At 42.9% G+C, this 121,896-nt stretch overlaps 5 protein-coding genes and 1 long non-coding RNA gene across 20 annotated transcripts; 3 read left to right on the top strand and 3 right to left on the bottom strand.

Annotated features, from left to right (window-relative positions):
* Window positions 1-653: 653 nt before the first annotated feature.
* LOC117250193 (peripheral plasma membrane protein CASK-like) lies at window positions 654-54,952 on the bottom strand. 9 transcript variants are annotated; one of them, XM_033616268.2, is made up of 28 exons: window positions 54,066-54,950; window positions 42,358-42,470; window positions 34,833-34,938; window positions 33,770-33,847; window positions 33,573-33,645; window positions 28,797-28,899; window positions 26,053-26,228; window positions 25,272-25,394; window positions 24,857-24,940; window positions 24,517-24,616; window positions 21,063-21,080; window positions 17,227-17,351; window positions 16,977-17,054; window positions 15,167-15,247; window positions 13,575-13,763; window positions 12,565-12,643; window positions 12,210-12,295; window positions 12,058-12,126; window positions 11,914-11,982; window positions 10,875-10,910; window positions 10,233-10,271; window positions 9,572-9,768; window positions 8,673-8,788; window positions 7,353-7,433; window positions 3,362-3,442; window positions 3,011-3,213; window positions 2,821-2,904; window positions 654-1,106 (listed from the first exon to the last, which is right to left on the bottom strand). In XM_033616268.2, exons 1-28 carry the CDS (start codon window positions 54,128-54,130, stop codon window positions 930-932), a joined length of 2,829 nt encoding a protein of 942 aa, XP_033472159.2. In that variant the 5' UTR covers window positions 54,131-54,950; the 3' UTR covers window positions 654-929. The 9 variants fall into 9 exon arrangements, with proteins under 9 accessions (XP_033472159.2, XP_033472161.2, XP_033472160.2 ...); XM_033616270.2 differs by having other exon boundaries at window positions 7,353-7,418; XM_033616269.2 differs by having other exon boundaries at window positions 17,227-17,348.
* Window positions 30,190-32,519, top strand: gpr34a (G protein-coupled receptor 34a). 3 transcript variants are annotated; one of them, XM_033616279.2, is made up of 3 exons: window positions 30,209-30,348; window positions 30,480-30,590; window positions 31,067-32,519. In XM_033616279.2, the coding sequence occupies exon 3, from the start codon at window positions 31,072-31,074 to the stop codon at window positions 32,356-32,358; it is 1,287 nt and encodes a 428-aa protein (XP_033472170.1). In that variant the 5' UTR covers window positions 30,209-30,348; window positions 30,480-30,590; window positions 31,067-31,071; the 3' UTR covers window positions 32,359-32,519. The 3 variants fall into 3 exon arrangements, with proteins under 3 accessions (XP_078021699.1, XP_033472170.1, XP_033472169.1); XM_033616278.2 differs by having other exon boundaries at window positions 30,262-30,391; XM_078165573.1 differs by having other exon boundaries at window positions 30,190-30,590.
* A 4,173-nt stretch (window positions 54,953-59,125) lies between the features above and the next one.
* cenpl (centromere protein L) lies at window positions 59,126-61,856 on the top strand. Of its 2 annotated transcripts, none has more exons than XM_033615681.2 (5): window positions 59,126-59,264; window positions 59,901-60,075; window positions 60,169-60,420; window positions 60,772-61,347; window positions 61,430-61,856. In XM_033615681.2, exons 1-5 carry the CDS (start codon window positions 59,200-59,202, stop codon window positions 61,502-61,504), a joined length of 1,143 nt encoding a protein of 380 aa, XP_033471572.2. In that variant the 5' UTR covers window positions 59,126-59,199; the 3' UTR covers window positions 61,505-61,856. The 2 variants fall into 2 exon arrangements, with proteins under 2 accessions (XP_033471572.2, XP_033471571.2); XM_033615680.2 differs by having other exon boundaries at window positions 59,127-59,264; window positions 60,166-60,420.
* A 2,298-nt stretch (window positions 61,857-64,154) lies between these two features.
* Window positions 64,155-68,334, bottom strand: LOC144461925 (uncharacterized). The gene is made up of 3 exons (XR_013490505.1): window positions 68,235-68,334; window positions 65,295-65,754; window positions 64,155-64,604 (listed from the first exon to the last, which is right to left on the bottom strand). It is a non-coding gene; the product is annotated as an uncharacterized LOC144461925 (long non-coding RNA).
* A 575-nt stretch (window positions 68,335-68,909) lies between these two features.
* LOC117250081 (FUN14 domain-containing protein 1) lies at window positions 68,910-74,431 on the bottom strand. 3 transcript variants are annotated; one of them, XM_033616070.2, is made up of 5 exons: window positions 73,849-74,431; window positions 73,238-73,406; window positions 72,112-72,187; window positions 71,314-71,448; window positions 68,910-70,253 (listed from the first exon to the last, which is right to left on the bottom strand). In XM_033616070.2, exons 1-5 carry the CDS (start codon window positions 73,871-73,873, stop codon window positions 70,176-70,178), a joined length of 483 nt encoding a protein of 160 aa, XP_033471961.1. In that variant the 5' UTR covers window positions 73,874-74,431; the 3' UTR covers window positions 68,910-70,175. The 3 variants fall into 3 exon arrangements, with proteins under 3 accessions (XP_033471961.1, XP_033471963.1, XP_033471962.1); XM_033616072.2 differs by having other exon boundaries at window positions 71,320-71,448; XM_033616071.2 differs by having other exon boundaries at window positions 73,238-73,403.
* A 15-nt stretch (window positions 74,432-74,446) lies between these two features.
* LOC117250080 (lysine-specific demethylase 6A-like) lies at window positions 74,447-108,841 on the top strand. 2 transcript variants are annotated; one of them, XM_033616067.2, is made up of 30 exons: window positions 74,447-74,930; window positions 75,069-75,132; window positions 85,412-85,520; window positions 85,718-85,767; window positions 86,197-86,255; window positions 88,348-88,468; window positions 90,827-90,881; window positions 91,704-91,738; window positions 92,428-92,521; window positions 92,613-92,739; window positions 93,030-93,128; window positions 93,337-93,556; window positions 96,271-96,408; window positions 98,027-98,158; window positions 98,244-98,315; window positions 98,402-98,509; window positions 98,987-99,367; window positions 100,129-101,006; window positions 101,829-101,958; window positions 102,432-102,537; window positions 102,626-102,831; window positions 102,935-102,996; window positions 103,110-103,184; window positions 103,272-103,420; window positions 103,519-103,633; window positions 103,731-103,918; window positions 104,777-104,918; window positions 105,008-105,134; window positions 105,856-106,026; window positions 107,586-108,841. In XM_033616067.2, the coding sequence occupies exons 1-30, from the start codon at window positions 74,752-74,754 to the stop codon at window positions 107,613-107,615; spliced, it is 4,422 nt and encodes a 1,473-aa protein (XP_033471958.2). In that variant the 5' UTR covers window positions 74,447-74,751; the 3' UTR covers window positions 107,616-108,841. The 2 variants fall into 2 exon arrangements, with proteins under 2 accessions (XP_033471958.2, XP_033471959.2); XM_033616068.2 differs by lacking the exon at window positions 96,271-96,408 and having other exon boundaries at window positions 74,448-74,930.
* Window positions 108,842-121,896: the final 13,055 nt, after the last annotated feature.

Genomic DNA, 121,896 nt, shown 5'->3' with positions numbered 1-121,896 from the left:
GATCACGCCCCAAGAACGATATTCCACGTCCACTGATTTCATGTATGGAGGGAGAGGGGTGAAGACAGCCCAAATATAAACGATGAGGTGACGAGATGCAGTACACGTCTTATTCATTGTCCATTTTGTGCAAACCGAGATGTAAACAAAGACCATGGGAGGTTGGGAAGAGAAGCATGGTACAATAGGCTACAGCAACACACAGAGACAGCGTAGAGGGATGCAGTGTGCTCCTTCAACAGACTGACAGGCACAGAGGGCCAGAGAAATAAATAAAGGGCAGGGGAGGGCGAGGAAGAAAGAAACTGCCAAGTTTCCTGTGCTTTCTGCTTCACTCAAACTTGCATTTGGAGCTGAGGGAGTTACTTGTTGCCACTATAGCAGCTTCTAATGTGCTTTTAAAGTTCGGCGTGTTCGTCACAGAGGCCGAGGAAATTAGGGGGACGTCAGGGAGGAGGACACAGAGTACCACAAGAGGTGCCTTAAAAGGTCAACACACACACAGGCACCCACATAAGACTGCTTTATGGTCATGCTCACTATTGCCTTTCCAATATTACCACCCATCCATCAATTACAAAAGAAAAGTACAAAATATCTACCACACTGCCCCTCCACTCCCCACCCTTCAACTAGGACAGAACCATATTCACTTAGTGTTTTATCATTTATATATATATATGTATATATGTACACAACAATATGCCTTTGAGGCTGTTGAGAAAAAGGGGGCGGGGCAGGATGAAGTCTCTGTAGTGATGCGTCAGAGTCATTAGTGTTTCCCTCTTTTTCAACAACAGTTTATCTACAGAGATGCGTGATTCTGATGAGAGAGACGTGATTCGAGGGGCTTTGACCCAAGTTTAGCATCTGTGTTGGATCAGAGATGGATCGTTCAGGGTGATGAGCTCATTCATGTTGAGTGTATGTCAGTAGACCCAGGAGACGGGGACCCACTGAGAGGTGGTGGACACCAGGTCTACGGCCTCCTCCAGCAGTCGGATGGTGTCATCAATCTCATTGTTAATGATGGTCTGGTCAAAGTAGTGAGCGTAGGTCCCCTGCAGCATCTCTGATTCCTTCTGGAGCCGCTGCAGAGAGTCGTCCTGAGGGGGGGATTGAGAGAAAAAAAAGAGAGACGGGGTTTAATGGCTGTTTGTCACATGTGATGTGCTCCAGGCTGCATTTGTGGTCTGGTTCTGTATGTGCAGACTTTAATTCACACGTTTAGAATAACAGAGTCGCATTTGTTGTGTAACGGCTGTTACTGACTTAGATCATTTGCAACGTTTTATACTACAAGAGATTTATGTATGTTATAATAAATACCATGAAGAAAATATCATTACAAATAGTAATAGTGAGTGAAGCAATAGTATAGTATAATATAGTACATCATAAAAATTAAAAAGGAAAAAAGTCTTAATATACTGTCATAAAAAAAAAACAGAAAATGCCATTAAAAAAGTCATAGTACAGTATCATACAAAAACCTTTTTTTAAAAAGTGTAGTAAAAACTCCTCTAAAAATGTAAGAAAAAATGTATATATGTCATTTAAAAATGCTAAAAAAAAAAAAGTCTCAAAAACTCCATTAAAAATGTAAGAAAATCTTTTGTATAGTACGTCATTTAAAAATGCTATTATATACCATATTTTTTTTTTAAAAAAAAAAAAGTGTAGTGTGTTTTAAAAGCTCCATTAAAAATATGAGAAAGAAATTTGTCATTTAAAAATGCAATTATATGCCTTAAAATTCACTTGAAAAAGTGTCTTAAAAACTCCATTAGAAATGAAAAGTTATATAAATTGTAATTTAAAAATGCTATTATATGCCTTAACTTTTTTTAAAAATGTAGTGTCTTAAAAACTCCAATAAAAATGTAAGAAAAAAAAAAATATGTTATTTAAAATGCTGTTATTATATGCCTCAAAAAAGTGCAGTGTCTTAAAAACTCCATTAAAAATGTAAGAAAAAAAGTCATAGTATAGTATTTAATAAAAATGCCATTAAAGAAGTTTATATATATAAATTATGTAGTATGTCATTAAAAAAAAAATCAGATAATGCCATTAAATAATTCATAGTACAGTTAAATTTTTGAAATAGTAACACCAGTAATATAATCTCATTCTAATAGTAAGTGACACTGTTTTGTTAAGAAAGCATAACTTGTGGTAACAAACTTATCTCCTTTGATGCTACATAGACCACCAATGCAGGCCTGAAATTAAGGACAATAACTGCAGTCTGGTTTGTGATATTGATCTGATAACAGGTAATAATGAAATAAATAATTCCCCGAATCACCCAGGACACAGGAGGAGAGTAAAAATAAAACAGAGGGTAGGGTTGGGCCAGAGGAGACAATGATGCATGAAGTCAGAAATGAAGATGCACCACTGAGAAAACACACAATTAGGAGGATTATTAGAGGGATTGGAGGAATAAGGGAGAACACAACTAGACAACTATTGGAGCTACACCAACACACAGGCCACACATGCCTTCTACACTTTCCACACCATGTGACCAGTACTTACAGGCAGCTTCCTGCACCACTTTGGCATCTTGCACATGAAAACAGGCATGCCAAAGAAAATACAGACATGCTTAAAGCATACAAGACACATGCAGAAAACGCAGAGCAAAGCAAAACGTGGTGACAGAAATGAAGGTTTACATACAGTGAGACATTGCATGTTGATTAACAGGTTTGGAAAGTGTCCAAATTCAGACTCAAGTGACTGCAGTTAGACTGAGAGTTAGTACGTGCAAATAAACTTTAGCAGGAGGAAGCAAAGTATTTGTGACAGTACCTCAGTCATGCCTGGGGTGACAGTGGGAGCTGCGATGAAGACAACATAGGGAGCAAACTCAGCTGTCCTGAGGATCTTTAGTGCCTGGTGACAGAGAAAGAGAGAGACTTCTTGTAGTTCTTTATCCAAACTGACCAGTAACTATCACCAGATGTTTAAGATGTTGGTAACTCCAGGACTGGTTTGTTACCTGTGGTTCAACATCCAGGATGGAGATCATGCCCTGTGCATGGATCTGCCTGATGGTCTCCAGCCTGGTTCCATACATGGCGTCCTCGTGGCTGCCGTACTCCAGGTAGTCGTTGTTACTGATGTCCTGCATCATCTGGTCGTGAGACACAAAGTAGTAGTTCTTCCCGTTCTCCTCATCCTTCTTAGGAGGCCGAGTCGTGTCTGAGGAGAGATGGAAACCACAGTACATCAAATTTGGCACAATTTAATGAGTGTTTTGACTCGTCAACTCGTGGAAATTAGTCGCCAGGAACATCCCTAGTTGTTGTGTTAATTTGTGTAGTTGTCATGTCAGTGTGTGGCTGCTTACGAGGGATGGGGTAGGCGAAGCGGTCAGGATGTTTGGTGATGAGTGTGTTCTTGATGTGCCTCCTTCCAACTCCATGTGCACCTGAATGAAAAGAGACGGCAGGGACGACTGAATTAACAGACACTCTTAACTACGACTCAGTAGCTTTAGATGCATGTAGTCTGTCGTCATGTGGGAACAGGTGGTCGTATAAATGGGGGGAGATCGTGACCCCTATGACTGTTCTGTTGTGGTCTTCGGTGTCTTGATGTTCTCTAGCCCTTCCAGTTGATGCTATGTCAGGTGTTGCTCTGGTGTTCATTCAGTGATGTCATGGATGTTCCCTCAGTTGCTTGTTAAAAAAGTGTAAATTAAACTGTGATAGTAAAAGTCCAGTGGTTGGATGAGCAGAGGTTGGTTCTATCCTGCCAGCTGGGATCCTTTGGTAGCCACCATTTAATGACCATAACAGCTTCCTTCGTGGAGATACTGGTAAATGATGCACTTTGTGGTGAAGTGAACAACACTGATGATCTTGTTACAGTACAGTGTTCCCTTGGGTAATCTTGGGTTCTGACATTCATGTGGATGCTACTTGATGTGTTCCACCCACCCAAACACCATTGCAGACCAAGTAAACCCCCTCATGGCAACGGCCCCCCACCAAGACAATGCACCATGCCACATCACAAAAACTGCTCAGGAATGACCCGAGGAACAGGACAAAGAGCTCAAGGCGTAAACCTGACCTCCAAATACCCCAGATCCCAACTTGATCAAACATTTGAGGGACATGCTGGTACCTCTGGAGGGTGTCGTGTAGTGTCTGACACCAGGGCGTTACCATCAGATCTTTTGAGTCCTGTGGGTTGTCAGGTGGGGTACCAGCACGACCCACTGATGCTTGATTAGATGGGGATCTGGGGAATTTGGAGGCCAGGTCGACGCCTTGAGCTCTTTGTCACGTTCCTCGGACCACCCCTGAGCAGTTTTTGTGGTGTGGCATGGTGCATTTTCCTGCTGGGGGGCGCCTGGTCTACACTGGTGTTTAGGTGGGTGGAGCGTGTCAGGTGGCATCCACATGAATATCAGAACCAAAGGTTTCCCAACAGAACATTGCACTGTAACAAGATTGTCAGTGTTGTTCACATCAGTCATCATCACACCTGTCAGTGGTTTTAATGTTTTGGCTGGTCAGTGTATAAAAAGGACAGCAGTTTCTGTGAAGGGAGCACGTTTTGTCTTTGATCTCCTGGACAATATCCCTATCATTTTTAATGTCCCATGCATCCCACCAAGGGCCCCTGATGGTTGAATAATCTTTGAATCTCTCTCAGATCTTTGTTTCACCAGTGAGATATTCGATTTTGGCAGCTTGGCTTACTCCAAATCCTGGCTACATCCTCCATGTAAAATATTCACTTTGTTCTGGTTTTTAATCTGCAGCAAGCTCAGTAGCTGTTTCAGTTCATCCACCATGACTCGATACCCTTAAATACTTCAGCCTTGGTTAGCTCTCACTGAGATGCTTTCATGACCCATTGGTTCTTACAAATAGTGTCTATCATCTGTAACTGTCCCAGTTTCTTGTGTACAGGTAAACCCTTTGTATCAGCTTCTTCATGTTAAGCCTCCTGGCTTACAGAAATCTTCATTATGGCTTCCTCAAAATGCTATTTGTTACAGTGTAGTTGTGCTACAAAGGTATTGCTCATAGCCATAACTCATTCAATTCACATTTGGGCATTTGAGTACTGTATGAAAATAGACTTGAAAATTCTGAAGTTGTTCTTTAATGTCACTGTGTACAGATGAGGTGTTGGAGAGTTTGTGGGGCTTCAAGGCTGAGACCAGCAGCAACCCTATGAAAATCCAGAGCGTCAGAAATCATCTGGAAGAAGTTGAATCAAACAGCACCATAAAACCGAGGTACACCTCAGACCTATTGACAATATCCTTAGTGGTTTGGTGAGGAAATATAGTGGGAAGACTTTAAAGTGCTCACTTGAACTACTTTGTCATATAATATTTGTCCTTATAGTTTACTATACTGTGACTTATTTTTATGGCATATTATTGTGTAACTGTAACATGGCATGCTATACTTTGAGTTCTTTGAGTTAGTTATTTATTTATCGCATACTACCCTGTGTTTTTAAAAGACTTTCTGGGGGCTTTTAACATCTGTATTATCATCTTCTTATAGAGCAGCTGAGGATCGCCCCATCATTTTTTTATGGCATATATAGTATGTACATGCTGTACCATCAACTTTTAATATGACTACACTGCTAAAAAAATTTCATAGCAGTGTCAAAAAAGATTTTAGTATAGAATATTGAAAATAAATTTTGGGGAAAAAAAACTCAACATGTAAAGAAATGTAAAAAAGTCATATTACGGTATTTAAAAAAAAAAACAACAACCAACAGCTCAAAGTCAGTGTCAAGAATAAGGGGGGAAGAAAGTCGCATGTAGCATGTCTAAGAAAAGTCAAAGTATAGTATGCTGAAAAGAAGCACAGTATAGTATATTTTTAAAAAGTCATATTATAATGTTAAGAAAAAATTTAAGAGTAAGCGTAAAGCATGTCAGAAAAAGTCAAAGTGTAGTGTGTTGAAAAAGGTGAATTTTTTTTTTTTAAAATCTATAGTTAGCCATGTGTCTAAAGACACGCGCACACGCACCCTGTTGAATGTAGCAGCAGGGATAGCACAGTGGTGCAGGTCGCCGCCTTTCATGCGGGAGACCGGGGTTCGAATCCGACGCTGCTTCCTCACCCAAAACAATGTGCTACGGCAAGGAGGAGTCAGGACGCCGGGAAATGTGGGGATGTCAGCATCATCCCCCACCTCGACAAATTAGCTTTAAAAGTACAGATTAACTAAGAGTAACGTGCAACACTAGTAAAAATATAGTCTAATACACAGTGGCTAAAAGCGTGAACAAAACAGTTACAGCGTGTCTCCCCAGCTGGGCCATTGCAGAGTGGGGAGGAGGCTTGCGGGGGTGGGGTAGGGAGAGATGAGGTGAGTGGGTACCTACGAAAACTTTTTAGCAACACGTTGCTAGTTAGATGCTAGCTTAGAAAAAAAAATGTTACTAGCTTAGGTACGTAGCTAAAAAAAAAAAAAAAACTATGTAGCTAGCTACACAGATTGTTGTCATTGCTTAGCTACGCTTAGCTAGCTTAGCTTCCTAATCTTGCTAATTAGTAACAATATGTAGCTATTGTCTACGTAGCTGCAACATATTGCTTACGTAGCTTAAAAAAAGTTTCAAAGTAGCTAAATAAATTGCTATGTAGCTTACTACGTTACGACCTTGAACCGTTGTAGCAGTTCATATATTAGCTACTAGCTTAGCAGTTAGTTGGTAGGAGCTAGCACTAAGCAAAAAAAAAAGTTTTCGTAGGTACCCACTCACCTCATCTCTCCCTACCCCACCCCCGCAAGCCTCCTCCCCACTCTGCAATGGCCCAGCTGGGGAGACACGCTGTAACTGTTTTGTTCACGCTTTTAGCCACTGTGTATTAGACTATATTTTTACTAGTGTTGCACGTTACTCTTAGTTAATCTGTACTTTTAAAGCTAATTTGTCGAGGTGGGGGATGATGCTGACATCCCCACATTTCCCGGCGTCCTGACTCCTCCTTGCCGTAGCACATTGTTTTGGGTGAGGAAGCAGCGTCGGATTCGAACCCCGGTCTCCCGCATGAAAGGCGGCGACCTGCACCACTGTGCTATCCCTGCTGCTACATTCAACAGGGTGCGTGTGCGCGTGTCTTTAGACACATGGCTAACTATAGATTTTTAAAAAAATCACCTTACATCACCTTTTTCAACACAATAATAGGACTTTTTAAAAATATACTATACTGTGGTTCTTTTCAGCATACTATGACTTTTTTATGACATACTAAACTCTGACTTTTGAGGGTTTTTTGACATGCTGTAATGTGACGTGTGTCATAAATAAAGGTCATAGTATATTGTGTAAACTGTTCACTTACCAAGCAACACCAGTGTTTTCCTTTTGAATGATGGCACTTTGACCACTTCCTCATACGTCACCAGATCTAATTGGTCAAACACTGAAGAACAGAGAAACATAAGGTTAACATAGCATCAGCTATAAAAGGCAAACATGGTAGATCATGTTGTATTAAAAAATAATCTGTGACTCTGTACATGAATTAAGAAGAAGTAAATATACACTCAGTCAGTAGTTTATGAATGAAGTCTAATACAACAGTCCTGCAATAGATCAGAATAGACAGATGTTTTTCCACTTGGACAAAACATTAAATATCTCTGGCAATAATACAATTAAACAGCACCACAAGCTAACACTAAAACAAAGGTGTGATTTATTGCAGTGCTGTATTAGTCTATGGATGTACCTAATTAACTGCCAACTGAGTGTACATATTCCACAACAGTGTGAATGCAAATATCCCAAAAAATATATGCAAACCTAACAGCGAATCATAGAGGACACAAGCAATGCTAATGAGATTAACTGTAGTGTTTTGTCCCTGTGGCTTAAATCAAGCTTGGAATCAGATGGGCTTTTAATATTTAAAACTGAGTTATGGAAATGATGCCATAATGTACACCAAGTGCTCCTTCAAACAAGCACCAGGCAGACCTAATGAAGGTCAGATACCTTGAGAAGGTATTAAAGCTTTCTTATTTGCACTAACCTTGGTCTGATATAAACCCAGCTGAACATTTCTAAGCTGACTAGCATCCAGTCAATCTGAATTACACTGCTAATAACAAACCCAGCAATGCAACCGTCATTCAGAAGTCAAGGAGACATTAGGTAAAGGACGAAAAAGCAGAAAGAGAAGGAAGAAAAACACAGAAGCTGGACGTCAGCTGTCTGGAGTTACTTACATGCAGCCATGTCATTGGGAAAGAGACAGCATGAAATATGGACAAAGGGTGGGAGCGGAAGGGTTAATAAAAAGACAACTGAACAAAAAACACTGTAACAAAACTTGTAGACATCAAAAGCTGTTAATCACAGCACTGTTAGTTACTGAAAAACGAGGCAAAATCAAGACAGAAGTAGGAGGTCTGTCAGAGGGAAAGTGCAACAGGCGTGCATCAGTTACACAAACTGAACAGAGGTGCAACAACGTCATTATTTACCCCCACATGCCCACTTTAATCATCATATTGTTAAATGGTGTCTAAATGCCCTTACAGAATCACTTGTAAGTGAGATTATGCTTCACATGTGGTTACGGGCCCCTAACGGGCCCCTACAAGCTGTAGCTTAGCTCTGTTGCACCATTTGTACGCTACAATGTGTGTCAGCTTACCTGCGTTGTGCTTGGCCAGGTACTTGTCTTTGTATTGTTTCTTCTTCTTGCCAAACCAGGTACAACTGGCCTGCTGCTCCTGTTTGGTCTTCTCCATCGCTATACACGCCACGCGCCTGGCAAGACATGCACTTTAGATTAAAATGCCCTGTGTGATTCAGTACATTAGTACAGCTGCTAAAGATCTGAAAGGACAAACAGGAAGTAAACAACTTGGTTGAGCTTTGTAGTGAAGCTATTACTGAGCTCCTGTGGTGTACTGGTAACACATCTGTCACATCTGATAGAAGTGCCAGGTTCAAATCCTGGCAGGAGTGTCTGGCTTTACAACGATTTCTCAGCCAAAGTTATGACGTGTTGTAAAGAGCAGTCAGTTGTATCCACAGCCAAAGCTTCTGAGCCACAAACTTGTATTTTGCTCTCTGTGCTCTTTATCATTTCAATATCCTAAAAACTAAACTACAATTAATTCCTCACCTATGATTTTCTCTCACACCGTACTACACTAACTCATACTTAGTGTTAAACTTGTAATATTACAAGAGAAAAAATTGTCGTGTTATGTGTCTAAACTTATAATTTAAATTAAAAAGAAGTCAAAGATTAAGACCAAACTCAGGTTACATTGTATAAAAAGCCATAAATTCTCTGGAGAGCTGTAGATGTGGTGGATGAATGGTCAGTGCATAGGACTTTCACACCTTAGGCCGGTTGTTTAACAAGTCAAAGTATTGTATGTCAAAAAAAAAAAAAACCTGATAAAAAAGTCATAGTATAGTATAAAAGTGATATAAAAAATATATCTAAATGCTCAAGTGTATCAATATTTTCTTACAGCCCAAGAATACATCAAGAAATACAGCTGAAAAGTTCTGGTGTTTGTCGTGTGTCTGACTCACCACTCCTGTAGCTCAGGCGAGGGGATGAGGCCTGCTGTGCCGTTCTTGGTGTTCTCCAGCTTTCCCTGCCACCAGTTGTGGTCGTCCTTGGAGATGATCTGAATGATGTCGCCCACCCGGAAGCGAATGCCCGCCTCCTTGCACGGGATGAGGTCGTCTTTCGCGGGGTCATACTCAAACTGAGCCCGAACATATATCTATAAGGGCAGAGCAGTGAGAAAGAAAACGATGCTGAGCGCTGACACAGTGGCGAGCAGCAGTGTTGTGATCACAGGAGGATATATGGGAAAGAATATGATTGGCCAAGCTGCCACATATAAGGAGACTGGCTGCAAGATTATTAAGTAGTTAGAAATGCTGCGCCGACGCTTGTTGTTAAAAGATAAAGACAGCAGAGCATGTGAGCCGAAGCAGGAGGGGGCACAGACATTCAGATAAATGAAAAGCAAGACGCACGAGTCCTTTGTCTCGACAGCTTATGCACAAACATCCACATCTGTGTGTTGCCTTTTACGTCCACTGACGAACCAGGTATGCAGACTAAGCCTTGATAGCTAGCATGGGATCTAGACACCACTATGATGGGAAACCGCAACTTTGCGATGGGGGTGGGAGGAGTTGGGATCTACTTCTACGAAGGGTCCACTTAGAGACGTCTTACCTTGATGGACAATTTGTCCTTGATAGCAGGTCTGGAGATCTATAGGGTTGAGAGCATCACATACACACTTACACATATATCATGCAGTAGAAAACGTCGGGGGGACATGAACAAAGGAGGTGTGATGAGGGACCCACAACTGGATGCAGAATTTTATATTTGCATTATTTATGTATATATATGTGTGTGTGTGTGACCTTAGATTGTGATACACACACTATGAAACAGACAAAAATGGCCGAAATCAAATGAGAACAGAAGATGACCAAGACATCAGGGTTCCTATCATTTTCCTTTTCAACTTTTGTTATACTTATTTCAGTGTAGTGAGGAAATGATAGACCACACTGTCATATCTTCCCGACCAGGAAATGATCAACTTTTTTTATACAGCTGTGTAGGAATCCTTTCCAATGTTTACGAGGCCGAAGCCGTGGAGAGATCAGGCCTGACATTGGGGAACAAAACTTTATGCAAATAAAATAGATGTGATGGGACTGACTAAATGCCGACGTGCAGATTTGGACTTGTGGGGATGAGTGTTAGTTTGTCAGATCAGTGGCAGATTGTAAAGCAAAGAGTGGAGCACACAGTTGAATAAAAAGGAGTGCAAGCATGGTGTAGAGAATGAGGAACCCTCACCTGACGGCCTTTGGGCTGGATCGTTGCTGGCAGGTCCTGGTTGGGTCGACACGTTTTGTATTAGTATTTTATTTGATTGCAACGTAACAAAAACATCAAATTGATTTTGATGGTAAGTAATTAGCTGGAAACGACAGATTCTGGTCCAGATTTAATTTTAAGACGATGATTTGGTAGTATGAACTGTACCCCATGAAAGACTAACTTTTATCAGTGTGCTGTCATTGTGTTAAAACTTCATCACAATAACAAATAGACACCTTAAACTAGAATTACCGATGTGAGGTAGGTCGCAGTACCTTTGACCACCAAATTTAGTCAGTTCATTCTTGAGTCCAAGTGAACATTTGTGCCAAACTTGAAGAAACTCCCTCAGGCCTCCTTAAGAGACTGCATTCATGAGAATGAGACAAATGCATGGTCACAGTGACCTTGACCTTTGACTACAAAATTCAGTTAATCTGAAGAAATTCCCTCAAGGTGTTCTTTAGGGCTGCCACGATTAGTCGACTAATCGACTATTAAAATAATCGGTGACTATTTTAGTAGTCGACTAATCGGTTTGAGTCATTTTTCATGGAAAAGTACAATAAAAGTACCTCAAAATACTCTTACTGCAGCTTCTTACGTTCAGATATTAGCAGCTTTACACACTCTGCCGTGACAGTACACTAAAACCCTTTGCCGTGAGTATGAAACAAGACATTAGATGACGTAATTTGGGGGTTTGGGAGAGACAGACCGACATTTTTCAACATTTTAACACATTTTCTTGGGATATTCATGAGAATGAGATGGATTGAAGGTCACAATGACTTTTGACCACCAAAATCTATTCACCTTATCATGAAGTCGAAGAGGACATTTGTGCCAAATTTGAAAAGTCATTCTCAAGATATTGCGGTCACAAAAATTGGAGGGAAAACCCAACCGCATAATAAAATGGTCTCTCTGGCTTTTCCCCTCCATTTCACTGGCCTGCTGCTATTTCAGTGAAAGACTGTGTGTGTGTGTGTGTGTGTGTGTGTCAGAAACACACCAGGATGGAGCTAGTGACACTGGCATGACCGTTTGCAGGCGACTGTCGGGACACATCAGGTGACTCTTTCTGCAATAGGAAATACAAAATGAGTCATTTCATCCCCCCTAAAATGTTTACAAGTGTGTATTCCTGAGTCCCTACCTCACAGGACATGGACTGGGACCGGTAACTGGGTACAATCTTGAAGGTGATGCTACCCCTCATCTCCCTCTGTGTGGGGAAGGGAGAAATAAATGCATGTTACATGAGAGAGCGGAAAATGAGGGTAAGAAAGTCCGATGTGTGCGACTTACCAGCATCTTTTGGAGCTGCTCTACTGTCTGATTGGCGACGCTGATGCCATTAATCTCTCGGATCTCATCTCCTACATGCAGAGTCCCTGAAGCGGAGAAATAATGAATTAATAAAGGCTACAAATGAGGCTCCTGGGCGTTGAAACATCAGCGCCTCACAAAGCAGAGGCCAGGAAAAAGCCTCAGGGGTTACTGAGACGACTTCAGGGGAGAGGAAGAGTTACATTTCACTGTTTTTTCTATTACTGCTCAATAATCTCTGTGATTAATATTATTTTGAGATTTAATCTAATCAGATTGACAAAATGGCTGATTAATGTGCCTATAAATATTCACGTCTGATAAGGATGCATACCTTGCCGATGAATCATTCCACCGTGCATGATTCGGGCCACAATACAGTGATTAAGTTCATTCATTTTCAGAGTGATGCCCTGGAAGAGACAGACAGAGGTCAGGTGTTGTCAAGTCAAACCAACTGGCTCGGGCGACGAGACAGAAAAATCCATTAGTGAAAGGCGAGTTTGTGTTTAGGTAGTCCCTGTGTAACAGAAGAGTAACTGAGATTTGTAAGGTAGTTTCACATGTGAGTTTGTGTTACTTTCATCTAACAGCAATGCAGAAGGACTTTGTGCTGCTGCGTCACAACAAATCACTGGAATACCTTTGTTGTGAAGTGGTTAAGAAGAGTGTTTAGTCACCAAGGTTGGCGACCAACTGATGACTCACTGTTCTGTAAAAACGGCTTCACATCGAGAATTTTCAGCATCATTTGTATCACTTATAAAAACACTTAAGAAGCATGTTTCAAGAAGTGAACTGGTTTGATGAAAAGCCAGAAAGTGAGATTGTAAATTCATTCATTTAGCGCAATCTGCAATAGAGCTGTAACGATCCATCGATTTTGGACGACATACTATACTATGACTTTTTTGTCATGATTTTGGACGACATGCTATACTATGACTTTTTTATCATGATTTTGGACGACATACTATACTATGACTTTTTTATCATGATTTTGGACGACATGCTATACTATGACTTTTTTATCATGATTTTGGATGACATGCTATACTATGACGTTTTTACATTATTTATGTGTTGTTTATGTGTTTCATGGCCAAAAGTAAAAAAGGAAGAGCTTGCAGCGTCTTGTGTAACAGACTGCGTTAAATGGGCATTTAAATATCGATCACAGACCCCTGAATTGTATCGAAGCGAAATCATATCATGGCAGACTTTGTAATATCGGAAAATGTCGTATTGTTGTCTTACGAATCGATATAATATTTTTTCGTGATGAAACTGGTGCTTTAGACCCCTAATCTGCAACATGTGCCTCTCTCGTTCCTGTCTTCTCACCATGGGCTCATCAGTGTTCTTCTGAAACTGGACCAGGCGGACCCTGGTGACATTCTCCAAGTCCATGTCTCCGTTGGTGCTGTCTGGGGAGTCTCCGTTCAGGTAAGGTGAGGTGGGCGGGGGGGTCACCCTCAGCGCCTCATCGCTGTAGACCTCATGGGCCACCACATCGTGGGTCTGCAGCAGAGCCTGGAGTGAAACAGACAGTCAAGACTGTTACGTCACATGGAAGCAACTGCAGTGTCACTGTTTTTCTAGTGTAACCCAGTGGGAATGAAGCCCATGCTGCACACAGTATCAATGTTAGTATGTGAGTGGACAGCTCAAATGTTGGACAGAGTGTGGCTTACACTAATCCCCTCTGGGCACTAATGATGTTACTGACACAGTGTGTTTTTACAAACACATCTACTCGCTGCGTTTTCCAAATGATCACATCTGCTCATCAGAGCGACAGTATGCTCACTGATGATGCATGACAGACACAGGGAGCTCAAACAGGTGGCACTCGAGGCTTTTAACTTATCGTGAGCATTAGTGCGGCTGAGAGGAGCAACGGTTTAAAGACAAAGGCGTCGGCAGTGGATTCTGACAAGTGTTTGACATTGAAGACCAACAAAATGACTGCAGACTAAGTTGATAATTACCAGGAACAAAGCCTGTCCTTGGATCACTGCTGCATAAATGAAGCCATGCACTACTCAGGGTAAAGTTTAAAGTGAAAGAATTAGTAAGTGAGGCATGCTTCTTCCCATGTGCTGCCACGCCAAAGCCCTTCACACCCATTCTGCTATCAGCACTGTTAAATGACTGTGGCAGCATGAAAAACCCAGCCGGTCAGGTCAGAGAGCAGGACAGGCTAATTGGATTGAAGCAAACCTGAGGCGTGACTGTGACAGCTCCAGTAAGTGTCACAGACTGAATAAGCAGAGGGAAACACCTCAGCTTGCTGTGCTAACTGAGCTAAATGAACGGCAGCATCATCCTACAGTTAGCCGCCGTGCAGGTTTGTAAGTGACAATAAATCCAATGGAAACAATACAACTTACATGCAGTAAACGTCTAGTCGTGCACTCAGCGAAATAAATTCCCTGTTGCTGTTCTATCCAATTACTGAGATGAAAACTGCAGCTACAGAACAAGCTACACTGTGTTTTACCTTTGCATGAAATCCACTACTGACTTCCTCAGATTTCACTCTCTATGTCTGTCAGTTAAATCCTCCATCTTGTTCTTCTGTTCATCTCAGGTCTGTTTAAAGCCACTACACTTATCTGACAAATATGCTGCCATTGACGGTCACCGCGCAAGTATATCCACGCTGAAGCCCTTCAGCTCTCCCTGCCGCTCTAATGCTTCTGCCTCCCTTCTTTTCCCTCTCCATGTGTCTATCTCTCGCCAAGCTCAGGTGCTAAGCAGCTTTGTGGCCGAGGGAGTTATGTGGATTGTCAAAGAAGCCTTCTTCTGACACAGTGGCTTGTAATCTCACACACCAATAAGCATGCTCTACATGCACAGGCCCCAAAAAGTCTCATCCTGTCAAAACAATACGAGTGTGCTGTGTTGCTGTGTGAGTGTCTGTAGTATCCCACCATGAAGTGTGGCTGTGTGAGGATCCTCCTGAGCTCCTTGGCCTCCATGTTCTCTGGGTAACAGGAGATGGTTTCCAGTACCTGGTGGAGAAAAGAAAGACGAGTAGAAAGATGTTAAGATTGCTCATAATAAATGCTCTTTATAAGAATTAACACCTCAAAGCGCAGTATCTGATGGTGTTGTTTAAATTATTAAACGTTTAACGCTGTAGTTGGTAACTTTTATAAAAATGACTTGCACATATTTGTTGAACCTGTCGCTATATCCACACAGCAGCATATAAGACGAATAACCTCTGAAGAAATTCACGTTCCTTTGCTTCCTTGTAGTGCTTCTAATGACACACGTGAACAAAAACAACCAGTCAGAGCCGAGGAGTCTCAGTCAAACTGTCAAACTCAGCACCACTGATCAAAAATGAATCAAGATTCTGTTGCTGCATGGGTAGCCTATGACACAGCATTTCCTCCCGGGAGACTGGATCAGAGATTTAATCACTGGACTTTTAGGGGGACTACCTCAAACTCTAACATTATGGGAGAGAATAACCTGCGGAGTTTTCAGTCACTGTCAGACATATATGATCTGGAAAAATCAGACTTTTTCAGACTCTATTTTGATCGTGAAATTCAACCTCACAGCTCAACCACAAATTCAATGTAGATGACTGGACTAATACGAAATGAAAAAGTTCACTTCCTGTCTGAAGTAACGAAAAGCAAAGTTTGAAAAAAAAGGGGGGAAAACTGACTTTATATGTGACTGTAGAAGCATTAACCTGACTTGGCTCCCATTAATTGTATATCTAACCCATTGTCCGATTCTTTTGGTGGCTTCCTCAGCCCGTTGACATGAAGTGGAATGCACTCTCGGACATAAATAATACTCTCACAGTTTAATACATCAGAACAAAACCCATCATCACCTCTCCTTTTATCAAAGACATTGGGACTCCCTCCTCTTATTTACAAGAAGATGTCTGGCAGCCATGTGTGATTTCTTTGTTCGTTTGATTTTTATTCTCGTTATTTTAAAAGTATGTTCAAAAATCAATAAAAATAAAGTTAAAAAAGAAAAGTCGAGCCCAATGGCTAGAGTAAACTCTCATTTTACAGTCGGTGCAGTAACAGAATCTTCATTCAGATTTGATCAGCGCTGCCTAGTTTGACAGTTTGACAACAGTTCATGAGCAGAGGTAGAAGCCCCTTTTACACTGCCAGATTTTCGGCGAATGTTGGGCCGTTTTGCCGGCATGCTGCGAGCGTTTAGACACACAGAGCCGGACTGGCGAGTTGATCCGAGGTGCCCAATTTTCCGCCGTCTAGGGGTAGATATATCGGCGGAACCTTTTTGGTTTAAAAAGAACGAGGCGCCCTTCCGCCACAGGAGGGGCTGTTGAAGACACGTTTTGTTACTTGCTCACGCCCCCCATTGCCCTGAAAAAGGCACATTCTGTATAAACAAAAGTAGGTAGGCGGCATTTTGCCGCACTCCCCGATTTTGTTTTTATACTGCCAATGCTAAAAGAAGACTTATTGGGCTTTCCTGCAAATTTGCACAATTCCTATTTAAAAAGGGCTGCAGACTTCTCAGCTCTGATTGGTTGTTTTGCTTAAGCCAAGGTGGATTCTTGTAAATGCAATTAGAAGAACAATAAGAAGAAGAAGTAGCACGATTTGTTCCACAGATAATCTGTCTCTTTTTTAATAAAAGTTACCAACTGTAGCTTTGAAAACCACATGAAGAAGATGCCAGTCTGCAATCTGAAAGTGTCCCTTGTTTAGTGAACATGAGCAGAGAGTTCGTCACCTCTTTGGCTCTCTGCACTCCATCACTCGGAGGGTTTCTGATCTGAGGGGACGACCTGGTGTTGATTTTGTCATAAAGCTGAAATGACAAACATGTAAGAACTTGACAAGTGTACCTCATTAAATATGAAAGACCCAACACTACCACATGTGCAAGACATGATGGACAAATACTGCAAGTAGGTTAATCTTGTAGTGACACCTGCTGGGCACTTTTGGTACTACAGAGACAGACAGTGTGGTGTACTCACATCTAACAGGGTGTGGAGGTGCTGATCCTGGAAGACACTGTGGAGAAAGTCCATGTCTTTCTCACTGCAGTCTGTCAGTGCGTGAATCTCTTCTAGACTGTCCAAAACCTGTGATACTGCCCCTGCACACACACACACACACACACATACAGAAGTTATATGGACCGAGTCGCAGCCATACAGAACAGACACACTCACAAGTACACCGAGCAGTCCCTGCAAACATCCAACACGACACAGAATGCAAACACTGAACATGACACACACACATATTCACAAACGCACCACACGTTACACATCCACAAACAGGCAAAAACAAAACCACAAAACAAAGACAACAAGCAACAGACATCACGACACTTAAAAACACGCACAAACACTCAGAACTATTTAACCCCAAGTACCTGCTGCATCGCCCACACATGCAGCAAAACCAGAGAAACAGCAGTATATGGCATCAATATAACATCAGAGGAAAGTCACTTCAAAAAGTCACAGTGAGGATGATGGGTAAGGAGCGGTGCGCCCCGGAAAAATGCAGAATATAGATTTTTAAAAAGTGGAAAATGCAAAAATATGCAGAGGAAAAGAACTCAAATCTGATATATTGTCTCTTAAAAAGTGTTCTCAGGCTTAAAGTGTCGCCTTCACACACACATGTACTGTATGAAACAAGAAGAAGCTGATCCTTAAATGACCACAGAATAGATCAGCGGCAGGTGGGATGATATTACACCACCAGGGAGTGACCTCTATTTGTAACAAATGAGGTACTAAATATTTCATATGTTAAATTAGAGACTGTGGATTACTCCATCCTTGAAACTTTTAAAGTGCTGAATCTTTAACACAGTCTTGAAGAGGATAACAAGCAGTGTCTGTGTTCGGTTAACAAGAGAACCCTGGAATAACAGATGAAAGATGAATATGTAGAAAATAATCCCATCTACAAACATGTATAATGCTGGGCTCATAATGGGCTCGAGAGAAGAACAAATGAGACTTTGATTCGGCTCGTACTGTGAGGCATGAAAGAGAAACAGCAGAGGAGAAAACAGTGTGTAAGCTGTTAATAACTTTGGGGAAACCTCGTTATACGTCTGTTTACATGCATCATACCACTCCAGTGTGGGAAACACATTTTAAACAATTACATTAATTGATTTTCAGTCATGTTCAGATCAATAATTGGTTTAAAGCTCATGAAACACAAATTGCATTCAGCTCCTCGAGGAAATTAATTTAACATAAGCTAAATAACATTGTGCTTGAGATGACTGTTCTGCTAACACTCTATGGTAATTGTTTAACAAATGACCAAACAGAACTTTAAGATTTAACGACAATTCTGTAATTTTCTGGAAGACTAAACATTCAGGCAGCTGAACTAAAGTAGGGTGCAGTGTACAGATGTCGAGGAGTTGTAACGTGTGCTGGCTTCAGCCATCTTACTGTTCAATCAACAATTAAGATACATGTTTTAAAACTAAAATCTAAGCACTTAAGCAGAAACCTGATGACCAGATGAGGTTTTTATATCATCCTATAGCTTGTCAGTAGTGTTCTATAAGTGTTCAATCCGATCATTCACATTTTGTTCAATGTAGGTATGTTTCAGCGTCAAGATGCTATTTTCCCAAGCCCTTCTAAATGTGTTACCACGTGACCTAATGTAGGTTTCTGCATGATGTCCCATACTGTGCCTTTTGAGTATTTTGTGTTACTGATCTTTCAAATAAGTTATACCTCTGATTGAGGCAGTGGCAGACCAGCAACTCCCAGGATCTGTGAGGCAAAATTCCGGTTTCTGTCAAAGGAGTCTGACTTTGAGGAGAATGACAGAGCTGCTTCAGCTCCATGTCACAAAGGGCTGTCTGACCGCAAGGTAATACAGCGAATGAATCTGCTTTTACATCTGGAACCTCCCCTCTACAACAGGCTTGAGACACGCCCCTAAATGAGGACTTGGCTCAGATTCTGGAGTTACTCTCTTATCCTGAAGCCTCCTTCAAGAATCTGATCATGTTTGATTCAGCGGTGGGAACCTCTTGCGACCGCATTCGAACCCTGGACTCTTTTAAATGCATGTAAACAGCTTAGTCCGACTGAAACCGGACTTTTAAGTGCACGTAAACAGCTTAGTCCGACTGAAACCGGACTTTTAAATGCAGGTAAACAGCTTAGTCCGACTGAAACTTTTAAATGCACGTAAAAAGCTTAGTCCGGCTGAAACCGTATTTTTAAGTGCACGTAAACAGCTTAGTCCGACTGAAACCGGACTTTTAAGTGCACGTAAACAGCTTAGTCCGACTGAAACTTTTAAATGCACGTAAAAAGCTTAATCCGACTGAAACTGGACTTTTAAATGCACGTAAACAGCTTAGTCCGACTGAAACCAGACTTTAAAGTGCACGTAAACAGTTTAGTCCGACTGAAACCGGACTTTTAAATGCATGTAAACAGCTTAGTCCGACTGAAACCGGACTTTTAAAAGCACGTAAACAGCTTAATCCGACTGAAACCGGACTTTAAAATGTACGTAAAAAGCTTAGTCCGACTGAAACCGGACTTTTAAATGCACGTAAATGGCTTAGTCCGACTGAAACCGGACTTTTAAATGCACGTAAACGGCTTAGTCCGACTGAAACCGGACTTTTAAATGCACGTAAACGGCTTAGTCCGACTGAAACCGGACTTTTAAATGCACGTAAAAAGCTTAATCCGACTGAAACCGGACTTTAAAATGTACGTAAAAAGCTTAGTCCGACTGAAACCGGACATTTAAATGCACGTAAATGGCTTAGTCCGACTGAAACCGGACTTTTAAATGCACGTAAACGGCTTAGTCCGACTGAAACCGGACTTTTAAATGCACGTAAACGGCTTAGTCCGACTGAAACCGGACTTTTAAATGCACGTAAAAAGCTTAGTCCAACTGAAACTGGACTATCCGTAGCTCAACTAACACACCTAGATAATTCAATTGAAAATCAAACTCGTGATGCATTTATCCGCTTGGCGTTCTGCGCATCCACCACTTCACCTGAAATAAGAAAGAGATGATGTAGCAGTAGTGCAGTAACTCCCGCAAAAACAAACAAACACCAAGAAGCAGAAGATGCACTTCTAGACGGACGAGGAAACTACATCCATGCTCCGCCATCTTCATTCATTGTTAGCTTCCTCTTTGGGTCAACCGGAGCTAGTTCAATATGCACTATTTTAAAAAAGGACACAGCGCCGCCTATCGAGGCGGAGTCAGGCATACTTGGTCAGAAATTCGATTTTCTCTTCTGCACGTATACTCAGACAAGACGAGAAGTCGGACTTGACTGATTAGCCGAGCTATGAGCTTAGCTCGACTACTGTGTACATGTAAACGTACTGACCTCAGACAACCCTACTGCCAAAAAATGCAAACAACTATTATTATTATCAGCACTCTTACATCACTGCTTTTCGTTACCGCTAAGGCAGAAAAGAACCCTGATGGAGTCGACCTTTAACCATGTTATCCTATCAGATTGTTTGTGTCTCACAAGGTAACAACCACAATATTTGTGTTTACAGAGCTTCCTGTGACTGGATTAATGACAATGCATGTAAACAGAACATCAGAGTGAGCATCTGGATAAAAAGCACACTCATCAAACCATAGGAGTTTTCTCAAAGGGACAGTAGAGGAGACAGGGAGACACACAGAGGAAGCCATTTTGGAGGATCTGGACCCACATCATTTAACACTGAGAAGAAAAAAATGAAACTGAAAAGCGAGTGATGAAGTCATGATGATATCACACATCAAGATTCTATGGGTATGGGGGAGGGATACGTACTTTCAGCAGCTAGCAGTCCTAGAGACAGCACAGCAGAAGAAAAACAACACCAAAGAAAGAGAGGCTGATATTAGAGGAGGTTTACTGCAGCTATGGATGTAGACTTTTAACACCTCACAACGACAGATAAAGAAAGAGAACAGGCAGACGGAAGAGAGTCAGAGAGCAGGCAGTGTGAGGAGGCAGGAGGGCAGGTTGGTAATAAAAGGAGGCACAGGGGAAACGGAGCAAAGAGCAGCAACACGGAGAGAAAATCAGAAAAGCTGCCAAGTTGCTGGCTGCAAGCACCTCCTATACGACACAAGGATGTGACCAGCATCATGTCTGGAGGTCTACAAAGGCAAAAATAAACCAGTCACCAGGAAACATGACTGCAACAGACTGCCAGCCTCAGCAGAAACTACATGTGTGGTGGTATTAGCAGACCTGGCTGCAGCAGCTACAGATAAAGATAAGCAAACAATGTAGCTTAGCTCATTGCACTGATTTAGAAGCTGATAATAAAACACTGCTCATTTCGTACAGTTTATGGCAGCAACACGAGTGGTTTCTGTACGCTGACAACTACCGGGTACAGTTCTTTTATCAAAGGAAGTGAAAGTTTGTGGCTGAGACAGGGAAGTGAGGCTGTTGGGCAACACCTGTCTTCATCCAAGCTGGGGAAGTTCTGCACAGACAGCTGGGGATCACATTAAGACACTAAAATAGAAACCATGAGAATAGAAACTGGGCTAGAAAGTGAATGTGGCCTTTGGCGTAAATGCGTGTTTCATCTTTGACCTTACATGACCCTCCAGTGGATGTTCAAGTATCGGGAGGACTAACTCTTATTCGTCCATGGGCCAAGTGACTGTTTGAAGAGCTACAGTTACCTCAATATTAGTCAGAAAGATTTACAATTGGGCTTGAGTGAAAATCAAGAAGGTCCCCTTTAAAATGACACCAAACACAATATTATAAAATGTCCTGACCATGAGCCTAAACCAGGATATGCACCAGCGTCTAAAATGCAGTTTACTTTAGGGGGTGGTTCACTTCATGAGCTGGTTACTGTGACACAGCTGCCACTCAGGAATGTCTATCATACCAAAATATCATCTGCACACATGAACATTTTCATAAATTATTACCAAGTTTTGCCACCTTGTTTGGTACAGAAATCTAGTCTGGCCCATGGACTGTAAGTAGCAACATTTACTGTCCTTTAGGTGATATTACCTGACAATTCAGTGCATGTTTTAACTCCTTTAGGCTGCTTTACCCACCTGCACAAACTTCAGAATCCCTTCAGCAATTCAAATAATTAGACTGGTAGTAGTCACAGTACCAGTGCATTTAGAAACTAAAATAATTCGTATGACAGGTTAGAGCCTGTTTCCACCTGGTTTTAACATGCGTTTTGGGTGATCCGATCACAAGTGGATGACTAATACGCACTGGGATCTTATCACTCCAACCATTGCCGAGGTAGTCTGAGAAACATTTGACCACATATCTTTGGCAGTGTAAATGCTAATGCATCCTGGTGCATCCCTGACAAAAGCCCTATTCAGACGGAATTAGTTTAACGTGGAGACGTGGGGTAAAGTAATTATTACCAGGGATTTTAGTCCTGTCCGAACGCGCCATGTCTGTAATCATTATCATCCCGTGCGAACGTGATCCTCTGTAAAAATGTGTGTAAATATTTCGTCATGTCCTGTTTACAACCATTTTTCCGCGTTTTTCCGGTGATGTCGGCAGTCGTGGGAGACCAATCAAAAAGGTTGAGGAGAAAGCACTTTTCAGGGCCACAAGACCTCTGGTTGTGTTAGGTAGGCCTAATATAAATCCATGTTGCTAATCGTTGTGTACACACAATCCTGATCATGGGCAATATTTCATACTGGGCTAATCATCAGCGTAGCACACACATGCTGACAGGGAGATGACGCCAGGGCGCAAACTGAGTTACCGCTCCCATCTCTGGTAGAATTACGGAGATTTCTTGTCCTGTGTAAATCAGACATTTATATCACAGACATCCTGTGGTAAACTGACATTAGTCCACATCCCTATGTAAAACTAATCCCGTCTGAATAGTACTAAAGACTACGTTATCAGTGCAGGGTGTAGTGGCTGTTTTGGTGACAGCACGCTAACTAAATTGTTGTGTGACCATCCACTGCTTTGCCCTGTGGAACGAAACCTGTTAAATCCTGATCCAGCTGTACTGACTAGTGAGCAGTGAGTGAAAGCGTGGATATAATAATCATGCATGGGGCTCTTTGACCTTGTAGCGTAAGTGACATAGACAGTCATGAAAACTAAACATAGCTGGAGACACGATACAACACAGGTGTGAACCGCCATGTTGTCTCGGCTGTCTACTTGTGTTCGGATCACTAAAATGTATTTTATTTTATAAGAGCAATTTTTTTTCCATTTCATATATCGTTGTGCTACTTTTTAATGGTTCGTAGCAAATACTTCTTCCAAAGGAGCTTCACAATGTGTTTTTTATGCAAGTCAGATTCAGATTAGCTCTTGATTCATCTTTAAATATTAATATTTTACCAAAAGAAAAATTTTATTAATCATTTTTCATTTCATTTCATTTTTCCATTTTTTTATTAATCATCCAGAACACCAAATATTATGTTAGAGGTGTAAGTTTAAAATCAATGTTAAATGGCCTTTGCCAATTGTAGATATTGGTCCACAAATTTGCAGCATGTGGACAACAGACGATCTGAGGTCTGCACTATGAAACAGGATTTGGAGTTAGCGAGGTAACTTCAGGGTTAACGCTTGATTTTCAGTACTATGAAGCTGGTTCTCTTTTTACTGGGTAAATCACCATGGCAACTGATGCTTGTCATTTAAGTCTTGGATGACGGTAAATTTCTGTGTGTGGTGTTTTCAGTGTTTTGAAATTTTCCACAGTTTGTCGCTTTCATCCTGCGCCACTGACATTTCTCCGTCTATCGCTACCGTTTCATCTCTATATCATATCATATGAAGCAGCCTCGTCGATGACGCTCGCAATTAACACCCCCGCCACTTTCACATGAACATGCTTGTGGCTGGATATGAAAACCCAGAGTGGGCTGAACTGGTTGATAACCAGCTTCGTAGTACCGGTTATCAAGATGGCCAATGTTAGGGTTATTCAAACCAGATAGCGAGAAGATATCCTGGGTTATTACAGAATCTACATAATGATGATTTGTGCAATGTTAAACATGTTAAGTTGTTTTCAGTGGCTGTAATTTTGTAGAATATCTTCCATTAAAAGATTCTGGCATGTGTGTTGTGTGTTTTATTTACCTGTATTTAATATATATATATATATATATATATATATATACATATATATATATATAAATAAGATGAAGAAGAACAAGAGGAAGAACAAGAAGAAGAAAAACAAACTGGTAACTAAAGCCAGATGTAGATCCGTTGTGTGATGTACCTGAGGAGGTGGGGTCATCTGAGAAGTCATGTAGCTCCTCTGGGGGGTCGCCATAGTAGGAGTTAAACTTGTGGCTGGAGACAGCAGCCAGCACTGCACCCTGGGAAACAGAGCAGGGGTAACATGGCTGTTACAGACAGCCTCAGTGCTGTGGGGTGTGTGCGCATGCTTTGTATGTGTTTGTAGATGAGGCCGTAATCTTGGAAAAACATCTGACAAGAAATTAATCTGGGTCATCAGAAGCAGCTGCACACTGCAAAGGAGGCGTTCCTTCCTCTCGTCTTAGATGTAATCGCAATGACCTGGTCGATTTTGAGTGTAACATCAACACAGCGCTGACCTTCAGCTTCCTCCTGGCGTTGAACTTCCTCAGCTGCTCCACTGTCTCAGGCAGGTGGATCTTGTAGGCATACCTGTCCCTCTCCTACACACACACAAACACAGATATTAGCACAAGTGGAAACCATTTACACAACGGTGCGGCCATCAGCATGCAGACACATTAGAGCAGCCTCAGAGCGGATGTGAAAGCAGGGCTGTGGTTCCATGCAGAAGGAAGTGTTCTTGAGTCAGCATCAGTGAGGCCAGTGGTTAGAGGTGATTTTGAGTTGCTAGAGCTCAAACACCAAATATCCACACAATGTGTAATGTAACATTAAATGTTACACACGATACAGACAATAACCTGCAGCGAGGGCTCTTAAGCTGTGGTCAATTTATTACAAGCAGTTACGTGTGAGTGTGTGTGATCTTGCCTTCAGCCAGGGGTGGTTGAGGGCCTCGTAGACGGTGATCCTCTCAGCAGGGTCCAGCATCAGCATGCGTCTCACCAGGTCCTTGGCGCTCTCAGAGATGTGGGCCCACTGGCGCGGGTTCATCTGGACCAACACATGCAGGACGACACGTTCAGAAGCACGTAGAGCACTGGCAACCACTTTTCAATTCTCGTCTGTTATGTGACGGTAAAGCTGCAGTGTTGGCGCCGCTCATTCTTTATTTTTCAAAATAAAATCTGTGAGTTCAGCAGCAGCTGTTCGGCAGCAGCATGATGGAGGATAGCACGGCGTCGTCCATCAAGCCGCCTGCCGTTACTGCATCTGCCACAGATTAGCGTACCAAGCAGGAAATTCATACTCTCAGCTGAAAACAGAGAATTTAACAGGCCTATCAGATTATTCACCATCTCTCACTGGCTTTTGTGAAGAGACGAAGTAGTGTGTAATTTGATGCACTCACTGAACATCAAATTAGGAATACATATGAGGAGGTAATAGTAAAAATAGCTCAGAGCAGGCGTTCATTAATTAGGGCTGTATCACGTTATGTCTCGTTGGCAAGAGGGAGAAGACGACAGGAGAGGAAATACAAATGAAAAATGAATTTTAAAAACTACTAGGAGCTCAACCTTGGCACACACTGCAGCAAAGCGACGAACAGGAGTTTCTTATTGTGCCTATCTGCAGCTAAATGTCACCGCTCCAGCGCAGTAACGAACACATTCACACAGATGATGGTGTCTCGTCGATCGGCTCCTACCTTGTACTTTCCCTTAATGATCGCCTCAAACAAACGCTCCTTGGTGCCATAGAAAGGAAGGCAGCCAGAGAGGAGGATGAAGAGGATGACGCCACATCCCCACACGTCCACCGGTTTGCCGTATGGCTCCCTCTTGACGACCTCTGGGGCCATGAAGTGGGGAGTGCCGACTCGACCTGAGGAGAGCCGACAGAGAGACAGTTTGGGAGTGATTAGCTACGAGGAGTTGATAAAAAATGGAAGCATCAGATTTGGATTGAGGGAATTTGGAGGCCAGGTCAAGGCCTTGAGCTCTTTGTCATGTTCGCTGGGCGGTTGGGTGTGTCAAGTGGCATCCAAGATAGTTTGCTGTTCACGTCACCTGTCAGTGGTTTTAAAGTTTTGGCTGATTGGTGTATGTAGGGCTGCAGGTAACAGATTTTTTGGTATTAATCAGATAAGTGTTAAGCCTCTAAAAATGTCAGGAAATCCTGAAACGTGCCTTCATGTCTGCCATCCCACAGTCCTCAGATATTAAAGTTAAAATGGCTTAAATGGTGTATATACAACCCTGATTCCAAAACAGCTGGGACGCTGTGTTAAACATGAATAAAAAACAGAATGCAATGATTTACAAATCCGTTCCAACCTATATTTAATTGAATACAGTACAAAGAAAATTATTTAATGTTCAAACGCAAACTCTATTCTTTTGTTGTAAATAAAAGTTCTTAAAGTGAAATTCTTTCTCAAGATCCACTACTGGGCCCACTAACATTTCAAGATTTAAAGACACTGAGATATTAGTTTCTCCAAATACTAATAAGATTCAGTTCGTGTGTTCAATACTTTTTTCCTGTCATTCCACTACACTGGACATAATTTCTATGGATTGAAATGTTAAAAAATCTTTATCCATGTGGTTTTATTGGGTTAATACTAATGTCTGGTCTAAATTCCATGTAAATAGCTGCACTGGAATCATTGCATCTTGTTTTTGTGTACGTTTAACACACCAAGCATCCCAACTTTTTTGGAATAAAGGTTGTTTGTTCTCACTTAGTTTGGAGCTCAGCTAATTTAATCATATATTACGATCTGTCTAAACCTTATTTTCTGGCTTAGGGCTGCAGAGACCTGAGGTCTACCCCCCATTCAGTGGGAGAGACAGGTTTCAACCCAGGGCCAACATACAACCCCATCCACGCCTTTGGACACTTTACATTTTCCAGTTCACCTAATCTGCATGTCTGTGAACTGGGGACAATTTAGAGCTGCTGAAGGAAACCCACACAAATGACAGTAGTCAGGGTTTTCCCTGCCTATCTATAGCCCCTTTTACACTGCCAGATGTTCAGCGAATGTTGGGCCGTTTTGCCGGCTAGCTACGAGCATTCAGACACACAGAGCCGGATTGGCGAGTTGATCCGAGGTGGCCAATTTTCCACCTCGTAGGGTAGTCATATTGGCGAAACCCTTTTAGTTTAAACAGACCGAGGTGGCCTTCCGCAACAGGAGGGGCTGTTGATGACTTGTGGGAGGAGCTGTTGATGACGCCGCATGTGCGACCCACTGCCGGTGGATAAACAGGAAACAGCTGATAGCAGGAATTAGCAGCTAGTAGCAAGAGGGAAACACAAACCTGACAGACACTGTAAAGATGAGCAACTGGGGAGACAAGGAATTGCGCGCCCTCCTTGTCCTCGCAAACGAAGAGGCCATTAACTGTCAGATGACGTGGACGGTGAAGAACGGGCCGACTTACGAGAGAATCGCCAAAGGACTGACCAGCCGCGGCTTCCCTCCCACGTCACTGGTTACATCACACGCTGAGCTACATGTTTTGTTACTTGCTCACGCCCCCCCATTGCCCCGAAAAAGGCGCATTCTGTATAAACAAAAGTAGGCAGGCGGCATTTTGCTGCACTCCCCGATTTTGTTTTTATACTGCCAATGCTGAAAAAAGACTGATTGGGCTTTCCTGCAAATTTGCACAATTCCTATCTAAAAAGGGCTTAAGACAAAGGTGGGCCGCCTGGGGGGCGTTGAGATGTAGTGTCTTTTGCGCATAAAAACCCATTACTTTCAATGTAGACGTGTGTTATGTGCGCTCACAACCCAAAGTGACGCCATAGTGGCGCATTCGGTGTGTTATAGAAGAGAAACACACATTTCAGGACCGCTGACTTGTATCATCAGAACAGACATGTCCTGTGATTTTCAGCCTACTTTCATATTTAATAGAGGGGGGACAATACCTGACAGTAATATTCTCAGCTGTCAGGATGTGCCTGCTGTAAAGGGTAAATATAATCATAGAAGGCTGAAAATCACAGGACACGTTTGTTCTGATTATACAAGTCAGCAGTGTAAAGCTCAAGCATGTGGGGGCCTCCTTTCGTATTTGATAGAGGGGGGGACCGTATCTAAAAGTACAGCTGTCAAGATGCCCCCCCGCCACAGGCCTTTGCCACCTTGGTCTCAAAAAAACCCAGGGAAAACCCTGGTAGCCATGTCTAAAATATCGCTTGTCCGTTGCTCATCTTGTTACCACAGTCATATGTTTTCTCTGAACACTTCTTACTTAGTTTGATGAACAGAAAAAAACATTTTGCAATGATGTGGAGATTTAAATAAGCACCTTAAATTAACATAATGATCAAAACTTAGAATTTATTTTCCATTCTTTGCCTGATTGTTTAATCATTGTGTGTGCATGCACGTGTAGTAAATGTGTGTAGTAGGGACAAACTGTCCGACTGTACCTCCAGCTACTAAACCAGACTCTCCCAGCTGTATGGCCACTCCAAAACCTCCCAGCTTGACCGGAGCAGAGTTTTCCTTTGAGGCCAACAGCACACAGTGAGGCTATGGAGAGACAGAAGAGAGGTCCAGCAGAGATAAATAAAAAATAGGACAAAGAGTTAAACAGTAGATTTATGACTCATATATTTCAACAGGTTAAATAACGAACTCATCAACAAATGCGATGATGACTTTTTCTTTTTACTGACGAGGAGAACACAATCTTTGCAGCGTACAGTAAATGTGCAGAGCATTGCTTTTGCTCTTTCTGTGCAAAAGTGCAGCATCCCATATGATGAATTGCTGGTTAGAGAACCTCAGTTTCACAATGACAAAACAGCATGCGCAACTAAAACCACGACTTCATTATAATGCCAATACAGACAGGAAACAGGTCTTGCTCCAGCATTTAGTAAGCAAGGGATCATCAGCATAAAGTGAGATGCATGAAATTAAGATGTCTCAGAGAGCTGCAGAGCAAGGTGGTGAGGAATTAGGCCTACGTAAAGTTTATTCAGACTTGATATCAACTCTTTATGACATACAGTAGAAGGGAACTGTTGGGAATAAATACAGGTAAGATCCTTAACATGAGAAGTCAAACTACAGGCCAACGACTGACAGAAGAAGATGAAAATGAGAGAAATGTTGTGAGAGAAGCAGCAGATAATGTCGTAGATCCTGATCCTACTTATACGTACTTGCAATTAACACACTGGAGCCCTATTTGCATGGGATTCATATTGAAGGAGGCAGGTAATAAAATACTTGCTCTGCTCCGCAGTAAGTAAATCTATTTTACAGGGTCGTGTTCGCTACTATGTGGGGAAACTACGTGAGCATCATTCTCCAGCACGCTTACTTATTATTAAAGTTACTTTAATATCAGATTCTTTGAAACAAAGCCTCCTCCACTGTTGCACAGAAGTCACACCGAGCTGATGATAAAAGGAGTTGCAGTTTTTTGCGTGCAAAACCTCAGAGATTCAGTTTCAAACACAAACTGACCACAGGGCATGCTGGAGAACAAGCTTTTGGGACTGCAATCAATACGATAAACTACATGCACTCAAGACAAGATTAATGTCTCTGATCTGTGCATGCGATATAACAAACACTACACCTTCTTCAGAAAAACTAGTTCTGTTTAAAAGTTGTATTCTTGCTAATTTGAGTAACCTTTACTTCAGATACAGGGTGAGAGTGCGGTGGACTCACTTCCTGTCTTATCTATTCTGTATTTCTTGTAATAGGGGCTTGAGGGGCGTGGAGGATGTTGACTGAGGCGGTGCAAAACACACACAGTGAGAGGGAGGGGGAGTGAGAACAAGAGGCAGAGACAAGAGGACCGGCAGACTAAACAGTCAGATCTGTGAGAGCAAGAGGGGGGAGAGAGTGAAGAGGCATTTTAATAAAGGAGAGGACAACGACCAGGACTGAAGGCGAGCTGAGAACAGAGAGCTGAGAGGAGGACGGGGAGGAGCAGAGTATCAAAAGGATGTGAAAAAAAAAGTGTGTGCAGGATTTATGACTCATTCAGAGACTGAAGAAATAGGTGAAGATAGCAAAAGAAAAGTGTTAAGGACAAGAACTGGCGTTGCATAATATCTTATCATATAAGTAACTTTTTAAACTGATTACAGTTTGATGGAGGAGAGAAACACACTGGATTGCTCAACTCCGGCACATCCGTGCACTTTCCCACACATCTAAACTGCAGCTGTGCTGAAATCACTACGCGAGGAATACTGACGGTGAGTGTTCTGCTTTAATCCCAACATCTGTGTGTGGCCGTCAGACAGTGACTTAGCATGAGTGTTCATACATGTGCAGCAACTCCTCAACTTGGACTGGAATTTATAGGTTAAATGGGCATGAAACTTAAATTAGTCATGACTCGCACAGAAAACCGAACTGTTGTATGTTTTCCAGAACATTCAATATCCTGCGTGTGGAGCTCCTCTTTTGTAGGGTGTTGTACCTTTTTCATGGCATTACATTAATTACTATAATTTACATTTCACACTGAGTATTACATGTGTGACCTTTAAAACTACAACCCACACATTACTCACCTGTCTGTGCATTACTCATAAAATACGCAACTGCAGTTTCAGTTTGGGCACGCAACCTTTTTCTTGCCTTTCACCTTGAGCTGTTTAAAATTTCTGTATTTGTTCTGTGACACACAATGAACTGATTTTTTTTTTTGTCTCTTCTTTCTCCTCAGCCACAATGACCCTCTTCTCCTCGGCCTCTTCCTTCCCCTTTACTCTTTCAGCCTCTGCATCGTCTAACTCCTCTCTTCCTGTATCGACTTCTATGTCATCCTTCTTCTCTGCCACCTCTCTCCCCCCTTCCTTGTCCCCTTCCTCCAACTCTTCCCTAAACCAGACTGGATGTTCGTTTGATGACGCCGCCCTCCGTCTGCCCCTGGCAGTCCTTTACTCCCTGTTCTTCCTCTTTGGGCTCGTGGGGAACCTCTTCGCCCTGTGGGTCTTCCTCTTCCTGCATTCAAGCCGCAACTCTGTACGGGTGTTCCTCATCAACTGTGCCGTGGCTGATCTGGTCCTGCTGGCGTGCCTGCCCTTCAGAGTGTTCTACCATGTTAACGGAAACAAGTGGGAACTGGGATCTGTGGCGTGCAAAGTTGTGGGGAATCTGTTTTACATGAACATGTATATCAGTATTACTTTACTGGGGCTCATCAGCCTGGACAGATACCTGCGGTTGAAGGGTAAAGGCAAGGCAAGGAGAGGCATGATGATGATTCTGTGGGGACGCAGCCGGCCGTGGAGCTGGGTGGCATGCGGGGCTCTGTGGGGTCTGTCGCTGATGGCGTTGGTGCCAATGATCGCCACTGCAGAGGACAAAGAATTCAACGGCAAGTGCTTCCAATACAAGCAGCGCAGCAGCAAAGCCAAAGGGAAAGCCTACTTCAACGCCATGCTTGTGTTGTTGTTCTGGCTCGTCTTCGTCATGCTGGTTGTCTCCTATGCCAAGATTGCGTCCCAGCTGCTGCGGGTGTCACGGGACAAACCGGACCTTCCCAATGCACAGAGATACCAGAGAACTGCCAAGAAGTCCTTCTTCGTCCTCTTTCTGTTCACCGTCTGTTTCGCACCCTACCACGCCTTCCGCCCCGTCTACATCCTCTCCCAGCTCAGCGAAACGGCATCTTGTGACTACTTGCAACTGGTGGACCGCACCAACGAGGTGATGCTTCTGTTCTCCGCCTTCAATAGCTGCCTGGATCCTGTCATGTACTTTCTGTTATCTGGCTCTGTTCGCAAAACCGCCCTCCAAGCACTTGGACACCGACTTGGCCACCGTCTTCTCTTCCTAAACGACGCGACATCTAACAGCTCGACCACCGAGTTCAGACGGCCATCTGCGCCTATGGCTTTCCCGAACGCTGAACTGAACACCCCCTCAGTCACCCCTAGAACGAGTATCTGTATCATCAACTCCACCCTCCGCCACACAGGACTGACTACGCTTCCAACTACTGGCCAACAATGATGACAAATCTGACTGCAACAAAGCCTGAACACCCGAGAAATAAATTTCTCACATTTCTAACACAGGCCGGACTGCTGAGCTTATTCTGTACAAAACTGAGCATTTATACACATTCTTACTTCTTTTGTTTAAAGAAAAATAAATATGTTTTTTACTCCTGAGATATTCTCCCTGTGTTGGCTTACAAACACCTGTGCTGTGAGGGAATCATTGTTTAAATTGCAGTTTAACGCCTGAGTGACAGACTGACAATACAGTAACATCTGAGGAGACACACTTCAGTGATGACTGTGACAGCAGCTTTTCTTATAAAACATGCCATGTGTGTTTCCCATCAGAGAGAGAGAGAGAGAAGTGTATTTCAGTGATAACAGATTGAATGTATCTGATGACATTTTGAACACACAAAAAAATAAACGAAATGAAGTCGATTTGGAAAGAAAGAGATGCAAAGACAGACTTATGTTTCCTTCCTGACACTGACAGAGGCATAGCCCAGACTGTTTAAACACCACCTGGTTTGACCCACAGCTATCGGTTTACACTGAACACAACGAGTGTTGATCTGTCTGTGGACTGTGCTGTCAAATGGTAGTGATAGTAGGAAGATCAAGGGCCAGGTTCAGGACTGCTCCATCTGCTCTAGAAGTGTTCGTCTCCTGGCTAATCCTGATGCTAATCTGACTATAAGAGCTTTTAAAGGACCAAACTCGACCCAGCAGGATGGTGTGCAAACTAACAGCTTCTATAGTTAGACTGGCAAAGCCACATCATACCTAGAGGTTAATGTAAAAAGCAGATGCTGACGGGGGTGTTTTCTGGTAAACTGTAAAGCCTTTGACCTTTATCACCACACAGATTTTGTCAGGAAACAGTCACATCAGAGTGTGTGGTATAAAAAGGGTTAAAGGGGAACTATGGTGCGTTGATAATTTGTGTCACAATGTTCAATGTCACGATGAAGGATGTTCACATTAAATGAGGCCAAAGTTTCCGATAATGACGCAAATGTGAGCAGAAGTAATCCCTGACAGCAGGAACCTCGCGTTTCCTAACGTTCTGAAGACCATGTTTCAAACAGTTTTTTCGCTAACATCAGGGAAACATGCAAACCTGGCTGCCTGTGTTACAGTGGAAAGTGCCGCTCTTCCACTTTACAGCTGTTCCCTGGCTGTGATGATGGTGCAGAGACGCCAAGATACATTAGATCTCACCTTTACATCCCGATGGATCACATTGTTGTCGTGGCAGTACCGAAGGGCCTCCAAAATCTGCCTCATGTAGTGGCTGGATGTGCAGAAAGCAGAAGCAGACAAGGGGGAGATCATTTAGGCCAGCTGCAAATTGTTTATTTCAGGCTTTATTAATATTTAAAATGCTCTCCGCACAGTTCCCAGACTGTGCGTCCTACCTGGCCACCGCTTCGCTGTACACAAACCCAGCGTCGGCTCTCTTCACGATTTCGAAACACAGGTCTGCTCCATCCATGCTGAGAAGAGTGAGAAGTGAAATTAGGATTCCAGCGATTATAGTCGAACTAGTATCTCTCAGAATAGTGTTTAAAACAGTGCATAAATCGACATCCGTCAGGGAGCCATTTTACGACCTGCTGTCACTGGCATAAACACAGAGGCACTATATTTTCATGATAGCACTTTTCAGCCAGTAACAATCCCCGGGGGAAGCTTTCAGGAGGATACGAACACAGATTCGCAGCATAAAACCCACGCTGACGAGACACAGTAACCAGGCGAGTTGATTAAGAAAATTATATCTACAACAAAGGCTGGGAGGGACGAGCAGAGTGCTGTCTCCTGCTTCTGCAACGTCTCCTGTGGATTTATATGTGTGTAACGCTGATGCAGGACTGCAAGCGCACAATATCAGTCAGGATCAGTATGACCTTTGTTTCAATCTACGCCCAGACTAACAGTGTAGTACAGTACTTTGAAAATGTGTAGTAACATAACCTCTTTATTTATTCCTCTCCAGCAAAACATATGGAATCATACCATTTATACTTCATATTTTGCCCAGGCATAGCTCTTCAGTAAACCTAAATGACATCTATGTCTACTATATGAGCTTTAACATCTTGCTTATCACACATATTTTGTTTCCGCCGAGGCCTCTAATATGTCTGAAACCACTGAAGTGAGGGGGATGGATGTGTTGGCGATGAAGTGTGAAAAAACCAGGCGCAACCATCTGCCAACTGCTGGTAAATTTAGTCTGTGGCCGATAGATTGGTCTGCATATGTAAGATCATCACATGCCATCTATATATTGTTTCCTCTCATGAACAAAAAAAAGTGATATTCAGCCGCTCTACAGAAACCGTGTCTGGTAGGTGTTTCCTGCTCTGGTTAACAAGAAATAAAAGACGAAATATCAAAAGTGAGGATAGTTTGAAGTGCACGTCTGGTTACATACTGCATTATGTGGCCGAGAGAGTGTGAGCAGCACAGACTTACAATTCAAAGACCATGTAGAGCATGCCATCAGAGCTGTAGGTCTCCAGCAGCTCTACAATGTGGGGGTGTTTCAGCATGTGGCAGATACTGGCCTCTCGCTTCAGATCTGGAAAAGAGAAATCAGACATTCACATCACTCCAAAGTAATTACAGTACAAGCACGGGTTGTGTGTACCTGTATCTGCCTTTCTAATAAGTCAGGTTTTATACAAAGCCTCAAACGCAGCATACGTGACAGTCAGTAAGCTAATTCCCATTCACAGCTTCACTGGCGTCGCATGAACTGTGCTCAGCTCTGGATTATCAGGTGCTGCTTGGCTGAAGCAACACACTGACATATTTAAATCACGTTTTCTCCACTGCACATCACACCAGTAAAATTGATGTATGCTTTTAATTTCTCAGAGCTTTTATTGTTGAGTCACTCAAGGGTTTTATGTAGTTTGTAGCATCAACAGTTTCAGGGTTGAATGTCTGCATCTTCCTGGGGGTGTATGCATCACTTTCCAACCACTTCCTTTTTGATATGTGACTAAACGTGTAGGGTCGGGTACCGAAAACTCTGTACTTTAGGTACAGAGTTTTCGGTACTACGGAGTACTGATTCATGTCTGAACATCAGTATTTTCCAAGGTAGTGTTTCTGGGTGAGAATGCTGGGCTCAGACAGGAGGCACTTCGAAGCGAGGAGGCCTCTTCCCAGCAAGCCGTCTACTGTCTTTTCATTTTAGGACTAGCCTAGCATCACCACTCTCTGTGACTGAGTTCTGAGTCTAAACTAGGGCTGGGCAACATAACGGTATTTTATTTATGTCGTGATATGAATTAGGGCTGTGCGATATGACAATATATGTCGTGTGACAAGAGAAAAATGTCTATCGTTTTATATTTTGCTCTATCGTTTATATCGTTGTGACGCAAATTACACTTTTTGATTCACCAGCTTTCTCGCTACCAGCGCTCCCTCACAACAACTTTTTATTCACTGGATTAAAATGTGCTATGTCATGATAGGTATCGTTATCGGGATATGAAATTACCTATATCAGGATATGAGATTTTGGTCATATCGCCCAGCCCGAATATGAATCGTACTAAATATCGTCTTAGATTTTGGATACCGTAACATCGTAAGTGTTGTCTTTTCCTTGTTTTAAAGGCTGCATACCATAAAATAAAGTCATTTTCTGAACTTATCAGACTCCTCTCGCTGTCTAGCACCAAATCAACCCTACAATATCACAGCAAAGGTCAAAAATATTGTGATATGTGATTTCTTTCCGTATTGCAAAGCCCAGGTCGAAACAGAGCAGGAGACACGAGCCAACACACACACACACATACATAAGCAGACAGGCAGAAAACACAAGATTAGCTCTATGTGTGATTAGAAAAGAGGAACAGAACCACTTGTTGACCTGGGCCGAGGACGAAAGAATGACGTCTACAACATCACCCCTGCAGCTCTTTCAAAAATACTCTTTTTTTTTTTTTATACAGAGCAAGTAAAGTACCATAAAGGTACCGCTGGGTGCCGGCAGTGAACTCCAGGTACCTGCATCTGTTCAAATGTGAACTGCGCCCAACCCTATTAAGCACTATTTCCCCCAAGCATAACATGCAGAGCTATGAAAACAGGTCAAAAAGCTTTCATAAAGACAATGCAACAGCACAAAACAAAGTGTCACAGTGACAAACCAACTGAGTAACCACACCCATGACAAATACAGTCACAGCAGAGTTAGGTTTTGGTGGTTTATGCAGCTGCCTTATCTTTATCTCAAGTGAAAACTGGGTGAGAACACTCCCTGATGTTTATTTGAGACAGAAAGACAGGTCGGTGGGTGCCTCTTTTTTTAACCCTTTCACATCCCTTGGTGACGATTTAAGGAGATAAGAAGGCCACCCTCATCTTTTCACACCTCAACAGACCTGCCACAACTCCACTCCACCACCAGAGGGAGCTACAGAGCATTTCATTGACACAGAGGGATCCCATTTGTTGTGGCTCCTGAGCACACAAGGTGAGCCTTTACATGTTGGGTAGCACCAGGTGCAGGGCCACCAGAATAACATCTCCACTGCTAATTCAAATGCACATCTGGCTCACACTCCATCAGCATCATGCCCTCTCATTATCGACACATCCAGATGACACTGCAAATACAGTTACGACATTCGTCATCCTCTGCCTGCCTCATTAAAGAACACTGAGGGGAGATCACGGCTAACAGGAGTGGACGGCGTTCTCTCTTTAAAGAGGAGGAAACAGACAATATTGAAGAGAATGACTAACAGCTGGAGAGACGAGTGGTGAAACAGAGTTAACGCAGACTGCTGAGGGAGGCTGACAGACATAATGTGCTGTTCTTGAGCTCCTCACTCCATAAAAACCTCATTTACACACTCCACTCCCCATCTGCAAGTCTACTGATCTTTGTGTGTGTACGTGTGTGTGTGCTCATTGTGTCGTGACAGACCAGTATCATTATGCAACACAGAGAAATGACGCTGTGTCCCCACTACAGAGCCCCCATTCTACTGTTCCTTTGCTTTCATTATTTCTCTCCTCTCTGCACTCATCCTTGGCCCGTCTCATCGAGTATCTATTCTCGAGTGTAACAATGCTGCCCAGTGTCCGCACGGCAATGAGGAAACCACTCAGACAGAGCGAGGGAGCCAGAGAGGCCTGGAACGGTCTGAATGAAAGCAATGCCATTCACTGGGCCTATTTCAAATCAATTCGTACATGCAAGGTCCAGGCTAGACTCCGATTTGTGATGCAATGTTAAATTATTTCTCTCACTTTCTCGTGTGATAGTTTTCAGGAAAAGGTCTTTCCATTTTCACCTGACGCACACCTCACAAAATGCTTGGTCATGCTCCAGTGTGGTGTTAGTTTGTCTGGGGTGCTGATGAATTACATTTCCAAAATGTTCATTACCTAAATGCACAATACACATCCAACTAATAACACTGCAAATTGCACTATTGTATTTTTCAGTACCCATGAAGCTCTGCGGTTGATGGAGAGTGTTCACTAGTTCACTCACTGTATTCGTCTTTATTAAATTCTACAAATCCAGACACTGACTCATTCTGCTTTTGTTCAATACTCACAAACTCTTAATTACACCATTAATCATTTGTTCGTCCAACTCCCTCACATGCACACACACAGATATATTCACACATAACCATGAATGTTTGCTGCTCAGCTTGTAGCGGTTCTGTCTCTTTTCCATTTCAGTCACATTTATGCTGACACAGATTCTTTCTTAATAAGCTAAGGTATGTGGTCCCAGGAAACCACTCTCCGAACCTGGCCGCGCTCCAGCTCTCTGCCCTGCTACTCTGAGTGTCCCTGTGCTTTTTTCTTCTCTTGCGACTTTTTTTTAAATGTCAGGAATGTGGGTGTCAAAAAGGTACTCTCTTCTAACTTTAAGTGAAACTTTCAGTGTGAGGAAATACACACACCTTATAGTCTTATATTGTTTTCATGTGTGAGTGGGCTGCAAATTATAATGACTTGTCTTTGTGTTACAACTGTTATAAATGTTGAGTTGACATGATACTGCAATCTCTAACTTTAATGCAATACCTTGAAAAATATCAATATATTTAATCCCATGAGGAAAAATTGCAGGATTTTTCTAAAAAACCAAACAAAACAAAGTTTCACTCAACCTTTATTCAATCTCGAGAAATCATTGAGGGACCGCCCTCATTTACAATGATGTCGAGAGTACAGTTAGAACAGAATAAATAGGATGACAAAACAAAGCAGGAGCAAATACATATACACATGCATATACATATACACATAAACACACGTAGACACCACATACATTCATTCCCAAGCTCAGTATTTGCACGGGGGACTTTGAGTGTCAGCCAATCACTTCAACGAGTGGAATAATGACAATTGCACCAGTTTAATGAGGAGATGTATGACGGAATCCAATGTCTGTAAAATGTTAAAGACGTCCACCCGACCTTTTCACATAGGATGCAATTTCATTTCATTTATTAGGGTCCCCATTAGCTGCAGCCAGCTACAGCTATTCTTCCTGGGGTCCACACCAAACACAATACTTTATACATGACAGTACATTATCACTAAAGACATCCCGCCACCACCACCACGAAAGCACCAACCACAACAACAACAAAACACGATACAACACAAGACAGGACTTGGCTCTAATCATTGAAAAATCAAAAACAAAATACTCATGCAGAGGTATAAAGTACAAATGACTCATACTTAGGTTATTGCACAAGGCAATCAAAGTGGGCTTACAGAAAAGCCTCCAAGCGCTGCAGAAATCTCAGATATTTCAAAGCGATCTTTACTGTTTTCCTCAACGATATGCTCAGGCAGAGAGCTCTGTGTCACCACAGCTCTGTACATTACAGTGTTCTTCATACTAGTTTTAACTTTGGGTAGTATAAATCTACCTCCAGCAGCATGCCTAGTATGGTAGCTATGTACATCTCTCTTGGCAGTTTGGTTATTAAAATATTTCTGATTAAGTTGAGCAAAGAAGTAGTAAATCTGTCTTCTACCTTTAGCCATGATAAACAGTTATGCATTGTATTCGCATTAGTTCTGTATGAACATCTGAGTATACAGTGTGCTGCTTTATTCTGAGCAATTTGCAATTTTTTTAATTTGGGTCTTGGAAGTACTGGACCATACCACGGAGCAGTAGTCCAGATGAGATAAAACTAATGCCTTGATGATCTGTCCTGTGATGTAACTGAAAGACCTTTCCCCATCTTACTAATCAATTTATCAATATGCATTGACCAAAATAATTTATTATCTAATGTTACACCTAAAAGTTTGGTCTCAAGAACTTGTTCAACTGCAACTTCTTTTACATATAATTTAGGGTCTGTCCTGAATTGATGACTTGTCCCAAATACAATGCTTTTGGTTTTAAACACGTTAAACTACCCATTTAACTACCAACTGGAGGCAGAGGCGCGTCTGTAGATGATGTCACCATAACCCAGGACAGCTTCCGCTTCCAACTGAACACGGGAAAACTTACTATGTTTCTGTCCAAATATCCAATTTTTGCTGTAACTTCATGACAAGTGTGTCTATGTGAAATTTAAATGTGACTTTTTGATCCAACCAGATACCAAGATATTTATACTGGGATGCCCTCTCAATACTGTGACCATTTAGAGTGGCAATATGTAAACCACTATCAGCAGTATCAACAATATCTCTGGCTCTGGAGAACAGCATGTATTTGGTAATACAGAGTGCATTTTGCAAGTTGTCATAAGCTTATAGGATTTTGGCTGAATGTGCAGTGTTAGAAAAACAATACAGAACTGTATCATCTGCGTACAGATGGGCATTACAATGAAGAGGAGAGGACCCCATATTGAACCTTGTGGTACCCCCTTTCACAGGGGTAAAAATGTAGAACAGTCATTTCCCAAACTCACACACTGCTTCCTGTGAGAAAGAGTCCTGAAACCATTGACAGGAATTACAAAACCAATATCATGTAGTCTGTAGGAGCAGAGCAGAAGTAATCCCTCTCAATCATCGCTTGTGACTCACAAGAGGTGTGTGATTGTGTGTTTTTTCTGCAGAGACTTTCTCATTTTCTTGTTATTTTCGGTGTTAAGGACATTTATGGGAGTGTACTCCACAGAGCTCAGGTGAGGTGCCTTTATCGTCCACCAATTGGAAGATCAGAGGTCGGATCTCCGGCTCCTCCAGTCTGCATGTCGAAGTATCCTTGAGCAAGATACTGAACCCCAAATTGCTACCAATGATGCTTCCATGGGTATGTGAGTGTGTTAAAAACTGAGGAGCAGGTGGCACCTTGTATGGTAGCCATGGCCACCAGTGTATGAATGTGTGAACGTGACAGTTGTGTAGAAAGTGTATTGAGTGCAAGGTAGCAACCAGGTGCCAGACTATGAGCAGCAGGCATCCAAGAGACAAAGCGCCGAAAAAAACTAACTATAACAAGGCGAAACGCCAAACAAGGCAAAACGCCAAACAAGAGTGAATCTGTAGTTCTCTTGTACTTTCACTTTCACTGGTGAGCGCGTTAATAAACAGAAACTGGCAATCCTGCATAGTATACCTTTAAAAAATTGTAGAATATAAATATAACAAGGCTAATATACGACAATGATTTTTCTTTTCTTGGCTAGTGACAGACAACAGCAGAAAGACTAGTAAACATAAACAATAAGAGAGAGCCAGACAGCCCAGCTGGTCCAGGCGTACTGATACTGCAGAAAACAAATATTGAAACCATTACCAACATTTAGAATTGATATGTATTCCTTCCTTTTTTTTCATGAATCAATGAATTGTTGTAAGTGAAATAGCATAAATCATGAGTGCAAATTGCCCTTTAAGCCTTTAAATTCCAATTAAGAGTCCAAAAACACATTTTACATCAATATGAAGCAGAGGAGAACATCAAATCTTGACATCTGAGAAGTGACATGAGCTTCTCACAGTCTGACAAACACACAAAGCGTATTGTTGTCATTCTTTGAATCAATTCCCATGTCAGGAATGCGTCCCTAACAATCAGAAGTACTAGCTATTATCTATTTGAAAACCTCCACATCCTTCTGGACATTCTTGTCACCACGAATACTGTGGGCAAGCTAGATTGTTTGTCATGTTTGGTGCAGCTGACCACAGGGTGAAGCGTGCTAGAAGTGACACGGGGAGACCGACAGCACGATTCCCTGTTTTCCAAGGTAACAAATACTCTTGTAAAATCATCTCGTAGATGATTTATAATTTTCAGATAGTCTCAGGATAATGAAAAACACACTACAGTCCAAATTATCTAGGAAGCAGACACTGGTGTAAATCTCCACTTCTAGCGTTTCTCCTCCTCTGGGTCATTTCCTTGTCTTGCTGTTATTGGCTACCAGGCTAATCTCTGACTGGGGTATCACAGATGGCACATGGTGAGCGCCAACATTAGCACCAATCCGCACACACACACACGCACACCTATGATCTTTGTCTCCATCTCTCTCTCTCTCTCTCTCTCTCTCTCTCTTTTAGACACACTATGACAAAGCATCAAACCACATGGCGAGACATGGCAGGCTTCAATCTCTCACACATACTCACCATTACAACCTAACCAACACATACACACACAGGCACACAAAATATGCAACACATTATTCATCTGCATGTGTGACATTATGCCTCATTTATTTGTGTTTATAAAGTCTGTTTGTGCCCCGGTGTTTGATATCTGATCCAAACAGTACTTGCAGATAATTACCAACATTTGTTGTAACCCACGAGGAGAATAAGGCGGGTGGGGGGTTGCATTGGAGCACAGAAAGCAATTCATAAGTTAGCTGGAGTTCTCAAAGAAAGATTAAGTCTCTGTGATTGACAACTATCCTCTCTCGACCTGATTCTAGCCCCACCCATCTGCTGCTCCGAGCGCATGACAACAAAAGATGTCACTGCAGCCACAGCTCAAGGCTGCGGTGTTCCTCACCCTCTGTGCTGAGGCCAGGGCTGGAGGTGAAGCTGGCCACATCCACGATCTTTACAGCAAACTGCTGGCCCGTGTCCCTGTTGATGCAGCGCCTCACCACGCTGAAGGGACCCCTGCAACACAAACACACACACACATGCTGAGTTAGTGACAGGTACATACAATCACACAGACATCAACCTATGTTCTGATGTGATTTCTCACATTCAAACACTGGATAAATTAGCACCTAGCAGAAACACATGTACACATAATCACATGCTCACAACCACACACAGCAGCCTGGTGCAATGGGCACACATCTCTGAAAAAATATTCTGGATTTACAGTGAGCGGTTTGCTAGGCATCATAGCCGTGCTCGTGCCAGTGGGAATTATAGAGCAGTGGTGTGCAGCACAGCTGTAAAAGCTAAAATAAAAGCTTTATTATAGAGACCTGAGCACGGAGACCTACCCAGCAGGGTTTATTTCTGGACAAATGGGGTGGCAGATTTTGTATGGCTGCATTTTTCTGTTGTTCTTTTTAATAAGAAAATCAGCTCTGCAGCACAGGAAAGCTTGCATCGACATCTTGATTTCAATAGGACAATCCTCTGAACAAACACACAGGTTTTACTATATTAAAATCCCATGCATAATTAATGTGGTTAAATCCCATAAAACAAACTATAAACATGCTTTAGCTCATATCACCCACACACCACACATTATGTGATCGGATTTCGGATCGGATCGGATCATCATCATCACCTCTCGAGGTACAAGTAGTATTACAAGACAGTACAGGCCAGGGCTAGCATCCTAATTTTAGTAGATCTCTGCAACACAACAGATAGATCTCTTTGACATACAGTACGTGTACATGCAGCTTGAGAAAATGGAATTATTGGCTTTGTCTGACTGAAACTGGACAATCCGTAGCTCGACTAACACACCTAGAAAATTTGATTGAAACTCGTACTGAGTTTGATGATTCCACAGCGTTCTGCGCATGCACCACGTTTTCTTTCACGGGCTTTCTCCCGGAAGACGAAGGAGATGACGTAGCAGCAATGCAGTAACTCCCGGAAAAACAAACAATCAAACACCATGGCGACCGAGAAGCAGAAGACGCACTTGTAATATAATTAACACCTAAAGCATACGAAACATACAGAGCCACAGCAACATCCATCTCTGCTATCTTCATTTGTCATCACCTTCCTCTTCGGGTCAACCGGAACTAGTTCAATTTGCACTAGCTGTGTTCGAAACTGTCCACTCACTCACTCACTCACTATTCCCTATTTCGTGTTTACTATATAGTGCACTACATGGGGAACGACTGAATGAGATTTTGGACACTAACTGAAATTTTCTGAACGTCATTGCGTCAGTAGCTGCGCTGCATACTCCTGTGACGCAAGTGGACGCGCCGAGCATCATGTAAACAAACCGGGCACTTTGAGGATGATCAAACTGTATGGTGGTTGTACTTTTTGTCAATAAATTGTTGAAATGTCAATGGTGTGGACGTTTGGTTTTGTCAGCTACGGTTGTGTGTCTGCATTGTGAGCTGTAATAGCCCACAATAGTGCACGAGCTACAAGCTACCTAGCTCGTGCGAGCTAAGTGGCTATTGTTAGCTCATGAGCCAACGTTACCAGCTAGCATCCTATTCGTTTCTTTTCTTTTTGTGCCATCTTTGAGGTTCTTCTTCTTCTTCTCCTGTGGCAAAAGACGACCACATTGCATTGTGGTATACGGGAGTAAAATGTAGGTACATCGTTTGTTCACTCACATTTGCTGTGCATTGTGGGTATTTTATAGTCCACTATACAGTGAATGAAATTAACCGTGGAAAATTCGAACAACACCACAAAATGGTGAACACACTATATACTGCACTATATCCGTGATAGGGAGCGATTTCAAACACAGCTACTATATTAAAAAGGACACAGCATCGCCTATCGAGGCGGAGTCAGACGTACTTGGTCAGAAATTCGATTTTCTCTTCTGCATGTAAACTCAGACAAGAGAAGAAGTCCGACTTGACTGATTAGCCGAGCTATGAGCTTAGCTCGACTACTGCGTGCATGTAAACGTACTGATAATGTCAAAACTGTTACTTCTTCCTGGTCTGTTGATTATGTTAGTTCTTTTGTTTAATGTTTTCAAGTTATATCCTGACCATATCATACGCACTGCACCTTTAAGATGAATAATTGCCCTTAGTAAGTAGTTAACTTGTTCTTTAAAGTATTAAAATGATTTATGACTTATAATCATTTATTTCTTTGTAGTACAAATATGGCAAAGTGTCAGAAATGTTGTTTCAAGTACTTGTTATGGATAAGGCCAAGACAACCAGCAGGGGGCAATGCCAAGAGAATAACCGTTGTTGGGTGGGCCACCCCAAAAAAAGTTTATTGTATACAACCTTCAATCAGTATTTACACACAGGCCAGGCCACACTAAAAGGTACTCCTCACATACACACACAGGTCAAGTCCATGCAGAAGCTATAATGCCTTGTAATTCATTAGTCTCACAGGTGTATATGATAATTCTTCGTCATTATGCGTAAGCACCAAGCATGAGATTAAATCTGCAACAAAGTGGCGGGAACACACACTGAAAGCCTCGGAATTTGCACATTTTGTGTCTCCTAGCCCACTGAGAATTACACACACACACACACACACACACACACACACACACACACACCCCTGCCATGTTACAGCTGTCTCTACATCTCCCAAGTCTACAATCCTCAGAGGCGGAACCACTGCTACTGGGGACACATAAATACACAATAACACCCGTTTTGCTAAAGCAAAGTGTCGACCATTAACGCTCAGTTTGACTGAGCTATCAAATAAACTTGCCTGACAATGTTAGTGTCGAACAAACAGTAAAAGCTATTCACTTTAAGTGTCTGTGTGTGTTATGAGTGTGGCAGCTGCAGCTGATTTGTTCTCACATTTGTCCCTCACATCTGCTGTAATGATTAACCCATATAAACAAACCCCGGCAGTATGTGCAAGCTCCGGGCCGAGAACACCGTAAAACACTACGCTCTCAGCCTCAGAGTTCACAGGAATCCTGCTGGTGACCTGACAGCCCAGCTGACCTTTGCCCTCCTGGTTGATGTGCTGGAGCAGCTGTGTTTCACATTACAAAGAGGGCATGAGAGGTGTGGGGTGATTCTTGAGTGCATGATGGAGCATCTGATGCTCCCAATCCAGCCTCGTCTAGTCTAGTGAAGGACTAGTGAATGTTTGGGGGAAGTTAATTTTGTTGATTGTTGTCAAATACCGAAGCTTTGGGGTTGGTTTAAGTCAGAGGCTGCAGTCACAGGGATACAAATGATGCAGTTACGCTAAGGCCATCTTGGCACTGATCTAATGTGTGTCAATAAAACTCATTATCACCATTAAGCAATGAGGTGGGGTTGGGTAAACCTGCCAGATTTCATGCATCAACCCCATTTGTAATCTTGGCTGTCAATTTACGGGAGCTGCATGGAGAATCAATTCCCGAAAGGGCTGTTTCTACAACAGTTGTGCGCTGCAAGTGAAAGGGGGCTGGGGCCGATATTTAATTTCATAAATCAGAATGCGATTCATCTCATCATCTGGAATAAAAAAAAAAAAAAAATTAAATGACCATTCAGCCATGTACAGTAGCTATTACAGAGACATTATGAGAGAGCAAGTAAGTGTAAGAGAGAGAGAGTGTGTGTCTGAGCGTGAGGAAGCAAGGGGCCACATGCCGTACTGACATCACCGCAGCTGTGCTGAGTGGGCTCACACAAAACGCCCACACATGGCTCACATCCGACAGCGGCAGTCATCAAACATTAGCCCGAAGTGGCAATCTTTACAGACTGCTCCTGGGCAGGGCTCATTTCCACTCTCTGCTCTATGTAAATCACAGAATATTAGGTGCATTTTTAACATCCACGCTGGCCATACGCCAAATTTCCTCTCAGGTCTCTTGTTTTTTTTCTCCTACTAAACAGGGACAGGACACATCTGTAGCTGCAGACTCAACATCACCAGTACGGCTCTCCTGAGAGCAACCATATTTGCTTAAAGCAGCATTTTGCTCTTTAGCTGAGGCCAGCAGCTAGCATAATTCACTCAGTTAGCCTGTCCTAAAAATTTAAGGGGAGAACGTCTGCACAGCTGTGAGATACAGAAACATAATTTGAGTTGCTCAGGTAGGAAAACTATCGGTGCTGCTCCCAGGTTTCTAATCCCAAGCAGGTAAATTGCATCTTATCTGGTGTGTCATTGTGCACACTGTGGCAAACCATCATTTTAAATACTTTTTTTCCCTACAAATAACCCTTTGGATTCAGCAAGCCGCACTACAAACATGCAACACCAATATAATTAACACACTACGAACGTACAAATAGGTATTCTGTGGCTGCTCAATGGGTAAAAAAAAGTCAAACTTCGCTTTAAAAAACAGCCGAGTTAGTGGTGACGTCGATGGACACACAGAGCCGACAACTGCCTATTCATGAATCTGCACAAAGGCATGTGCTTTAAAAGAGAAAGGGGGAAAAAACAAACTATTTGAGGGCTTCTCAAATAAGTGCCGTTTGCCCTACTGCCCAAACTGAGCTCAAGTGCAAAGCTGTTAATTTCCCAAGTTCAACAAAGTTCAGTGTTGTTCAACTGCAGCCTGTGAACATCTAAGCAACAATAATCCAGAGTGCTTCCTTATGCAAATTAGAGATCTCTTTGAATATTAGCGGGGAAATTAGTATTCCGGTTGCAAATTGAAATTTAGAGCAAAGACACCCTCAGGAGGTCCGCAAGCTTTGGCAGAAAATCCTTTCCTCTACATAAAAAAAAAAGAAGAAGAGAATCCAGGTTTGTTTAAACCATCCTGCAGAGTCTGGCCTTGTAGTCTGAAAGAAAGCTCCAACTTTACACCATCCATTCACAACTATTGATCTGCTGTGTGTGGGCGGCTAAAAGGAGCACATACTGTACATGAACAGGAAGTTCAGAAGAAAGACAATAACTGTCCTAGCGCGAGAAAACAATTACACTACTATACAGTCTACACTATCACATCTGGCACATGTATTACATTAAATATATTTCAATGTTCAAGCCAAACCTGAAAATACATGACAACCTTACTTATTAATAACCCAAACATTACTCTCTCTTGATATCTTCCTCTACAAAACAGATGGGAGGATGACACATTCAATAATGTGATACTTTATTGATCCCAGCAGGAATTCAGTGGGTTGCTTCAGGACACTCCAGCTCAGTGGATGCTTGCCAACTGGGGGCTTGAACCCTGAGTTTCCTAGCTAAACGACAATCTTTCCGACCCATTTACATAAATGAGAGAGCAGAATACGAGAGAGATGCTTTCAGGAAAGCACAAACACCAACTCTGGCCTCAGAAATCACTACAGAGATGAATCAACACCTACCTCGCTCAATGTCAACAAAAACTTAACGTAATATTGCTTCGAAAAGACAGTATTTCCTGCTTTTCACTGCATACAGGTGTACCTAATAAATAGGTAACCGTTTAATAATTTAATATCATTTAGTTTTGGACTGTTGGTTGGACAACAACTGGAATTTGGAGATGTTGTGACCTTGGGTTCTGAGAAATTATGATGGCCGATTGACAATATTTCATAGACTTAAGGATTCAATGACTGATTGAAAAAAACAACAACATATCAGTAAAAATAATATTTGCAGCCCAAAAATGTACAAAGGAAGTGGAGTTATACTCTTTACGATGCCATCTCAAAATGAAATCAGACCAGGCCAGATGAGGCCTCCAACCAGTGGGACATGCCCGGAACACCTCCAACAGGAGGCGCCGAAGAGGCATCCTGATCAGATGCCAAAACCACCTCAACTGACCCCTTTCACCACGAAGGAGCAGCAGCTCTACTCTGAGCTCCCTCCGGATGTCCAAGCTCCTCACCCTATCTCTAAAGCTGAGCCCAGCAACCCCACGGAGGAAACTCATTTCGGCTGCCTGTATCCATGATCTCATTCTTTCGGTCACTACCCAGAGCTCAGGACCATAGGTGAGGGTTGGGATGTAGATGGACCAGTAAATACTCCTTCTTCACCACAATGGTCTTGCGCAGCGCCCGCATCACTGCAGAAGCCGCACCAAACCGCTGATCCATCTCACGCTCCATTCAACCCTCACTCGTGAACAAGACCTCAAGATAGTTGAACTCCCTCGCTTGAGGCAGTAACTCTCTCCCAACCATGGCCTCAGATTCAGAGGTGCTGACTTTCATCCCGACTGCTTCACACTCAGCCAACCGCCAAAAACATCATACTTAAATATTTATTGTTTCTAATACGTTCTAGTTTATTCTTTATATGCTGTGATGGGGAAAAACACTATTTTCCACATACTGCCTGGCTGGAATACCTATATTTACCATCTGTCTGAAACACTTTAGCGCCTGTCTGGGTTTCAGGATTTTCCGTATCTTGATGTTGGAGAGGGGACCCAATTCAATCATATGAAATTTGCTCAGTGGCGCATGAAGCCAAAAACGTATAAAACTGCCCGGATGATCAGTGCTGCGCCTGCATAATTGGGCCCATAGAGCAAGCGCATATGAGACTCCCGCTGGCCAAGTTGGCTACTTCTGGTTTCGCACTCTGCTAACTTGAATGGGGATAAAATCATTTAATCGTGCGTCAATGAATAGATTGAATGTCAAAGTCTATGGGAAAAAGTCTTTTTGGGCCCAGTGGCATCATGTGACAGACTTGGTAGTTGTAACTCCACTGACAATCACTATGAAAAATTGGCCTTAAAGACCGTCACACTTCCTGGGGGCATGGTGTGCTCCATCAGTGCTACCAGAGAATAACTGTAAAGGAGAATAGTGACAATTTTTACAGTGAAAAATCACCAACAAACACTCTAAACACAACTGGAATGCAATACAAAATTTGGGAGATATTTTCAACATCAGCAAGCAGCGTTACATGTTTCCCTGATGTTAGCTTATAGCTTCATGTAGCAGTATAGGCTACATAAAGTCCACACTTGCAGTAGCGTGTCTGGAGTATGTTAAGAAATCCAGCACACAATGATGTCATACTGTAGCCAGAGTAGAAAAAACGGTCTGAAATACTCAGAGCAATAGAAAATCTGAGACAAACACAAACACAAAAAAGGTCTCCTGTAAGACAAGTGGAAGCAGATTCGGCCTTCCTGCAGACCAGCATTTTGTGTAAGATCTGTATGCTAAGGGTTTCATCATTTGAGGAGAAACTTTCATTAAACCACTAAAAACTATCAAACAATCAATGAAAATTTAAGATTTAAATGTCGTCCACGCAATTTAATTATCCAACTCTGAATAAGCCAAGGGGCTGATCACTCCATTGGTTTCGAGTGAGTCGCACATCCCAATATCCTTGGCTCTAATGAGCACCCCAGGGCTGAAATAAAGAGCACTGTGACTCCAATAGTGCTTCTCAACAACCTAAATCCTATTCAAACTGAACCATTACAGACAGAAATGGATTAAATTGCTTCAGTGCTTTGCCAACACTTCAACGAGAGCTGGAATCTCAAAAACAGGCCTGTGGTTAGTACATTATGTTCACATCACATCAGCATCACAAACTTACTATGTAAACTACAAACAATGAGCATATAATGAGTCGGGCCTGTGCTGCCCACGCCTGGTCAATAGCTCGTGTCATCTTTCACCAGAGTTAATCCAGTCAGAAGTTGAATTGACACCTGACCTGTTTGATCTTCCTCTATTGAAACACGGCTAGTATAACCACACAGGAGATGGATGGACATTTGTATGCATGAGCTGTAAAATCAGAGCGTCCATGTGTCTCTTTATAGCCATGCTACACAGTCATATGCAGTTTGTGCTGTTGCCATGCAACTCTAAGCCCTGATGAATCAGGGGTCCGACTTGCTGAAAGTTCAAATATTCTTGACTTTTTGTTCTGAGGCTCTCAGTCCTGAAACCTCGGTAAGCTCTCGGTGCTGTCTGCAATGCAAAAGCACATCTTTCTGTCGAAAATAATGAGACGACAGAAAGGAGACGATCTCGGTGGACAAGGAGCTCATTTTGTGTGCATTCACACAGTGTCTAAAAAACAAGCTAAACTCGAAGTTCTATACTTTCACAGAGGCAGGTTACTTTTTGAACAAACTAATCATGAAGACAATAACAGGAAAATGTGTTCAAAGACAAAATACATACTTCATACAAAAAAAGCTTTCTCCAAATTAAATTACTGACCGTCTTTCAGTTGAAATCACCCTAAACATGGCTCCCTTTAAAATCCGAGTTCAAAGGAGATGATTACTGAGCAGTGATGGCCTCCCCAGTGCTCTCAATCCCACCCAGCCAGGCTGCTCCTCTCCGACACAAGCCGATCAGGGACAATAATAGACGACTTCTCTGAGCAACAATAGAAGTCTGAAGGAGGGACGGACTGGATAATAGGGTTTATGTACAAGTTTGAAAGGAGCCGAGGTCAGAGGTGAGCAAGAGACACGCGAATTAACAACGGCAACAAGATCATCCAGTAATGTGGGACAAATCACCATGACAACTCTTGCATTATATAGCAGGAGGTACCTAATTACAACAAACTTATTAGCCGTTAATTTAACCCCTGATACCTGCATTTGATCATTTGTATGGTTTTGCTCGCAGCCAATCACCTCAAGCATTCTTCAATTTAATCAATTTAAACTTCGTGTTGAGATGCCACCAGAACATTCAAAAGTTCGGCTATACTGCACGCATGTCGCATCAGGTGCCATTTTACACAATGCAATGCTTCCAATCACATGATGTGTCTTGAATGAATAGGGTGTCGAATGGAGTACTCTATTGGTATCTGTATAACTTTAGGGGGATTTGTACTGGTACTGGTATCGTCATTTTTTTAACAATATCCAGCCTCAAAATATTTCGTTTTGGGTCAATATTTCTAAACTAACAGAGTGAGTCAGAAAACATCAGCTCGAAAAGTTCATTTAAGGTGGATGACATGGAAAAACAAAGTACTGAAACTCTGGAGGAGGTCTCTTTGACACAGTACTGTCACTCCATTAAGGCAAACACATCATTTTGTGTTGAGATAATTCTTGCCATCCCCTTATACTCCCAAATGTCCTGGCCTCTGTTAAAAAAACATACTTAGGCTAAAATGCAGGAGCAGGAAAACTCTCTAACCAAAGAAGATAACATGGAATTGGGTTTTTCTGACTGCTTCCTGTGGCTATAAAGCATTTCCAAACTCCAATTAATTAACATCCTCTGGTTTCAGCTGCCTGCCACGCCGTCCACTACCTACAGTAGCGCTAACAGTAAAACACGAGGTTAAAAACAAAGTGGGAGATGGCAGAGTGCTGCAGTCAATGTCTGCTGGCATTATTTATATCCTTAGCCTGAGGGCCATCCCATTCCCAACTCCACTTGTCTCCATTGATCTGCCTCAGCCTCCCTTCCCCTCCCACCTCGGGGCTGAGGAAAAATGATCCCCCTCTTCCTCCTGCAACACATCCCAAGACACCAGGACTCAACACACTTGATCCATCAACTGCAGTTTCGCTAAAGAACTGGCAGGATAAGAGGGATTTACTGGTCTTTTCTGTGACATCAATGTGGCATCTCTTGTCTTTACTAAAGCTTAAAATATGCTCCGAACTATTGTTCGCTCGTGTGTTACTATTCTACTGACCTGTCCGGACTGCGTGACCGTACCAACTGCTCAAAACCCTGAAGCAGTATTTACAGCATGTCTCAGTGTTTGTTTACAGCCACACTGAGGTAGAGGCTACTGCATTTTGGCTATAAAATGAAGCCTGGATGTATTACCTCCATAAATGTGGCACTACACGCGGGACGTGCAGGTATTTCCATGTAGGCTGGTGATTGCCAAAAAGACATTTGGAAGCAACTAAGGATCCTTTTGTCTATAAATCACCCCAAAATGACATCTTCAAGTTTCTTCTTCTGTCCAGCCAACAGTCCAGAATATGGCTGCAACAATTAGTCGACTAATCGACTAGTAAAATAATTGGTGACTATTTTAGTGGTCGACCAATCGGTTTGAGACATTTGTCCTAGAAAAGTACTATAAAAGTACCCAAAATACTCTTATTGCAGCTTCTTACATTCAAGTATTGGCAGCTTTACACACTCTCCCATGACGGTGAACTAAAACACTTTGGCGTGAGTACGAAACAAGACATTCGATGACCTAATTTTGAGATTTGGGAGAGACAGGCTGACATTTTTCAACATTTTAACACATTTTTCGATAAAATAATTAGTCGACTGATCGGAGAAATAATCAGCAGATTAGTCGACAATGAAAATAATCGTTAGCCTAGTTGCAGCCCCAGTCCAGAACCCAAAGGCTCTTCATTTACCATCATAAATGTGAAGAAAAGGCAGCGAATTCTCACATTTAAGAAGTTAGAAACCAACAAATGTTTGACATTTTGCTTAAAAAATGACTATTAATAAATTATCAAATTAATTGGCGGCTGCTTTTCTTTCGATGGACTAATCACTTAAATCGACTGATCGCTGCAGCTCTAAGAAGGTGGCATCTGTTGCAAGTGGAAAGCTCTGCTCATCTGGCAACGAAGGTGAATAAAACAAACTACCAAAAGGCGTAAATATTGTTTGAATCACACCTAAGATCGAGCAAAGAAAATCAAAATGGAGAAACATACCTTCCCTGTATTTACCACTCCAGTTGATTCGTAGGGTAAAATTAAACCACACACACTTGAAGACAGTATGCACTTTTTCCACACTGACTCTCCCCAGTGGCTCCTCATATCTATTACTGGGCCTCCAAGGTAGTGGTCCTGGACAACCATCAATTAGTAACCAAGACAACAGGAAGTCTCGGGATATAGAGCAGGGCCTGAGGGTCTGGAGAGAATGTGCTTCTTTGCCCTAAAACAAATTTAATGGACCCTCCAGTGAGCGAAGCTTGCAGGGGGGAGGGGACTGACTGGTAGCCCAGGACTGTGATGGGCTTGTCAGCATTCCCGCTTCACTTACAGCAGGAGCTGGGACGCTGTCTCCGACCACACAACAGTACAAGCATACTGTGACAATTCCACTGTTGTATTAAAAAACCTACGCCAACCTCTTGCACAGTTTGACCGGCGTGCCAGTCTAGCTGTATGCAGGTGTGGGTGCTGTCAAACAGGGGGATTAGGAGAGGGAAAATCCTGTCTGCAGACATTTCAGATGTGCAGCCAGATGATTCGACCACATGTCCGGTGTCTCAAACCCAGACTGCCAGGCTGTCAGCTAGGAATGGGAATTTATTTGTTCAGCAGCTGCAATGAATGGTAGTTTTTCCTACTGTAAACACCTGTGCTACTCCACCTTTTACACCTGTAATCAAAGAAGCTCATGTCTGATACAGTTCACTTTCCTGCACTGAAAACTTGATGTCAGGCACCGTCTAACTCCTGGTGTATCAGGAAATTAAGGACTTGCTATTAGACCATATTTCAGCTCACCCACCCACTGAACTTCCCACCTGACACACCTGCAGGCCTACAGCCAATTAAGCATGGCCCTTGCAGCTGTGCAGTGTGTGTGCAACAACAGAAAATAATGTCAAACACCCACAGTATTCAGAGACAATATAACAATTAAAGTGTGTGATAGCTGTACTCACTTGCCAATCACCTCACACAGCTCGTAGACATCCTCGAACAGCACGTCGTCGTCCGCCATGGTCATACAGGTAGACGAGGATGCTCTCCTCAAGATAGCCCACCCACACGGATTTTGGAGGAATCAATAATAACTTGTTTTCTTTGGAGCCAAACTGCACACTTGGTAATTTACACCCCTCTCAATGTCAGTGACTGGTAAACGAGTGGCCACTCAAGAGTCCAAGTTAGCCGGCTAGCCACATTAGCTGGCGTCCAAGGCTGTCACTCCGCGGCCCCACCTTCTCTTCAGCTAACTCTCCCGGTAGGCTGGCTAGCCAGCGAGCTAGCTAAATAGTAGCCACAGAGCAGAGCCCGGGGCGTGGAGATTTCCTCGCTCGTTTGCAGAAAAACACCCCTCTTTGCATGCCTCGGGTTTGTATCTTACTGTCGGGTACTGCCAGACACAGGGCTCCCTCAGCAGCATCCACGGACACGTCCCGCACCGACCGAGATGCTCGCTTCACCGCAAGCTATCGGGGCGCTCGGAAAATGGTTGGCTAGCTGGGTTAGTGTGAGCTAGCTGTCGATGGAATAACCGGTTGTCTCGCGCCGTTATTGCGCCGTGCACACCCAGTGTATCACAGATGGCTTATCCCACCGAAAACGTAATGTGTCCGGGCTGCACTATGCTTCAGCTCCCCGGACCCAAATGGAAAACCCTCGCGTGCATGTCGACGACTACTCTGCTGCATTCACCGTCTGTGCTCGTGGATATTAAAATTATATCGTATTCCAACACAGCCGACCCTTCGTCCACCGCTGCTCCAGTTCCTACGCTGGTTCAGATGCTGGCTGGCTTTGACTGGCTGTTCCTCCGACTTCCAGAAATGCTAGGCTCCTCCCTCTATGGTCCAGGAAACTGGGCCGGCCAAAGCCGAAATGGCGCCGGAGAGTGGGCCCAGACTCGTGTTTCTTAGCCTAGCTTGAGCCAAAATGGCGTCTGATGGGGGGCCGATTTAGGCGCAGTTTCCTAATCTCCTCTAACGGTTGCATCCAGTGTATCCCGCGCAAGCGTCGACCATCCAAGCCCCATCACCTTACGTCAGACTTTCCCCTTCTTATCTCCATCCCTTTAACATGCAGTTTATTCCTCTGTGTTGTCTCCTCTGACAGTAATAACGTATTTCCCACACGTTGGCTGTCAACACTGAATAAAAACAGGGAAGCCTGCATATTCCCATGGATCCTCAGGGAAAATAAGGCACAGCTTAGTGTCTTTATTGTCTGACAATGCGATATTGACACAGGTGATTAAGGTATTATGATCTTCAACTCAATCTCGAGCCTTTTCTCTTCTCAAATAGGTAACATTTTTGGGCAAAAGGCTCTGGAGAGCTGCGTTAGAGGCGATTAGTTTGTAATTATGTGCGGATTAAGTCGAATTACTTTCATGTAATCTTTCTGCAGGTGCAGGAGGTGCTCTGGTGCAGGTGGCAGGTGCAGGGACGCAGGTGGAATTACCTCAGGTGTGGGAGACCTGCCCTGAGATGTGTTGGTGATGCCCCCTGGAGGTGATGGAAGGGATCATGCAACTCCCACTGCTCCATTTTGGGGCATCCTCTGATGAAGTACAGTACATTTTAACATGACAGAGAGGTTGCTCTAGAACTGAGATTTTTTTACAACAAGGCAAAAAATATAAACAAGAATAAAGTCACTCTTAACCATGAGCAGATAATGAGACAGTGGGCCCCTGGGCACAGATTGGGAAAGGCCCCCACCACCACCACCTCGTTGTGGCTGTTTTCCCCCTTTTGTTGCCATTTTGTATCTCTTTGATGTAATTTTGTGTCTCTGTTGTCGTTTTGTGTCTCTTTGTGGTTGTTTTGCTCCTTGTTGTCATTTTGTGTCTCTTTGATATAATTTTGTGTCTCTTTGATGTAATTTTGTGTCTGTTTGATGTAATTTTGTATCTCTGTGGTCGTTTTGTGTCTCTTTGATGTAATTTTGTATCTCTTTGTGGTCGTTTTGTGTCTCTTTGATGTAATTTTGTGTGTCTCTGTTGTCATTTTGTGTCTCTTTGTAGTTGTTTTGCTCCTTGTTGTCATTTTGTGTCTCTTTGATGTAATTTTGTGTCTCTTTGATGTAATTTTGTATCTCTTTGTGGTCGTTTTGTGTCTCTTTGGTGTAATTTTGTGTGTCTTTGTTGTCATTTTGTGTCTCTTTGCAGTTGTTTTGCTCCTTGATGTCATTTTCCGTCTCTTTGATGTAATTTTGTGTCTCTTTGTTGTCATTTTGTGTCTCTTTGAGGTCATTTTGTGTATCTTTGTGGTTGTTTTGTGTGTCTTTGTTGTTGTTGTGTGTATTTGTAGTTGTTTTGCCCCTTGTTGTCATTTTGTGTCTCTTTGAGGTCATTTTATGCCTCTTTAAAGTTGTTTTGTGTGTCTTTGTGGTTATTTTGCCCCCTGTTCTTGTCATTTTGTGTCTCTTTGTGGTCGTTCTGTGTCTTTGTGGTTGTTTTGCCCCTTATTGTTGTCATTCTGTGTCTCTTTGTGGTCGTTTCGTGTGTCTTTGTGGTTATTTTGCCCCTTGTTCTTGTCATTTTGTGTCTCTTTGTGGTCTTTTTGTGTCTTTGTGGTTGTTTTGTGTGTCTTTGTGGTTGTTTTGCCCCTTGTTGTTGTCATTTTGTGTCTCTTTGTGGTCATTTTGTCTGTTTGTGGTTGTTTTGTGTGTCTTTGTGGTTATTTTGCCCCTTGTTGTCATTTTGTGTCTCTTTGAGGTCATTGTGTGTCTCTTTGTGGTTGTTTTGCTCCTTGATGTAATTTTGTGTGTCTTTGACGTCATTTCGTGTCTCTTTGTGGTTGTTTTGTGTCTCTTTGTGGCCATTTTGTGTGTCTCTTTGTCATTGTTTTGCCCCTTTTTGTTGTCATTTCGTGTCTCCTAGTGGTTGTTTTACCCCTTGTTGTCATTCTGTGTCTCTGTGATGTCACTTTGTGGTTTTGCTGCTTTTGTAGTTGTTTTGCGCCCCTGTGCAGTTCCTTTGCCTCTTTTTGTAGCAATTTTGAGACTCTTTCTAGTCATGTCTCTTTGAGTTACATTTTGCAGGTGAAGGCCAGGGCGGCCCTGACAATCTGAGCCCCTGGGCCTGTTGGCAGCTAGGCCCGTTCAGTAATCCATCCATGTCTTTAAAAGAACAATGGCCTAACTTCATCCATTTTTACTCTCTTTTTCATGAGTAATGTGCATAGGAAACAAACATATGTTTATGTTCCTTCAATATTATTTCACAAAGTACGGCTACAAACAAACCTTCAAACTGATTTTCCAAAAAAAGATGTGTGTGGTTACATTTTCAGTTTTAAGGTTATGATTGAATAAAAATTTAAATAATAATTTAAAGTATGTGATGCAGCTATGTAAGTGTTATTTTGTTTGATCCAGCTGTGCCAAATGTCAGTAAAAAAAAACCCTACCTATTCAGCACCCCCAGGTTAAAATAAACTCCCACATTAATGAAATTATATTGAATAATGAGGACATATCAGCCTAGCCTGTTCCCCAGTGCCCATCAGAGACACAAACGTAACTCAGAAAAAAAATGTGAGCTGGAAAACAAGTAAACAAGTATCACAAAGGCAGTTGAAGTTCTCTCAAGCAGAATGGTGAACCCATCCATACAGACGGGGATAAACAAAGACATCAGGTGCCACTAGAGCGCGCTGTTCTCTTATGGCACCCTCTCAGTTTCCATGGTGCTGCATCCCCTCTGCTCACACATCATCTGCGAGCCTCCCCCATTGGTTGAAGCCCACCAGCAGCTACCCATAACCCGATTGGCTGTTGATGTGGTCATCATACTGTATGTATGGCAATGTATGTGCTATTGAAGCCTTCATTCAATACAAAGGTACCTGCAACACAGGCATACACACATAGACACAGGTTCACACACATGTAGGGTGAGGGCAAATGCAAGACTGTAAATATGGAGGATAGAGTATGCTATAAAAGGAGAGAAAGAAAAGGCCACTAGAAGGAGAATGGGAAAGCACCATAGATGGGGGGAGAAAAAAGGAAAGGGCACAGTTTCCATGGTAACAGGGAGGGGAATGGTTTTGGTGGTTGCATGTGAAACTGTGCCAGTGGAACATGCGCACACACCAATACAAATACACACACTTATTTTTGTCACTTAGGAGGATGGTGCATTGACTTACACTGATTCCAAGGAACCTTAACCCCACCCTTAACCCAAGCCTTAACTTAAAACTAACCCTTACCTTATCCTTAATGCTAAAATATAATGTTTTGATTTACAGTTCTGCCATAAAACATTTGTCTGTTCAGGTTGTATCATATCCATACATTACTGTACCATAAGGTTCTCTCATACTGAGGTGTTATCTGAAGTAGGTGACGACTGGCAACATCCCAAGAAGACACAAAGAAAAAGGGGAGGGGAGCAGCTCTGTGTCGAAAAATGAGACATTTAATTGGCTCAGTTTGTGCACAATTTCAGCCACAAAGCTCAGGTTGCAACCAATGTATTTCAAGCCTGTGGTTAAGCAGCAAAATCTAACATCATAAGAGGTGAAACATAAAATTAAGATAAGATAAAACTTAATTCATCCCAAGGAAAATTGCTGTGTAGCTGTTTCAATATAAAGTTAGAGGAGTGCTGATCCAAAGCAGCAATATACAAGGACTAAAATAGTATAAAAAAAAAGAGAATGCAAATGTATTGCAAATATAAACTTAATATAAACTAGATAACAGTAAGATGTAAAATATAAGAACTAGTCAAAAGAAGGTTAAAAATAACAAAAAACTAGCTAACAGTAAGTGTGATGCGGGAAACGCAACTGAACAAATAGCATTTGATTGATTAAACAATTATAAAAATAATTAGTTTAATTAATTAATTTTGTTATTTTTGTGCTTATCCTTCCATTTTTATTTTTATTTTCAACTTTACGCTTATTCAATTTCGTATTACACGTAAAACTTTTCATATTTTCCTTAAACGTTCGGAAAAAAATAAAAATAAAAACACTTCCTGTTTGGCTTCGCGTGATTGGCTGATTTTAACCGCGCAGACTCCTGGGAAAGCGCGATGTTTAAATCTGTTTCCGGTTTCTTTCTGCCTCGGCCACCATGGCCAAAGAGCTAAAATTGAGGGCTTCAGCCGGTACGCCAAACATGGAGCGACAACCCAGCAGGTAAAACTTTATATTTCGTATTAAAATATATTTTTTAAAAGTATGTTTGACTACGAAACAACCTAACAGTGAGTTACGGCTCTCGTAGCACCGATACTCGCCGTTGTCGTCCGTATAAACAAACTGTCACGCCAAATTACATTCAGTAATCGAGTATTTTAATGTTGCCTTGCTTTTAATGAGAGATACCCATCTCACATAATTACATACAAGACATTTTACGAATCATTTGCCTCCATTTTTTAATTCGGCATGTATCCCGTGCCCAGTGGAGCACTGTTATAAAGCTAAATTTCACATTTTGTAACTGTCCCTCCCCTCATTTCTACCAAGTCGTCAGCTAGAATAGTGGTAATGAAGCTGTTGTTTTCCGATTGAGTGCAGCTTTACCTTATGTTTCGTTTTAAAATTCAAGTTATAATATTGCAGTAACATACAGTAACATTATAGTGGTTTCTCTGTAACAGCATGAGGAAGCAGAAGTCTTAGCAGGGTTTTGCTCTGTATGCTTATTACTGTGGGACCAAGTGATCTTTCAGTAACACTGCACCATAGTCAATCTTTTGAGACCCCTCTGTTTCACCCTGTGGGACTTAGACCTGATGAAGCTGATGTGATGCTCTGTGTGTGTTTCAGTGTGACAAGGACTCCTCTCAACAGTGTTGTAGTCCAGAGGAGGAGCAAAACCAGGAGCTACCGGCTGTCATACCGCAGCTGCTTGGGTGCTGCCTCACGTCTCGGCTTGACCCCAGCGTTGACGGCGCGCAGGCTCAACACCAGCAGACGGGCTCCAAAGTCACACAACATCACTGTGAGTCAACCCAGGCAATTATCACACACATGTAATAAATGTCAAGGTGACACAGGATGCTCATCGTCTCTGTTCTCCTGTCTGTCAAAGGAGAAGGTGAATTTGGAGCAGCTGGCCTTGCTGGTGAAAACGGAGTGGCAGCTGTCGTACGTCACTCCTCTCTATCAGTTCAGACACACTCAGCTGAAGAGCTACTCCAGGCAGCTCTCGGCGTTCATTGCCGCAGAGAAGCAGCAAGGTTTGGCAGTGGAGGTGGAGGGACCACAGAAACCCTTCAGAGCCTCCTTCTCGTTGGTGCAGGGGATGGCACAGTCAGACGATGACGCAGAAATGGTCCTCATACAGGTGAGAACGTGGGTTCTGTAGAGGCAGGAGAAGCTTTCCAGGTGGATGTGGGTATGTGCAACAAAGTGGCAGTATATTGAGATTCTGTAACTGCACTGCCTGTTTCTCTCCTCAAATGTTTTCAGGAACATATTTTAGTGTACTGTTTAGCTGTAGAATGAAAACATTGGTCTTGATGGTGGGCGATGCTTGGTACTTCTGTTGACTGTTTCCAACATGGCGGCCAGGTCACAGAATTTATTATAAACAGTACACTAAAACATGTGTCTGAAAAGTTACCAACTGTATTTGTGTAGATTAATATGCCTTGTGTTCTGTGTGTGAAACTAACTGTTCCCGTTCCTTCCACAGATCCACTCAAAGCCTTTGTTTGCCAGGCAGGACGAGCCACAGAAGCCAGTCTGGAGCGGCTGGCTCACCTGCATCAACGGCAACCCCGATTACCTGCGCTCACTGCCAAAGGACTTCATCTGTCTGCCACTCTTCGGCAGCAGCGGGGCAGAGGGTCTCACATCTTTGGTCAAATCTTGGTTCCAGCAGTCCTTCGACTGCTGCTTCGGCCCCCTGGAAATCAGCCACATGAGTTTACAATGGCTGATGGCGTTATGGACGAACTGCCACACTGAGTCCAGCTTACAACACCTCAAAATGATTTGGACACTTCCAGTTACGCCACCGCTGCAGGTCACCTACACAGTTCGACCTGAGGACGCCTGGGACCTGTGGTGCAGTGTGAGGAAGGAGAAGGAGAATGAAGGAGGGGAGGAGGCAGAGGAGGAGAGCAGTATCGACATTGAGGAGGTGGTGAGGTTCATGCAGGGGCTGAAGAGCCACTTCTACAGACACTTCAGACTGGATCTGTCAGCGGGCAGCCTGAACCAGGTCTCCACAGCACTGGGCTCAGCCAAATACAGCGGCAGGATCAAGGTACCATCTGACAGAAACAGAAAATGCTTTCAACACACACTGTGAATGTAACTGTACTCATATCGGTTTCCTTTTGTTTCAGATCTCCAACAGTAAATACATGATCACCACCCTGACGCTACTGACAGAGTGCGCCCTCCTCAAAATGCCCATCTGAGTGGTACAACAAAGACTTACCCCCACCAGGAGATGCAACGTTACAATACACAACACTTACTCCTAGGAAAGCCTGGAAATGCAGCTTAATTACAGTGCAGATTGCTTTTTTAAAACATATAAATAAAGTCAAACATCCATGTTTTAAACCTCTCTTCAAAACATGAAATTGAGAGTAGTTTTTTTTTTGCAATATTCTATTTAATATTGCGCACAACTGAGTCATGTTTTGGCTATTTTTTCACTCTTTTCCTGCATGTAAACATCACGTACATATGTTCCACCTCTTTTTGTAAATACTTTACTGTATATAATTTTGTCATTTATAGATGTAAATAAAAGCCAGAAAAAGATGTTTGACTGGTGCATGATGATTCCAACACTTGAAGGTCTACTGTGTGGAATATAGTGGCATCTAGTGGTGAGGTTGCAAATTGCAACCAACTGAAACGCAAAAACATGAATGACCCTACCCAGCACCGTTTAGTCTGTCCATTTTCGGCTACAGTAGAAACAACATGGAGGACCCGCTTGTGAATTTATGTTTCCTTGGATAGCAAAGGCATGACTCACACTCCTCCTCCCTTTGATTGGCTAGTACTTGCTGCCTTCGTTAGTTGGATAGGTTCAGAATAGAGGAGTAAAAGTTCATCACTTATACTAGCATTCTGTATTTCTTTGGATACATGTTTTGTATGTTTTGTCGGTGAACCTCGCTAGTTATAATGGAGCCAAATTGTGTGTCCATACCTTCGTCAAATGTTGCTGTCGTCCCTGGTTTTATATGAGAAGAGAAAGATCGCAGGCCGCTAGGCTAATTTATGCAATGTAAAATACCATAGGCTTGTGCTAATAACGTTAGCATGTTGAATTTGTTAGTATAAGACAGTTGTTTTGTCAGTGAACTCTTGAGTTATAATAGAGCCTAATTGTGTGCCGTTACCTTTGTTAAATGTTGCTGTTGTTCCTGGTTTTATATGAGAAGAGGAAAAGTTTGCTAGTTGCTAGGCTAATTTATACAATGTAAAATGCCATAGACTTGTTCTAACGTTAGCATTTTGTATTTGTTTGGAAAACATGTTTAGTATAAGACAGTTGTTTTGTCAGTGAACTTTTTGAGTTGTAATGGAGTCAAATTGTGTGTCGTCACCTTTGTCAAATGTCACTGTTGTCCCTGGTTTTATGAGAAGAGGAAAAGTCTGCTAGCTGCTAGGCTAATTTATACAATGTAAAATGCCATTGGCTTGTGCTAATAGCGTTAGCATGTTGTATTTGTGGGGAAAATGTGTCCAGATAAAGACAAGTGTTTGTGAATGCTGCGAGTTATAGTGAAGCTGATTTGTGTATTTGTGTTTGAAACTGTCTCTATTAGGTCTAATGTGTGTTCAATGTGTGTTTTGAATCAACTAAACTTAACGGCACTTCACAGAAACCTCCGCCGCCAACTAGTGTTTTGGAGGTGTAACTGCAGAGTGACACAGACACACCAAATGCAGAAGTAAAAATGCTCACGATGTAGGCGATGTGCATAGGGTCTGCGCTCAACTACAAATCTTGTTTTAGAATACCAGATTTATGTATCACAAAAATTGTAGATCCAGCAAAATGGCATTGATGGATTTTCAGGCAACTGCATATACTGTAGTGAGCGCAGCTGTTCTCTTTAATCTGTTCACAATAAGTAAATAAATATTTTGCATGCAGGTGATCCTTCACTGGGAAGTGATGTCAATATAATATGACTTCCCTTTGTTTAAGGCCCTTATGTGAAAAGATTCAGGGTCGGAGAGTGATTTATTATGAAAGCAAAGCAATTAATTTAAGCACTTTTCAAACCTTGAAAGACAGAACAGACACCTACACACTGTCTTCACTTGCTCAAAGAATATGATATAACTTTTTCTTTCTAAAGTCACAAATTCTTGGGAAAAACTTTTTTATTTTTAAGAGTTTCTCAGTTACCATCCCTAGTCTTCCTTCAAATGGACCATCCTGTTGGAGCTATTCTGCTACCCGACCAACTTCTCTCGACACCCCCGCAAAATTTCAGTCAGCCTGGTGGCTCTCCTCTCAGGTTGGCTGACTCTCCATGTCTGTTTATCCTCCTCATCAGTCTCTTCATCACTCATGAGGCATTCAGGGACATCCTTCAAGTACCTGTACTCCTCCTCAGTCAATAGTTTCTCTGCCTCAGCCCTTTGTGCATTAAGAAGCTGAAACAGAAAACAATTTTTAAGAGTTGTGTTCCAGGTAACCAACTTTGTGAATAATTTGTATAGCTCTTTTTTGAAGAATAGTTAAGAGGAGATAGCGTGGTTTTGTAGTTGTTGGCCCAAACCTCAGCACAGTACTGTAAGTAAGGTGAGACTAAAGAACAGTATATGGTGTGGAGTGATTTCTGATCTAAAACCATCTTTGCTTTGTTTATTATTGCAATACTTCTTGTAACTTTATTCTGTACATGTTTGATATGTAATTTCCAGCTAATTCTGTCATCTATAATTACTCCCAGAAATTTAATTTCATTAACTTTTCCAATTTCAGTGACCTGTGTATTCATTCTACAATTACCAAATAACATTATTTTTATCTTGTTCAACTTTAATGACAACCTGTTTCTGTCAAACCACGTAATTTTATTGTAGGTCATTTTATCATTTCATTTAAGTCAGTTGCATCATTTCATTTTATTTTATTTATTAAAACAGAATTACTGTGCTCTAGTTACCCCTTTGGACTTGCAGTATCAGTAGAGTGCAGTTCCTCATGTTCACCATAAGAGGGAGATACACAAAAGTGAGCGCAGCTGCAGTAGGTAATAGATTACAGCATGCTTTGTTTATGCAGATGCGAAGAATAAATGGTGTTTGTGGGACATGAGGCATTGCGTTTGTGTAAGCGACTGTTAATAGGTTTGTGGGATTATTACATTATAAAGCTGCAGATTTTCATTAAATTTCCATATATGATTCTTATCCAGTGTCAACTTATCCAGTGTCTCCTGTTGTTCAGAGCTTCGGCCCTGCGATCCTCCTCCATCTTGTTTTCAGCTTGAAGCTTTAACTCCCGCTTCACATGCTCATAGTACCGGCTGCAGGCTCCTATCAACATAAAGAGCGACTTTTGTTTTAAACTGACTAATGTATTGCATGTCAATAAATATGACAGTTTAATCCAAATTACATAATTAGGTGCTTCCCAACCCTGTGTACTAGTGTTGCATGGTATACAGACATGTAGATAGTTTTTCCAATACTTTCTCGTTAAAAATGGTTTCCGTATTAGAATTTCCTGACATTAGGTACTTGTTTCAGGTCAAATGCGTCTCCAGAGCAAGTGATTAAGAGGATGAGATATCAGGGATGCAAACACAGGTATAGTGAAAAAAGAGAGAGCCTCCGAACCTCTAGTGGGGCAAAGGGGCAAATCTGGTGCACTTGGAGAGCACATTTATGAGGCTAGATATATGCAGAGCTTTGTGCTTCTGTAAACAATTTTGGCCACAGTAAACACTTTGTAATATGCAAGGGACTCCAATGCAAATAATTTAATTCCTAAGTACTTTGTCATTAACCACGCTACAAAGGCCTAAGAATTTCTATTTAATCTTAAGGCCTGTGCCAAGAAATTCTATTGAATCTCCTCAGATCAACAAGACAGAGGTTCAATAGAAAACTCTTGAAATTATGGCCTGTAATAGTAAACATCAATGTTAACACCAATGACAAATACTAGTTAACACTTAAATGTTAATACTAAGCATTCTTAATACCAACTTATTTCACACTAACCAGGTGTTTTGGGTGGGCTGCTGCTGCCTGTGTTTCTGCTACAGAGTACAGTCTGGTCTGCCAAGTCCAACTTCATCAGTGCTTTGGGTGACATCTTGAGGTGGTCAGGTTTGATGAAGCTGGTTATGAAGTTTGTGCACCAGTGCTGGACAATGGTTCTGTCTGATTCTTGTCTCAAGTCCCAATTTGCTGCCCCTCATCACGTTGCATGAATCCAGCATTATGCTGACTAGGTTTGTTCAGGGAATCCGTTTCTCTCAAAGAAGTCACACATGGCCTTCTCTAAACTGGCAGCACTGACTTTCACTACTTCAAGAGAATCTAAGTGTTCAACGATGACATCCTTCTGCTCTTGATCAAAGTAGCTGCGCGTCTGCTGAGTTGAGTTGTTGACTCATTTCCACAAGGACCAGAGCGAGAGTGGAAGGGAATGTTCAGCTATAACAGCCAGGACCATTGCCTAGAAAAGAGATGAAAAATATATAAGGCAACTTAAAGTGATTTTTTTTAAACCAAGTTCCTTTACCTCTATTAATTCAAGCTCACACTTTGTTTCTTTTTTCCAGTAACAGATGGAAATATTTGTTCCAGGCTCTCTCAAGCCGCTGAATTTGTCTGATAATAGTGCAATAGGGCAAGATGCAATAAACTCAGAAGCACTTAAGCACTCACACTTTATTGTTAAATCTAGTGCAATAGGGCATTGTGCAATTTACAATTACCTTTTTTTTCAATTTTTTCTTCCAATTAATTCTATTTTTATCCCCAATTATTAACAAAACCAGTAATAGGCAAATACATGGTACGATAGCTATCAATTCGTGGAATTCAGGAATTTCAGCTTTTCCATGGGAATCCTGTGAAGGAGTAAATCTGCACGTCTGCAAAGCACGAACGTTTTATGGATCCTGAACAATCCTCTGAAATATAGTGTCAGTGGGGCGCAGGCAGCTGTGCGGACAGTATGAGAGAGGAGAGATGAACACTAATATGTATTATGTGGCACAACTTGACCCTATATCGATATCGATATATTTGAGACCATTTTACCCATTGTCGTGGTAATGTTCAGCTATGGCTGCTGTCATATTCATATGTCATATAAGCTGATGAACAGTGCCTATTCATCTGTCACTGCAGATGACAACATATAAATCCCATGTACAGCTTTTTTTGTGACTAAACAAAAATTTATTAATAGATCTCTATACAGCATAAAGGTTACACGTGTTCAAAAACAGAAATGTTTGTGAATAAGGACAGGAGGACTATAATTTAATAAATTGGACATTACTTTAATTATTCATAATTCATTATTATTATTATTTCTGTCCTACAAGATTCAAGTAACATTTAATAGGCCTAACTATCAATAACTATTTCACATATTCATAATGATCATGGTCACGTCCATATTGCAATGAATTGTGGGATATAAAAGCGGACTCTGTAACTCTGCCTAAGGTCCACTTTAGGCCCCTTGTGGACTGGATGAAATGTGGCTTTTGGGCCCTAAGCACTCCCAGACTTCCTGGGAACGGGCCCACAAAGTCCACGGGTCTGCAAGTGCGGTCAAGTCTGGTTAACTGGTTTCAGCCGGACGGTTTCCAGCAGCCTTCAGTCCATACAGGGAGTCACAGAAGCACAATGTGATGATGATTTCCAATATGATGTTGATTTAACAAAAAATTCTCAGACTCCTATATCAGTTTGTTCTCAGTCCCCAACTGTTTTAATTATGTTACATTAATCTATTAAAATCCTTTACAGACGATTTGTAATTTATTTTAATGGTTCAACCTCCATTTTACATCAGTTCTCAGACCTGTCCTTTTAACTACATGGGCTGAATAAATTGTGTCTGACTATAAGCTTCATATTATATATATATATATATATATATATATATATATATATATATGTAGACATATATATATTAGTGTTGTCACGATACCAAAATCTTTGTTTCGGTACCAATACCAATATGAATTTCGATACTTTTCGATACTCTTCGGTACTTTTCCTAAGGAAAAGTCCTTTTGGATACAAACCTTTAGAACAATAAATAGTAGGGGTGTAACGGTACCAAAAAAATCATGGTTCGGTAAGTACCTCGGTACGGACGTCACGGTTTGGTAACTCAAATGTTCCACCAAGTTTGTGTTTTCTCGTGTTGTCTCCCTTTGCGAGGCAGACTTTTTTCACGTGCGCCAGCTGCGAATGTTGATACAGGTGTTGTCATACACACCACTCGCGCAATCTGTGCTCCAATAGGAACAAGAAAGGTGTTTGCGTGCATAAATGAGTAAAATAAATTAACTAAATTAATGAATTGAATCAGTTTCAAAGTACCAGTATTTTCCAAATGCAGTATAGTACCATTTGGAATACTCTAGTACCGCGGTACTATTTTAGTACCGGTATACCGTGCAACACAAATATATGTATACATATATATATATATATATATATATATATAACAGCTTTCATCAAAGATCCGTCAGATATAGTCAGGGCTTCACATCTGTACAGATGTTATTTTAAGAGTCCTCACATCTCACTGACCACCAGTTTCTGTGCTGCTAAATTCTTCCAAGAGTTAAAACAGTCCAATGTTAATATACAGTAAACTACATATAGTTCATGATGCAATTAAAATGGCCAAAAATGTGAATAGTTGGTTGCAGGACGTTTTAACATTAGCCCCTAAATTTTCTGCTTGTGCTCCTAAAATGTTTCAGTCAGGGGCTACAGTGCTCCTACTAAAAAAAAAAAAAAGTCAGTCTGGAGCCCTGCTAACGTTAGCTTAGCATTAGCCCTAGCTCGCACACTGCGCCAACAACTGTTAGCATCACTCTGCTTTATATCAATTAACATAACTAGCAATCATGACGTGTTAAATGACTAAAATTAATATAGCAGTTAGCTAATGTAACTTACTTCCATATGTAATTTGTGATGGTCTCCCGCTTCCAGTGTCAGAATCACTGTAACGGTCCCGACTCCACTTGCGTCAAGGCGCCATTTTGCAGCGTAGCGCCCATGTCGCTGTCATTTGACTTAAAAGATGACATCACTCAACGTCCTTGTTGACTGGTATCCTGACTGGATATTTTTACCGACTGACTCCACAAACTTTGTAATATGGACTAAAACTGCAAACAATTCTGACTCTAACCGACTGATAACGTAGGAAAAAAATTCGCGCCTGAGAATGACCGTTTCTAGAAATCCATTAGACTATCGCGAGACTTCAAGGGTTACCCTGGTTACCATCCAGCTTCATTCAGTAGGGCTTTATGGACTGTGCTGGAATCCATCATTACAGGTTATATTAAATGATATTTTAATACCAAACACTTCATGTTAATAAAATGAATTATGAGTAAAAATATGAATTTGTATTTTAGTGAATAAAGTAAAAAAAAAAGTAGTGAAAATTCAAGTTGAAAATCAAAATATAATCAGTTTACAATTATCTTGCTTTGTCAATCAACTTAATGTTCTAGCTCTACGTTAATTCCTTTAGCCCTTTTTTAAATCATCAAATTTGACACGCTTGTTAATAAATTCAGTTACAGCTGAAATTTGTCAGATGCTGCAACATGAAGACACTTTTTGTTCAAAACAAAATCAGGCAACTTTATTTCAAGAAGACACCCAACCAAATTCATACAGCTCAGATAACAAAATGACATTAAATAGAAACAATGAGGGAATATGAGCATACAAATCGCCAGCTGGAGACATAAGCTGTCAAAAACATAACCGTAACATCACCTTATATTGCACTGGTAGAAAAAGGCAAAAAACAAAATAAGCAACTTGTGATCGTCTTTCGTGGACTCCTACTGTATGTGTGGACGTCCTGTGTAGATAATGTGAACACGCACGACTCAGCAGCATGTCTCTTGTGTTATTGCTACACTGACACTGCTAAATGCACAATGACAATAGCGAAGGCGTGGGAGTCACAATCGCTGCTCCATTATGCTCTTTAATGACAGGACTGGTGTCGCATTTGGTGTCTAGCTCGTGGCACTGGTAATTAGGGTACAGCAGATGCACGTCCTGTCATTAAAGGCCACTGTGGAGCTGGGGATTATGGGAACAAAGGATCTGTATTTAATACTCTGTTGTCAGTGCAAAGAAAGACAACATGCACAGATGTAAAATTTCAGTGTGATTTATGCTCGTGATATGTGTTGTATATTAATAACAGCTATGCTCAGAGAGGGAGAATAACTTTGTTTCAACCCCCAGCCAGTGTGACGAATTTTAAAAGCTGTGTTTGCTTACATGCTTAAATGGCACATAAACTTTACATTACAAAAAGCACTAGACTGGGGGGTGGTGTTAACGTCCCACTCTGCTTATATAATATTTACCCTTGTGTGGGTATTTACACCTCTGAAAAGGGGTCAGCTATGTATTTACAATGGCACCCACGCACGCCAATTTATAACAATCTGAGATCCACCAGGTGAATACATGATGGGATGGACGAGCTAGACACAGAGCAGAGTCTGAGCTAGCTTGTGGCAGCTTGGCATATTCAGCAGTCTGACAGAGATCCATTACAGGTCCCACAGAAGAAAGTCTTCACAGCATCATCAACCTCCACACACACTTCTGAATGTGCCCTCCATAAGAGAAATAATCAGCTATGATTGCTTTGAAGCAGGGGGAGTAGAACACAGTTAAAACCACTGTCACAACAGATCATGCTCTAATGTTCGATATAACCCCGCCCCCCTGGTCAGTTCGTTAAAAGGTGAATGAATGCACACATGGGTCTGAGAGGTAAACAGTGGAGAGGAAAGTGACCTATGTAGCGATGCGTTTCACAGTAAGAGGCCGCCCGCTTCATGGGCAGCAGTTTTAGGAGGCCAAACCCAGAAAGAAGCCACCGACAAACCCGCTGGACAAGACGATGTTCCTTTTTATGAAGTCTGTGGCCTGCAGTGCAGAGGAGGGAAGACATGGACGATGAGTCAGTATGAGTGTAAAGACAGCATACTGTATTAGCCAGTGCACAGGTGTTAATAGCAAGTGAGCATAGTCTGGGTTAGAAGAAGTCAGATTACTTTTATTGTTCCATCTTTGTTAAAGGATAACTTTGGTATTTCCCAACCTGGACCCTATTTTTTCTTGTAATTGCATCCAAGTGACTAATGGGAACAACAATTTTTGAAATTGGTCCAGTTGAGCACAAAACAAGCTGCAATGTAACCCCCACAAGCAACGCAGCATCGTCAATTTACAGCTTCTAAAAGTGGTTATTTTTGCTGCTGACAGGCTCGGAGTGCTTCTGTTTTTGTTTCTGCACCTATCTTCCAACCAATTAGAGCATTCTGACCAAAATTAAATTGGCTCAGAACTCAAAAAGTTGGTTCTCAGCTGGAATTAAAAAACAAGAGGCTTTTCTTGACCTGAAATGCGAACTCTGACAAGATCAGTGCGTGTGTCATATACAGGTTGGAAAGATGAGGAAGTGAGGAATCCTCAGAAAAGAAGCAGCATGCAGTGGTCTTATTAGTGTCTCTGTAGGAATGTCTTCCTTAACATTGTCAGATACTTATAACAATCTGAGCCTGTCAGTGGCAAAAACTCTTGTACACTTTTAGGGAATGTACATTGATGTTATGCTATTAGCCCAAGTGGTTACACTACAGCTGGTCCAATTTCAAAAACTGTTCTTGTCACCTAGACACAAACACATGGGCTCCAGATTGGAAACTACTGAAGTTACCCTGTAAGCCTGCTGTGTCACAGCCAGTGGGTGCAGTAAGGCTGACAGTACACTAGAGGGCATAGCTGGTTTGCAGATAAAGATGTAAACCTCCTCATCAGAACCAGGACATCCAAGACAAACACATCCATTTAATTCTAATGAAAAACATGTCAGAGGCATGTTAGGTGTGGAAAGCATGAAGAAAGTGTTCACTAAACCTCAGCCCTGATTGATTTCAAAAGAAGAAGAGAGCGTGAAACAAAGAGCAAGCTTTGTTACAGGTACCTTTACCTCCTCAATGAAAGTGTTTATTTCAGGGGCTGCTTTGTTTGCTTTCTTCTTCAGGTGCTTCTTTGCTTTGTTCACATCCTTCTCCACCTTCTTCCAGTCCACCTGCACGTAGCCACTATGATTGGCGATCTGTGGGGAGAAAAAGGTTCATATACATGACAGAGTTAGCTAAGATAATTTGGGTTGTCTCTGCAATTTGGAGTGGCTTTCCACCAAAAAAAATATTGCCCCCTGACATGACATGTCATGCTGGCATAATAGGTTTGCCCTAATGAGTAACCTTATGTTACTCTCCTGGGCTACAACTTGTTTTTTCTTGTTTTCCATTCAGGGAACATTTAGTTCAGGAAGATGTTTTTCCTGACCTTGATGAAATCAACCCATTTGGAGAATGAAGCAAAACAAATTCTCATCTCAGACTGACAATAAGTGAACTCTGAGTGAATTAAAAACCCAAGGCACATTGGGCTCAGCCCGTGAATCAAGTCAACTGCCTGTCTCTGGTGTAATCTACTTGTAAAATGGCTACAAGAATGTTTAAGATAGCCGATAATACACTGACAGCAACACAGCTAAGCATCCAGATGGCCTACGTCCATCTAGAGCCAGCAAACACACAATGCTAGTCTTTCTGCTGTGGAGAGACGACCAGCTGGCATCTTCACTTATCAATGGAGTTGGTGAAATGCGAATCTTAGAAAAGAGGCACTTCTTATCCCATCAGAGGCAGAGTAGATGTAGTAAATATCTAATTACTGAGGCTACATAAACACAATCTTATGGTACTCTTGCCTGTAAAAGAAGGAACCCTCCTCCAACAGCGGTGGCGGCAATCTTCCCGACTCTCTGAAAGAGGTAACCAGCACACCTGGATGTGTTGAGAGGAAGAGAGGAGTGTTTGTTACACGTGTGCACTCAGATGTGTAGATAATGAAGCCTTGGTTGCAGGCCCGCCCACAGAAATGGCTGGGCCCCTCCCTAAATCTGCTTTACTCATATGTGTGTTACTCGTATGTGTGTTCTCTCTCTTTCCTGATTTAGATGAGTACATTACTCAGGTCGTGTGGCCGGTTGCCTGCAGTTTTTTTGTGTACAATTAAAAAAAATATTTGAATATGTTGTCATTGCTTATATTTAAGATGGACATGATTACTGCTCTCCAAGCTTTCCCTTCCACCTCCCATATGTGGGTCCTACTTGGCTGTAAATTCTAAACTCAACAGTTCTTCAAACATTACTGAAGTCAGTAAGGTAGGTGTAATGTTGGACAGTATTTTTATCTCTGTTGTCACAGATGTCACCAAGGGCATAGGTTTTGTTTTAGCATTTGGGAGACGCTATCAAACGGGGGGGGGGTTTGGGGGGCGTCCGCCATTTTATTTTGAGCATCAAAATGCAGTATGTCTTGTGGTCTTGTTAACGAGTGAGGGTAAAATGGAGCTGTGCCAGAAGCAAAGCTTTCCATCCACGCCCCAACCCTCACCTATGGTCACAAGCTCTGGGTAGCGACTGAAAGAATGTGTTTGTGGATACAAGCGGCCGTAATGAGCTTCCTCTGGCATCCTCTTTGCCTCCCTGGCGCCTCCTGTTTGAGGTTTTTGGGGTACATCCACATGGTAGGACGCCCTGGGGCAGACCTAGAACACACTGGAGGGATTATATATACCTCCTCTTTTGTGGGAACACCTCAGGATTCCCGAGGAGGAGCTGGAAAGCGTTGCTGAGGAGAGGGACGTCTGGAATACTTTGCTCAACCTGCTGCCCACATAACCAGATGAAAATGGATGGAAAATGCAATTCTTTTCTGCATTCTGGTGTATTTTAATGCACCAATTCAAGCCTGGTCTGCATCAGTTCATGGCGTAAATGTGTGCTGCTTGATTTCAATGTACACCTATGGATGTCACCCATGCCTTACCATCCAGTCACCCCACCCATCGCGATCTGGGTGGCCACAGAATACTTCTCAGCAATGGGGCCGGAGTTGTTCCCAAACACCCTGCTCCACCACTGGTGCCTTCGGGCATACTCTGTCAGGTCCACGACCTCATACACCTCATCTTCACTCTCTGGGTCGTCCTGACCTGCTACGAGACAAGGACACAGTACACAACCAAAATACTTACATTAATGTCAGGGTGCACTTCACCTCTTGTCTCCACCCCTTACACTGGTGAGTTTTTACATTATGGATGTGTTTTCAATGAGTCAGCGCCCTGTGTTTGGCCATTTAAACACAAAAGCGACCCTTTAAATGTAGTATTCTAACTGTATGGGGCAGCTCAGCTACCACAGGCTGCTGTTTAATCTATGTAAATGACTTGGGAAGCTAACATTAGCTAGCTAGCGTCAAATGGCTACCACAGCAATATCGCGCAAACTAACTGTTATTAGTTTATTTTTCGGAATATTAAAAGCACCGACATCAAGGCCTCGTCTTCATGTCGTTATCGTCGGTGAAAAAAAGTGATGTATTTGCATATTTAAAAGGGTAACAACGCCGAATTTCCAACAAACAGAATCGCTCACCTTCCCTTTGATCCACCGTCGCCATTTTGGAGAAACTGGTTATGTCACCAGGATGTTGACAATGCGAAGCCACGCCCACATTGTGTGATGCTGTGCCACGTCAAGTTAAAATGCTTTGATATCGCTTGATTAGGCTCCGCAAATGTTGCAGCGGTGTTAATAAAATGCTGCGACTTATTTTTCCAGAAGTTGAATTTGTAAATTAATTTTCACGGGACTTTGGAAAGTGTAAAAACACAGGCTCGGAGCGAGTGATGCATTGCAGTCACCGTTTAACCGGTGTGTGAGGGCCAACTGACACCCAGGTGTCAATACATATTAGTGAATACGATGTATTTTATCATGTGGAAATTATTTTATTTCTCAGGAATAGTAGGGTCTGTCACTTGAATACAAATTAAACAAACATTTTTATAATTTAAATATTTTTTAATATGCTTCCAGAATAATCGTGGTGTTAAATATGAGTGGTTTGCAGGGAGAAAATGAATATTTAAGATAAAAGAATGATATAGCAGGGAAGTCATATGGTGGGATGCGGGCGCTCCCATTGGCTGAAGAGCGGGGAGAGGGCGTGGCTAGAGCGGCGCGTGGGTTCGCTTGGGTGACACAATTATAACAACTTTATCTTCGCGGCCGAAACGCATTTTATTGTCAAATACTCACATCTTGGATACTGTACTCAGTTATTCGCGTTCAAATAGCGGCACAGGGTCACTTTGTGATGAAAAATGTGACGTTTGAGGAGCTACCCGGAGAGCGCTTCTGTCCCCCCGAAAGGATTTACTATATCGAATCGCATCTTTTCATCCTGGGAAAAAAGTTTTTGATCATTTTGTTTCCTACAGTTTTCCGTCTTTGATTCGGCAGAGCCAACCGTTCGTCCCCGCGTCGCGATTTTCCATGCAATCGTGCGGTGTGTCTCTCGCCGTTGCTGCCTGCGCTGCTGCTCGGAGTCTCGGCTCGGCTTCTTCTAGTGGTGATGAGGGAAAGAAAATGGCGGCGGGAAAAGCGAGTGAAACAGAGGAGGACTTTCCGACACTGACAGCCCAGGAGAGGGACAGTTTGGCCGGGATCGACAGGTCGGAACAGCAGCCCCGTGCACTCACACACACGCACACGCTGAAAATTAATTGTTTTCTCCCCTCGCATGTCGAAAATGTTTTTGAGCCGCTCTGCAAGTGATTCTGAGCCGCCTATGTTGTCTTCTCGCTTTGCAGCTCACTGTTTGGATTTCAGAAGCTTCATGAAGATGGCGCCAGAACGAAGGCCCTGTTGATGAAGGTAGCTAATCTAACTGGATGTGTTTTACATTTAAGCAGCACCCCGCTCCCTGGGATTTACTCCAGCCTCTCAACTAGCATGCACGGCTGTGAATTTGCTCTCAAAGTAGCGAGGCTGCCTGAATGCAAGTGGCCCACTCGCTAAGGAGACCAAGGCCAGCTAGCCGCAGCCCCTCTTTTAGCCAGCTAGCTAGCTAGCTAGTTAGCTACTCTCATCCGATGAAGCGACCCTGCACCTGCGGCTACGCGGTGTCGCTGGTCGAGATAACTGCTAGCCGAGTAGCTAAAGCTCCCTTGATGTTTCTAGCTTGTAAATATATGTTAATGTTTATCAGGCAGCCGCCCTTCCCTGTTAGCTTGTTAGCTAGCGTTATTCCCTACAGCGTATCCTTGTGTACTTGCAGTTGTACCACCAGAAACACAACGTCGTCACGGTTTTGTGTAGCACATTGAATGCTGGAAACACTCAAATGAGGAAAGTTTTATGCCGTCATAACACTGTTTTATTACTAACATGTAGCATTAAACACATGAGTACCCATATGTGGCTACAACTGTTAAATTGGTGGAAGTAACGTCGTAGCCTTCTTCAGGGTGCATCAAATACAGCTCACCCGTTTGCGTTATTTGGTGAGGTTAGCTAGTGCCTGTAGCGTTTGCATTGAGCTAGTGTCTTTGGCACACTTTTATGTTGTTATGTGGCATTGCATTCTCCATTTAAAACACTTGAGGGTGTTTTCTGGTCGTTTGGAGTCAGTGTGAACGAGTTGACAAACGTTACAAGTAACGTTAATGGCTGGCTGCCTGTCCAAGATGGCGGGACATGGCGGAGTGACACCGATAGCTATATAACCCATTTGATATGAACATATCGCTCCGAGTCGTCTGTGTGCTGCTGAAGTGTGTGTTGAGTGTCCTCTCGGGTCTTTGCTCCTTGTAAAGATGTGTTCCTGTTGCTGACCTCGTAGGTGTCGGGGTCCTTTGTTTACAGTTTGCATTGGCTCTGCATGTGCTCCCGGACTGGGAAGCCTCATGATAAATAGGCTCAGTCCACCTGTGCTTAACACCCTGCACACTGCTAACAGAGCCCAAAGCTCCTCTCGTGGATTCATCAACAGTGGGTGATGTGGAGAAGATGGTGCTGTTGACAGCTCATGGTTTGAGGGGCCATCCGCGAATCCGCTCGCTAGGTGGTGTGGGATACCTAGGAAGTGTGACTGCTCCTAGCTGTAGCTGCACAGGAGCAGCAGCAACCTCCACTGTACCGTACTTGCAGGATAATATGAACTGCATGCAACACAATCGATGTTTTTTGCTTGAATTGAACCAAGCAGCATGCTGCTTTCTCCCTAGTAGATATCCAGAGCACTGGTGCAATGGTTTAACATACAATTTGTGCATTCATTTACCTTTTAAAGTGTTTTACATATGCCATAAAACGCCTCTTAAAACAGCCCGCTCTGTTAGAAAAGGTCTGTTTGTCCCATACAAATTGTGGAATTGGTTTGGTGCAATGGTGCATGTTTATAAAAACATTTGCATCCCACTCTTGGTGTAGATTTAGTTATTTTGTGCCTTATAGGGTGACCATTGGGCACAAACATTGACATTCTCCTAAGCTGGAACTTGCTCCATAGTCAGCATCTGTTGCCAGACCTCCCTGTTTGTCGTACTCTTGTACACCCTGGTATAAATACACACCAAAGTGCTATGGGCACTTGCCTTGTACGACTAACTCGCACTTTCTGATGTTGTCATGTGCAGGATATTGCCGTCTGATAGTGGCACCAGTCAGATAGTTAACATGGCTGATATTGGTCAAACAATGACCTTAATAAACAAATAAAGAATCTGCAAAGTGTGACCAAGCTACACTGATTACAGATTTTGTGTCTGGCCAGTGTCGGTATAACATTGCACAGTGTAATTTCACAAAGCTCTTGACACAGTAATGTTGACAAAGGGGGAAAACAGTTGAAAAGTATTGTCCTGTTGCAGCTTGGGGTCAACTTCCACATACAGGTTTTAAATTGATCAAGACAAGTGGGTTGATGCTGGTTTCGTGCTTCTGATATGTGAGAATCGGATGCTTTTCTTCCTCATACATGATAATAAGATGAATATCTGTTGGTCGTATATGTCACATTTGGTGTTTGGATATTACACAGGGCATGTGTCACCATTTTACTGACATTTTATTGACAAATTGACTATTACTTTGTGGAAAAAATAGGCAAATAAATTGATAATGAAGTAGTTGTTAGGAGGGGAATATGTTGGATCCATTGTGAGCAGCAGACTGTATGCCACATTAAGCAAACTGCAAATTTCTAGGTTCAGAGTGTGGGTCAGCTATATTAGCATGTCATTTTTGGTTTCTATATTTCAACAGAGGCAAAGAAACCATCACTAGTACTTGTTTAGAAACAGAAAGCACACACTTTGCTTCAGTAAAGGCTTTCTGCTTGTGTTAACATCCCATCCTTGTGTCAGACACATTGAATCATTGAAGTCTGAGAATGTGTGATGAAAACAAATAATCCAGAACGTGGCCTCCAAAACAATTAACTTCCACTCAGTCTAGCTCCGATGTCAGATATTCTGTGTATGACTTTGCTGAGAATTGTTTGTGTAGACGGTCTCATTTTGTCACAGTCTTCATTTTGACATTTTGGGAGGTTTCTGCTCATACCTTGTTAGTGTTGACTGTCTACCCTGTCTGGCACTTTGGTCGCGTCGCTGCTCTGTGGCTCCGTCTACATGCAGATAACTATGCGTTCAACATATCTGACAGAATGAGGTCACTGTATCACCACCAGTAACTAGGTGGCAATGATGTAAACTTGGGAGATAAGCTTTGAACTTGCTCTTATTTAGATTTTCTACATGTGAGAATATCTCCATTGTTTGTTATGTTGACGCCATTGTTTTTTACATGATGGCACTTTTTGCAGCTTTGGGTATGATTCTCATGATGGGATGAGTGCTGCTGTTTTGGATGAAGTTTGCGTGTTCTTCCCGTGTGTGCCAAACAACATGCATGTCAGAGCTGCTCTTTCATTGCCCTTGAAGAAGGCGCTGGCTGGCTGTGCGCTGTGACCAACCTCTGTTCAGAAATAGTTAAGAGAGGTCATTGGAAGAGGACAGTTTTTCCCACGAGGATTATTTATGTGTAACTTAATTTAAAAAGCAATTACCCATAGAGAGAAGATGACTTTGGGACTTTGGAAGTTAAAGCCACTTCTGAAAAAGTCAGTGTGTTCCAGTCAGGGTAGCACCAATCAAATAATAATGATGGTATGTCTCTTCCTGTTCACTTGGATTGTACTTCAGATGTAGAATGAAACCGAAAACATTGATTGTGTCGCATGGAGGGTCAGTGTTACGCACTGTTAGGTTGAAATCAGTCAGGGCACACATGATGCATGGACATAACTGGTCCGTGAAAGCCAACAGGACCAACAGCACTATTGCTCAACAGTTTAAGCTACAGCATATTCTGTTGTGGGTGATGTTTGTTTCTTCTTGCAGTTATCCGTCTGCAGGTCAATGGTTCAGCCCTTCCCAAGAAACTGATCTAGTACAAAAAGTATAGCTCGGCTTTTCTCGCAGATAAGGCTGCATCATCATCACAAGGATGCAGATATTGTATCAAAAACAGTATTGACAGACAACAGTCGTTGAGGCTACTTATAGATCCCACTCATTGGTTGGCAGACTCGTCTACAATGGGCTCAAACACCCACAAATATGAATGGGTTACTGTAGATACCGTGGGAGAATCAGTGATTCTTGCGTAATGCTGCCTAGCTAGCATATCACTCGATGTTTGCCCTCGCTTTCATCTCATATTACAAAGTCTTATTGGTGATGTGTTTACTTCAGGGCTGTACTGAGTAGTTTGAAGTTTTGAAGCTTCATTCACAATGTTGACATTCTTACTCTTATTCAACCATTTGATTGCTCCACAGCTTTGTTTAATTATCTTTTGCATGTCTATTCATTTGTTGAAACCTGATATTTCTGCACAGTTGCACATCAACAAAAGGCTACACTTGAATTATTAGCATTATTTGTAGAGTTAGAGTCCAGTGGTGGCTGCGTAGGATTGATTCCAATTCATGTGATCCAAACATTTCCAAGTCTAACAGTCAAAATTTATTGAATAAAGACAAAAGACAACAAAATTTTCTGCTTCAAACCACATTTGTCCCATTTCAGCTGAAATTTAATTATAATTTAGATGTTGTTTTATTACCTTTAAAGTGAATTGCTGTCATTTCTGTCAGATAATCTGCAAGGTTCAATGTGCCCCACATTTCAAAGGCAGTTAATTTATTTTAGATGTTGTTTTAGTGGTTAACTTTTGACTGAGTTGCCGTCATGTTCACGTACACACCGCACAGCGCAAAGTGTCTCATACTTCAGTGTCATTTAAAATCCGACTTGTTGAAGATTGTGATTAAAGGCTTCAAAGGGCTCTTAATGCACACAAGATTTTTTGGGACAATGTTTCCAGTACTTAACAATAAATTGTGCTAAATTTAGGCTGTTTTGTTTTGTTTTGTTTTGTTTTTTTAAAGATTATTTTTTGGGTTTTTTGCCTTTAATATACAGGACAGTGTGAAATGGGGAGACAGAGAGAGTGGGGGGACGACATGCAGCAAAGGGTTGCAAGCCGGAGTCGAACTCGGGACCGCTGCAGCGAGGCATCGCCTCTATACATGGGGCGCCAGCACTATCCACTAAGCTACCGACGCCCCAAAATTTGGACTGTTTTCTGATTTCCCCTTTTTTAGACAAGTCGACTCGTCTTAATAAAAATTCTCGTTTAGTCAACAGGGAAATTAGTCGCGAGGAACATCCCTAGCACGTATCTGTATTAACAGGGTGGTCTAACTTAGGGCTGCAAAAGTAAACGAATTGTTATCGAAATCACAATTTGGTCAAGAGCAGTATCTAAATTGCGGGATAAAAGGTAAAATCTCTCACAACACACTTATAAATGAAGCATTGTGGTGCTACAGAGATGCCGTGGACGACAAATAGTATTTCGGATGTAAGGACACGTATGTTTGTTACAAATCTCAGCAAAAATCACATTATCATCATTTTATTTTATTTTTTTATTTATTTATTTTTTTTCAGTGAAAATGAAATGCAGAAACGACCATTCCTACTGGAAACGCAACTCACAGCAAAATAAGCTACATGTAGCCTATTTGATAAAGAAATTTGATTTTATTTTTTAAAAATCACCTCGTTTAATCTGATCCCTTTATTCTAATTTAGGAATTAGTTTGAGAACTTTTTTTTAAGGGTGATGACGTAATAAATGTCAGGGCAGACATCCGAAGCTTTGAACATCTCGTAGAAGCTTCAAAAGCTTTAAAAAAAATTATACATTTGGTGCAGTCCTATTTTACATCACTGTGTTTACATAATTTGTTTTAGTATGTGTCTAAAAGGATATGGATATTTTGAAAGTCTTAGATTTTGCTTTGACACTTTAGAAGAACTGTTAGACGCTTCAGAAACTACTGATTTGTACGTATCCACCTATGCTGTAGGCCACACTGGAGCTGTCCTGCATCCCCCTTTAAAAGATGTAACTACACATAGAGGTTATTGTGGTTATGGTGATTGCATGTGGGGTCTGCAAGAACTGCGATTGGTCAGCATTTGCTCGCTCTTACAAGCTGCCAGTGCCGGTGGAGATTGCTGATAGTGTAGACGTGAGTGTAGAAGACATTGACGAAGGTGAGGAAAGGCTCAGTAATGTGATGCTTTTCACTAACACACATCCAGCGAAACCCACCTCTGCTGCAAACCCTCTGCCCACAGTAGATGAAAGAAGGTAAACACATGTATTACTCTTGGTAGCAGCAGTCTCCGGCTCAATAATGAGACGCTGGCCTTTCCCATCGACACTCTGTGAGGAATGTAATGAAAGCACAGTACACTGGTGCTGCTGCCGTGGTGGTTAATATCACCTATAAATCAGGGCTTTCATTACCCCTTACTTTAGGTATGGTTCCAACTTTCAGGACAGTTTTTAAAAAGGCAAAATCACGATGTGGAAATGTTGACATTGCTCAGTCTTTACATAATGCATTCAACTTTTTGTTTCCTTACTCCATCTCCCTTTTGGTAACGTAGTGTATGAACTGTTTGCCCAGAAAAATGACATAGCGATCCGCTGGAAGTGTTCACCATAAATCCTTTGTGATAATGAAGAGAACTGTTGTCTGACTAGACCTTTCATATCTGCTTTTGTTGGATTATATATATTTTCCCAGAAATAATTGTGATAAATTATGTTATTGTCATTTTTAGACCATTTTATGCCTCTGATATAATGATAATATAATAGCATAATTATACTATAATTCTTAATTTTCCAATATTGGAATTGGAATTATTATTATTATTATTTTACATTTTAGAAAGTAATTTATACCTTTTAAATATATTCAAGGAAGTACAAAATGGTAAGACCCTATATAGAAATAGCCCAAAATTACTCAGTATAAGACTTAGGACGCATTCACACTGGCCTGATATGGTCCGCTTTAAACGAACTCTGGTCCGCTTCCACGGATAGTTTGGTTCACTCGGAGTGGTGTGAACGCTTATTCGAACTCTAGTGCGGACCAAACCAACAAACCCCGCTTGAAAACTGGGGTCAAGTGAACCCTGGTGCGGTTCGCTTACAGTGGGAAATGCAAACGGACTATCCAGTGGACCAATGAGAGGAAGTGATGTAGCATTTTGGTGTTTTTATGGTGACCGAGCCGGCTGAAGGGGATGGATTTCCGTTTTCTGTCCTGGCCAATCAATGAGCCGGGTTTTCTTCTTCCTTGTGCTTTTTTTTTTCCCTAGTCAGTGGTCGTTTTGGGCAATACCGCCCCCAAACAAGCAGCTGTTGTAACTGCGTGACATTGTCCAGGCAGTTTGGTCCGCTTTAAAAGGTGCAGTGTGAAAGTGAACAGAATTAAATGAAGGTGTGGAATTTTTCGGCATTCCCCGCCCAATCGAATCGAGTCCCCCAAACTATCCTGTGAATGCACCCTAAATATGAAAATTGGCCAGCAAAAAAAAAAAAAATTGTGATGCCGCTTGCAGCTAACAGACAAGCTTAGCAAAGTTCCAGGAACTCCGCAGTTACCTTAAAATTCTGGTTGGTGTGCTGCAGTTGGTTTCGGGGATGGGCGGCTTGGAAGCCGTGCCGTTTGCCGGTGGATTTAAGAAGAGGATGATGAAGTTGGACTTTGTGGTTCGTTGCCAGTTGGCTAGTTCACGACTATCAGCACTGTGCCTTTTGCACTCCAAAAGTGCAGGCTACCGGCAAGCTACGTTGTGTTGTCTTTGAAGTGCTGCTTTATTTTTCTTTGGACTCATGCTGATAGGCAGGATGGAGAGGAAAAGATAAAGGGTGAATTGTTGTGCCCAGGTTTTATAAGGGTCTGTGAAACCCTGCTGTTAATTCTGGCATCATTGGTGACATTCCTCTGTCAACAATCAGGCATGTAAACACAATATCAAGGTCAGCAAAATGATTGAGGTCATCTCCATATATTGTACGATAAGTCCAATGAAATGGTCAGGATAGGTCTGACATTTGTACTTCTGAGTAGAATTTTGATATCTTCTTCCTTGAAGAGGAAAAGCATCGGTAATATTGGACCACATCTGCCCCCAACCACTCAATCGCTTGTCACTTAACTTACTGTCATGGTTCTTGTTTCTCCATCTGCTGCATTTTGTCTTGGCAAAAGATTTTTACTTTCCAATGTAAAATAAATGTATTTGATTATGTAAGAGCTTCTTGGCAATGAGGCTGCTACCCACCAAGGCCAAACAGCAGCTCCTCTGTGTTTTGGAGGTTAAAGGTGATAGATGGGGCTTCAGTTTCAAAGACAGCAAAATTATCTCCATTAAAAACTCTTAAGATGAATTATTATCCACTTGTGTAGAATCTTGGAAGTCAGTTTCACTTGCTCATGCAGCTGCCTCTCTTTGGCTTTGAATAGCAGAACTGCACTCTGCATTGGGAACCAGCTGAGCCCATCTATGATGGGATGGCAGTATGGCACCAGAGCAAATAAGGTGCCAGGGAAGGTCATTCTCAAGTTTGTTTGCCTTGGTGTGGGAAGTGATATGGACAATATGCGCTTGATTTCTTTTTACAGCTCAACTGGGCCCAGTTTGTCGATGGCTCCTTGTTTTATTGGGGATGATCTGGGTATATGTTAATGGACCAGTATTGGCTAAAAAGCTGTCCACCTTATCCTGCTGGCGTCGCTGCGCTCCTTAATGACAGCTGGGCTTTACAGTGCGAGCATTTGGCTGCAAATGAAAGTCACAATTACAGTGTTTGTATTTGGTCACAGTGGTGATTGACTGTGTTCTGACATGGTTTTGCTAGCGGCTATGATTCGGTTATCTCTTCTCTTATCAATAAACACCAGTGTACAAAACATTCGGCCTGCAGCTTCACATATTTATCAGGTGCAACTCTTTGCTTTCACCGGTTGAAATGATGAACTTTTCAGTTGTTGCTAATAAATGTTACTTCTGTGACTAACTTGATGGCAGGAAAAAATGGTTTTAGTTTACCTTGCCCCTCCCTGTCTCGCACTCACTCTCTCTCTCTCAGGGTCGGGCTGACTGTTAGCATCACACGGCTAGTGTTACCAAACAGTTGTTAACAGCTTCAAGGATTCAAGATGTTTTGATGTCAGTATGAGTTTTTTGAGATGGCTTGGTTTCTGATGGTAGTTGTTGTGTTCGCTCGTGCTAACTGGGTGCACGTTTTTATTGTCTGGGATGGCAAAGGTACGACCCATGCTACCCTGGTATTCTTACCCTAACCAATGTCTGTCGTCTTGCCTTAACTTAACTAAAACATCCAAGGAAGGCAATGAGTACTTTGTCTCATTCTCTTGAACGCAGTATTTCAAGAATGTATTCAGGGATTTTCTTCAAATTTGGCACAAACGTCCACTTGGACTCAACAACGAACTGATTCGATTTTGGTGGTTGAACGTCAGAAGATCAAGGTCACTGTGACCTCGTCTTTCCACTTCTTGTGAACAAGATTTCTCAAGAACACTTTGAGGGAATGTCTTCAGATTTGGCGTAAACGTTCATTTTGTGACAGGGATGAATTGAATAGATTTTGGTGGCTAAAGGTCAAGGTCACTGTGACCTCACAAAACACGATTTTTGACACAACTTAAGAATTTGTGTGCTACTTATATCGGAATTTCACACAAATGTCTGATCGACACAGAGCGCATTTAAGGCTCGCCCCCACTGGAGGGGAAACCAATTCATCGCTTTCCATTGATACGTCTGTCTGCTAGCAAACAACACAATACTGCTGAAAATAAATAAAATAAAGTAAATTTATGGTGGGATGCACTTTCATCATGATACGATATTAAATCAGTTCTTTGGACAATGATGCGATATTGTCCGATATTACACAGTCTGCCCGATATGAGTTCAACTGAGTGCGATTCAGGGGCCTGCGATCAGTATGAGACGATATTATCCGGCATTATTTACATATGAAATCAGAAATATTTCCACACTGCTGTGATTTATTCCAGAGTAAACAACATTATCCTCATCTGTCTTGGCTACTTGCCATCTGCCTGCTGCTGTTTGAAGTGACACAGAATTTCAAAATAAAAGTGAAACCTAAAGGGGCTGAAAGGTGGACATTTGGTCAGATACTGAATTGTGACACTAATACAGTCCATCTTGAAACTACTGATTGTATAGATTCTCAGGGCTGTTGGGCTGTTTTAGGATTTGTTGCTTCTTTGCAGCAACATCCATATTTGACGCATGGTCTACTGTCATGGCTACATATGAGTCTTGAGGCACACAAGCATTGGTGAAACACATTTGAAAAACAGCAGTATGACCTTTTAACTAACTCAGGGTCCTGCAGCATTAATCCAGCTCACAGGCAGCAGCTGCTTCTCTCTCTTTATATCAGTGCATGAAGATCTGTAATGGAAGCTTAAAAAAAAGCCTTAAGCATAAGTCCTTATCTACAGCAAACCCCATTCCAGTGAGTTAGTCTCGGGCTGATAGTTATCTGCTGAGAAGAATGTGAGTCGACTTGGCCAGAATAAGGGAGCTGACGTCAGCCGTGTTGTGACTTTCAAAAGTTCTGAATGATTTTCTCTCTGGTTCCCTGCTGTGTTTCTTTTCTATGCGCAATATCAGACAGTTGAGACAATTTGTTGTGCTGTTCTCCGCAGGCTGTCCGCTGCTACGATTCGCTCATCCTTAAGGCCGAGGGCAAAGTGGAGCCTGAGCTATTCTGCCAGCTCGGCCACTTCAACCTCCTGTTGGAGGATTACCCGAAAGGTGAGTAATCTTTCCTCTTCACCTCCACTCGAGTGCTTTGCCGAGTCATCCTTTCCTCACATGTTTCCAAGCATCTGGAGACACGCAGTCGGCTCCCCTCCAGCTTGACACAAATGCTGACTGCGCACATTTCCTCAGCGGCGTGTTGTTGTTGTGTTGTTGATAAATTCTCAGCCTCCCTCTCCTTTAAATTGCAGCATTATCGGCATACCAGAGGTACTACAGTTTACAGTCAGACTACTGGAAGGTAAGATACAAACAACACACACGTGCCCTCGTGCTTACTTTCCCATTCAGGTAGTGATACTCCCACGCCCTGTCAGTTACAAACACATTCATTCTTTCACACACATCCACTTGCCCATGCACAGGAAGCACGTATGGTCTCAGTTTGGTTAGATGCTGGTATAATATGCAGTTTCAGGTTCCGTGTCACAGTCGTTTTGTGCTGCTTTCGCTGACACTTGATGACACTTTGCGGTGAGATTGATAGTTGTTGTTTTTCCTGATTACTCAACCGCGTAGCTGCGAGGTCATGTAAATATGAATGGCTTTTGTTTACAAGGACACAGTTTTGGAGACACATGGTTGCATTGTGAACTTGGTATTATGTTTCTTTGCTGGTTTTATTAATCTGTTTAATTTGAACTGTTGTCCTTCTCTCCATCCCACCCAGAATGCTGCCTTTCTGTATGGCCTGGGAATGGTCTACTTCCACTATAATGCCTTTCAGTGGTGAGTACAAACTACCTTTATGCCATTTGCACAGAAACTGTACACCCTAATGTTGTGGTTCCCAACTGGTCCAGATTTCTCTTTAGTCGTTAGTTTAAGGTCCATGCAGTTTAATAAATTCAGCGTCATGTTGTTAAGATAGTTTGCCGTCTCTGTCAAGCAGCTGTCCGTTGCTAGCAGGAAAGAAAAAAGTGTGTTTTTTACAAACTTGACATGTTTGCAAAACACTTGCGGCCCATTCAGATTGGACCTGGGCCCCACTTTTGGACCATGACCCACCAGTTGGGAACCACTGCTATAATGAGTCTGTTGTACTTTAATTGTGGAAATATCGTCTTGTCTTCAAAACATTGTGACTTTCTGCGAAACAATTCCACAGTCATTATTTTAAATAAGGTCTGTTTGGTAAATATGTAGCTGAGGCCAGCTGCCAGTTAGCTTAGCTTATCTTAGCTTAGCATAAAGATTGGAAACAGCTTCAAATGTACATAGTATTATAACCATCAACGCTCATATCATTGTGTATCTTGAAACTGGTATACCGCTGCAACCCGACAGCACGTTATAGACTCAATCAAAATGTTTGTTTACAGTCACTTCTCGGTAGAAAACCGCTGCATGATTTAGTCTTGGTATGTTTGGGGGTGCCTGTTAAGAACAAAGAGTGGAGCAGTACTAATATGCAGTGGATATGTTGAAACACTTCAATATGATTATGATTAGGCACAAAAAACACTTGGTTACAGTTCAGAAAACATTGTGTTTTTGGCTTAAAATACCTGCACGATTGCCCCAGGAAATGCTGCAATGTGTTGCTTAAAAACACTCCGTTTTGGTCGAACAATAGCTGCTGAAAACAGCACAGGAAATGCAGCAGGATTTTTCATAGTGCTATATCACAGGCAACTGGACTTGCTTGAGTTTCATGAAGATAGGGCAATGTGTTCCCAAAAGCATCACCCCAATTTGGTGGTACAAACACTGCTGGAACTGTTTCAATTAGCTGCTGGAAAACAACCCATGTTGGTAGCACTACAAGGCTGAAAATGCAGCAGCCTGTTGCCAAGAAAATCACAGTTTTGGTGGCACAAACGCCAAGATGCGCAGCTAAAAACCCCCCATTTTAGTGCACAATATCCTGTGGAAACACTGATGGAAATGCAACGAAGGGTAGCCCAATTTTTAGCGGTACAGACACCACCTGAAATGCTGCAATGTAAATAGCACAGCAGAACCACCAAGTTTGCCAATTTTCACCCATCTCTGCAATTCCAAACAATCACCAGTTGGAAGTGCCTGTTGTCATTGGTGTATCATCAGGGCTTCGGTCTATATAGTGTGTAATGTGGTTTTACAGGGCAGTTGCCAGGCAACCAACATAGATTCCATGAGACATGTAAATTCACGCCACACGTTTCCACTTGGAATCGGAGGAGACGTAACCTGTTGTTGATGCCACACACAACTTCAGCACAGGATCACACAGCTCAGTTACAGTTTGTATATGTTCATGTGTTTGTTGTTACCAGCTGCGTGTGAAGCTGTCCTGTGTTGTTTCCATGGTAACGCCACAACCAGACTAGCTCAGATCTCTTGACAGATTGAAAAGCGTCAAGACACAAGCATCATACAGTCAGAAATAGTTTTCAAGAGGCAAATGCATTATTCTGAAGAGGCCAAGGACGTCCTGCTCGCCTGCAGCGTTCCTCACAGCACCACAATGAAGCAAATACAGCTTGTGTTGTTTGACTGTGTGCTGCAGTATTGGTTTATTCAGCGCTGTCTGATTGTGAAGCAAGAACAGCAGAAAGAAAGTACATAACAAATGGGGCATGTTCTCAGTTACTGTGGAAGGAACATCTTTAGTATTCAGTTGGAGATAGCACACATGCAGCGTGACTTGAATGAGCGCTGACTGTTTGACCGACAGAATGTGCTGCATCTTGGGTCGTGCTCACACCTGTTGTTCAGCTCCTTCAGCCCAGAACTAATAAAGACAGTTTCCTTTCAGATGCATGGCAATTCTTATTTATCTTATCCTTCCATCATATTGTCGTAGTCTTTACTCATCATGCTCTCGTTGGTCCTACAGGGCGATTAAAGCATTCCAGGAGGTGCTGTACATTGACCCAGGGTTCTCCCGGGCCAAAGAGATCCACCTACGCCTGGGTCTCATGTTCAAGGTCAACACAGACTATGAGTCAAGCCTAAAGGTATGTCCACCCAAAGCTTACAGAAGCACAATTATATGGAAATTAGTAACATTAAACACCTTCCTTGAGCATTGTAGTAGTCCTAAAGTGATTCTTAGATTTTCCAATTGTATAAATTCGTGTGTCATACGTTTACGGCCTGGCGTCTTAAGCCCTAAACTTTGCTGAACCTCGATAGCAATGGCTAGTCTTGAGTCGAGCTAGGCTAGCTATGGATTTCAAGCTAGAAAAAGGGGGAAAAAGTAAAAATTTCAATAGTACGTGTATAGATTTGTTTGCTTTCACCGCCATTGCTGCAAAGCAGAGTAGCCATATTATGGTAAAACATATTTATGAAGCCTCATTTAGACATGTTGGTAATGTTAGTGAGCGAATGTAGACACAATAGATTGGTAACCCCTGAGCTAGCGCATGGTCATATAAAATTGCACCGCACGCTGGTAGGGACCAGGTGTGAGAGTGACATTTGAAAGTTTTTTAGCAAAATAGCAGAATTCACCTCTTTGAATTTAATATGGAAGTTCTCGAAAAGCTGCATTTGAAAGTATATTTTTCAATGTTCACAGTTTTACACTCAAAAATTGAAGTTTCAGAGTTTCCAGAAGAAAAGATTCAGGGTGCTCATAGTCAAATGTTCAAATAAAAATTTAAAAGTGCAAGTTGAAAGATTATATTTATAGAACATAAGCACAATATGATTCGTCAAACTTCGATCAAAAAAATTTGAGTTGAAAAATTTCAAATGGCAACATCCGGGCAACCAAGGACAGGATAGTCAGTCGAGCCTGAATGCAATTGAATGGATTTCTTGGTCTGTCTGTCATGTGAACCAAGAAAGCAGTTTTAAAATCAAAAGTTTGTGTTTTGTTTTTTGTTTTTTTTTTAACATTGAAACTTGAATTTTTGGATCTAAATTTGTGAACATTGGAAAAAAAAAAAAGCATTTGAAAGACATTTAAATAAAGAAATGTCATATTTTGAATTCAAAGAGCTGAATTCAGAACAAATAAAAAATATTTAGTAGCTGTTGAAATTAAAATATTTACCGGGACTTTAATAAACACTTCAGGCTTACGGTCATCGATTAACTTTGGGAACAAGAAAAGATGCAACAAAACAAGAAACATTTGTGAAAATTTCTCTCGAACTATCCAAAAGAATAATACTTATCCCTTTTAAACCTGAATAAACATTCATTATGTTGTGCTGCATTCAGATGGTTTTCACAAGCCTTTAAAATATGGCAACAAATGAGCATTATTAGAAAAGTGTTACTAGAAAATCATCAAAAAAAACTAGGAAAATATCACAGAAAATAAATACAGATATTATTTAGTTTAATTTATAGCACATTTTTATCAGGTAGTTTTCTTGGTTTGTTTATTTTTTTAATATTTTTATTTATTTATTTTTTACTTTTCTTCATCCCTTTTTTTTCAGGTATTTTTTTTTTACTTTTCTTTTTTGCTTATTTGTGGGGATTTTTTTCTTTTATATGTTGCTTATTTTTAGGTAATTTTCTTGGTTTGGTTGTTTTTTATTTCTATTCTTTTTTTTTACTTTATTTGTCCCTTTTTCAGGTAATTTTCTTTCTTTTTTACTTTTCTTTTTTTGCTTATTTTCGGGTATTTTTTTCTCTGATTTGTTGCTTATTTTTAGGTAATTTTCTAGTTTATTGGGTTTTTTGTCCTTTGTGTCTTTCTTTTAGATTTTATTTCTTTATTTTTGCTTATTTTCAGGTAATTTACTTGTTTGTTTTTGACTCATTTCATTTTTTACTTTTACTTTTTTCAGGTGTTTTTTTTTTTTTTTTTTTTGCTTATTTTGGGGGATTTTTTTTCTTCTATATGTTGCTTATTTTTAGGTAATTTTCTTGGTTTGGTTGTTTTTTTATTTTCATTTATTCTTGTTTGTTTTTGTCTCGTTTCATTTTCTACTTTTTTGGCTTGTTTTTGAGTAAGCTTCTTAGTTAATAACGTTAATAACATGTTAATAACTTGCTAATTTTCGGGGCCATTTATTAAGTATCTCATCGCCTTCTTCCCATGTTTGAGTAGCAGTGTCATTTCACAAGCTAATTTTACAATAAAGGCATATTACTTTTTAATAGATTTATGATGAAGCACATGCAGGAAGTGTTGAGTTACTATCAGCAGCTTTTTTTATGTCTCAAGATTAGTTTAACACAGCGAGTGAGTGAAGCAGAACAGTAAAAGATGGGGCTCCCACTGCGACAGTGCCACTGTGACTGAATGGCTCCTGGCAACCAGTGATATATAAAGCAGTATTATGGATGGATGGCGGATGCCAGTTGTTCTGTGTGTGCTTGTACTGATTTCTCCTCATGTTCTCTCACAGCATTTTCAGCTGGCTTTGATTGACTCCAACCCCTGCACTTTGTCCAAAGCTGAAAGTAAGCACCTTCTTTTTCATTTTGGATTTGAATTTGATTATTTGTTCTTGTAGATGACAGAAAGTATAGACTTTCTGTGTTTATATGTGCATTTTTATGTGGGGTATAAACATCCAGACAGACTGCACCACTCACATCAATTGATCGCAGAGTGGAAAAGTCGTCTGCATCGTGTCGGCGCACAAAGAAAACAGCAGCAGGGAAACTCAAACACCTCATTGTGTTCACTGACTGTTAGATTATGTTCAGCTGCCGGGGTTCAGTCTGGGTAGAGCGCTGGCATTATTTGATATGCCGCTGCCATCTCATCTCTCCCGCCCCAGTACCTGTTACCTTGGCGACAGCAATATCCCTCTTTTTTTTGCCAAGCGTCTCGCTGTTTGCCTTTGCCTCATTGTGTCCCCCTCATTCCTGCTCTCGCTCACACACACACACACGCACACATAGACACACAGACATAGCAAGGGCAGCCCCCATCTTTCTTCCCCACTCTCTCTCTCCCTCTCTGTCTCTCTCTCTCCCTCCCCTCCTCTCTCTCTCCCTCCATCTGCTGAGAGTCACTCAGGCAGCTTAGATCAGACACTGCAGCGCTCCAGACAAAGGAAGGTGCCGCCAGGAGCACGGCTACCTATCTGGTCTGTTACACCTCATGTAGACAGGCAACCTTGGGTTTCCTGACACCTATTTATTGACAACGCAGCGCTACTTTTCAAAGACTTGAAAAGACTGTGAGGAGGACTAACTCTGTGTAGGGATGGGAAACCTTTTCTTAAACGCTTAATAACCTCTGTCTAACATGTTTCCTGTTCTCTCCTTTTACAGTTCAGTTCCACATTGCTCATTTGTATGAGATTCAGGTAAGTGCTCGCTTTTATTGAACTTGTGCCGTCTCCCAAGGACACGAGACGTCTGTTTGCCATTTGTAATTGTGGATAAATAAGTCTTGTGAATGAACTGAATGTCCAAGGCGATGGCTCATTACAGAGCCAGCGCTGTGAAATCACAGGAACGCAGGGGATAGCCCTGCTTTTTTTTTTTTTTTTTTTTTAGTATTTGAACCAGGTGCTGACAAATTGAGGAGGGAGCAGGGTGCGTGAGTGGGTGGCATGCAGGACGGGATAGGAGATTACTCTGAGTCGATCGACGGGGTTGCCACGGAAACAAGAAAGTCTGTCTCCCCCTCTTTTGTATGCTGGTGGTCTCCTTCTCTCTCTCTCTCTTTATGTCGGTTTCAGTAGAGGAGTACAGTAGCTCCTGCTGGCGTTGGGAGCGCTTCACGACTAATGTGCGGGGTTTTTTTGTGCTGTGTCAGAACACAACGCTGCAGTGGAACATCTTAGGTTGCGTGCTGCCGGTGAGCAGCAAACGTTTGGAGGCAAAAGTGGGCTAAATTTGGAGGTGTGGGGAGCGCCGTCAAGAATGTTACAATGGCGCTCCTGTTTTGTTGTGCTGCACATTGAAGAAATGAAACTTCACCGTTTCTAACTGGTGTTTTATTCTCTCTTCTCCCCACCCCTCTCATCACTTCTCCACTTCTCACATCCAGAAGAGATACCGGGCTGCCAAGGAGGCCTATGAAAGCCTCCTGCAGACGGAGGATCTTCCTGCACAGGTGAAGGCCACTACCCTGCAGCAGCTAGGTAAGACTGTGCAAAGAGGAACTTTGAATAAAAGTTTGTCTGTGTCCGAGAGATGAGAAAACATTACTTGATTTATTGTGTCACTCGCCAGGCTGGATGCATCACACAGTGGAACAGCTCGGGGACAGAGCCAGCAGGGACAGCTATGCCATCCAGTGTCTGCAGAAATCTCTGGAGGCCGACCCCAACTCTGGACAGTCCTGGTACTTCCTTGGCAGGTAGGTCGCACACACGTTCACGACATCAGAAGAGGGCGTAATTAAGCTTTGCAGTGCTTTGAAAATGATCTGAAGGTGGTTGGAACTTATTGATCACAAAGTAAAGTACAAGTCTGTCCTCTCCTTTTTTGGTCTTGTATGTCCTTGGATCCAAAGTAGCACTTCTCAGCCACGTGCAGTCTAGAAAAGTATCATGTTCAAATGATAATGTGAAGAAGGAAGCTCTTTGTCTGTTTGCATACATGTCTCCCATGTGTTTAGCCCCGCCCTCATAGCCTGTTCTCCTGCAGGTGCTACTCTAGTATTGGGAAGGTCCAGGACGCCTTCATCTCTTATCGGCAATCCATAGACAAATCAGAGGCCAGTGCAGATACCTGGTGCTCTATAGGGTAAGGCTCAATGTGTGTCACCTTTTAGGTTTCTGAACTTTTGGAGTGATCTGTATTCTTACCGTCTTCTGTTTTTCAATCTATCCAACCTTGATTCAATCACTTAATTATCCCTTACACCTCCCCTCCACGTTGCTCCTTCTCTCCGCACCTTTTGTCTCCTTCCATGCCTCCCTCTCCTCTCCCATGTCCTCTCCTCCCTCCCCAGGGTGTTGTACCAGCAGCAGAACCAGCCCATGGACGCTCTGCAGGCCTACATCTGCGCCGTGCAGCTGGACCACAGCCACGCCGCTGCCTGGATGGACCTGGGCACGCTTTACGAGTCCTGCAACCAGCCGCACGACGCCATCAAGTGCTACATCAACGCCACACGCAGCAAGGGCTGCACCAACACCACCGCGCTAACCCACCGCATCAAATGCCTGCAGGTGGGTGGAGAGAGGAAGTTAAAGCAGGAAGTGGCCGTACCGTGGCTGGTTGGATGCTGCTAAAACCAAAGTGGCATTTCGCTCACAGACATTCACCAGTAGGGATGTCCCCATGAAGTCAGTGAAGCAGTCGAAATATTTGACAGGTGTCTCGCGCTGCATTAAGGAAGTTTAGAGAAGAGGAACATCAGTGATTCAGTTACCGACGCACGCTGTCACATCATTAATTGAAACTGCTGGCTGCTGTTAATTTAATTTGTGCGCTCCACGGGTCACTCCTTCACAACGCTGTTGACTTCCAGTGTTTTAACAGAGCTTAATTGGGTGTGTGTGACAGCTGGCGTACCTGGACAGACAGATTAATACGGCAGATACAGATCCATCAGGAAAATGTCTGGATCAGTTTGGGACATCCCTAATTACAACTGCTGGCTGGTGTTGATTTGTCGATGCTGCTCTGGGGTTCACCAAATGCAGTTTGGTACATCTCATGTATTGTGGGCAATATCAATAACGAAATTTCTCTCGTCATGCAACTTAAAATTCATGCTGAGAACTACACGGAGATCTCTTTTTCTCAACCCTTCTAAAGTTGAAATGGAACAGGGTTTCTTACCGTTTCCTCTCCTGTTTTTTCTCTGCTAGCATCCCTGTGCAGCCACAAGTGTGCCAAATAAGCCTATATATTATTCCACAGGGATGTGATGAGAGTATTCTGTCAGACACAAAGCAGAGTTTTGCACCAACCGAATCCAGTGTCCAGAATCGCATAAAATCCAGGGATCTCTGATGGCATTTTATTTTTGCCTGGCTGTACACCTCCCAATTCTTTCAAGACCTTAAAGGGACAGTTAGGATTTTTTTGAAGTGGGATTTTAAGAGGTACTTATTCACAGTTAGTGTATTACATACAGTAGATGTCGGTTGATACATCCCCGGTTTGGAGAAGCAGAAGCTAGCTAAAGCTAGCTCACCTGGTTTCATGCGTGCCCCATGTAGGTTGAGTCCTTGGCAGCGGCCCGTTCAATTCCAACCTGAGACTTTCTGCTGCGTGTCATTCCCTCTGTCTCCCACCTTTCCTGTCAATCTAGGGCTGCCCTATCAATCAAGGCAAAAACATAATCCTAAAAACAATATGACAGGGTGAGAAGTTAAAGGAACTCTTACCTTCATTGCATTTCACACAGCACTTTGTGCATCTACAACTCCCACCTCCCTCCAAAGTCCCATCCCCCTCCTCCTGCAACTCCACCTCCCTCCAACGGCCTACTCCCCCCTCCTCCATTACATCCTTATTACGTCTATGATAGACGTAGGCGTTGGCAAGGTAACGTTAGATACACAGAAGAGGAGAGCAAGTGTAATGTTACAACCAAGACAGTCAAACGCAACCCCAGAGTTTTAAAACTCAACCGGAGTCAGTGATGACTGATGAGTTTTACAATAAGGTTACAGTGCTAACGTTAGAGAGTAGCGTTAGCGTGACGAGTAAGTGGAAACGCACAAGGAAGATAACGTTAATGAGGGAATGCTACGTGAGCGGTTAGGTCAGTCGGAGGCCTCCACGTGGGGAAGACACACACTCGGACACTCGGACACTCGGCCAATCATTGCATTTGGTCCGAATGCAACGATTGGTCGGAGTTTTCTCAGAACCACATGAGAATGCTAGAATTATGAGTATGTATCTCTGGTGGAATTCACTTATGTTTTAGTGTGCCATCAGCTTATTAATAGCATTTTAACCTAAACAAAGAAAAGCCTAAAATTTCCAGAAAGGTAAGTGTCGCTTTAAGTGAGCTTAAGCTTCTGTTTTCCTCAATGGAGTCTGGTGGATTTACATCATAGATAGGCTTTCCTGTCAAAACAGGCTGTCTGACAGCGAAGTAAAGCAGCAAAAATATTCTCAATATAGCGTACACTCATTTCTTTCGGTAGGTATTATTTTTCGCTGGCTAAAAGCTGGCCCCCATCCACAGCAGTACATTGCTCAGCTTTTGTGTCAGTACTTCAGCCTGCTTCTCCAAACTCTGGGGACGTGCGGACAGACGTCTTGTGTTTGTTACACACTGACTATGAATAAGCACCTCATACAGCCCCACTTTAAAAAATCTGAACTATCCCTTTAACTCATACCTGGCTGATAGGTAACTGGCACCTTTTTTGAGCCCAAGTTTTTTGTTGCGTGTCCTGTGCAGTGTCATATTAGGGACGGAGTAATTTTCCTTTTTGTTAAGGATTATTTGAGATAGACTAATTCATGGTGAAACTACTGAGAGCCGAACCGGGGTTCGAACAATCCCCATATCTCATGTGTTAATTTACCCATCAATATTTGTCATTCTCCTTTACATATGCATGAAGGAATGTTACATTTCCACCATGTTAGCATATACTCATGGCATTAAGACAAGCCCAGACGCTTGTTTTAATGGAACTGTGACTGTGTCTGGGATTACTGTTACTGAATGTCATTCAAGTGCCTCCTTGTTGTGGTTGATGCTGTACATGACGTAGGTATATTCGCCAGCCGAGACACAAGTTTGCATATCAACGTAGCTTCACTTGTGTTATAACCTCTACCTATTTACCATTGCTGATCATTTCCTTGTTTTGAGGTCATCGTTTTTTTATTTATTTTTTTAATTCCAAAAAAAAAAGCCTTGTGTTTTATTATTTTTTTTGTTTTTTCACGTCGTTTTCCATTCCCCTAGGCTCAGTTGAGTAACCCCCAGCTCAGTAGCCTACAGGGTAAAAGTAAAATGCTCCCTCTTATTGAGGAGGCATGGAGTCTACCAATCCCAGCTGAGCTAACCTCCAGGCAGGGAGGCCTGAGCAGTGCACCACAGCAGGTGAGAGACCAGATAGAGCAACTTACACCTCCACCTCCCCTCCCTCCTTCCCTCCCCTTCCCCTACCTTTGAGTGCACACTCAGACACGTAACGTACACACAGACATACCTGCAGGTCAGCACATGCGCATGTTGTCCATACTGATGGGTAACACTTGAGCTTAACTCCACCTTCCACACTGTGTCTAAAGACGCCCGACAGCATGCACGAAAACACACTTCCTTTACTCACATCGGAGACCTTGAATTTATTCACCACACTTCTAATCCAACATGTCCAGGCTGCTTTATGGCATCTGTCCTGACCAAGGAGGGGTCCAGCCAAGTGTTACCCACCCTTGCACCCCCTTTCTCCTCCACAGCACCGTAGTCACTCGGCTTCACCCATCACGCTCAGCTCACGTAAACCCAAAAAACAACTCAACAAAGCATTTGTGCTTTTTTTGTCAATTCTTTCCCATTCAATTTCTCCTTCTATTAATCCTGTTTTTAATCTAATGTGGTATTCAGGATTAACCCCGCCCCCCCTGCAGTTCTTTAACAAATCCAGTTTGAGGTGTTGAACCTGCACCACGCTGCTGTTTGCTCTTAATCTGCTTTGGTTCAGAGTGGGAGAGATTAAAGTAATTCGAAGTCAAGTGGCTGTGTTTTAGGATAATTCTCACACTCATTTTTGGCTTCCCACCCCGCCCCCTTTCCCCAGTGTGATTGGTGAGGTCGTGCTGCCGTAGAGTATCCCCCTCCCAGCTTCCCATTGGCTCCGTCCATCTTCCTCCCCTTTCAGTAGTTGACCTTAGATGTCCTGCAGCTGCACACAAAAGCCCCAGCAACGCCCCCTAGTGTTCCATTACCACTTCACTCATTCATGCCCATCATACAGTAGATGCGAGTAGCTCTGTTGTGTCCATGTTTGTGTGTGATCACTGTTGTGTTACTGATTTGTTGATTTATTGACTTGTGAGACTGATGTCAGTGTGAATGGGGATATTAGTCAAAGCAAGCTAATGCTACTCATGGTTAAAAGCAACCATGAAGTTTCCTCAAGCTAAATTCCCGGGCAGTCACACACGGCTCGTTTTGCAGAACGCGATGCAACCTTTTGCTTTAAAGGTCGAGTTCTGCTACTGTGCCCTTGAACAGCTGCAGCGGCCTTAAATTGTCTCAAAGTGCAGCAAGGATCGCTGTGAAAAATTAACTGAAGACTTTGAGGGCTGCAGGTGTTGACACGAAGCTTTAGTGATGAACTCCCAGCTGCCCCGGGGCTGTCCTTGCCCTATGAAGTAACACCTTCAGATACACAGGAATGTTTTTGCTCTACATGTCCTGCTTGTTTGTCGAAGCGCCAACACAAAAATCACAGTGCTTCTCTCCTTGTCTCTCTGTCCTTATCCTCCATCCCTTGCTTTGCCCTTCCCTCTTGCTGTACTGCTTTCTCCCTTTTGCTGCTTGATAAATAAACTTTTTACACGCTCCCTCCGTTTTATTTTTCCCCCTTTGATTCACTCTCTTTCCTCCCACAACCTTTTTGTCATGTCCGTCTATTTACGTTCTTTTCCTCCTTACATTTCTTTTGCTTCCCTCTGCCTGCGCTCCCGCAATCCCCCTCCTCCATCTCCAGGCTTGTAAGCCCAATCACAGTGCAGAGGGCGGGGGCTCGGGTCAGTCTCTGCCCCCTCACGTGGGCCCGCTGGGCCAAGCAGAGGACCAGTCCTGCCCAGCAAAGAGGAGGAGAGCATCCAGCCCGGGCAAGGTAAACACCACAGTGTCTACGTCATTTGACTGCTGCTTTCATCTTATAGTCGGCGTTATACAATTGTGTATTGTGTGTCTTTCAGGGTGATTCTTGGGTCAGTAACCCACCACAGCAGCCAGTTCCCAACTGGTACCTCTCCCCACAGAAATTACAGGTACGTAACATCCCTCATTTTGTATTCGTCTTCATGTATGATCTCGACTCGTGTGTGAGCTCTGGGTTTGGTTGTCTCGTCTCCAGGTGCTGGAACAGTTGCGGAGTAACCGGGCCAGCCTGAAGCCGCCGCAGCTCCAGATGCTGGGGCAGCTGGAGGCTCAGTTCGCCATGATGCAGCAGCACCAGCACCAGGTAGGAACCTTGAATGTGTGACAGTGGATGTGAGTCAAAACGGGCTGCGTACTCTCCACCATCAAAAAATGCACAATTCTCTCGTCTGTCAAGCATTGCGTGTGCCACTGCATTACATTTCCACAGTCCACATTCCATTAAAGATGGTGCTGGGTGGTTGAAGGCTTAAACCCTAATTTGTAGAATAAATAAACTCATTAATCCAGAGTGTGTAAACACTGCGAGAGTTTTCAGGTCTGACGAACGTGAGTCAGTGTGTGTGTTTGTGGCATGCGTAGGCGTTAACTGTTGTGGTTTGGCACGTAGACAGAACAAGCTAGAGCAAGAAAGTTTAACCATTGACAGGTAAGAGTGTGAATTTCAGTTGTTTTTTCTTACTCTGAATGTTGTTTTTGATGGTGGAGCTCACCCATCTGGTTCTCCCGATGGCATAAGATATTTTCAAATGTTTATGGCTGCCATCTTGTCTTGTTACAGATGAGACAGAATGCCTCAGGAGGTCAGGTGCGCCCATCTCTTCCCAACGGCCCCACCACCAACTCCCTCCCCTCCCCGAACCCCAGCCTCCACCCCACGCGGCCCCACCTGGGACCCCACCGACCCCTGTGTCCGCCTCAGCCGCTGGCCAACGGGCCCGTGGGCCCCGGGACACACGGACACTCAGACTCTCTCCCTGTGGGTGACAGTAGTAACAGTAGTAATAATCAGTCAGGGCCCACGGCCACAGGACCCAACGGAGACGTGCCTTACCTGCAACCTGCCGGCAGCGGCGACGCAGCACTGCTACCTCACACCTGCACAAGCACGCAAACACAGGACGCCACGCCGCGCCAGGCCCTGCACCTAAACTCCTCTCAGGTTTGACATCACTATTCGTCTTTTCTTTCACTTCCTGTGACAGAGCATCCACACGTCCCTCTGGCAAGTTTGCTCAGTTAAGAAATGGATATAATTCTGTTTTATCCCACTGACCTACTTGGCTCTGTTGTAAATCACTGTCAAAAGAGAAAATCCGTCAACTGGTTTCATGAATCAAGCTGTGAAATCCCTCCCACGAGACTGCGATAAATTAAAGTATGCAGGAATTCTGACGTACATCCCCAATGTTTGATACTGAGCCAAGATATGACGTAACATGTACCATGTGACACAGATACAGAAAATGAATCTGAAGTGGGACATTTGGGCTTATCAGTGGTCTCTGGTAGGGCTCACAACCACAGACTGAATAAATTAATGGATGTAGCCACCGTGATGTCGCCCATTGGCAGATTTTTGGAGCCAGAAGTGGACATATTTGGACAAAAGGTGGAGATAAGCCTAACGCTAGCTGCTAGCTTGGTTAGCATGAGGCATTTACAGCTATGGTAAAGTGTGAAAATGTCAATGCTAAAAAAAAAGCTTAAAACCATGAACACAAAAAGTACTTTCCAAAAAATAACGACCTCAAGTGGCCATTAGAGGAGCTGCAGTTTGTGGCACTTCTGCATTGACTTAATTTTTCAACCTGGGATGTTGCTGCTCAGTTGCAGCGTTTCAGTCCACACAAGGATCATCAGCTGTCAAAATGCCGTGGAAACTGCTTTCACTATATAACAGTTGTGCTCTTCTTCCTTCAGGGGCTTCAGACGGGGTGTGTTCCACATGCGACGGGCTCCAGTAGTGAGGGGACCCTCTCTCACCCCCAGACCCCCAACTCCATCGCCCCTGTGCACCCCAACAATCAGGTTGGACATTCCACTAACGCCCCATCACCACGACAGCAGGCTCACAACCACCTCCCATCTCCTCCCTCCCTCCCCCACTCCTCTACCTCAGGTGGAGCAGCACCTGGTGCGTCCGCTACCAAAGATAGCAACACCGCAGCCGCCCTCATCACGGCAGCCGCATCCCTCGGCAACGGGGGCTCTGAGGGCAAGACGCCATTGCCGCAGCCGTCAGCTGATGGCAAAGTGGCGTCGACAGATGGCCTAGCCAATCACGTACACTCGGGGGACGGCAAGGTGGCAGAAGGCGGCGAGAAGCCGAGCCTTAGCACAGACAATCCTAGGCTATCTGCCCTGCTGGCAGGGGGGAAGGGCCCAGAGGAGGGCGAGGGACCGTCACAAGGGACTGCATCCACAGCACCCGCCACGTCCGAGCCCCACAAGAAAGTCAACAACATCCACCCGGCCGTCCTGCCCTCCACCCCCCACGCGCAGGGCAGCTCGGCTGCCTCCTCGCCCATCTCTGCCATATCCACCGCCACGCCCTCACCCAAATCCTCAGAACACACCCAAACAGGCGCCCACAGTCCCGCCACCGCCGCACCTGCTGCACCTGCCGTGAACGGGAACAGCAAAGGAGGCATCTCCGAGGACTCTCAAAGCCCGCTGAAGGCTGAGCCGCCCACCGTCACCAGTCTCAAAGCTACGCCTCCACACGGACACAGCTCCTCTTCATCATCATCTTCAGTATCCATCTACCCCAGCTCCACAGACGTGCTAAAGGCCTGCAGGTGAGACTGAGAGCCCTCATTGTTTTTGTCACACCACAGTGTCCTGCGGATGCACTCAGACAGTATCCTGCCGGCCCTGTTTCATTCCTCCTTTGGCAGGAATGATGCTCCTGGCAAGGAAATGATGGCGTTGACAAAAGCACGATAACAGACAGTCACGCCATGACAGAGCTTTAAGTACACAAGACCTGCATTAGCTTTACAGCATGTGATAAACTCTGTTTTTGCACACTAAAGCAGGGGTTTAGAAATGAGTGCAAGGTACAAAAATGGTTTTGATGAGTGTAAATGGGTGGCTGCTTCAGTGTGATGTACGTCTTCCATGTTTTCCAAAATGTTACAGATCCGAGGTTGAGATTGGTGAGGTCACATGAGTTTACACGATGAATCTATCAGAGTTTTAAGGCTATAAAATGGTGCAAACATGAGTTGGTTCGGCTGAGCTGGTGGTTTGTTTTGAAAATGTCTCCTCCCAGTGGAGTTTCAGAGGAACTACAGAACCAAAGGCAAATAATTATGTAACTGTAAACAACACCGAAGGCTACTGGGCAGTCTTGTTGCCATGCAGATATTATTTAGCACAGATACCTCCATTTGGTTGCTTCGTCTATTTTAATTTCTATGGAAATTACTTTTCCTGTATTTGAGGTGTGATTGATAAAACATGACAGTTAAATGGACTGCTAAGAGGGAGTGTATCTGAGCTCTGAGGTAGGACAGCATTGTTTCCTAGTGTTTTATTTGTCTCTCACTTGCCTGATTTATGATCTGTTTCATCTGTGCCATCACTGTAAACACTCTCTGCATCGTGTGTGTGTGCAGAAACCTGGGGAGGAACGGTCTCTCCAACAGCAGCATCCTCCTCGATAAGTGCCCCCCGCCCCGGCTGCCCCCTCCGCCCTCACCAGCCCTGCCCAAAGACAAGCTCAACCCTCCCACTCCTAGCATCTATGTGAGTATCACCCACCCACAAGGCTGCAAGCTACTCTAACCTCCTCCTCCACTCCCCGGGGCCGCTGCCGTCCTCGGCCGACGTTACTGTCTGTCAGAGGCTGTCGCAGGCTGAGTGGGTTTTAAAGCAAGATGCTGGTATCATATGAAACTACCTACAATAAAGAGGTTTCTCAGCAGTTTTCAGAGTAGAAGTGCTTGCCATCTAATCGCCGAAAAATGCAGCTCCTACCAAAATCTCCAAATGTTTTGTTACCTAATCACATCATGGAGTTGTCTGTGGTGTTCCTCAGGGTCTTGGTGTAGTAATGTGGTGTTTCTGAGGTATTTTATTTAAATCAATTCCTGAGTGGCAAGAAGTGCTTAAATTTAGCTGATCTGCATCCCAAATTATTCTTCAGCTTCTGTTGACCTGCTGTCTCGCCCTAAACACCTCCTGTCCCCCTTTAACTTCCTGTTTCCTGTCCTGACCAGCTGGAGAACAAGAGGGACGCTTTCTTCCCCCCACTGCACCAGTTCTGCACAAACCCCTCCAACCCTGTCACTGTCATCAGAGGACTGGCTGGAGCACTCAAACTGGGTAAGTGCATTGTTGTCAGTGTGTATTATATGTGTGTTTTTCCTTCAAATCACAGAGACATCTAACTTTTTTGCCCGCTTCTCTGCAGACTTGGGTCTGTTCTCTACAAAGACGTTGGTCGAGGCCAACCCAGAGCACCTGGTGGAGGTCTGGACGCAGCTCTCTCAGCCCGCCGACGAGAACTGGGACCCGACCGGCACCAAGAAAATGTGGCGCTGCGAGAGCGCCCGCGCCCACACCACCATCGCCAAATACGCCCAATATCAGGCTGCTTCCTTCCAGGAGTCCCTGAGGGTGAGATAAGCTTCATGTCTGTCCACTTAGGGCATCTAAGGATACAAAAAAAAATTTACTGTTGGCATACTGCTGGCTTAATGCACTTCCTGTTTGTTTCCAGGAGGAGAATGAGAAGAAGGCACTAAAGGAGCCCTCGGACACAGAGCCAGCATCAGCAGAGAGGTAATGTTCTTTAGATTTAGTTTGATTATTTAGGCAGATTAGAAAGTTCCAGGCTCTGAGCATGGTTTTGAATTGATTTATGTTTTAAGAAATGCTTTTGTGTGTGTCTTCAGCGTTGCACGGAAAAGAAGGGGACCCTTAAAGCACATCAAGTTCGGAACCAACATCGATGTGTCGGATGAAAGGAAGTGAGTATGATCTCGTTGTTGCCTTTTAGATGCCTTCAAACGCTCAGAGCATATCAACATACAAGCGCCATACCCACTCTCTTTCAGGTGGAAGCAGCAGCTCCAGGAGCTCAGCAAACTGCCGGCCTTCGCTCGGGTCGTGTCCGCCGGCAACCTGCTGAGCCACGTGGGTCACACCATCTTGGGCATGAACACAGTGCAGCTCTACATGAAGGTCCCTGGGAGCAGGATAGCAGGTTCACACACACCCACGCTTACTCTCTGTGACACACCTTCAGCTTTTCTGCGTGGATTTGTGCAGTGACGAGGTGTGTGTGTGTGTGTGTGTCTCCAGGTCACCAGGAACACAATAACTTCTGTGCAGTCAACATCAACATCGGACCAGGAGACTGTGAATGGTTCGCAGTGCCGGAGCCCTACTGGGGAGTGATGAGCAACTTCTGTGAAAAGTAAGACAGATCAAACCAAGGTGTACAGATGTGAATCGCACCGTCGCCCCTCGGCTCATGTATGTATCATAACTGTCGTTCTCTTCCGCGCCTCCAGGAACAACATCAACTTCCTGATGGGCTCGTGGTGGCCCAACCTGGAGGACCTGTATGAGGCTGACGTACCCGTCTATCGGTTCATTCAGCGACCGGGCGACCTGGTGTGGCTCAACACCGGCACCGTGCACTGGGTCCAGGCCATCGGCTGGTGCAATAACATCGCCTGGAATGTCGGACCTCTCACAGGTACGCAGGGGATTAGGGGATATGGGTTGACGTTAATGGTACTCAAGCGGCTACAGGATGGTCTATTGTACTTGTAATATTCCCCCACATTTTTTAAAATCCTTGGCTTTGTTTGTCTTTGACCACTTGGCTTTGTCAAGTATGACATGTAGTACTCTGTCTCTCCAGGATTTTGTGGGCTTTTTTGGGATTGCCGCAGACCTATTTATTGAAAAGTTCCTAATAAAATGCTCCACTGTACATTCGAGGGTACCCAAATACTTCCGCCAGGTCGAGCATACCCAAAGAAGCTAAAACACCCAGAGAGCAGACACCATCCCTTTATGTTTAGCGCCATCCACTGTAACCCTCCAACATCGCAGCTGCAGTTACGTTACGCTTGTGTCGTACCCCTTCATAGCCTTCATGTAATAGCCTTACCAGAAACAAGGAAGTAATTTGGTGGCATTGAGCGGGGGACTGCTGTGATTGGTGAAATTCATGGGAATTGGTCAAATTTGTTGCGGTGATAGAGCAAGACTTCTCACAGAATTCACAGGGGTTGGTTATATGTGCATTAATTGTTGCGATCGCTTGTCTTACACGAAGTATATCTGATATGATGACCTTTAATGTGATGTTTGAAATGCTCTTCTGCTGATTACTGACCTTTTTAGCTGATCACTGAGCTGATTACTACAGGAGGTTATTGTCAATCTAACCGGTGCACTTATTTATGCTATCCACGTCACCGCTTCCCAAAGTCTGTTTTTTGATGCGTCTGTCTTTGCGATGACGTTTTTTATTGCACATAAACATCTCCTAGTGTCTAAAGTTCATGTCAAGTAACGTTCAGTATGTTTCCCACTTATTTCTCAGCCCACCAGTACAAGCTGGCCGTGGAGCGCTACGAGTGGAATAAGCTCCAGAGCGTCAAGTCCATGGTTCCCATGGTGCACCTCTCCTGGAACATGGCACGCAACATCAAAGTGTCCGACCACAAGCTGTTTGAGATGATCAAGTGAGTTGCAGGATCTCCCAGAAGTTTGTTTGCAGAAGTTGGATTCTCTGTTTTTTTTTTTAATGTAACACAATGTATTTTTGTCCCAGGTATTGCTTGCTGCGGACTTTGAAGCAGTGCCAGTGGGTAAAGGAAGCCTTGGCGACGGCCGGCAAGGAAACGGTGCTGAGGCCGAGGACCAGGGACGAGCCGGCCCACTACTGCACCATCTGCGAGGTCAGTGAGCACACGGGGAACATTTCAGCGTCAGGGGTGTGAATTCTAACAGGATTTCACATTTGCGGAAAAGCAGCTCACACTTATTTCAAGTATAAAATCATTGTTTCGCCGTGTTCTTAAGCGCTCACATTAGGAACGACACGCTGTACCGTACATGTTGGATTGGAACCAAATGTCCTGAGTGTACCTCTGCTGGTCTGAGTTGAATCAGTCTGAAAAATATGAGGGAATAAAACTGAACGGTTGCATCTCAGTGCATATGTGTATGTCTATGTGATCCATAAGACATTACACTTTACAGATGCACACATGGAGGGAAGGGTATAGTAGATATTCTGCAGTTCTGCTGTCACTGACTTGTGATCAGCTGTTCCTTTGACACTGAATTAAAGGCAGACTCAGTTTTTGTTTGAGCTAATTAACAGCTCTGCTAATGGGTTTTATTTGAATGCAGCACTTTCGGCTGTTTAGCAGAAATGTGTCCATATCCAATTAAATGTCTGCTGTCATTGTGCCCTCGAAATTGCTCCATTATTCACCGTCTGTGGAGCAGCTCCGGGATTTGTCTCTGAATGACATCATTACTGCAGTCTGCCATCGCTCAGCTTCATTCAGATTCATAAATAAAGCTCCGAGTTGCAATGTAATAGAAATGACATTGGAGCCATTCAGTCTGCACCCCCTCTCATGTGAGTGTTTGTGTGTGTGTCCTCTGCAGGTGGAGGTGTTCAACCTGCTGTTTGTGCGCCGCGAGCTCCTGTCCAAGAAGCAGTACATGGTCCACTGCCAGGACTGTGCCAGGAAAGGCAGCGCCACGCTGGACACCTTCGTGGTCCTGGAGCAGCACAGGATGGAGGACCTAATGCAGGTCTACGACCAGTTCACTTTAGTAAGTCACCTGACGGAGGGAGAGACATTTAAAGCGCCTGTTTCAAACTAAACATTTAAGTGAATCAGTTCATCTGAAATTTAAATACAGAAGCTAGTGATTGATAGAGTAGCCCTTTTTACACAGAGGTTGTGTGATACGGCAGCTGTGAAGTCCCATAATTTAGCCACCCAAGTGTGTGATTTTAGATGGCATGCTGGCACCCTGGAAACAAAAGTTGGCGCGACTTGTAACACAAGTGTCTGCCTCTAGTGTGACATACAACAGTGGCATTAACATGGCAGTAACAATCATTTAGCACCTGTTATATGGCAGCTGATTTCGTCCCCTTCTTGGAGGTTAAGGAGCTCCTGGACGTCATCATCTTCCCATTTTGCAAACACTTAAAGCTGCAGTTCGTCTGCCAGCTAGCTGCTAACTGCTACTACCTGCTTTCAAATCTTCTTGTGGTGGGGTTGCGCACGGAACAAGCCGTCAAATTGTCGCACCTGCCCCGTCCTGCCAGCTGACCCTTAACACAGATGTTGATTGGGTGCTGCTACTACCTCCACAATTCTGCAAGTGTAGCTTTAAGAAAGAACTGCAAGAATAATGGTGCGACATTCCCACCTTGAACAGGCTGTGTAAAAGTGGCGTAAGTGACTCATGGGAACAACAATTTTTTAAATCGGTCCAGCATTTAGAGAGTGTGCAGAAGAGGCTACGATGCAACCACTCTGGGTATGTTACATTTAAAGTGCTTGTCTTTACCACTGACACGTTCTGAATATGAGTGTCTTACAAGATTCATAAACCCCCCCAACCTGTTTTGTGGTATCTTTTGCTTGTTCCAATGTATTTTGTGTCCCAAGCCTTGCTAAAGGAGATGTCATGTTCGTAACACACGCACAGACCCTCTAGAGACACTAAACGTCCCTACCTTTCACTTGTTGCAGTCTGCTTTGTGTTCAAGTCTCGCTAACGGAGAAGTGTTGTTCTGAAATTTTAAAACAGGTGACTTGTTGCAGCAAGAAAATGGTGGAAACGTTAGTGAGCTGGAGAGAGGAGTGCAAGTAATATTTGTAATAGGCTGAATATTTAGCTGATATGGACGATGCGGAACAGTCCAAGAGATTTCTCTCCTTTCATCAAACTTGGACACAAAACAAGCGGAAGGTATGGAAAAACATTTCAGTCGTCTGTAGGGTCCTTTCTGTAATACCGTAAGACACTTACATTACCGATCTGAGCCTGTCAGTGGCAAAAACAAGCACATTTAATGAACGTAAATTGACGGTGAATGCGCCCCGAGTGGCTCCACAACAGCCTGTTTCACTGATGCTGGCTGCAGCAATTTCCAAACTTATTGTTCCCTCGTGTCAGGGTTAGCAGATTGGTTGAACAAGGATGTTTTTAACAGATAATGTTTATGGGTGACTGGTGATGGGTGTGGTTACAATTAAATCCATACGACGTGATGCCAGTAGAGGTAGAAATCTTACGGTGTATCGACATGTTGACCTGTCATACTGATAAATTCAATGCCATGACTAATTCTCGTGTCTGCTCTTCCTCCCCAGGCCCCTCCTCTTCATTCATCTTCATCTTGACATTAGGCGTCACCTCTTTCTTCTTCTGCTGTGGAGCCATGAAGCCCATTTACAGGAACTTGTATTAAGATTTAAAGAAAACAGACAAAAAAAACAGAACAAACATCTACATACGCGGACCATTTCTGATATTCAGGAAAGCCAAGGCCGTCTCCCCCCCCCCCCACCCTCACCACCCACCACCGCCCCCTCCCATTATGGCTGGTCTCCATAGCGACGGCTGGAGGCTGAGGCGGCCGAGTGTGTCTGTCTATGCAACCTGTTTGAAGTGCTGGGGCCTGGCCCTTCCAGAGGGGGGCGCCACCGAGCTCGCTAACAGGACTTGTTTCTCTCTCCCCCCCTCCCCCCGCCTCCCTCCCAGCCCCCTCTAGTGACAATGGCTCAGCCCTGTTTTAATGGAGGACTTAATCAAAAATGGTTGGGAACAGGGGGACGAGGGGGAGGAGTGCGTGATGAAAAAATGTTTTGTAGATACTTGTTAAATGTCACAACTGGCAACACCACCCGAAAAAGACTACTGACTTGACAAGCTTTCTCTCTTTCCCTTCTTTTTCTTTTTCTATACTGGTAACAGGATGAAACGTTGGCTTTGATTTAGAGAATCCCCCCCCCCCCCCCTCTCTTCAGTTTTCCCTTCTAAGGAGCACTAGCCTAACTGGTCTTTTTCTATGGTAGATAGTAATTTTAAGACTCTTTGGACAGCAAAATCTCCAAAAAAAAATTTGTAATGTGAAGAGTTAAGGTGATTTTCTTTTTTTCTTTTTCTTTTTTTTTTTTTTTTTTTTTTTTTTTACAGCTTTTACGTTTTATCTTCGTCTTGTTCTTTTAAAAACATTTTGTTTATTAGGTAAAAAAGGAAAAAAATATGAAAAAAAAATCTTACTAGCCAAGTCACAAAGAGAATGGGTTGCACATAGACTTATGGAATAAAGTTTAATTTGTGATTTTTTTGTTTCGTTATGTTTCTAATCTTGATGTAAATTTACACTATTTATAAATACATATTTATTGCTTGAAAATATTTGTTGATGGAATGCTGTTATTTTTTCCAGAGTACCTGCCATTAAATTTGAAGGAGTTTTGTCATTTTAACACAACTCCTCTTACATTTTCTATATATAAATAAAATTGCTTAGCAAGCATTGTACAGAAACGGACATTTAAAATTGTTTTATTGTTTGAAGAATGTTTTATGATGAGTCAATAAACACAAAGTTGTCAAATTATCCATGCATTTTGGTTCCTCAGACACACCACAACACTTCTTATATGTAGCATTCTTTACAGGTATTATTAAAATAAAAACAAACACCTGTAAAAACATTGATGTGTAAGAGTACAGGCCTGAAACCCAGCAGACAATGTAGCTGTAGACTGACACACACAGAATCCTACACTGAATGCCAGGTTCAGAACTCACCCAGTATCTCAAAAATGTCATTTTATATTTATAACAAAAATGTCTTGTGTCCTCTGAACTACCCATGCAGTCTCGGATTAACTCCGTTGAAGGCTTTTCTCTTCACAGTGGGTGGGCATTCGAGACATTTCCTTTGAAATCTAAAAGCTGCCTGGCAGAAAGATCACAAGCAGAGTGTTTGAACTACACATGGACAATGTTAGAAAGGAATTCCAATAAGAGAAATTAACAGGCTGCTACATATGAGCCTCCTGTCATTCTCAAGTGTCCTGATCAACCTGGCTGCCAGCAGAGACCCAGTAGCCAGATGTAGCTGCTGCCAGCCCCACAGGATCTACACTGACTACTGAGCAACCGCTGTGCACCCTGTGGCTCTGCACCTCCAGTTTGAGCCAAAATGGCCGCCCAGGTGTCACATTGTAGCCAGGACAGGAAATGAAGAGGAGCAAAACTTCTTCATGCAGAGGGAATATGACAAACAAGCAGGCTCCCTGGGTCTCAGATGTGTTGTCAGCGTTGCAGGTGAGGATGTGACTAAGAACATACAGCTGTAATACAAAAACTATCCTATAAAAGTTGTACTTCTGCACCTGAAATGGTCTTTAATGTGAACAGACAGCTAACAATGCTAACAGTGCAGCAGACAGAAGCACTTTGCCCACTTGCACCTTCACCCATAATGCTCTGCCAATGTACTGTGTCGACCACATGTGTTGTACTGCTAACATACTTGTCAAGTGTCATTGCTTCATTTTAAGAGCTAACAAGCTCAAATTTTGGGAATCTATTCAGAGAGTATTTCTGCAGTGGAGAGACTCTATCACTTCAGCTGTGCTACTAAGATGTTAAATACACACAATACTACCTGTAAATAATGACTTAGCTAACTATATTTAGCGCTAATTAGCAAATTAGCATGAACAACTAAGATGGTAAACCTGGCATATATCCTCTACACTAATTGACATTCCCAAATATGTCAGCTGCATGTTATGTTTGCTGCTAATTAGCAAATGTTAGCGTGCTAACACTTTAACACTTTTTCATTAATTTCAACTGTACTTTATGTTTCGTGCTAAGTAGCTAATTTGACATGCTAACACTTAACTACAATGGTAAACCTGGCTGGCAAAGGCCTACTCAACTACTTGTAATTTCATTATTCTCAACCTGCATGTTATGTTTACTGCTAATTAGCTAATTTGGCATGCTAACACTCCACTATGATGGCAAACCTGGCTGGCTAATACCTGCTAAGCTACTTGTCATCCCCATTATTCTCAACCTGCGCTTCATGTTTACTGTTAATTAGCAGTTATTAGCATGCTAACACTCAACTATGATGGCAAACCTGGCTGGCAAAAGCCCACTAAACTGTTTGTCATTCCCATAATTCTCAACCTGCATGTTGTGTTACTGCTAATTAGCAAATGTTAGCATGCTAACACTCAACCAAGCTGGTAAACTTGGCAAATATCTGGACAACTATTTGACATTCTCATTAACTTTCACTGTACTTTATGTTTAGTGCTAAGTAGCTAATTTGGCATGCTAACACTCAACTACAATGGTAAACCTGGCTGGCTAATACCTGCTAAACTATTAGCCATTCCCATTATTCCCAATCTGCATGTTATGTTAACTTCCAATTAGCAAATGTTAGCATGCTAACACTCAGCTACGATGGTAAACCTGGCTGGCTAATACCTGCTAAACTATATGTCATTCCCATTATTCTCAACCTGCATATTATGTTTACTGCTAATTAGCAAATGTTACCATGCTAACACTTGGCAAATATCTGCACAGCTATTTGACATTCTCATTAATTTCCACTGTACTTTATGTTTAGTGCTAAGTAGCTAATTTGGCATGCTAACACTCAACTACGATGGTAAACCTGGCTTGCTAATACATGCTAAGCTATTTGTCATTCCCATTATTCTCACCTGTACTTCATGTTTACTGCTAATTAGCAAATGTTAGCATGCTAACATTCAACCAAGCTGATAAACTTGGCAAATACCTGAAGAACTATTTGACATTCTCATTAATTTCCACTGTACTTTATGTTTAGTGCTAAGTAGCTAATTTGGCATGCTAACACTCAACTACGAAGGTAAATCTGGCTGGCTAATACCTGCTAAGCTATTTGTCATTCCAATTATTCTCACCTGCGCTTCATGTTTACTGTTAATTAGCAATTGTTAGCATGCTAACACTGAACTACAATGGTAAACCTGGCTGGCTAATACCTGCTAAACTATTTGTCATTCAAATAATTCTCAGCTGCACTTTATGTTTACTGTTAATTGTCAAGTCACTGACTTGACTTGACTGTTAATTAGCAATTGTTAGCATGCTAACACTCGGCAAATATCTGCAGAACTATTTGACTTTCTCATTAATTTCCACTGTACTTTATGTTTAGTGCTAAGTAGCTAATTTAGCATGCTAATACTCAACTACGATGGTAAATCTGGCTGGCTAATACCTGCTAACTATTAGTCAATCTCGTTCTCAAACTGCATGTTATGTTTACTGCTAATTAGCAATTGTTAGCATGCTAACTATGCCCCCAGCCTTGCACCAAATTTTTCCAAGTGGCCACCTGCAGTATTCCAGCAAAAAAAATCCACTGCAGCCCAGAAAGCATTTTCCCGATAGGCCACCATTATAAAAGAGACGGTATCTAGTTATTATAAATCTACGATGCAAACACACTAAACTAAGACAATAAACCTGGTAAATAATTGCTGAACATCTAGCATTGCTGCAGTGGTGTTAGCATTTAGCTCAAACGTGTCTGAAGACTCATCTTCATATTGTCATCACATTGATTGTTGTAAAAATTGTCAAAAGTATCTAAACAGTCATAATTTTTTAAAACCACAAATACAGAGAGCATTAACAGGTTCAGGTGCAGGCAGTATAAAGATGCTAAACTGCAATTTTCCCTTCTCATCTCCCTCTTTGCCTTTCAGCATCAAACAGTCCCTCTGCTCCCACGCTGAAACCAAGATGGCCGTCTGTTGCGGCGTCCATTTTGACTGCCACAGATGGCCGATGGAGGACTTTCCACCACCTTTCCTGGCGTGTCCGTCTGCTGTTTGACGTCTGACGGGAGTCCTGGGGGACAAAAAGAGGTTGGGGTAAGAATCACTGTGACCATATGAGGACTGCACACAAATTCAGAATCCAACATTTAATATTCAACATTTAAAAGCAGTGTTAATGCTCAATCCTCTGGTGGTCATGCAGCAGTGCTAAAATGTACTGCATATACATATTTGCTGCTGTTACCTTTATGTAACACTTAACATTTTGACTTTCTGCCCACAAACGCTTTTACTTTGGCGGAGGCACACAGGAACAAAACCAAGTGTGGGCTGAGAAATCGTGATTCTAGGAAACAAGATGCCAGTTTTAGAACAGGAAGTCTTCATCAGTTAAGAAGATTAACACTTCCTGTTGGCTGTCTGAAACGACATGACAGGAAACTTGAGTTTCGCGATACAGTGACAATGGTGTTATATGTTCGGAGAGGCAGGGTAGGGGAAGCAGGCAGTAGAAGGGTGCAAATATAATATGTGTGTATGCTAAAGTGTTGCACGTCTCATACTACTGGACTAGTCCTTTAACCCTCCCTATATCTTCCACCTATATCCTCCAAATCTGGCAATGATCCAGCGGAGAGGTATGTGAACTCTGCTTGGCCCAGACCACCAACCACCCCCCTCCTCAAATCCAGACCTCCTAACAGTGTCTCCCTGTGTCGCAGTGGGGGGAGAAAAGGAGAGAAAAAGCCAAGAGAGAAGGAGTTAAACCAGCAGTGTGATCAATCCCCTCCTCATCCCCCCCCCCCCCCCCCCCCCCCCCCCCTTCCTTCCTGTTCCCTCCATCTCCTAGCGTTTCCGCCTTTGTGAGAAACAGACAGGTGGCCCTGACTGCTAATTTTAACCGGGCCGATTGTCTGCCTGCAATTCCCACAGCTATGTATAGATGCCTGCAATAAACCAAGTAGGTCAGTGTGTGAGACCCACACACATGCACACACACCTACAGGCACACACACACACACACACACACCGGGGCCCTGACCTCTAAAAATGTCTGACTCGTCCATTCATGCACTCCCGCCTCTGTTGCAAGTGATCCTCTCTGATTGGCTGTCACGTTCAGCCAATGGCGGAGCTTCCTGCTTCCCATTCATAAAACCCTGGGTCATTGAGGATAATGTAGCATTAAGGAAACCCACATTTGTGTGTTACAAATTAATATTAACTATTCGGGAATTCATGTCACATAAATATGGATTAAGGAAACAGTAACCTGATCCTTTAAGTGTCTTTTAAAGTCTGGCTGCGTTCGGCCCGACACAGAGACACTACATTCCTGTGTGTTTAATGAGTAATGAAGCGAGAGCCACTGAGGCCGCCATCATTTCCCCTTTTTTGTTTTCTCAGGCTGTCGCTCTCTTTCTGCCCCTCCGTCCCTCAGCTTCGACTCAAAGGCGCAAACACACACTCCTTGAATCCAATCCAGTGTTGTTTCTTCCCCGTGTAATTACTGCTAGTTCTCTGACCCCTTTCAGTATTAACTGCCCCCCCCCACCCCTTCCTCACCCCCTCCAGTTACTATATAGAAAGTGTGACTGTGTCAAAGTGACCCACTTATATGGAGCCTAATGTGAGACATCCTGAGCACAGACCTGTCGCTGAGTGAGAGCTGAATAGATCCTTTTATAATAATTTGATGAAATGCTTCCATAGAGTAAACAGTTCCTATCACTGATCAATTAATTATTAATAATCAATGGTAAAAAACACTTTAAGTATTTCCCCATTAAATTTGATATTTATGACTAAATAAGCAAAGATAAAAGAGAAAAAAAGAAGTTAAAGTCAGGACAAAACTTCGATGGGTTTTTATTTAATAAGAGTTAAAGACCTAAAAGTGGTGCTAATGCTAACTTTATTCTGCTGTTGCTAGTGCGCTTTTCACCAACACATACATGAGAGCTGGGACCAGGTCTTTGTTTTACAAGTCTCAAGTCTTTGCACTTAAGTCTGAAGTCAGGGTAAAAGTCAAGACGGGCAAGTTTCAAGCCAAGTCCCAAGTCAAGTATGACAAGTCCCACGTCAAAACAGGCAAGTTCCAAGTCAAGAATGACATGTCCGGGGTCGAGTCTCAAATCAAGACGGGTAAGTTTCCAGCTAAGTCCCAAGTCAAGCCCCAAATCAAGACTGACAAGTTTGAAGTAAGGTCCCAAGTCAAGAATGACAAGTCCCACGTCAAAACAGGCAAGTTCCAAGTCAAGAATGACATGTCCGGGGTCGAGTCTCAAATCAAGACGGGTAAGTTTCCAGCTAAGTCCCAAGTCAAGCCCCAAATCAAGACTGACAAGTTTGAAGTAAGGTCCCAAGTCAAGAATGACAAGTCCCAAGTCAAGTCTCAAATCAAGACAGACAAGTTCAAAGTAAGGGCCCCAAGTCAAGAATGACAAGTCCCAAGTCAAAACAGGCAAGTTCCAAGTCAAGAATGACATGTCCAGGGTCAAGTCTCAAATCAAGACGGGCAAGTTTCCAGCAAAATCCCAAGTCAAGCCCCAAATCAAGACAGACAAGTTTGAAGTAAGGTCCCAAGTCAAGTATGACAAGTCCCACATCAAAACAGGTAAGTTCCAAGTCAAGAATGACATGTCCCAGGTCAAGTCTCAATTCAAGACAGGCAAGTTCCAAGTCAAGAATGACGTCAAGTCTTAAGTCAAGACAGGTAAATTCCAAGTCAAGAATGACATGTCCCAAGTCAAGTGTCAAATCAAGACAAGTCAGTTTCAAGCCAAGTCCCAAGTCAAGAATGACATGTCCAGGGTCAAGTCTCAAATCAAGACAAGTGAGTTTCAAGCCAAGTCCCAAGTCAAGAATGACAAGTCTCAAGTCAAGCCTCAAATCAAGACAGGCAAGTTCTAAGGAAAGTCCCAAGTCAAGAATGACAAGCCTCAAGTCTCAAGTCAAGACAGGCAAGTTCTAAGTCAAGTCCCAAGTCTTAAACTTGAGTTTCAAGTCCTCAGAAGTCATAGTGTGTTTTTCCCCGAATGTGATGGCATTTTAACAACAGAGTACTAAGATATTAAATTTATAAAAAATAACTACTGCTTTTTAAAATTTGTATTGATTTGTTAAACCAAGTTTTTTTGAGGTTGTCGCGTCTTTGCCTGTAATTTCTGAGCTCCAAGTTTTGCATGCTGCAATTCGTTTCTTGTTGACCAGTTTTTTTTTATGCGACTGAAATTATTTGTGGTATCACTTTTTACAGCTGGTGCTCAGTAACGTAATGTCAGGTCTTCATCTGTTTCTCCAGCAGCTGGACTGGATGCTGTCAGATTGAAAGTCCATTAAGTCCACATTAAGTCATTTTTGATTTTGTCAAATCGAGTCTAAAGTAATCAAAGTTGTGCCTCGAGTCTGATTCGAGTCCAAGTCATGTTACCCCGCTCTGATACATACTGTAACAGGCTGTTGAGAGGCATTTTGACCAATGTGTGAAATAACTAACTTGGGAAGAAACACTTGTATGTGTCAAAAACATACAACACTTGATCACAAAATAACATGTTGAATCACAGGCTGATTATAGACGACTGTTATATTATATAAAAGCTGTTTTTTCCTTTAGGAATCACAGATTATTTTTATGTGCATTTTTCATCATTTGCAGACGATTGCTTCGCTGCAGTAATTTAAAAAAAAAATCCATCCACTCAACAATACAAACTGTTGCCTCAGTGGCATGATTTGATGCGAGGCATGTTTGCAATGGGCTATCCAAGATAACAAAAAAAGAGGTGCTACCCATTGCTATGGAAACGGAGAGTAATTAGCACAGAGTGCTGTTCAGAGAAAAGGAGCGAGTGAGAGGGAGCATGATTTTGTGTGTGTGGGATGTTGGCCTGCTTTTAACAGATGAGCAATGAGAGGAGGAAGAGGAGGAGATGAAGTAACAGTCGTGCAGGTTCCAGGTATCGTTACACACCAGCAGAGACAATAACTTCCTCTACGCTGACTCAATCCTTCATATCCAATTTGACTGAGAAATTAGCACTTTTTGCTGGGGGAAGGAGTTGGACAGATTTCCTACGCTCACCTCCCCCAAAGCCTCGCTGCATGTTTAAACAGGGACTGTAACTGGAAAGCTGGGTTCAGCTGTTGATCTGGCTCATGCTGCCACAGTCCCCCATGTACTACGGATGTGTCTGTCCATCTGTTGGTCATGTGACGTGAGCTCCACTGATCTGATTTTGGACGAAAGCTGCACACAGCTTCACTCCAGCATTTGAACAAAGACGATACAGCTAAACAGAGTTTTTAAGGTCATGTCGGTTTTTTAATTTGATGCATGTAAGCAAGACGCATTGGATGTGAGTGTAAACCAATGGGATATGAGTCAGAGAGTGAGAAGCACTGATATTTAATGAAGGTGTCGTTAAAGTATAAATGTTAAACATTTAGATATGCAGTGGCAGATCTTCCTAAAAGCGACATAGGTGGCCGCCAAAACAGTTTCGAATAGCTGTAACCTCACTGCTCCAGTTTTCATAACAGTGGCAACAAGGATGCATCTCGTCACTGATTGGCCGTTGGCTTGTTTGCATCATTCACAGAGGATGACATTTTTACTTGTGTAATCTTCATCTCTAAACCTTACATAAAAGTGACTCAGCATGAAGCTGTTTACTACAAATACCCCGCTTCAGATTCATCCATTTCTACTCATTTGTGAGCTGAGGGTTACACATTTCAATGCCTTGCTCAAGGGCCCCTAAACTGACCCCTGAAAGCAAACCGTCGCCCCCTCATATAGCTGTTCTGTCCCTGTCTAATCTAAAAACAATGTCCAATAAGGCGATGCTTAGCGCTTTTCCACAAAGTACAGCCACACTCAAAACACCCACACAATCGGCTCACAATTTTCCGCTGTTCTTCAGGCATCCAACGACTCCTCAATCACTCTCCTCTCTGCGGCGCCTAATGGCAGCCAGGAGCCCACAGGCGCGTATATGCTAAGAACAATTATGCAGATGTGTGCTAAAACCACTTTGGTGGTATAATCCAACAATCAGTCCATTATAGTAATTGTCATTAGCGAGTGGGCGATTACAGCTTCGACAGAGATGCAGGAGAACGGGCGCAGCTCCGCTGGTTTTATGCAAATGTAGCAAGGCCCATTTAATATGTCAGATGTAAAGCCGCTGTATTTGTGAACTTAACGCTGAGCTATAGAGAGAGGGTGTGTGTGTGTGTGTGTGTGTGTGTGTGTGTGTGTGTGTGTGACCACCTGTGGCATTACAGGTATGGGCGTAAACAGTAAAACATGATTTGATAGAAATTATGAACTGAATTCAGGTTTTTAAGGGACTGTGCACAAATTATTTGGGGGAAGGGGGGTGTGGAATAAAAATAAAAAATAAAAAAAAAGATTGAATAGTTAAATCAAAATAATCACGTCAAATGTTACTTCTGTGACAGATCATTGTAAAAGTGCATCAAGCCAAATATTCATAACCTTTTTGAGAGGGTCTAACTTTTTTAAAAAGTTAAACATAAGGTCCACACCCAGATAACTTCGTACAGTCCCTAACTAATTGTCGGGAATAAACAGCTATAGAAATACATGAAATAGACACAAATAAGTCACAACATTACGTTGTGGTGGCAATGAAATATATTAAATTTATGTGCTGGCAACACAAAAATAATGCTAGTGCAAAGTCAATACGGATCTTTGGGTCAAACAAGCATGGACTTTCAACCACGAGGCCGCTGTTTGTGTCCTGTGTCAAACCAAAAGTCAACATACTTGCGCGACTTTACACAAAATACTTTAATTTGGTACTTTACGTAACTGCACAGACTATGTAAGTGTCCGTCCCTTACGTCCTATATGTGGTTATTTCAACCAAAATGATCTTTTCCAAACGCATTCACACTGGTTCGCTTTAAACGAACCCTGGTCCACTTCCACGTATAGTTTGGTCAGTTTGGAGTTGTGTGAGCGCTCATTCAAACTCTGGTGCGGACCAAACGAGCGAACCCTGGTCCGCTTGAAAACTGGGGGTCTCGGTTCACTTGCAAGTGAACCCTGGTGCGGTTTGCTTACAGTTGGAAATGTAAACGGACTATCCAGCGTACCAAAGTGAGGAAGTGACGTAGAGCGCAGTGCAATTTGGCGTTTGGTGTTTTTGTGGTGACCAAGCCGGCAGAAGAGGATGGATTTCCGTTTTCAGTCCCGGCCAATCGATGAGCCAGGTTCTCGTCTTCCTCATGCTTTTTTTTCTTCCTGGTCGTTTTCAGGCTGAGGCTGAGGCTGAGACTGTTAAAACCGGAAGTAAATTCAGAAGCATCAGATATAGGTTGTTGTTTAATGAGTGTCTATAGTGGTGTCTTCTTCTGTGGTATCACCGTAGTCTTTTTTATTGGGACTTTTAGTTTTCTTGTGTATCATACCAGACAGTGCTGAGGTCATCTGACCACTCTGTCCAGTTGTAATGCATCAGCTGGGAGCTTATGGGTGTCATGTGAGGAGGCAAACATGTCAGCAGCTCCAATAATGTGGTTAACTTAAAGAGGAAGGCGAGGAATGTATCCTAAACTCAACCCCAGTCCTCCTCCCTCTCCTCCTCCCCTTCAGTCATGGGTTCTCCGCTGGGTAATCGCATACCAAAAACACAAGAATTTCCCCCTCTCTCCTCTCCAGGCAGGGGCTACCCCCCCACCCCCACCCTCCGTCCCTCCACAGAGTCAAGCCGGACGGAGTTCACCAGGGACAAACCGGAAGTTTGTGCATTCAAAATAAAAGCATGTGTTTCTTATGGAATAAATTTAAGCGCTCTTATAGGACTAGAAACAAAACTGCAAGATTACACTTTGTTAAAATTATGCAGGAAATATAGGCAGGGACGTAGGACAGGGGGTAAAAAGGGGCCCATAGAGAATGCTCAAGAATTTTATGCTACGCCCCTGGTTGTAAGCTCGTGAAATTAGGCCTGTATTACAAAACTGTGCTGAAAATTTTAATTAATAAGCTGTTAACCAGAAAATGCGCGCTTTTTAAAAGACGTCAACTTGAGTTTTACGAAATATTAACATAATTAAAATAATAATTTGACTAACATCAGATGAAAATTAAAAAACATTAATGGTATCATGTCAAAAATATTTCATAACTATTCTTCTTGCTGTGTGTGACAAATGGGAAAAGTATTTCCTTTTTTTGCGTCACTATTGCAAGTTTCTTTTATTGTGAAACCAGTAACCGGAAGTCAAGTCTTCCTCCGCGCTGGCTTGACGCTGGTGGCAGCGGTTCAGAGAGCGGCTCTGAGAGCGGTTCCCAAACTGCCCTTAATGTGAAAAATACAGAGAAAACGCCGGGCGCATTCCTGAGACCCGGAGACATCCATGCCCGACCGTGACAGACAGAGCCTGTGTGTGCGTGCCTGTGTGTGTGTGTGTGCGCGCAATCCGTGCGTCTCTGCGGGGGTGGAGAGCTTGAAGACCACACACTTTGCGCATTGCCCCCCTCCCTTTCCCACACACACACACACACACACGGGACCGAGCAGCACACTTGGCCCTTAAAGTAGCGAAACATTAAAGTTGGAAAAAGACAAACCCGAGTGATCGCTCAGCAGAGGTGTAGATGTGGCTCTGCGCGGAAAAACCACACTTTGGTGCGTGAAAGTGCCATTTTGAACCAAGTGGAGAGGCTGAAATGTGCTCCCTGGAGGAGCCCCGCATGGCCAAAGCAAAGCACAACTGAGATGATGAGGTGGACTTTGGCCAAAGTGAGCTCAGTAACCACACTAGTGTTGAATAAAAACAACAGTACTGAAATGTTTTCACGATTTTCAGCGCGATCACACGCCGCGTTGCGCAATCTGCATGGAACGGCGGAGCGGTGCCGACGAGACGGACGAGGCGAAAAAGTCTGTTAAACTACCCTTTCTCCAACACGGGCAACAACAACAACGACACACCGAGGCTGGAGAAACTTCCACAGCCTCGCCGGCAGATAAAGCGCCGTATGAAGAAGTGTCTCCACTTACCGTGGCTGCGTCTGCTGGCCGCATGTCCCCATGAGAGTGTTGTGAGTGCGTGTGCAGGAGACGCATACCGATACTAGTGGTCGGAAGCGCAGCGCGACACGTCAACGCGTGTTGCCTCTCCATATCATAAGGGGGGATTCTTCAGCTGCTGCCTGGCTCAGGGGTGCACAAGCTGGGGTCCGGGGACCTCCGAGGGGACCGCCAGAATGAGCCACAAGTAGCTGCGGTTGGAGGTGATGGAGATGGAGATGGAGAGGAGCGCAGGGGCAAATGTTGCGTGAAATCAGTGTCAGGTCATTAAAGTAGGAAGATCCAATCACTGCATCTGATGAGCTGCTCAGGCAGAAGTTGAACATTTCCAGGTACTAATGGGAGATGTGATTGGCACTTTCTTTATCAGTGTTTCGTGCATGATCTTTAGTCTCTGACGCAAAAATAAAAACTCATAAACCTTTTTTTTTTTTTTTTGTAAATATACTTTTAAATGTTAATCATGTGCATTTGTTGACCAATCAGCCAAATTCTACATGAGACATAGGCGTAGATTTCAGAGGGGGACGCAGGGGACACATCCCCCTCAACATTAAGACTTTTATTTTGACAAACTTAACCCCATAAGCTGATGCAGAACTGGCACAAATTGGTGCATTCAAATTCAACAGAATGCAGGAAATTAAGAGTTTGACGCTCTGATTTTTCCGGTGGAGGAGCCTTAACTCCCCCGTTTCATTTGTCCGTCACCCAATGTTGAAACAAACTTAATATTAGGTATCAAATTTTTTAAAAATCTCAGCCGTGGCTCTGAAAGGTGGTCTGTGAGGGTCATCTGCTTCACCTCCCTGCCTCCAAGACTCGCTGCATCACCACCGACTGCAGCTGCAGCTCTATTATATTCAAAACTCAATGCCACCCTTTTAAAAGAAGAGAAAATTCCTACTGGGAAAAAAGGAGACACCATGAAGTGCACATCTTGTGATTGAACTTGAGCTTGACTCGCTGTACAGTTTGTACAGTCAAAAGGTTGTTTTCTAAATGGCCCGCAGCACAAGCAAAAAGCACAATGTCCCATATGGTGGTTAATAAGGATGTGATGGAGTCAGTCAATCCCTCCTACATCACATCAATCTGACAATTCACAGAAAACACTGAAATGCCAATTCATGCACGCACCCGAGCTGCGTCTGGGGAACATCACTCTTCTTTTTCACGGGCGACAACTTGAAAACGCAAAGTCTGTGTGTGATTTTCCCACCCTAACACCTTTTCAAACACACACAACACATGCACACAGTCTGAATGAATCCTGCAGCAGCAGCGGCGGCGGTGGCGGCAGCAGCCCGGAGCACGCTGCTGTTTTTAATTGAACAGATAACAGACTGAATGGTTTTGTCTGCAGTGGAAAGGAAGCCTGGAAGATTTGTACTCCTGCTGCTGCTGCTGCGTGCTGCACTGTGGAAACAAACGCCTGGTATCTCTCTCTCTCTCTGCAGTGGCTCAACAGCAAAGCATGGGCAGCACGAGACACAGACATGGCATACAAATAGGCACCCAGGCACATACATGGCACGTAGAAATATCAAGGGCTTACCAGCACGCTTCATCCAGACTGTTAAAGCCCAGGGCAACCCCAGACGCCGTGATCTGCCTCTTTATTTCTCCCTCATCTCTACCTCTTCACACACTTTGCTCATGTCTGTCTTTCTCCCCCCTTTTTTCCTCTTCTGTCTCTGCTGCACCCCAGTACCCTCCTCTCCATC

This window comes from Epinephelus lanceolatus, chromosome 24 (genome assembly GCF_041903045.1).
Source record: "Epinephelus lanceolatus isolate andai-2023 chromosome 24, ASM4190304v1, whole genome shotgun sequence".
Classification (NCBI taxonomy): Eukaryota; Metazoa; Chordata; class Actinopteri; order Perciformes; family Serranidae; genus Epinephelus; species Epinephelus lanceolatus.
Note: the sequence above shows the minus strand (reverse complement) of the source record. Positions and strands in the feature narration are given on the sequence as shown.

What these genes read in the sequence shown, in the direction of transcription:
- gpr34a (XM_078165573.1), top strand. Translation starts at nt 31,072, where the DNA reads ATGACCCTCTTCTCCTCGGCCTCTTCCTTCCCCTTTACTCTTTCAGCC.
- LOC117250193 (XM_033616268.2), bottom strand. Translation starts at nt 54,130, where the DNA reads ATGACCATGGCGGACGACGACGTGCTGTTCGAGGATGTCTACGAGCTG. An exon ending in TCCAGCCCAAAGGCCGTCAG is followed by an intron (nt 10,272 to 10,874) that starts GTGAGGGTTCCT and finishes TCAACCCTATAG; the next exon opens with ATCTCCAGACCTGCTATCAA. An exon ending in AGGACAAATTGTCCATCAAG is followed by an intron (nt 9,769 to 10,232) that starts GTAAGACGTCTC and finishes CTGCCCTTATAG; the next exon opens with ATATATGTTCGGGCTCAGTT.
- cenpl (XM_033615680.2), top strand. Translation starts at nt 59,200, where the DNA reads ATGGCCAAAGAGCTAAAATTGAGGGCTTCAGCCGGTACGCCAAACATG. An exon ending in ATGGAGCGACAACCCAGCAG is followed by an intron (nt 59,265 to 59,900) that starts GTAAAACTTTAT and finishes TGTGTGTTTCAG; the next exon opens with TGTGACAAGGACTCCTCTCA. An exon ending in AATACAGCGGCAGGATCAAG is followed by an intron (nt 61,348 to 61,429) that starts GTACCATCTGAC and finishes CTTTTGTTTCAG; the next exon opens with ATCTCCAACAGTAAATACAT.
- LOC117250081 (XM_033616070.2), bottom strand. Translation starts at nt 73,873, where the DNA reads ATGGCGACGGTGGATCAAAGGGAAG. An exon ending in ATGGGTGGGGTGACTGGATG is followed by an intron (nt 72,188 to 73,237) that starts GTAAGGCATGGG and finishes CAACACATCCAG; the next exon opens with GTGTGCTGGTTACCTCTTTC. An exon ending in CTTTCATTGAGGAGGTAAAG is followed by an intron (nt 70,254 to 71,313) that starts GTACCTGTAACA and finishes TCTGCACTGCAG; the next exon opens with GCCACAGACTTCATAAAAAG.
- LOC117250080 (XM_033616067.2), top strand. Translation starts at nt 74,752, where the DNA reads ATGCAATCGTGCGGTGTGTCTCTCGCCGTTGCTGCCTGCGCTGCTGCT. An exon ending in TACAGTCAGACTACTGGAAG is followed by an intron (nt 85,768 to 86,196) that starts GTAAGATACAAA and finishes CATCCCACCCAG; the next exon opens with AATGCTGCCTTTCTGTATGG. An exon ending in GAGCATCCAGCCCGGGCAAG is followed by an intron (nt 98,159 to 98,243) that starts GTAAACACCACA and finishes TGTGTCTTTCAG; the next exon opens with GGTGATTCTTGGGTCAGTAA.